This window comes from Terrapene carolina, unplaced genomic scaffold, assembly GCF_002925995.2.
Source record: "Terrapene carolina triunguis isolate 2854851 unplaced genomic scaffold, T_m_triunguis-2.0 Scaffold629, whole genome shotgun sequence".
Taxonomy (NCBI): domain Eukaryota; kingdom Metazoa; phylum Chordata; order Testudines; family Emydidae; genus Terrapene; species Terrapene triunguis.
The window spans coordinates 8,338,559-8,465,646 of NW_020664980.1; the positions used below are offsets into that span (position 1 = coordinate 8,338,559).

At 40.9% G+C, this 127,088-nt stretch overlaps 3 protein-coding genes across 4 annotated transcripts in view; 2 read left to right on the top strand and 1 right to left on the bottom strand.

Moving 5' to 3' along the window:
* Nucleotides 1-40,221: 40,221 nt before the first annotated feature.
* Nucleotides 40,222-60,283, bottom strand: SAR1B (secretion associated Ras related GTPase 1B). Its single transcript, XM_026659451.2, has 7 exons — nucleotides 60,226-60,283; nucleotides 50,309-50,384; nucleotides 46,047-46,166; nucleotides 45,382-45,447; nucleotides 44,515-44,618; nucleotides 44,157-44,288; nucleotides 40,222-41,126 (listed from the first exon to the last, which is right to left on the bottom strand). Exons 2-7 carry the CDS (start codon nucleotides 50,364-50,366, stop codon nucleotides 41,010-41,012), a joined length of 597 nt encoding a protein of 198 aa, XP_026515236.1. The 5' UTR covers nucleotides 50,367-50,384; nucleotides 60,226-60,283; the 3' UTR covers nucleotides 40,222-41,009.
* A 6,597-nt stretch (nucleotides 60,284-66,880) lies between these two features.
* Nucleotides 66,881-117,778, top strand: SEC24A (SEC24 homolog A, COPII coat complex component). Of its 2 annotated transcripts, none has more exons than XM_026659357.1 (23): nucleotides 66,881-67,030; nucleotides 72,979-73,503; nucleotides 77,063-77,239; nucleotides 81,406-81,486; nucleotides 81,838-82,004; nucleotides 82,981-83,153; nucleotides 84,886-84,988; nucleotides 85,954-86,080; nucleotides 86,484-86,593; nucleotides 88,079-88,191; nucleotides 89,684-89,802; nucleotides 93,609-93,664; nucleotides 96,290-96,496; nucleotides 96,820-96,940; nucleotides 99,198-99,356; nucleotides 100,972-101,145; nucleotides 101,755-101,865; nucleotides 102,317-102,492; nucleotides 104,380-104,517; nucleotides 105,616-105,720; nucleotides 105,848-105,940; nucleotides 106,539-106,642; nucleotides 114,415-117,778. In XM_026659357.1, exons 1-23 carry the CDS (start codon nucleotides 66,952-66,954, stop codon nucleotides 114,527-114,529), a joined length of 3,333 nt encoding a protein of 1,110 aa, XP_026515142.1. In that variant the 5' UTR covers nucleotides 66,881-66,951; the 3' UTR covers nucleotides 114,530-117,778. The 2 variants fall into 2 exon arrangements, with proteins under 2 accessions (XP_026515142.1, XP_026515143.1); XM_026659358.1 differs by having other exon boundaries at nucleotides 81,409-81,486.
* A 4,627-nt stretch (nucleotides 117,779-122,405) lies between these two features.
* CAMLG (calcium modulating ligand) overlaps nucleotides 122,406-127,088 on the top strand; it is a 20,211-nt gene continuing 15,528 nt past the window's right edge. Inside the window, exons 1-3 of the mRNA XM_024205820.2 lie at nucleotides 122,406-122,640; nucleotides 125,293-125,750; nucleotides 126,416-126,481. Coding sequence (XP_024061588.2) covers nucleotides 122,463-122,640; nucleotides 125,293-125,750; nucleotides 126,416-126,481 — 702 coding nt within the window. The 5' untranslated portion in view covers nucleotides 122,406-122,462. The remainder of the gene's footprint in view (nucleotides 122,641-125,292; nucleotides 125,751-126,415; nucleotides 126,482-127,088) is intronic.

A 127,088-nucleotide genomic window follows, 5' to 3' on the forward strand; every position in this document is an offset into this window, starting at 1 on the left:
TGACCCCTGTTCTGTAGATAAACAGAGGGCTCCAGCCTCAAGGGCTGTGAGTCAGCTCCTTTCACCAGCACTAAATTCACATGAAAAATTAAAAACAACTCCCCCAGCTTTCTGTGTGTGAACAAACCAAGCTATTGATTCCTCCCAGCCGTCTATGCTGCTCCCATGCACAGCATGTGAGCTGTGACAGAAGCACTTTAACTCAGTGCCCATCATGTCTTCCCGGTCTCGAAACCTGACCTTTCTTTCTGCCACTTTATCCTTTCAATACAGAGGCTGTGGGCTTTCGTGGAGGGTCATTTCTTTCCTTCTTGGTACTGCTTTGCCTTGTACAATGCCATTGTGTCATTCAACACTCATTTCTTACACTATAACTTGGCTAGTTACAGAACAGCCCATGGTGTTGTCTCTTCATTGCCTTTTCATTTTCACGTATCCATTGGATTGCTACAGGCACGTCGTCTAAGCTGTAATGTCCCAGACAACTAACCCAGTAGGCCCTATTCTGCCATTCATTGCTTGTTTTAATGCTATTCGCTGTCCTTTATTGACTCTTTTAACGTCGGGTTTAAATTTTACTGCAGAGTGCAGGAAAAAATCCTCTTTTCCTTACTTGTACCAAAAGGAAATACAGGCTGGGTTGGAGTTTAAAAGTACTCGCAGTGCAGAAGATTTGTTCTTACAGCACCTGTAAGTCAGTCCGGGCTGAACTCCACTGAGTCTATGAAGTTTTACCTGCCGCCAGGCTGAGTTTAGCCCTGGACTGGAGAGTGACTGCAATTCAAACTTGGTTTCATGTAGACGTAGCTAGGTACTGAAATATCTGACCTGCTCACTGCTGGGCCTTGGCACCGGGATCCCTCCCACCCAGAACTGTCACTGCAACAACCACTTAGAGCTAAAGGCAAATCTCCGTTGGCTGTGAGTGATATCAGACTTGCTAAACCACTGGCTATTGGAAGCATCAAGAAGGGATGTCCGCAGGTTATGAATATAGTAAAAGGCAACCAAGACAATGTTAACATACTAAACAGAGATGAGCAGATGTGTGCTCGGTCCTAAAGCAGAAGGCTTCAGCAGAACAGCCACATGGGCCATGACAATCTTCTAGGAGAAATGTCACTTCAGCCAATGAAAGTGCATGGGGAAGGCTTTCAGGAGGATAGTGGCAGCATTTACATGTATGGGATTTGAAAAACCATCTCAGCATAAGATCCAGGCTTCTCCAGCTTCAGGTGTCACTTCCATTTTAGAAAGAAAAGATTTTGTGCTGGGCTATGTGGCGATCTAGTGACAATTTGGTGTGCTCAGGCCCTATGCTGGGTACTGCACTCCTAGGCCAACCGCGACTGAGAGCAGAGCAGGCCTGAGGCCAGCCCCTGGAGAGAGGAGGTCTGAGATATTGTTTCCTCTAATGGTCACCGTGGTTTAATGGTTTGGGCCTATACCTAAAACTTTGCTCAGCCTAGCTATGCTGTTCAGAGGTGTGAAAAATTCACACTCCTGAGAGATGTGGGTAAGCTGATATAAGCCCCGGTATAGACCTAGCTAGATCGATAGAAAAATTATTCCGTCAACCTACCTACCGCTTCTCGAGGGGCTGGATTTATTACAGCGATGGAAAACTTCTTCCATTGCTGTGGCAAGTATCTACACTACAGCGCTACAGCAGGGTAGCTGCAGCTATATTGCGGTAGCACTTGCAATGTAGACATACATTGGAGATACCTTCAGCCCTTTTCTGTTGCAGGGAGAGCAGCTGGGACACAGATTCTGTTTTAATTTACAGTGTTCTAGACCAGAATAATTGCAGTGATTTCAGTAGAGATATTCCAGATTTTCACCAGTAGAGCTGAGATCAGAACCTGGTCCAGAGCCTTTTGTATCAATGCTGGGAATCTCTGTTCATCATCTGTACTTAGGTGGGGTATGCTGTCTATGCGCTATACAGTCTCTGGCTATATACTTTCTATAAGTGGTCTGTGTATACACACCATCCATGCCAATCTTCTGTCTATGGCAATACAAAGAGGATCCTTAGAAATCAGAGAACCCATGCATGGGGAAAGTAGTACTTGTCACCTGATTTTGAGATCACTTAAACAGGTTTAAAGCAGGAATAACTTCATTGAAATCAATGGATTTAAATGGGTGTAAAATTGGGGTAAGTGAATAGGGATTCAGGGCCTTATTTTACTAAGACTAAGAAGGAAGGAAGGAAGGAAGGAAGGAAGAAGGAAGGGAACTGAGGAAAAATTCCTAGTCATTGTTAAAACATCCCACTGACATAAAGTTGTCACTGTGCACATAAGTGAGAATGAACTGTTTCATAGCTCAGTAATATTATTAACATTGATAACTAAGTGTCCTAATATATGTTAAACTAATAACCACACTGAAAGCACAAACAATTTAATATCATGATCGTGCACAGCACTTCCTTTCCAATTTGCCATCTTGACCTAAATTATAATTAACAGCCATGACTGTCCTTTTAAAACGGGCCCTCATATTTCACTTACATTTTTCTTCATAGTTTCCTAGGAAATTGAATTACCCTGAGAGAAGCCTAGTGGCATTGATGCATCTCTATTAGTACACAACATAGAACTGTAGATTGTGGGGGGACAGTCCATCTAGATGTTTATATTTATCTAAGTTTAAATGGAATTAGGTTGCTATGGAACATATTTTTACCAATTTCCCTCTTGCTTTTCCTCTGGGCCCTTCAATCTTTTGACGCTGCTACCTTAAAAGCTAAAATTTTATAAGTAACCTGCTGAGAGAAAATTGGACTTGAAAACAAGTTTCTCACAGCTGCTGTCTGTCAGTTCCTGTCCATGAGTCAGCAGCAAATGGCTGTATAAACAGTGCTACTTCTCTAATACTCTTTCTCCCTGGCAGCTCCAGGCGCTCCTCACCACTGCCAAGAAGGCTAATGCACAGACACTATTCCTGGGCAGCAACAAAACATTGTCATTCAGCAAACCTGGGACAGTCTCCTCTTCTGCCTAACTTGCCCCAAGTCTTCTAGCACTAGGAAGGTAGGTAGCCACTATCAAATCCAAGTGGTGGCACCGGCAAATGGGCTTCCCCTCAAATTAAAAGGCATTTTGTGTAAGGCTGTTTTTCCTCAGACTGTGTTAAACTGTCGAGATAGGATTTCCATTGTTTAGTTAGAAAAATAGTATGAGTTAGAGCTTAAAGATGCAGAGGAAGAAGTGACAGGGCATTACTGATGTCTTTCCACTGGGATGTTCAAGTTTTAAAGATGACCTGCAATGGGGGTAAATAATGGGTTAATGCCCTTTTGGATTTCTTTATGATGAATTAGGAAGGCCTAAACTTTTCTTTTAAAAATATATTTTCCCACTTGTTTTTACATTAGAAATTTAGGACCTGTCTAGCCCACAAAATTCCATGGTGGCTGGAGAATGGGTGAAACTATTACACCACAGAAGCTAGGAGAATGAGAGCTGAGAAAGGACTTTTAGAGCAGGGAAGAGACTTTTAGTCAGGCTGTTTAAAAGATTTTGTTTGTTTTTGGTAAAAACCCATTTGACTTCTATGATTAATGAACATTCTGAAGAAATCATGTGTTTGCTGATGATTAAAGAGCCCCTCCTGTTTGACGAAGGTGTTGGAGCGCACAATAACATCTGATAGATTCTCCAGCAAAACCAGGGAAGATCAGAATCATGGTCCCTGATTCTCTAAGGTGAAAAACAGGCAGAAAAAAACTCTTGTTCAAACAAACAGAAAATCCTTCTTTGTACTTATAAAGAACCCAAAAAGGCCCCAAGGGCAGTTTTTCAAGAGTCCTTTGGATCCTTTCAAGGCACTGTTAATGGGATGTAAAAACAAGCCTTCAGTGACCATATGGTCATACTTTCTTGTTCTGATTTTATTGCTGAAAAACAAAGTCTCATCAAACACATCCACATCCACATCCACATGCTCAGTCTTGGATTTCTCTCTCCACTAGCTCCAGGTGCTTGGTGGTTTTGTTACAGACTGTAAGAGCTCAGGTTTAAATGCAAAACATTTTTTGCCAGGGAAACAAATTGATACCCTTGCACAGTGGACTGCTATCGGGTTCAGTTCCACACACAAGTTCCCAGTGTCCTGTTCATGTTTTCAGAGTTTGGTTCTGAGCTGAGTACAACTATAGATAGAAATTGCCATTTGGATCGTATCTGGTCTATTATCCCTTCTCTGAAAGTAGCTAGTGCCAGTTACTTCAAAGACAGGCACAAGAAACCCAATAGCAGACAATTATGAAATAACTTCCTGAAAGGGGATGTTTCTTCCTAACCCTCATCAGTTATTGGTTGGTTATGCCCTGAAGCATGAGAGTTTAAATCCTTAATTGTTATCCTCCTAGTGTATACACATGAGCTGTCTGCTGTGTCCCCAGTGGCTAGAGATGCTAAAGAACATTCATATATTAATAGCTCAGTGGTTTGAGCATAGACCTGCTAAACCAGGGTTGTGAGTTCAATCCTTAAGGGGACTGTTTAGGGAATGGGTTTAAAAAAAAAAATCTGTCTGGGGATTTGTCCTGCTTTGAGCAGGGGGTTGGACTAGATGATCTCCTGAGGTCCCTGATATTATATGTTATTGCACCTAATTTTCTAGATTGCACTTGTCTCCAATTAGTCAAAGTCTGTCATTCTCTAAAATGAAAGATGTTTTATCTGGATTGAAACTACTGTGTTGACCAGGGTCTCTCCTTGGAAACCTTTTGTGCATTTAATAAATAAGGGTCAATATTTTGTTAAGGAAATCCAAGTGGGTGCTTTATGATCCTTCTGAACACAACACATCTTTAGTTATTTGAGATTTGAGGATAGTGGGCTAGATGGACCTTTGGTCTGACCCAATACGGCCATTCTTATGTTCTTGTGTATGAGATGTTCCTAAGCAGTGCAGGACCTGTGTAATAAGGGTGTGACACACAGGAATGCTGCTAAGAGACTCCTTTTTGTTTCCTGGCCCCAGTCACATGGCATGTTTCAGTATTACAAAAGATTCTTCCCTTGGCAGGGGCCAGTATCCAGTGACTCCAGTGGCTACTGTTAAAACCTGTAACTTGATAACATGGAGCTATGGTGTAGCTTACAGACTGTGTTAACAGCAACACTTGAAAATCGGCAGCAGAATTCCTGCCTTTCCCCATTAGTTTCAGAATGCTAACCCCAGCAATTACTTCATTGCATCTCATTTTAGGGAGTGTCATCACCTCAGAGAAAAGGGAAAGGTGTGGTCTCATTCACCTTGTCATGGTGTGAGACCAAAACCAGCCACTCCCAGGCCTGGTCCACACTACCCCCCCACTTCGGACTAAGGTACGCAAATTCAGCTACGTTAATAACGTAGCTGAATTCGAAGTACCTTAGTCCGAACTTACCGCGGGTCCAGACGCGGCAGGAAGGCTCCCCCGTCGATGCCGCGTACTCCTCTCGCTGAGCTGGAGTACCGGCGTCGACGGCGAGCACTTCCGGGATCGATCCCAGAACATCGATTGCCTGCCGTCGGACCCGGAGGTAAGTGTAGACGTACCCCCAGTCTCCAGGAGGTTTAAGCTAACTGCATTCCGAACAAGGACAGAAGGACGAGCAGCAGATGCTGAAGTATCCTTCCCACAGAATAGGTCTGCCCCAGTAATGTTACATTCTCACTTGGAACTGATTGATCTGCCCAATTCCCAGTCCCAACACAGTTCTTATCATCTGCTATTTACCTCTATTGCCCTACAAGAGTGTCTCTCCCCACCCCACCCACCCCCCGCCTGGTTGGCAACTGGGTGCTACCACAATGAAAGGGCTGGTTCTTATACACAAGTTGCAGCCAGTAAACTGATGCAAGCAAAACCAATATTAGCTGGTTGTCAACTGATATAAACATGTCCACACTGGGGTTTGAACTAGCTTAATTTTCCGTGTTTTAAGCTGATTTTAATTAAACTAGTGCAGTTGCTGTGAGTAGCCCTGGTCTATGGCTAATAACAACTAAAGTGCCTGTGAGCTAAAATCTTTAGTTAATCAGAGTATGGAAAAAATGCCCTGGTGTTCCCCTCCCCCATTCCCATCTACATCTTCCTTTCCCTCGGTTCTGTCACAGTGAGAGAATAACTCCTTGAAATGCAGTGAGGATGGTATCTATTTCCTGTCCAAGATACTTCCCACTCTTGCTGATTGCATCTGTGCAAATGGGCTGCATGGCAGAATTACGCCCTGTCTCAGCAAACTGCCAAAGGAGCAGAACTTTAGGGTTGCCAACTTTCTCCTTGACAAAACTGAAGGAACACCCTTGCCCCGCCTCCTGCCCCACCCCAATCAGCCTTTTCTCCAAGGCCCCACCCCCCACTCACTCCATTCTCCCTCCCCTCCCCCCCCCATCGCTCACTCGCCACACCCACTCACTCCATTCTCCCTCCCCTCCCCCCCCATCGCTCACTCGCCACACCCTCACTCACACGCTCATTTTCACCAAGCTGGCTCAGGGGGTGGGGGGTGGGCTCTGGAGTGGGGCCAGGGATGAGGGGTTTGGGGTGCAGGAGGAGGCGCCGGGTGCAGGGGTGGAACCAAGGGTTTCTGAGTATAGGAGGGGGCTCTGGGCTAAGGCAGGGGGTTGGCATGCGGGGTGTGTGTGAGGGTTCTGGCTGGGGGTGCAGACTCTGGGGTGGGACTGGAGATGAGAGTTTTGGGATGTAGGAGGGTGATCCGGGCTGTGACCAAGGTGTTTGGAGGTGGGAGGGGGATCAAGTCTGGGTCAGGGGGTTGGGGTGCAGGAGGGGGTGAGGGCTCCGGCTGGGGGTGTGAGCTCTGGGGTGGGGCTGGGGATGAGGGTTTTGGGGTGCAAGAGGGTGCTCTGGGCTGGGATCGAGGGGTTCAGAGGGCAGGAGGCGGATCAGGGCTGGGGCTAAGCGGTTGGGGTGTAGGAGGGAGTCAGGGGTGCAGGCTCCGGGAGGCGCTTACCTCAAGCAGCTCCATGTCCTATGCCTAGGAGCCAGAGGGGGGACATGCCGCTGCTTCCAGGAGCCGCATGGAGCCATGGCAGGCAGGGAGCCTGCCTTAGCCCTGTTGTGCCACTGACTGGACTTTTAATGGCCCAGTTAGCAGTGCTAACCGGAGCCGTCAGGGTCCCTTTTCATCCGGCGTTCCAGTCGAAAACTGGACATCTGGCAACCCTACTCTTGGGGAGCCTCTACCCAGGGAAATTTCATAAGTACTTTTCTGCATTGGTGCAACTACACTGAGTGTTGGCAACAGTGCATTGCACTGTCTAGGGCTTAGCGAGTGTAATGAGATGGCTTTATTGGTGAAAGACGGTCAATTACTTGTCTTTAATCAAATACAACTGGACAGTAAGTGTACAACAGACCTCATTTAGGAGAAGGCAAAGAATTGGCCTCCTTACAGCCTCGGAAAACTTCTGGCTGGTATTTCATCTATGAAATATTCTGGCAAGCAACAGAGTCATGCAACCATAGATGGACATGAGACACCCTCTGAGAAACCATTCTCTGAAATGAGTCCCTATATATACTGCTCTAAGTTGTACCAGCTAGTAATGGCCCCCAAAGGGTTGTTGTACCAGCCAGGAATCACGGGAGTTCAGCTATGCTGCACCCCCCCAGGCATACCTCTCGCATGCCCCTGTACCAGGGGCTATAAGGTGGTGGCATAAAGCCAGTCTAGCCAGCTTTATGCTAGCCAGGGATTTCCCCCGTGCTAGGAGAATCTTCAGCTGCCTAGCTGGGGTTACTGTACAGTCTCTCTCCCTGCCATTAGGGCAGCCCAAAGGAGTCATAGCATTGTTCAGGTGAGTCACCGTCCTTTGGCTTCTGAAATCCTTTCTGCCCAGTCTCAAGCAGAACCTGAAAAAGCGTCCCTTTGTCCAGCCGACTGAATCAGAAATATGTGCGCTCTTGCAAATGTGGGCATCAGCCCATCTGTCTGCTCCACGTGTAGGACTAGTGATTCAGGCCTAGCATTAGAATTGCAGTACAATTACTCGGAATATAAATGTAGACATTTTACTCATCAGCTAAGGGCATGAACCAACACCCGAGATCTGAACTTGGGGAACTTTGGATCTGAATCTCGTGCTAGACGTGAACACTGCAGCTGCTTACATCTGCAATGAGCCAAGCTAATACCCCTGTCTGAACCCTTCTCTAGAATGGTTGGGAAATTAGATACATAGTAGGGTGTGAATATAGCCTTGCAGGCCCATCTCTGCTCCTTGCAGACAGCTGCAGACTATAAGATAAAGGCAGCTCAAATCGGTGCTTGTAGCTAAAGGCCTGAGCATCCCTGGGACACAGGCACATGAAGTCACATCCTCTTCTCTCCTGTGCCTAGGCCATATTGGCAAAGGAGCCTCTGCCCACCCGCAGATCCCCCTACACAGGGGAGATCTTCCAAGGGCCAAATCCAGCAGATTTAGGGCTACTTTGTGCCAGGCTACTGCACAGACAGGCTGGATCAGGGCTCAGGTTTGCGTAGATCATGGGGTAATACCGCCTCCTCTGCTGGGGTGTTTTTTTTTTTTTAAACGTCGTTTCTTTGAAGAAAATGTTACTAGAGCACCAGTCAAGCCCATCCCCAGTGCAGCCAAGGGTCTTCAGAATAAGGAAGAGCTGCAACATTCAGTGTAGTACTCAGCGTCCTGTTCACACTGCCGTGACTATTTGTTTCCTCTCCTGTTAGTTTATTGACAATAGTGCTGGGCCAATATCAGCTGTCTTTCCTTCCGCCCGCAGAGTCTCATCCCCGGGAGTTCTGAAGGCTGTGCAGTCTGCCTGACAGACGGGAGCTAATCAACAGTTTGTTTTTGTAACAGACGCACGAGCCCACGTTGGACACCAACAACAGAAACAACATTCAATCAGCCCCTGGTTGCGGGCTCACCCAGGGAGTGGGAACCGCTGCTGCAGAGCCCGAGGCTGAGTCAGCTCCACACCCTCTTTCCCAGAGGTTTATAGCTCCCCACACAGGGCTCCCTCTTTCTCTTTCATGCCCAAAGCCGTTTTCAAATTTGTGTTTGGTTAGGTGGTGCCCTGGAAGGTTTCTGAGTGCGTAGGTGGTGCTCTGAGCCCCCAAGTAAGGATGGAAGCCATAGTCTTGGTGTCCCAAGTTTGACCACCAGGTCCCCGGGGTGAATAATATAAAAAGTGACTGGTTATCGAATCCTCTGTCTGCTTCTTGAGCTGCCCTCTATGAGTATTAATACATAAACTACTATGTATGTCACACCTTTCATCTGAAGACCTTCGAGCCCTTTACAAACACTGATAAATTGAGGCTTGCAACAGCCCTGCGAAAGATGGTTATGGATTATTGGTCCCATTACGATAATTGCCCAAGGTTGCATAGTGAGCCAAACCCAAAGCTCCCAGCGATAACCACTAGACCACATTCCCTCCCTGGATATGACCGTTAGATACCCAACAGAAATTAGATTTTGTCACACTCAACAGTGCTGCCTCTGGCAGGCTTGGCACAAGCCAAACTCCCACTGCAGTGAATAGGGGCTTTTGCTCTCATAAGGATTTAAGATTGGATTCTATGGCATGGACTCTATGGCTGAAAACACTGTTTGGGAAATGACTGTATTTCCAACACTCGTGCTATTCAGATTGGTGTCATCAGTCTCTCTGGCTGTGAGCTAGGTAGTCAATAGGCTACTTTGGGTTCCCTGAGGTGTGCAAATCTTTCAAGACACCTCGGCCAACTTTCATTATGAAAGCAATTGATTTCAAGTGGAAACCAATGGACAAAGTCCACGAGAGCAGGGCCTAAAGCTTGGATGTGTTTTGATCTGGAGTTTTGGTTGGGATCTAGGGATTTGGAGATACTGGCTAAGTGCAGATCAGCATCTGAACTTCCCCACACCTCTGGCAGTGTTTGGTTGTGGAGTGCTGTCTGAACCCATAGAGAGACATGAAGTTTGCATACAGGTTCCTACCCTCTTCATATTGAAATCACTATTGAAGATACCTACTCTGATGCCTACACAAAATTAAATGGCTAATAAAGGCAAGAAGGAGGGACTTTGGGGGCTAGGTTATATATCCAATGTAGTGTAAAAGCAACTGTATTATCAAGATGTGGCCAACCAACCCCTTGACCACTTTACTTGTATGTTGTACCCCCTTTTTGCTTTATCCTTTGTCTTTTTAGACTAAGGGTGAGAGCCACAAAGGGACTGAGGCACCTAAACCCCAGCTCAGGGAGGCACCCCCAGCTAGAAAATAATCAGACACAACTGTGCCTAGTTAGGCTCAGACCTTTAAAAAGGGCCCCTGCTGGGCTAGAGATCCAACTTCTTCCCCACCTTCCCACGTAGTGTTTCAGTACATCGCTTTAGACTGAGAGACAGCTGGGAGATCCCTCCAGAGGACTAAAAGATTCGTACATCCATCCTGGAGGTCCCTTTGTGGATCCAGGCCTAAGCTCTCGGGGCAGGGACCATGTCTTCCTATGTGTTTGTGCACAGCCTAGTACATGGCTGTCACTACATAAACAAATAATAAATATTAATAAAGATGCAAATTGTAGGCACTCAGCTCTGGAAGGTGATATCTGACCCATCTCTAGCAGAAACCGTGCAATGCCATGGTTTTAGCTGAGCTTTGCTTTGAGATTTTGGGTTATTCCAACCTGAAACTCAGAGGGCACAAACCCCAGGCACAGGGAAACCTGGGGGGAAGTTTTGCCCAAGCCCTTTGGAGATGGAAGCCACTGAGCACTGCATGGCTCTGACTGTGACCCACTTTCCTGCAGTTTAATTAGGAATTTGCATCTCCTAATCCTATGATTTTGTGATGTTTACAGGCCCTCTCTCCATGTGCGAGTGCAAATGTCAACATCTCTCTGGTAATGTGTGCGCTGACCTGAGCTGCAGTAACAGGACTGATGGCCTTAGATCCACCTCAGAGGTCTCTGATTTTTGGCCTGGTCAGCAACTTTCTGTGACTCAGCTGAGTTTAAACTAAAGGAAAACCCAAGATTGAAACAGACCCAAATTTGGGGTTGGTCCAGAATCTGAACTTGAATCCATCTCCAAATTTCACAGGTGGCCCCACTTCTATAATAAGCTGGTCCCAAAGCCTCTGATCCCCTCTCTCATAGTCTCTTGATTTGGGGCTCCCCTATATGTCACCATGCAGGTATGGACTTGGGCCAATCTCTCCTTTAATCCTGGTACATGGTACAGCTCTGGATTTCAGCAAGGGTCAGAGGAGAGAGGGGAGGGACACCCTTCTGAACTTGATGGCTCTCCATGATAAGCACTCAGCAAGGTGCACTCACCATCCCTGATAATGCAACCTACATCAGAGCAATGCAGCCCGGTCTGGGGATAGATTCTAACTCCTCTAGCCTCGCAATTCTCAGGGGGACCTGCAGCAAAACGATCAGTAGAGGGCAGAGGTTTTTGAGAGCTGCATTTTAAAAGGGGAACGTTTTAGTCCGGCTGGTGCATCAGGCACAGTTTTGGAGGAAGCTCAGAATCTCTGGCGCTGCAGGCGGATAGCTTCTTGCTACATCTGTTGGAGAAGCAGGTAGAGTGGGGTTGTAATACTGGCACACGTCCCTACTCTTAGCTCATTACCTCTTTGACACGCATTCTACCCACGTTGGCCCAGGGCCCAGAAGCCCAAGTAATTTTCCAAACCCAGCCCCCTGAATTAGCAACACAGAGAGCACTACATTTCCTTCTTAACCAAGATTAACAGCAATTAGAGCTCCCTGCTTTAACCATGTGCTCAGTACTCTTCCTCCAACCCCCACCCTCTCTCTCTCTGCTCACTCCTGCTGCAGGCAGTGCTTATGGCAAGTTCACCTGGGGGAGGGGAGGGAGAAAGGAGGAGGAGAAGGAGGGGGAGCTTATCTCTCCCCGGAGCAGATAGCATCATCTTCCCTGTGAACAGAATGACTCATCTCTGCGCTCAGCCGATGTCAGCATGAAACACAGGATCCCATTTCTGTGCCTACAGGAGCCAGCCAAAATGGGCATGTTTAATTTACAGTCCACTCCCCAGCATGGCCTATCCCTCCCACCCTGCCTTCTAACACTTATTTTTGTGACCAGCAGCTTTGCTTGCAAACATAGGATTTTGCATAACACTTTGGCATTTGCTCTGGGCTGGCTGGTTTGAGACGAGTTCGCCTGTGCATTTTGTGACTGTGAGTTGCCGCCACTGCACCAGTCATCTACCAGAAAGGACAACACACAGGACAAACCCTGGCTTGTTTTGTAACACAACAGGGGGAGGGGGGTTGGAGCGGAGGGGGACACACCGAAGTGTTTACTGCATATGCACCCATCTTTGTGCTGTATTGGCTGCTTTGCAAAGATGGGGCTAAAGGATATTATGTTCCTGAAGCGGGGGGACGTGAATCATTTTCCAGTGAAACACCCCACCCCACCCCTGCATTCAGTCACCCACACGCAGGCAGACCTGGGAGGATGAGTCAGCAGCATGCTAAAGGGAAATAGAACTGTCTCAACGACAGTTTTCATTGAGCAGCTGGTGAAGTCTGCAAAGCCAGGGGCAATGGACAGTTGCTAATTTTTGCACTGCCAGGCAGGAGAGTCAAGCTGAAAGCATTTGCCTTGGCATGAGATGTTCAAGCTGGCCCCACGTGGCTGAGCCAGAAAATAAGTCACCAAATGATGGCTGGCCCCAAAAGGGCCAAATCGGCCACTCCAGCCTATGCCAGGCAGCACCAGCAGCTGTGGCTTGTCACTTCCTGCACCAACATGACACTTGCAGTGGGAGGCAGTACAGCAAACCACCCATAAACGGGCGCACACAGGGCTGATTCCCCTGTGGGAGGCAACATCGGGCAGACTGTTCAGACCCAAACAGGAAATGCCATGTTTAATGAGGAGCTGATGATAACCTCACACTTTTCAGCACTTTGCAGGGTGAGCTTACTCAGAAGTGGAGCGAGAAAGTTCTGTGTGTCCATATAGAACCACCTCCTTCTTGTCCCTCTATGTGATCCTGGCTGCTGTTGGTGAGAGATCCATGTTCTGTGCAGCTTTCTATGCATCGTGGCCTTGGCTAACTGTTCTTTTTTATACCTCATCTGAAAATCTCTCTGCTCTCCCTTCTGGGTTCCTCTGAAAGTCTCTCCTCTCTGCTACTGGTTATTATTGGATGCTACAAAACGGTGATATTCATCCGGTCTTCCAAGTGGCCCTTATGGGAGGCCGCGTTGGGTATGACTGGAGTTCCCAGCACTGCCTCGTCTGAGAGGTGCTGTGATCACAGAAACACTCCCCATGCTGCCTGATGCATGCTCTGAGCTAAAAGTGTGGAGCTATCGGATCCCCTCCCTGCCCCAGACAGCCAGGACAGAGAAGGAGAGCTGAACAAAGAATGTAATGATATCTCGGAGACTTACAAAATCATTGTAACACAAGAACCTGCAACTTTTGAGTGCTGGCCTTGCACCAACGTGTGATGATCGTGTGTTGTACGATTGCAAATATTGCAATACCATGTTACTCTGAAATGATTAATGGCTCCTTGAGACTCATTTGGTGACATGTTGCAGTACGTATAAAAGATGCTCTATAACAGTAAGCTATGTCGTGTACACACATTCACACACATCTGTTTGCTCTTGGCCAGGTAGGTGAAGCATTACAAGTTCATCTCTATTTTGTTTTAAGCAGTTTAGCAAAATATGTTTAACCCACCCTAAGCTCCGTCTCACACTTAGTGCCATGGGAGCCACCATCCCTGATAATGTCATGGTAACCCGTCTATGCACAGAGTGCCACTTCTCCCAGAACAACCAGCCTGGCATCTCAAAACTCAGAGTGGGTATGCCACCTTTCACATGGGCAGACCCCACCCCCTCTTCCCCAGCCACCATATGGGGGAGATTCTGCCCCCTCTCCCCAGCCATCACATGGAGAGACCCTGCCTGCTCTCTTCAGCCATCACATGGCAAAACTCCTGCCCCTTCTCCCCAGCCACCACATGGTGGAGCTTCTGCCTCCTCTTCCCAGGCATCACATGGGAAAGCTACAAGCTCCACCTCTTCTCCCCAGCTATCCTAGAGGAAAACCACCCCTGCCCAACTGTCAAAGAGGGAACCCCACTCCCTCTCCCCCTCTCTCCAGTTATCACAGAAGAAGACACCACCACCACCACCACCAGGTATCACAGGGAACACCTGCCATCCATGCCCTCTCTCCAGGGAGCATGTGACCTCACATGCACATATCACATGGGCTGTACTATAGACACTTCAATTAGTAACAACAAAAAGTCATCCATGCTGTTCATCGGAGAGCTGTTTTCACCGCAGTAACTCTTGAGAATAGCTCCCTCCTTTAAAATGTTAGGTCCTGATCCAGCTTCCAGCGAAGCTCCCCTGAGATCAGTGGAGGCTTTAGGTGATTAGCCTCAGCCTTATTATACCTTAGTATCACATAGTTGTAGATCATTTGCTGGGACGCCAGGTGCACAGAGGTCTATTTAATACCCAGTGGAAGATCCTTTATTTTTTTAATGATCATTTCAATTGGCTCTAGAGGAAACACTAGAAGCATAGGCAATCAGCTTGGATAGCAGCACTGGGTGACTGGAGCAATTGCTTCACATGAGCTTAATTTCTAGGAAACGTACAAAGCACATACGAGGAATTTTCAGATAATGTAATTGGGAAATGTGTGAAATTGCTGTTGCGCATGACACAGTAAATACAATGTTACACCAGAGTCCAGTTTTTAAAAGGAAAAGCATGTGCCGATTTACAAGTGGAGCTCCCAAACGTACATTCTGGTAACTGTCTATCAAGATCCACAGATAGCTGGGCATTCATCAAAGGAAGCCACAGAAAATGGGCTTTGACCCCCCCACCCCACCCCATCCCACCCACATAAACCTTTATGGCACCAGTTCAAATCCAGCACAGGCTAATACAGATGGCTAGTTGCAAAAAGAGTTTGGTGGGCTCGGACCACCTCTTCCATATCCCTTAAGAGGGAGACAGTGGCTACAGCCCCTCTGCTTGTGGTGATACAGCTCAGAATTAGGGGCAGTCTGGTCCATGGGATAAAGCACTTGAGTCACAATCATTAATTGTTCTACCATTGACTCACCATGTGGCTTTGGGCAAGTCATTTAATCTCTCCGAGCTTCAGTTTCTCCATCAGCAATTAGGAATTATGATATCCTCACAGACGCTGACTTATATTTTTCCCATGGGTGCTCCACCCCCGCTCTGCCCCCCAAGGCCCCTCCCCGACTCTGCCCCTTCCCCCCAGGCCACGTCCTCTCTCCGCCTCTTCCCACCCCTCTACTCTGCCCCCCTCCTCCGAAGCCCCTGCCTGCCCACCAGTCTCTGCTCTCCAACTCCTCCCGAGTGCCTCCAGCCAGCCGCCAAATAACTGCTATGGGGCTCTGCCGAACAGCTGATTGGTGGCCCCGCCAAACAGTGGTGGCCAGTGGGTGCTGAGCACCCCCTATTTTTTTCCATGGGTGCTTGAACCTTGGAGCACCTACAGAGTTGGCGTCTCTGCTTACCCTCCTTTTTTAAAGCACTTTGGACTGCTTGGATAATGAACACCAGGTGCTGTATCAGTATGTAGCAGGCTCAAACAAGAGATCAGCTTTATGTGAATAGTATGACAGGCACTGGTTACACTCATAAGGAAGCCATTTCCTGAAAAGTCCCTTGCTCAAGGCCAGATCAGTCATGAAAACTGGATTTTGGAATGTGAGAACTATTAAAACTGCTCAAATAATTAAAGAAATTGATAGATACCAACTTGATGTCCTTGGAATCAGTGAGAGTAGATGGACAAGTTTGAAGAAACTACACTTTAGAGAAACAAATAAGACCATCATCTACTCTGGAAAAGTGGATGATAGACATGATGCTGGTGTAGCAATTCTAATGTCAAATGAACCAGAACACGCACTGAGTGGGAATCATTCAATGAAAGAATTATTAGAGCTTGTTTTCAGAGTAGATTCTTAAACAGTCATACAATGATATTCACCAACCAAGGAAAAGCCAGATGCGGAAAAAAGTGCTTTTTGTGATTTGTTACAGATGTGTTAACCAAGGTCCCAAAACATGGTATCATAGTGACTATGCTTGATTTTAATGCAAAGGTTGGAAGCAACAATGATGGGCTGGATAAAGTTATGAGCAAGTGTGACGGGTTTGGATATAAACCAAAATCATGAATGATTAGTAGAAATCTGCAGCGTGAATCGTGATAGGTGGAACAATATTTCTTCATCAAGAAATCCATAAAGTGTCATGGAATTCCTCAGATGGTACCACAAAGAATCAGAGAAATGACTTCTGCATTTCACAGAAGTTTTGCAGCTCATTGATTGATGTATGTGCCTACAGGGGAGCAGATGTGAGTAGTGCCCATAGTCTTTGTATTGCTAAATTGAAGATCAAGTTAAAGTGGATGAAGAAGGTTGAAAGAAGACAACACATCAGCAACCCATGATTAAAACATCCAGACACAAAAAATGCTTTTAATCTTGAACTGAAAAACAGGTTTGGTGTTCCAATGCAGTCAACTAAAGAAAACCAGGTCAATGATATTCTGTGGGGAACCTCAGAGAGTGCTATCTAGAAAGTGCAAACACAATCCTAATAACATCTAGACAGGAAGAATGGATTAGTGATGCTACTTGGGCAGCAGTGGAAAAGCAAAACCACCTGAATGCTAAGAGGTGAAGAGGCAAGGAAGTGGCAAGAAAAATACAGAGTTCAAGGTAGAGAGGTAAAAAGACATGCTAGAAGGGCACAGATTGATAACAAATATTGAGGGGCTGAAGATGCTAGCCAAAGAGGTGACCTTACAACCTTGTATCAGACAATCAAACAGTTAACTGGAACCTTTAGCAGTACTAGGGGCCCTATTAAAGACTCAAATGGAAAGACTCTTAATACAGGAGAACAACAAAGGAAAAGATGGGCAGAAAAATTTGTGTTTAAATAGATCAAGCCCAGGCAAACGACTTGAAATATGTGATTAAGATCTACCACCATAGCTTGATATTGATTTAGGAGATATCACAATGGAAGAAGTTAGAAAAGCCATTGGTAAACTCAAAAATGGGAAAGCAGCTGGAGAAGATAACATTACTGGAAAGATGCTTCAAGCAAGTGATGAAACAGCTCTCCAGACTTTCCTGGTGTTTTTGGATAAAATATGGAATGAAGACAAGAACCCAGCTCAGTGGAAGAGAGGGCTTATAATACAATTGCCAAGGAAAAGTGACCTTACCAACTACAATAAGTGGAAAAGAATCACATTACTTTCAGTGCCTGGGAAAATCATATACAACATCATCCTGGAACAGATCAAAAAACAAATAAATCTCTAATTTAGAGAGGTACAGCAGGTTTTAGACCATTAAGATCACGTGGTGAAACCTAATCGTTGTTTTCAGACATATTATAGAACAAATGTGGAGCGGCAAGCACCTCTTGTGATAAATTTTATAGATTTCCAGAAGGCTTTTGATAGTGCACATAGAGACATTCTTTGGAAAATTATGGCATATTATGGAATACCAGCAAAAATAATTAGAGTAGTCCAGGATCTATATGATAATGCTGAATGGGCAGTCAAAGATGGTGATAACATCAGCCAATGGTTTGCAGTGACAGCTTGAGTAAGGTAAGGGTGAATTATGTTCCCACTATTGTTTGCACTGGTCATTGACTATGTCGTGAGGAAAGTAACAGCAGAAGGCAACCAGGAATTTTATGGACAAATGATATAGCACAATTGAATGACCTAATTTTTGCTGATGACATTGTCCTATTTAGTTCAACACATTGCATAATAGAAGTCACAGTCTCTGTCAGATACAGCAAAACAATTTGGTTTGTTTATCAACAACAAGGAGAAGATAAAAATATATGGCAATCCATTTCCCAAAAGCAAGTATCAGAGTAGATGGAGAAACTCTAGAAGTAAGTCATTTTACCCGGATCTGCTCTAGGAATTATTTTGGGGAAGTTCTATGGCCTGTGTTATGCAGAAGTTCAGGCTAGATGATCACAATGGTTGCATCTGGCCTTGGAATCTGTGAATCTATGAATTTATCTAAGGAGTGAGATGTGAAGTGATCTTGACACCATGCTAGATGTCAAGCAATGACTATCAAAAGCAGCAAACAACTTTCATAACCTTGAAAAGATCTGGAAAAATAGTATGAATGGCACTGATACAATAATATGAATTTTTAGCACTAGCATCATGTCGGTCCTCCTTTATGGAGCAGAATCATAGTAGTTATTTACCCAGTCACATAACACACTAACTAGGGGTCACCCAATGAAATTAATAGTCAGCAAATTTAAAACAAACATAAGAAAGTACTACTGCACGCAATGCACATTCAACCTGTGGAATTTGTTGCCAGGGGATGTTGTGAAGTCCAAAAGTAGAACTTGGTTCAAAAAAGAATTAGACAAATTCATGGAGGATAGATCCATCGATGGTTATTAATCAAGATGGCCAGGGACACCACCCCTAAACCTCTGACTGCTAGAGCCTGGGGCTGGACAACATTAGATCACTTGATAAGTTGCCCTGTTCTGTTCATTCCCTCTGAAATATCTGGCACTGGGCACTGTTGGAAGAGATGGGCTAGATGGACCATTGGTCTGACTGAATATGGCCATTCTTATGTTCTTAAGGACATATTTAGGATATGCTTTAAGGATGTCACCAACTCGTCTTCCACGTCAAGTGATAATACGTACACTATTTGGGAAGAGAAAAAGAGGATGACCTAGAGAAACTACACAGAACAATAGAGAAAGAAGCAAAATCCATCAACATGACACTCAAAAGTCTGAACAGACCAGAACAAGACCAAAAAAACCGGTGGAAACTAATGGATGGCCTACGCACCTAAGAGTGTGGGAGGATAAAGACATACTAACATTATTGATTGTTACTTTGAAGACTGACAGCACAGCCGTACATTGTAACTTTGCCACCTTAATCTACAAAGAGCAGAATTTGTACAAGTTAAACATTCATCATTTATAGACTCCTTAGTCAGCGTCTATTAAAAAAATTATAATAATCTCAAGGAAATGAAAGAAAGTAGCTAGGGAGGGTCAATGATCATTGATGTCCAGGTCAGGGCACAGTGCTATGCAAGGACAATACTGTGATGCCTTAGCCCTGTAAGTACAGATTTCAGAGCTGTTTTTAATACTTCAGTGTAATACTTACTGAGCTGTTTTCTTGGAGTTATGGGAATTTAAGTACTGAGTACCCTGTTGACCAGCTTCCTCCCATTTATTACATTAACCATGTGGTTAGCTGAGTATCTAAAGAAATATCATTTTGGCCTTTCTTCTAGATCAACTAAGGAGTAGGGAATGCTTGTCAAGTCATTGGTCTCATGTGACTTAGCTCTTCTACATGTCTTGTCATTGTTGTTCTTGAACCAGGAACTTTGAATTCACCCTGGAAGCCAGGGGGATATATCTTTTAATCCATGCAATGTTTCACTCCACTTTGACTGCAGTGTACAACTTGTGTACTAAGATGCCATCTTCTGGAAGCTGACAGTTGCAAATGAATAACTAGTCTCAGCTAGGATCTCACCACAGGAGGATGAACAAAAATCTGCAAACTGGATATAATTGAGATGATCTGACTACGGAAACAAACTTACAGAGGAAATTGGACCAGTCTGGAGTCTGTGACCACCTTCAGGAAATACTGCAAAGCCTTCCACTTTGATACAACTTTTCCACCATAGCTAGAATGGCATCACAACATCCACCTCCCCTCCATCATCCCAAAATGCCTGCAAACTGGCATTTCTATAACCCAGAAAAGGAGAACAACAGACTTCTTGAAGGCTACTAAGAATTTTCCTACTGCAATCTAATTAACATGGGAGGATGTCAGGTGATACGTGGCAGTACAAAACCCTAAGATAGGTAGTATGTCTCCTCTTGCAATGCATTCGTCTCTCTGATCATGCATTTTACACGACACAGGGTATAAAACTATTCCTTATCATGTTCATATTTCCCAACCTTACCTTTTTGTAACATGACTGAAAAATCAACAGCTGGCTTAGTTTTAATTTATATGTCACCTTTTGCATTTCAGTTTTGTTGATACAGCATCTCAATGAAATCCCCCTCAATAGTCGTTTCTTTGTCAAAAACACTTTTCTTTCCTTCACATCATCAGAGCACTGAAATATAATACAGCCCTAGCCACCCATGTACTGTTTATAATAGGTATGTGGAGGTGCCACTTTGTGACAATTTTAGACATTGTGAATTTTATTGATGGCCACATTTCACCCAGGTTTTTATGCGCACTGCCATTAACCATTATTGCAACAAGCTGTGCACCAAGCCATTTGAGAAGGGTGTCATTTAAATTTGCGGGTTCTTGTTGCTTGCAAATGCAATTTGGCTGCATGGGAGTTACTTATAAAATGTGATTTATGAAGTGAAATCATGCAAACAAATATAAAGTGGTATCTTTTACAGAGACAGATTACACTACAGGATCTGCCTGCTGGGTAGGAAGACTGAGTTAATGGGATTTTTAACTTCATGCTATTGAAAGGGAAAGAAAATCCAGGCAGCATATCACTTTACATAGTACATATACCACAGAATTCACAGAGTCCTTGTAGACATTGGGCTAGGTCCTCATTTGATATAAATCGATTCGATCAGCTCCATTGATTGACACCATCTAGCTGAGGGTCTGCCCAACATCAGTAGAGCCCTGCATTATTAGTAGCATGCCCCCATGTAAACAGGTGGGACGTAAACAGAAGAACAGTAAAATAATGATTAACTGTATATGAGAATCCTGTGTATATTCCACACAATATTAGGTTTCCGTAGGGTGGTACCAGGGACTGACTTACCTTGAACTAATGAACCAGAAATCAGACTGCTCTATCACGGTCTGACCCCATTGAAATAAAAAAGAATATTTCTATTGTCTTCCAAGGGCGCGGGGCAAGCCCTCAATGACTAGCTAGGGCTGAACGTATATAGGCACATATACAGTATGAGTAAAGCTGGCTGGAAAATGGAAACCAAAAAGTGAACAATGTCTTGCTTTTCATCGAAAGTTTGAAATTTATAAACTTTTCTGATACACTGTAAACAGAAGCATTGCACAATTATTGGGGTACGGTACCTGTTACCTAGCCTCGATGCATGGGCATTAGTCCTACTGTGCAAATGGGGGTTATGCATGTATGAAAGGGTAAGGAGTAGACCAGTTTATTAAAGAAAAGATTTTCCTCAGCTGACTGAATAAAATGACCATGGTATAGAGCAAAACTGTAGCCATACAACCTTGTGTGCTGTGATTTCGCTGCTGTTACAGGCCCAGCACAGCCAGGTGAGATCACTGCTAGTCTCACATGGGTCAAAATATGGGCAGTTCTGACTGTAACGCTAACCACTGTTAACATGCATATTACTTTAGAGCACTACCGTGTAACAACTCCTTGTATAGAAGCCTGCATGTAACTAACTTCTCAATAAAATATGTTTAAATACTTACCGAAGACTAAAATAACAGGAAAAGCCTAGAATTCATAAGTCTATGGTGGGCTTGGTGAATTCAAGGTTCCCGTTCATTCACAGTCACACAATTATGCTTATCTTACCTCTATATGACGTGAAGATATCGCATCACGGTGTCACTCAACCAACTTTACTACATATATATTTTAAGATTGTTACTTTAAAAATTCTAATACTCCAAAATGTCATGTACTTTCCTCACAGAATCATAGAAATTAAAGCTGGGAAAATAAACATATTTGGTTGCATTTAAGCCACCCTTTGGCCAGAGGAGGATCGTTCCTAAAGTATATTTGAAAGTGTTTTAGCCTGTCTAGCTTTAAATGTCCCAATAGCTGGAGCATCCATCTCTTGTCTCGGGAGATCACTGCACCATGACATTTTTCATCCTCCTCTTAGGAAATTGTTGTCTTGTCTCCCCTTAGTCATCACTTAGCCAGGCTGTAACTATTGGTTCAGATCTGCTCTCTATTACACTGCTGTCAATTGATTTACACCAAATGTAAACGGATGTAATTGAAAGCAGAATCTAATTTAACTCTCACTCACTTCTCTGGCGCAAGATCAAGCACATAATTTTTAACCCTATTTCCTGGCTCCTTGATAACCTTTGTTGCTCTTCTCCAAATCTTGCAGTTTGTTAAATCTTTTGGTAGTGAGATAACTAGAACTGGGGGGGGGGGGGAAGGGCGGGGGAAGAAACAGGGGAGTAGTTTTCCACTCCCCACAGTCATACAGAGTGAGAGTACCCCAGCTACTTCATAATGCAATGAGTTGGTGTATGCTGCCCAGTATTGCATTTGCTCTTCTTTTGCCACCATATCACACTCCAAACTGATGCCTGACTTTGATGTCCTCCTCTCAGCCCTAGGGTAACTTTCATTAATACTGACTTCCAGTGTTCTCCATCTCATGGAACACCTGAGTTTCAGATATCTTGGCTCAGCTGTACTGAATGTGTTGTGCTGTAGCCCATTTTCCAGCATTGCTGATTACCAGAGTATATTTGTGTATTACACACAAAATAACTACATTAAAGAAACACAAAGATTACAAAGTCAAGCACTGAAAAGTAAGACATGCCAGAACGAAGGTTTCTTGTACGCAGACTGTTTTTTCCCCATGGATCCCTGCCTCACTCACTGCATAGACTGGTCAATGATAAGTTAATAAGCAGCTATTCAGTACTTTGTTTTCTCCTCATTGTTAAATGTGTGATCCTCGGCTTTTCTTACCGGTCACTATTCAAACCCCACTCTAAATACAGAATGATTAATTTCCTCACTGCCTTTTCTATGGTGCTTATCATTATAGTATATAAGGCCCAGATTTTTAAAGGCATTTAGGCATTGGTCCACTTAATATTTCCTGCCTAAGTAACTTTTTCAAAAGTGACTTAGGCACTTAGGAACCCAAATCCTAGAGATGTAGGTTCCTAACACCCAGGTCCTCAAAGTTATTTAGGTGCCTAACTCCCACTGAAATCAACAGCAACCTTAATTCCAGCATCTCCGAATATTTGAGCGCCTGACTTCGCAAAATTAATAATGCTATTTTAACAGAGTTTGTTGTGTATAATTTCCGAAGATTTTAAAAAAGCAAACTGAAAAACCATAAATTCCATCATGTGGCATCATTTTGCACCTACATGTGTCAGCAGCAGTGTTGGAACCTTTAGATCCACCACACAACCCTCTGCCACTTCATCTATAGAGTAACTGATAGCGGTAGTAGGCTAATGTCCTCTATGTGGACCAACACTATAGGGGGAGGTAACATACACTTCACCAGTGGGTTTCAGAGATACTTGCTGACAGCAGAGGAATGATGAGACTCAGGAAACCTGAGTTCTGTTCCTAGCTGGAGGAGCATGTTGTCTAGTGGGCCAAAATCTAGCTGCTAAAATCTAAGAATGTTGCAATTTGTCAAATACTTACAACTTAGCCAAATATGGGTGGATTTTTACAGGCACCGCAAAAGGCTAATCTTTGACACAAAAGACTACCGAGATGCCCAATTTCAAGTCCCTATGCCAAAGCATGTGGGTGCTAGAGCATTTTTTTAAAAGGTTGCCAGATTTTTTTAAACTGTAAAATAACATTTTCCCTAGACTCATTCTCAGAAATGGCTGAACCACTAAAACTTTACAAAAAAATTTCAGGCAGAAACAGACACCGGCATGGAAAATTTGAGCCCAAATGGTTAAAATCTGGCAAAGTTATAAGCAACTGAAAACTGGTTCTTACAATGGAAAATGTCAGGTTACCTTAATAATAGACAGTGCTACTAGCCTTGTCTATAATAAATCAAAGCTTTCTTTTTCCTGTTTGGCTCCATCATCATGCCTGATTCTTATAGGGATGACACTCATCATCCATATATACATTACGGTGATTTATTATTAATTATTTATTAATTATTATTATTATTATTGTTGCTTTATTTATCACCTTTCACAAACCTCTAAGCACTTTACAGAAGCTCTATCCATTTAGGGTTCACTTCACTCACTACTGAAATCCAGCCACCTCTGTGGTAAAATGCGGATACCATTATAACAGCCCCAGCAACACTACGCCAGTTTATTGCCAGGAAGTGAAGAATACTTTATCCAATTAAAGTGATGGGCAAATATCTTCTTCTTTTTCTCGAAGCAGGTGAAATGTCATCAGCCATGTGGGAATTTGGCCAAGGCACTTGTGAAAAGTGCTGTGGGATCTTTAATGACCCAAGGTGGTCAGGACCTTTATGATTCACTATATTATGCCTTAGACATGGCACTGACAATAGCAAAGTGCCTGTAACCCATGATGAGACACTGGTCCAGTATAAAGTGCTCCCTCCAACTCCACTTTCTGCAGTAATGTGGGTTACTTCTTGGAGGTCACTTCTGCTGGTGATAACCAAGTCCAAACCTTCTGAGCTTATGACAGCTAATAAAATACAAGGAAAGAATCTTACTATAAAGCTGCATGATTGAGAATGGTGGGAAAGGGCACATTCATCACATGAGTAAAAACAAAGAGAATTCTAGGCAGTGTGTAAATGCAGTGACAGCTGATGGCTTTTAAAGGGTCTTTTCTCTCTCTTTTCTGGTGCTATAGGTAACCTCTGGGCAGCCAGCAATGGCGTGATCCATTAACCCGAGTCTCCACATTTTAAAGAGCTTTCCTTACTAATGGCTCAGCAATTCTTTAACACAGTTTCTGATTCAGTCACTCTGAGTCATCCAGTGACTTATTTCAGTCTCAGGACAAAGGGCTGTTTCTCTCCTTAGACAATTTCATCTGGGTTTGTTGCAAGGAGGGATGTTGTCCTTTCAGGCTCATCTGCAGCTTACAGAGCTTTTAGCTGTTTCATGTCAACACAGTCCAAATGGTTTGGGTGATTCTGATAAACCCTCCCCCCCACACACAGCATCAGCAGCCCCAAGAACTAGAATCTTGCTGTCAGCTCTCTTGGTGCTGGGGTGGGGAGCACTGTACATCACCATGCAAGGTCTACTCTGGCCAGCTCATGATCAGCCTTGAAGGACTCCAGTAGAAGTAGAGGTTGGGTGGGGGGATGGTCAGCCACTTTAATGGTACTATCCCCCATCTCCTGAACTGCAAAAAGCTCTTGGGGAGTCTGGGGATCAGGGTATAGGGAGGGAGAAGGCTGGGGGTAGGACCAGATGTTTGTTGTGCCCCTACCAACACCGGGGGAATCTACAAAAAAACTACCACAGCCTGAAGCTGATTCCTCAGGGGTTTTGTGGGTACCAGCAGACAGCAGAAGCTACAGCCACGTGGCATCACTGGAACTGCACTACCAGGGGCCTAGGAGCAGGTGTGGGAGGCACAAGGCCTCTAAGCAGATGGTCCTGCACCTCCAGCTGATCTTGGGGATATGCGTGTTCTAGAGAGAAAATTCCCTGGCCATTCCACAGGGCTCAAAGCCCACTCCTTAATGGGAAAACCTGGGATAAGATCCATAAGGTGAACCTCCCTGTTTTCTTTCTCCTCGTCCCCTCTTGTGGCTGCTTCCACGAGAGGGGGTGATCTGGCACCCTCAGCTAGAAAGCTTGTCAGCAGCACAACATGGAATCCTTGAGCGGGCAGTGGAGTAAAGAGGCTTAGGCTTCGTCTACACTGGCACTTTGTCAGCAAAACTTTTGTCGTTCAGGGGTGTTAAAAAACCCACACCACAGAATGACAAAAGTTTTACCAACGAAAAGCATCAGTGTGAACAGCGCTTTGTTGGGAGGAGCGCTCTCAGGAGCGGCCCCTCCTGGGGGGTGGACGTTTTTTGTCCGCAGGAGAGCTGTCTCCTGCTGACAAACAACAGCCACACTGTGTCGCTAAAAGCCTCGTAGTGTAGACGAAGCCTTAGACTCCTCCTCGCCTCCAGCCACAGAAAAAGAATAACATTGCAACTAGCTCGGTTGTCAATAAAATACAGCTTGATATGACCTCCTGTCTTTCAGTCCAGTGTTTGGTGCTTATAGCGTGCCAACCACGTCAGGACCGAGGTCGAGTCAGGCTGATGGCTGAATGGCCTAGCGGTGAAACTCTGCTTTGCTGGACTGCAGCCTTGGGTTGAGCTCCGGTTTCCTAGACTTGATTTCTCACCCCGGAGCCTAGCATCTCTGCAGGACTACTCCATGATGACTTTCTGACATGTTAAAGAACAAGATTGACAGGCATGGGTCAAGGAAGGCCTGGGTGAAGCAAAGATAGGGGCTCGTCTGAGGCTATTCACTAGGGTTCCCCTCGAAAGGTTCAGTGTGCGACCTTTTGCCCCAAGCTTGCTCCAGACTTCTCTGCCAGGGCAGAGCTGGTGTGTGCTTTTATGGAGAGAGCTTGGACTGCGGAGAGCAGTAAACCAAAGCTTCCTATTACACAGGACAGGGAGGAAAGCTGTAATGTGCCCCTGCTAGAGGCAGCGGAGGCAGGAGAGACATCCTGCTTCCCCAAGAGGCTCAAGTATTTATCACAACAAAGCTCTGTCAGCATGAAGCAGTTCATACTCCACATGGTGCTGCAATATAAGCAGGCAACATCACACTGGTATTTCAACCTGTCCCCATGACTCTGAGGTCTCCTGCAGCTGTAGGTTTGACAGCACCATCTGAGTCAACCCTGGATAGGAGATGGAGATTAATACGGAGGGAAAGAGGGGGCTCCCCAAAGTCTGCCAGGGACACAGACAAAATGCAAAGAAGATTTGAGTATAGCAACTAAAATTTGCATAATTAACATGAGCTTTTGTGTCCAAATGCTTTTGCTGAGGAAACATTAAAGTCATAATAATCCAAAAAAATGTTCCGGATGAGCAAGTTTGCTTGGATGGTTTTTGCAAAACAAGCTCTTAGCCTTTCTAAAGGCAGCCTTGGATCTAAAGGGGTGTTGATCTCTTGCCTTTTAATCCATGTGCTCTGACTTTTTGTTAATGTCTTGTGAAAAGGGTTGTGTACATGAGCAGCAAGGGTTTTGTTCACAAAAAATACCCTTGAAAACCATTTAAAATTATTTTCAGTGCTTTGATTGTTAGCTGAAGTAAAGGTCAGCCAGAGTCAGGGGAAAGTACCTCATTAGATCAGCACTTAGCGAAAAACATGAGGAGTGTGTTAGTTTTTAAAGACTGCTGCCATCTAGAGATGAGAAGTAATAGGAATACCCCATAGAACACTCTAGGTAGGTAGGTGAGGTACCAGAGATTTAAATGTAAGACCTTCTGCCTTAAAAAATCCTATGAAGAAATGCCCGAGCTGCAGAGTTCACATCCAAATTTTCCATTGCTTCAGGGCAATTTGAAGCTGGGATTTTGGTTCAGCCCATTATAAAGAGAGAGTTCAGTGAGGACTCATAGAACTTGATTCTCTCAGATACAATGGAAAGATATTTCTTTTCTGGGATTCTGTCAAGACAGATGTTGTCCAAACTTTTTGCACAGGACAGGGCAAGTCTGAGACAGAATCAGGCAAAGAGCCTTCATTCAGCTGAGATTCCAGGGAAGAAAACCTGCACGGTCTCGCAAGGCTGTTTGTGTAGCTTTTCTTACTGTGGAACATGGTTTCAATTCTCTCTCTTTCCTGGAGCACTGGCGGGGAAGTGCGGGGGAGATTCTATTATGATAAAGCCTATTGTTGTTGGGTTTGTTTTCAAAACCTACGCTGGTTCTGACCTGTCTTCTAACAATGCGTCTATTTCAGTATACTATAATAGGTGGATTTTTTTTTTAAAGCGTGGGCATATTCCAAAAAGCTGAAATTAAACCTTTTTTGTATTTCCTTTGATTAATGCTTAATGACCCTCTTCTAGGTTTGGTCCTATTCCTGGAGAAAACCCTAGACTGCCACAGGAGGGATATTTGCTACTGCACCTTTTAGGTTCTAGAGACCTGACCATTTGGGGTCTTGGAAGTTGAACGTTAAGTAAATTTCTGACGTTAGATCTGAGCTTCCAGCCTGAAGGACTGTTGACACTTATTGGGATATACGGTGTCTTGCTTTAGAGGCCTCCTGTTTCTCTTTATTTCTATAGTCCTTTTAGAATATCCTGCACACGCAATGCGGTTGAGGTTTGTGATGGTTAAAATGTCAACATTTATGAAAGAAGAAGTCAAAGAGAAAAAAAAAAACCTTTGAAAAAGAAACAGCATCACAGTGCAGCCTGGTCATAGGCCATCTGTTGCCAAAACACATTTTTCTTTGGAATGGTTGAGTCTTTTGGATTAATTTGATTGCCTAATCTGCAGGCTCTTTTGGGCCACTAATTCTTATTGACAAGTCATAGCTGCTCCCTCTCCTTAACTAGCTATTTTTGATTTTATTATCCTCTTGAGAGCTAGCTCCTGGTTTGCAGTCAGGATGCCACATGGGTGATCAATGTGCTGTAAAATTCAGTGGACTATACCCACAGGTCCATACGGGCTACAAGTGCCACTAAGCTGGCATAGGCTGTGGCGCCGTATGGACCTTGGAGCAGGATAGAACAGGCCTACATCATTGACAGGCTACCTCATTTTTTACAATATCCTATTAGTAAGGGGGTTGGTTTATGGTTGGGGCTATTAGGGCCCCTAGGTATTTCTGAATGTAACAGAGAAAAAGAAGAAGTCAGGTAATATTTACTGTGGAACCACAGTGCAACTCATCACACATTTATCATGCTAGTGCCCAGGCATGCAGGGTGCCCTGTAGACAAAGAGCCAGCTCCCTGCTCCACGGAGCCTACGAGGTGTCAAGAACCTCCCGGGGGAATTGAGGGTGTTCAGAAACTTAAGTTTTTACATTAGCTAGGACACAGGGAGGACAAACAAAAAGGGGTGGGCTATCTGGGAAGGATAAAGCACTACAATAATCCGAGATCATGAGATACACTTTGGTACATGCATCATGTGAGTTCTAGACATGGGTACAGTCTAGTATGTTAATATATTACACACACACACACACACACACACACACAGATTCTTAAGGCTCAAAATTAGTTGAGGGCATGTATGGTCTGATCAAGTGGCTTGATGTGGATGCTGCTGCAATAAAGGAAAAGGTTGGGGGGGGGACAAAATTTCAGGCGATGATTTTATTTTCTCTCATCTTGTTATTTCACAGGCTTTGGCTTATTGAAAAACCTGTTTATCTTTTACCCTGAGTCATTTCCCAGGAAGAAACTATATTGTTCTAAAATGCTAATAGTCAGTCAGTTTGTATCGACAGTTTCTAAGCCCTTTGGCTGAATGTAGGCTCAGAAGTAGCCAGCAGTGGCCAACCGTTACTTGCCAATATGTATGCACTTTATTACTTTGTATGACTTGTTACTAATATTACTTCATATGACATTTAAGCTTCTTTTCATTCAAATTCCACAGTGATTGACCTGTATTGATCACCCTGTTCACACAAAAAATCTTCCTTTTACAAATGGCATTCACATGAAAACGATATGAATGAAAATCTCTCTTTTAACTATGAACACAGCATCTATAGGGAGAGACAGGTAGCAAACTATTACCACTGAAATATCGGGAATTATCCAATTACCAGATATGAGGCTTCTGCTGGGCACAAGAATCAAAATGATAAAAATGCCCAATTTCTTGGCATTTATGTTTTTTCAATTAAACTGTCTAGCTTATTTAGACCGTCTTATATTTCAGATCCTCATTGACATCAAATGCTCTAGAAGCTCTTTGATCTGGACTCCCTTTTGCATCTGGGCTTCCCTCCGCAATGTGGATGAAAGGTGCTAAGGAAAGGAACCAGGGATATATCACCTACTGTCCTGGGACTTCAATGCCTTTATCACATATTAGATAAATGTCTCAGAGTTCCAGGATGAAAATGAAAGGCCTTGTCCTGCAGCCCTTGTGTGCCCAAAACTCAGTAAATTGCCTTGCACACCTGTATTATTGAACGAACATTAATATGACCAACAAAGCTATCAAAGGAGTGATTCTGCAGAATTAAGGGCCTAAATTGCGAGACGCTGAGCACTCCCAACTCCCTCGATGTCCCTGGGATGCGCAAGATCACTCCGTAAACGCATAACACACAATTCTGCAGTTTCCCATTGGTACAGACTAAACTACAAGCCCAGTCCTCAAGTCCTCCTTTTGCAGAACACCTGATGAAGTCAATGGGAGCTCTGCAGGCACAGAGCTTGCTGCAAGATCAGGCAATGTACCTGGGACCGCAAATAACTGACACATGCTTTCCAATATTCAGTTACTTTGAGATTCAACCCTTGTGCAGAGATACCACAAGAGGCCCTGTGAACCACTTGAGCCCTTAACATAGTTACTATGTCTGAGGAAGACAGTACATGGAAACGGAGGGGGTGAGGGAAGAAGAGACATTAGAAATAATTAATTATGGTGGCTCTTGATAGCTATGCCATAAGCTGGGCTGTATTTGAACATGGGCTTAAAGTGGGGCGTAACTTTTAGATTTTCTCTAACAGTAGGCAGCCTATTGGGGTAAAATGTCACACAAGGATAACTTTTGTGCCTTTTGACTTTTCTATGTACTTTTTATTTGGTTTCTCTTTATAAAATTAATAGGAAAGCCTTTGAAATTATGCTCTGGCTGAAATTTGTCCTTGGCAGGCTCCAACATTTCATTGTTAATTGATATTTGTCTATTTACACAGTATTTGGTAGACAGGAGCAATCCTGAATAGCTCTGGTGCAACTTATCCTTTAAAAAAATCAGACTGGATTTTGGGTCATTTTTTTAGCTGTTGTTATTCTTGGCTGAAAGTTGATGTGCCAACAGTTGCCGATGAATACAATCGTCTCATCATCAGCTACAGTTTGTCCAATTGTATACTACACTGTAGAAGTTTTATGTACAGCTGCTCCCAACCTAACTTTTCACCTCCACTCTTGAACTTAAAGAAAATTAGAAAATATACACAAAATAACCCCTTGTAAAAGTAGTTAGGGGGTTTGCTACACACAACCTACCTGATGCAAACCCACAAAAGTGAGGAAATGATAAGTTAAGCCACCTAATACTGCATGCCCTCTTCTCCACACAGACACATTATTTACCATTACTACAAAGACCATAACTCACAGATCACACACCATAACCTTAACTCTGCCCATATGAGGACACCCCTTTTATCAAACTACTTCTTCCCAACACAACACACTATGACACCAAACATCCACAGGTAATAGTGTTTGGCGTGGGTAGTTTGGGAACGAGAGGGATGCAGAAGGGCAGGTTGAGGGGGAGAGAGTTAAGGTTGCAGTGCATGGTCTGTGGGTTATAGCCATGGTGTAATGGTTAGGGATAGGCTGGTGCATGGAGGAGTAGAAGGTGTGTACTGGTAGATGGCTGAACTTTTCATTGCCTCACTTTTGTGGGTTTGTGTCAGGTGTGCTGTGTATGTAGCAACACTACCTGCTTCATGACAAAGCTTGTAAAATAATTGTGTATTTACTAGTTTTCAGCTATGAGACTGAGCTGGATCATGATTATTCCTAGTTCTCATTTCAGACAGGCAGTTAATGATTAATTAATGCTTGAGATGGTCCAGGAACTCCCAAACTTTCCCTCCAGATTTTTCCTCTCTGCCTCCCTTCTTGGGCGAGCTTCCCTCCCTGTTCCCATGATAGTCTTCTGTATTCCTCCTACCCTGAAGTCCTTGATCTTCTTGCCAAGTGAAGCCAGACTGTCTGCTTGCCCCAGCAGGCTGCTGACTGGTACAGTTCAGCTACATGCTACACCACTGCCTATTTCTTTGACTCTCACTTGCAGCTACTTACAGGCACCCTTTGGCAACAGGATCTGTATGTCAGAGATTCTGCCTTGACGTGCCCTGGCAAAAGTGTTTCACAGATGGTGAAAGTGTGCATAACTGCCCTGAAGTCAACAGAGTTGGATTCGCTTAAGTCAGTGGTGAATTTGGTCTAATTAATTAAAAAAGAAAGCCACATTCATGGCACTAGTTTTTATTTCTTCCAAATTAAAAAACAAACCAAAATTCCCATGATGCGGCAAAGTTGTTTTAAAGGTTGTTTTGCAAAAGGCTCCAAGGTGTCAGAGGTAGAGCGTTGTTGTGATTAATTTTAATGATACAAAGAAAATCCAGTTGTTAAAATCACTGAAAAATTAAATGTCTAATCAGTACTCCAAGACATTGTTCTTGTAGGAAATACTGTAGTCGTGTACTTAACGATGTCTGTGTCAGGATCTACATCCAAGACACAAACCTTTACGGTCACTCAAATGGTCTTTTATTAAATACATTGAAATACATTTCTCACCATTATGGGTTCTAGGGAAATTTCTTTTACAGCCATTTTAGAAGGATGCACTGTGAGGGCTGATGGGTGTAAATATGGATGTGGTTTTAGAATGGGTCATTAGTGCATTTTTTTCTTTTTATTATAAAGTGAGAGTGAATTTAGTGCTGAAAGTGAGAGGCCCTAACAATAGCCAGACCTGGCCATTGTGTATAGTGGACAGTGCTTATGTTTCTCTTTTAGCATCATTTTTCATCCGTAAAAACGAGCATCTCTAGTCAAAACAGCTAGTGAATTTTACACACACTCACTCTTAATTGGTAAATGGTATAATAAAAACCATTGTTTCAAAATTATTTTTCCAAGGTTCAATATAGTAATTCATACAAAAGATGCAATGTGTAAATCCAAGCATTAAGAACTGCATAAAGGAACTCAATTGCCCTCTTATGTGGTGAGATGTTCAATTGCTTTATCCTAAATTTTGGCGAACGTTGTGAGTCTATTTCCTTCCCAGTAAACAACTGTTTTCAACAGCTGTAGAGGCCAATAACACATTCAAATGAACTCCTTTTACCCATTGAGATTTGTAAGACAATCTAGTAGATGACACAGGTCACGCAAGGACTTCAATAGCATCTCCATGGAGCTTATCTCATGATTTCATGTTTACCGTGACATAAATAGAAATGGTGCTGTGGTCACATGGATAAGGATCTGTTACACATTCTTAGCATAATAGAAGTAGCCAAACAACTTCTGGCAGCCCAGGGAACTTTAATTGACCAAGTTGACTGTACGTTATTTTTCCCCAAAGTAGTAGCAATCAGCATGTGTAAACCCTTTGCTTTATCCTGTATTGATTCTGTCAAAGCCTAGGCAGGGCTTTCGGTTTGACAAAACTACCTGTCACAAGTACTTCGCCACCATGACTTTAAATGTTAGGCTCATTATGAAGAAAAAATCTCGCCCAAATAGCCTCATAATCACATCACTGGAGGACTGGGAATTAAGTGACCCAAGTGCCCTCCAGCTAAGGTTTAGGAAATGAAGGCTAGACAGAAAGATGTGTACGATTGGGTCGAGAGGAAAACAAAAACTGAACATAACTCAAAGAGGAAATTTCCTCTACAAGCAAATTTTCAGATTTGGTCACTGATTCTGTGTGCCTCCATTTTGGGGTGTCCAATTTGAAGCCTCTCAGGCCTCGTTGTCAGAGGACCAGCAGCTACAAAGTTAGGGCCATGTAGGACCTTAGGTAGGGGATGAAGAGGAGAGATGATAAAAGGACATATTTTTGCAATTTTTTTCTTCTATAATTTATCCATTTTTATAGAAATATTTGGAATGTTTTTGACCAGCTCTAATGACGAGCTTATATCTGATGCTGATAACAAAAAAAGTGCTTGTGAGAAAACAAACCGAATTATTTGCACATTTGCTGCTGTTCTGTCTAATTGGTGTTTCCCTACCAGCACCTTAGTCTCAAGTTGCATTCTTTGCTGTAACTGCATATGAGAGTTTTTCCTACGATAACTCCCACAGTTATTTATTGGCCAGACCAAAACTCTCTATTTTCTGTACGGCAAATTCCCTGATTTTTAGCCTCAAGGCCCTTACTTCACCATGAGCCCAGGGCTTTCACTAGGGGACAGCCTCTGTACTTTGATAACATTACTTCTCAGTATTTATTCTCCTCTAAAAATCTTTTTCAAATAGATCAGTGTCATTTTAATTAGAAGAGTTGGGGAGATAAGTAGAACATAGTTAGTGCAGGTATCATTCAGGTTCAAATCCAGTGTGGGCCCAACAACTAAAACTGATGGGGAGAGGATGTTCAGAATCCAAATCCAGATCCAAATTCTGTGGCTGATGTTTACATGCATAGTGGGGTAAACCCACATCTGAACAACCACAGACTTCTGAGGGATCAAAATCCGATTTTAAATTTTGCAGTCCATGCTCATGTCTAATGACCCACCAGTTGATTTGTGTCCTGTTTTGTCCTTGGAGAACACTGGCCCCCATAACCAAAACACTGCAAAATTAGCAAAATTCAGTATTTTAGCCTTACTAAGAAGGTTATTCCTAGAATAGCTGAGGAATTTCAATGTAATGCTGAAAACACATTGGGCACCCCTGTGTGCATGCATGTGGTGGTTTGTTGCTCAGTTACTGTCTCTAGCCAATTCTATCCCCCTTTTTGTTTCATAAGCACCGACATTTCAGAACACTGACTCTGCGAATATCCTACAAGCAGACTGGGTCAGCGCACCTTGAGGAGTTCTATTCACAGGTACTATTCCCTTCTCCATTGACAATAAGGCATTTTTCAATCCAACCAATTCCCCCCCTACTTTTATTCTATAACGCTCCCAGCCACTTAGCTTCTGATGTGCAACTTTGCTGAATGCTTTCTGAAGATCATATAACAATCAAGTGCCTCCCCTTTGTCAGCCCAGGGAGTAATATTTGAAAGGAATCCAAGTTACTGAGGCATGACCGCCCATCTAGCCTATTCACTACTTGAGGACTATGCCACCTTGAAAGGGCACTGACTGATCTATTCTTTCTTGTGAAGGTTTTAACAAGCCCCAATTTTAAAACATAATTAGGAGCCCAGTCCGAGTCTCCTCATGCATCCCATAATCTTGCTGAAGTGTGACCTCATTTGCAAGGGTAACCCTCCATGATACAGAATGTAAACTATTTCCCATCCTATTGACATGATTTCACATTCAAAGAGTGTGATGGTGGGTTTTTGTTTTTAAGATTAGGTTCCCCCCAACCACATCCCTTCCCTGTTTGGCCTGAAAATCCTTGGCAATCTCCCATCTGTTCCTTTCCCAAACCAGTTGCGTGTCACTGTGCTGGTTTTGTTAATATGGTGATTACGTTTACTTCTAGGCTTGTATGTACTCAGGTATAATGAGAATGGTAAGATCAAGTCTTAATGAAGAGAAACTGTAAACCCAAAGTGGCTCTGAAGTTCCTGATAGTTCACATGTGCACACGTGTTCCAAACTATTGACAAAGGTTTATTTACTCTTTGACTAGCATAAGTACTGCTCCTATTATTTCATTAAATCATTCTGCAATTAAAGGAACACTTTTGGGAAAAAAAAAATCCTACTTAACTACAGCCAGGATGATAGGCATCAGACTGTATCAACAACAGGTATTTGCATCCAAGAGCCCTGACAATATCCCTTCACTTTTTGTTTTGTTTAAAGCGACTGCAAGTAAAGTTCTGACTGTAAATTGATACCATTAACTTGAAATCTAGTGTTTTAAAAAATTCAGTAGAAGTTTCAGATAGTTACACCTATCCCAAACTCCCCTGGCCAATTTTTGTGGTATGCTTTTGGCCTGTTTTCTATCCCTTACGTTTTGTCATAGTTCATTTGTCATAATAGTTGCAAGTGGGCATGCAAGTTTAGAGTGCTAGGGATGGTATGGTGATAGGTGCCTTCGAGATAGGAAGCAGCTCAGAAATAGTTCCTTTAAAACGTGTCAAATACATTTTGCAGCTTGTACATGCTGCAAAGTTCTTCCCAAAACTCTGATAAATGGGATTAATGGCTAGTGCACAGAGAAGATGCAAGAGTCAGAGTTTAAGGAGTTCTGGGTTCTACTCTTTCTGTCACTGATTTGTTGAGTAACTTTGAGCAAGACAATCTCTCTGGGCCTCAGTTTCTGCATGTGTAAAATAGGGACAATAATACCTCTCTGACTCACCGGGATGTTGAGCGCTTAATTTATTAAACTGCAGAGTGCTTTGAGATCCTGGAATGAAAAGCATTAAGGGGCGCAAAGTATTATTGTAATAAATGACACACTTAATATAAGAGGACACCAACCATAATAAGTGGTGTCTTAAATAAGCCCATGTATAAATTCTTCATGTTGGCTATTTCGATTCATCCATTGACAACCAGTGGAACTCCTGAGAAAAGATTGAGAGTTAAGAATTAAATTAGTAATTTTAATCTGAGAACATAGTCAAGGTTTGCAAGTTGTTACATGGCACAGTGGGTTAAGCTACTTTCACCAGGAGAGAATTTATGTCCATAAGTGAAATGAGTTCAATGCTCTCAGTCTATAAGTTTGTCTGCATTTAAAACACAGAATTCTGAATTGCTGGCAGTCCTGACTCAATATAGACACAATATCAGTGTGACAAAAGTCAGCTGCAGTGAATCAGCAAAACTATATGAAAAAAAGTACTGATAAGTGTCTGCTTGCATGATGCAAACATCCAGTTAACATTTCCCCACTTTGGCAATGCCTAAGATTCATGTGAACATTTTGAAATTTTGAGAATAGGAGGGTAGGGATAAAGACAATTTGTAAGTACTTGAAAGTTCTCTAAGTCTGGCATTTTATATACCTTAAATTCCACAGGGTAGCTGATTTTTAGCGTAATCAGTATCTTCTACACTTAATGAAGAGATCCAAACTCATTACCAGAATGTTTATGAAGCTAGCAGGTTATTTTTTCATTCTTTGATTACGTAATCATTCAACAAGAAATGTGACATTTTAAAACTACATTTCTTCAAAGTTCAGGTCAGAATTTTATTTTGCTATCCTGACATTTAAATTTAAAGCACGTGATGGGATAACATAACAGTGATTAAAAAAACAGCACATTAACCATTTAAGAACATTTTAATCTATAACTATCCTTCTGCAGAAATACATAAACTGAAAGTTCATTATATAAATTATATTTTTAAACATTTACAGCACTCACATTCCATAACAGAAAAGGTTAATTCCACACTGAGATACTAGTGCAAAAAGTGGTTTATCTAAGTGCAAATAAGTTAGTAAGAAGTTAAGTCTTCCCACAGTGAGCCAGTGGACTTCCCATTTTTATGCAGTTCTATAAGTCCATAATTGGGGACTTATATTTACACTAAATCTAAGGAAGTAGTACTGTGTGGAAATATTGGACTTTAGAGAGTACCAACCAAATCCTTTGTGAATGTACAGTAACAAGAGAAGAGGTTGGAGTATTTCCCACTACATGCAGATCTGCAAATTCACTTGGGTTAAAGATACGCAGCACCTTATGTTTTGCTGACCTGGCTCAAGACATAAATAAGTAAGTGTAAAATATCTTATGTTACTCTCTGATTATTAAAATACAATATGGCAAATATATATTATTAAAACTCACAAACATGCAGGTATTATATTCCAATGGATGCCATATGTCATCTTTGGCACATCACGGACAATACCTGAACACTGAGTATAGCACTAGACAATATATTTTAGGGAACAATCCTGCACTGGAAGGAGAATGAACTAGATGACTTAATAGACTTTTGCCATCTCTAATTTTTATGATTCTATTATTTATTTGTGCTAAAAAATAATTTAGCAGGCCAGGATAGAGATACGATTACACCTCAAATCTTGAGGTTATACAGTGTATCCTAGAATGAAAGCGTAAGCGCTACCCAGGCAAAATCAATGTTAAACAATTCACAAGAGGAAATATTAAGTGACTGCAATGCACAGGTCACAATCTCAGCAGCAGTTACTGAACTATATGGAGTCTGTGTCCACATACCCTAAGAAACTGTTGTGGTATAAAAATAGGTTGGAGACACTTCATAAATACACCTTTACTAATGACGAGCTTTGTTTTTTCAGCACATATTCTTTAAGTCACTGTAATGTTTAAACTGAAGGCTGTGTAGCTGGATACTCAGGAGAGCAAAAAACTTTCACAGGAGCTGGACCTAGACAATGAAACCCACTCCCACAAAAATACAAATGACCACAGACAAACCACTTTAGAAACTAGTCACCTCCAGAAATGCCAAACTCATTTCAGTAACTTAACTTTCCCTCAATAATTTCTTCACACAGACACACAATACACCCATTCACATACACAACCAAAACCAAATAAACTCTATAAATTAATCAAGGTATTTCTCTTACAGGCTGGAAAGGAAGTGAGAGAGAAATTGTTATTTCTTTATTTAAATACTTGAGAGATGCTCAGATACTACCATGATGGGGGCCATGAAAGTACCAAGATGTATAGATACAATTTCTTGCATGCCCTTGTTATGACCACATTTTAAACCAGCATCTTACAGTATCAAGCATGAAATCTGCATATTTCCAAAACACTAAAAATTACTCTTAATATACACTTTTAAAGATGATCATCTCCATTTTTATTCTCAACACTACCACCACTTTCCTTGCTGCCACTGTCACAGGTTGCTTGAAATATCAGCTGAAGAGCACACAACATCTGTTTCAATGCCCACCATAATGGATTAGCCAGCAGAAGTGAACTGCAAGCATGGCCTATTCCGAAGAGGGGTAAACAGGTCATCTTCATAAGCACAGGCAACAAGAATCCCAAGTCTCCCGTATCAGCATTGTGCCACCTAGCTGCAAGAATTATTTTAAATATTTACACTATCAGTTGATTTAGTTATTCTCAGCATTATAATGATCGTCAGAAATAACAGAAGAAAAGCATGTCTTCAAAAAATATCCATGGTAGGACCTGCATGATGCCCTAACTCTGATAAGAGGCCATTTCTTACCTAAAAAGTTTGGTTTATGCAACCCAGACACAGTATTCTATAGTAGAAAGATAATTTTTTGGGGGATCACCAACATCTGAGTCACTTTTAGGTTGCATTTAAGCTATCTGTTGCCTTCACTTACTGCTAAGACCTCACCACCCACAAACGACTTTGACTTAGAAAAAGGCTTAATATGAAGACAGGATCTGCAGAATAGCAAACGTGAGTTATAAACATTAACTTCAAGGTTCTGAATTATTCCTCTTATTCAGATGCACAATTCAGGACTATGGAGATATGTTTATCAATACTCTGTCATTCAAGTTCAGATCAGGGAAAAGGGTAGCTCACATCTACCCACTGTGATCTTGTATACCCTGCATCTGGAAGTCAAACCCAATGAGACAACAAGAAAACAATCAATTCCAGACATACATTATCAATATACCATGAATATTGGACACCAGGATCTACATATATTCCCAAAGAGAGAGCTTATATAGCCAGGAGGGAAGCAGGTCCAACTTTTCCTTGAAATCAACCTTAAACACCAAGAACTGTATATCTGTCCTTAGTCTCTTAGGCAAAACCTCCACTGAACAACATCACAAAAAGAGGACTCCCAGTTTGAAATCTATTATTCAACTTCCATCCCTTTTTTCAGATATATGTAAAACAACAGCCCACCTGCTGTAAATAGGCTCAGATAAAGGCTACAGAATGTGACATCCTACACCACACAAACCACAATTCAAAAGTAAGTACCAACTAACAACAACAAGTTGACATGTGCTCCAACACTTTCCATCTTAGAAGATAATCTTCATTCCTTCCCAAAGAAGTAATGCATGCAGAGGAATGGGAAAAGGAACAGTCAAATGTCAGCACACAAGTCTTTGTGATATTAAAACTTTATCCCAGTAATAAGCCACCTCAGATTCCAAGACATAACATACAGTTTTCCAACATGGCAAAACTGTCCAAAGAATCCTTGAAAAAAAAGAAATAGAGGCTAAACTCACATCCAGTTGGGCGAGGGATAGCATGAGTTTCCAAAGGTAACATGGGCAAACGCCTTTCTGGGAATTAACAGTTATTCAGAATCAACTCCTCTGGCACAACTAAAGTCAATTTAACTGGGAGTATATTATTTCATGCAATTTTTTTTTTTCATTTCTTCAAGGAAATCTGAACTTCCTGTGCCAGTTTACAAGTTCATTTTAAGTCACGAGACCAATAAAATAGGCTAACTTTTGCTTTTAGTGCAAGAATTGTGTAGGCACTAATTGATTAATTTAATGTGATTCTTTTTTTTTTTTAATTACAGATTAGTGGTTATGGGGCATCTGATTAGAGAATTATAAGCTTTTCAAACTACCTGATTGCATTTGTTAGGATTTTGCATTAACAGCGGAATAATCTAAAGTTCACTGAAACTACCTTGTGGCCTCCTATGTTTCAGGAAGATATTCCACATATTCAGATCTTCAGACATCCTCACTAGTTAAGACACATTAAAATGAAACATTTCCCATCAAAGATGCCAAAAACTGGATTTAGTTTTATTGCATGACGTTGCATAAGAAAGTGTATTATTGAAAGCTGTAAGGCATCATGCAATTATCAATAAGCTAATAATTTATTGTTCCTTGAGAGGTGGTTATATAATCTAAATTTATAAAACCAGTTTCAAAAAAGTACATAAAAAATTTAACATGATGAGCATTAAATGTCGTTCACATGGCTCTAGTTTTTAGCTGTTAAAAAGTGCGTTCAAACGTACTGTCCTGGAAAGTCACTCTGTCAAAAAATGGTGCAGGAGACTATTGTCAAGTTATAAATTTCAAAATAATGTTGTGTTATGGGATTTGAAAGCTAACATGTGGTGATATTCAGTCTTACAAACTTGCTTAAAATCAGTTTTCAATCCTCACACTTGCAGTTTAGCATAGTTGATTTAATAATCTAAAAAACATTTGCTTTTGTAACCAAACAAAGTCTACTGAGTTTAAGTTATGTACACTGAGTGATCAAATAATGAGCAGACTTCATATTCAGACATAGGACAGAATGTACTGATGTGATTTTGGTGTTAATCAATGTATTGTGCCATCCAACGGAATCCTTCTCCATAGCCTTGTCTCTTTAGCACGCTGCACATAAAGACTTCCAGTGGTCTGGCATTCAATTCTTTCAGAGATACATTGCCCTGGAAGTAAGAGATCAAAAGTATATCAAATCTCAATAGTATGAAAAAATGGGTTCTTTCTACAAAAACAATGTAATGTTATTACCTAATTTGTTTTAAATACTAGAAATTTGAAAAATTAACCTGAAGTTACCAAGAATAAAGTCCCTTTCTGAAATATACTGTGCATTCTATCATTTCTATCTGTTATATTCAGAGAAGATGAAGTACATGCAACAGGAATGCAAGAGCGAGCATGGTCAAAAAGGAGGTTTTTAAACCAAGGTGATTTTTGAAAACTCACATTAGGAGTTTCTCTATGGATGGGCATTATTCATTTTGCAATTAGATAAGAAGGGCATTTGCCACTAATGGTAAGACTGACCTCAGTCATGCTGACTGTAGTCCAAGGCCAAGGAATAGCAATAACAAAAACCGTTACTACTAATTTGAAGACACTTTTGCCTGTACTGCATTTTGGGTTTGAACTTGCACAACATAGGTGCGAGTGTTATGAAAATAAGAGCAAGATAAAAAGGTGATAAGGAGGGCAGAGAAAACGGGAGAATCCAACCACCGTTGGTCTCCATGTCCACTGACAGTAGAACAAGAAGTAATGGGCTTTATCTGCAGCAAAGGAGATTTAGGTTAGATATTAGGGAAAACTTTTTAACAAGAAGAGTAATTAAGCTCTGGAATAGGCTTCCAAAGGAAGGTGGAATCCCCATGGTTGGAGGTTTTTAAAGAAAGGTTGGACAAACACCTGTCAGGGATGGTCTAGGTTTACTTGGTCCGGCCTAAGCGGAGGGAACTGGACTTGATGACCTCTCAAGGTCCCTTCCCGTTCTACATTTCCATGATTCTACAATAAGGATCCCCCATCACAGACACACTCTTTTACCCTGTGCACTTCTGAATGAGGGATCAAATGCACAAGGGACTTGATATTTACTACTGCTCAGTGTGGAGAAATCTGTCTAGCGCTTAACTCTACCTGTGCCCATGCATAGGCTACACTGGCACTAAAACATAACCTCATGATACACACTGTTGAGAAGTTGCAAATACAGCTGTATAAATTGTAACTTTCTCCACCTTTTTCCCCCACATACTTGATAATGCCCATTATAACCCAAATGCTGTGTTACGAGCCAAAGGTGGGTCTTGTTCTTCTCCAGAAAAATATATTGAATTTCACATGGCTGGTCTAGAAAAATCTACATTACAAGCATGAGGGATATTGGAGAAACTTGTTTTTAATCCCCTACAACTGAATATCTGTTACACATTGAGTGTGCTATTAAAAGTAGAGAGTTCAAATAGCACAATGATTCAGATGTAAAACCTACTTTATTGCTACAGGTATTAGTAAGAACTTTTTTTATAAACTACCAATCAAGATTTCCACAGTAGTGTAGTGGAGTTTAGTATCTCATTTCTAATCCTTGGACTAATATTTTCATATTGTATCGCTCTATGAACCTGCACTATAAATCAGAAAGATCAGTGCCTACCAAACTTTATCAAATCTCCTAACAGAGTTCTAATCTGAAGAACTACGTGTGACGTTGTGCAGTCTCTATGGTTTTATAAAAACTTGATAATAAGTCAATATAATGTAACTGGGATAGTTTTAGAGAAAATACGGTAATAAGTGAATATAACGTAACTAGGATAGGCTTCATGCAAAAGGTCTCTTGTAAGGTATCATTACAAAGCTCATAATCTACCGAGTATGATCATCTGATTTGTATAAATGTACCACTCTTGTATCTAAAACTAGAAATATAAAATGTAACTCTGAGGGCCTATTGTAATTATGTAAAGTGTGGGCCATTAATGATGGTTTGGAATCTTGATGACTCCCATTGTCTGCAGATGGCTGTTTACCTGTGAGTCTCCCTGTATATGTGTGTGCTGGCAAGTGAGTAATGAAGTCTTGCAGTGACATCTGATCATGTCACCTGAACTGGAATCCATCTTTAACCTGGTGCTTTTCCAGTGAGGGGGGGTGGAAACCCAGAGGGACAAAGGGTTCCCGCCTTATGCAAAAGATATATAAAGGGGTGGAAGAGAACAGAGAGGGGGACAGGAGCCATCATGGAGAATCCCCTAGCTAACACCTAAGCTGGAACAAGAGCTGTACCAGGGGAAAGAATTGTGCCCAGGCCTGGAAGGGGTCCAGTCTGAGAAAAACTTACTGAAGCATCTCTGAGGGTGAGATTATCTGTATTTAGTTTGATTAGGCATAGATTTGCGCATTTTATTTTATTTTGCTTGTGACTTACTTTGTTCTGTCTGTTACTACTTTGAACCACTTAAATCCTACTGTCTGTATTTAATAAAATCACTTTTTATTTAGTAATTTACTCAGAGTATGTATTAATACCTGGGGGAGCAAACAACTGTGCATATCTCTCTATCAGTGTTATAGAGGGCGAACAATTTATGAGTTTGCCCTGCATAAGCTTTATGCAGGGCAAAACGGATTTATGTGGGTTTAGACCCCATTGGGAGTTGGGCATCTGAGTGCTAAAGACAAGCACACTCCTGTGAGCTGTTTTTAGGTAAACTTGCAGCTTTGGGACAAGTGATTCAGACCCTGGGTCTGTGTCTGGAGCCAGACTGGAGTGTCTCGCTCAGCAAGACAGGGTGCTGGAGTCCTGAGCTGGCAGGGAAAACAGAAGCAGGGGTAGTCTTGGCACATCGGGTGGCAGCTCCCAAGGGGGTTTCTGTGATCCAACCCGTCACACTACGTTTAAAGACTTGCTCACTCAAAGTATTTTACAGGAAGCTATAAGCACTGTACCAGGATAGTTTAAGTGTGATTCTCTTTCTCTGAACAAAGATGACCCTGAAAACAATTAATAAATTATTAGTAGAACTATATCTAATCCAGAAGTTTTAGACTTTATTTTGTAGATATTACATTTTTTAATCTATGAATACTAAAGTAGACAGTTTGTGTGTGTAGCTGGAAAGAAGTGATGCAAAAGAATGCTCGCTCTAGAGTACAGGGAAAGCAAATTCTAACAAGAAAACAAGCATTACCTTTCCTGTTGTTTGGCCATACAAACCAAACATCTCTCGTAACCTCTCTTCACTGATGGCTTCAGGTCTGTCAATCTTGTTACCAAGAATTAGGATAGGCACATTTGCAACAGTTTCATCTGTCATTAGCGACTATGACGGGGAGAAAAAAGGAAGAGGAGTTCAATGAGAATATGTATCCTTGTATGCAAGCAGAGGGAACCAGCAGCAAACAGTACTTGGGGTGACGGATGGAGAGAGTGGAGGGAGGAAAAAGAACACATTGCTGAACCCCCTGGTTGGGTGGCAGACGTGCCCATTTTCAGGTACTGAGAACATTAGTTCAATTTTTAAAAAAAAATCCAATTTATTTACTTACATCAAGTTCTTCTTTTGATTCAGTCAATCTTTCATGATCAGCACAGTCCACCAGAAACACAATGCCATTGATGGCAGGCAGATAATTTTTCCACACTCTGCGAGCTAACAAAGAGCGTTATAAATTAACAGCAAAATTCAGAGTAATGCACAGGATTTTATTAAATAGCAGAATCTTTAACAGGGCAGCCAGTTCTATTTTAAAAAGTTTAAAATCTTTAGGACAACCTACCCTGCTTGACACAGCTTGAAATAAAGAAGCAAAAAAGGAACCCTTTACTATTTGAACCAGGAGAAAAACTGTTCATATCCATAAGTACAGCTCTAAAAGTCTGTGACTTAGTGTATTATTTAGCAGTCAAATGGCTTATGACGATCTGAAGAATTTGAAATTTTTGATAAACTGTATTGGACTTTCAGTCCAAGTTAGCAGTAGAAGAGGTGGAAGTTTTATTAGTGCCCTGATAGATCAATTCCACATGTGCATAGATATACTGCAGTTTACCTTTTCTATAAACTTACATCAGCAAATGTAAGTTTAAACATAAAGGCTGATGGTAAATATCAGGGTAGGGCTTTTTGTTTTAATCTTTTTTATTTGGTTTTTCTAATGGTCACATCAATCAACGGCTTTACCCTCTACTTCAGCTCTATGTTGCTCCCACCCAATTTTATATTAGGGTGCAACGAACGGTAGAACGAGAAAGCAGATCAGGAAATGTTTTCTATATTGGCAAAAAAAGCCTGAAAGAATAATATTTGTAGCATGGTCATTTGTTTGATATGAAACAAATAAAGGTTACAATTATTGGCACTGAAGTCAATATAGTTACAAGAACAAAACGAGCCAGTTGAGCCACTATCTTACCTTGAGTATGTCCACCCAGATCAAAAGTGGTAAAAGTCATACCAGCAATTGTCAGCTCTTCTGAGGCTAAAAATACACAAAAATGGTATGTTCTCTTACTGTCTTCAATGGGAATATTTCCTGAATAAGTGGTACGGGGCTAGGCCCAATAATCAGTTTTCTTACTTCACTAATAACACATTGCAGGGATCTTGAGTGTGTAACACTATGTAGCCCACATAAGCAAAATATCTAAAATATTGTTCACTCTGTCTCCTTCCCCTCTTCCTCTCAAGAGTCCTTTGGGTCCTCATGGACCTATTAGTCCATTTTTCATCTGGGGTTGAAGTCCCCTCTTACAAAGCCACCCTGGTAAGTCATAGTCAACACCCTTTCAGCCAAAGAGAACCAACCAGCATTCCTGTAGAGGTTGTTAATGCCATGTTTGCAACTAGCTGGAGAGGCAGCTGTTGAACAAAGCAAGGCACTCCATCTCTCGTGATCTGCACTCTCAGCCCCTGCTAATGTGCTCACTCCATGTCTAAGATTTTTAAGTAGCCCATATTGAACTATATTACAATAAATGTAGTTTTGTAATATTAGTGAACACACTACGCAGGATGTGGCACATCTGAGAGATTTAAGGCATTGTTTCTAGTGTTAAAGAACTGGGGGTGTTGACTTACTGGGATGTAATGTAGGGACATGTTGTCCCAGTCTGTCATCTTTGAGCATGTGCAGCAGTGTAGTTTTTCCAGCATTGTCCAATCCAAGAAATACTAGTTTACCAGATTTCTTATACAGTCCTGTTTAAAAAAAAAAAAAAAAAAAAAGTGTTTACTGAATACATTGATTTTATAGTGTAATATTATAACGATAAAATGCAATACGACCAAAGGACTACAAGTTTAAATTATGACATGTAACAGAAGATTAACAATAGTATTTTCAGCTATTCTTAAGCAGAGGACTCTTCCATATCCTGTGGTACCTCGCCTATGCTGGAAGCCCAAGATATCACCCTCAGACTGAACAGGGGATGTTTTCCTCCATTTTCTTCTCTGTCTATAACTGTTGCAAAGGAAATTGTCTTGGCAGATAAGTAAAGGGGAAAACTGGTTTTAAATATAATTTGCTGTTTTTAATTCTACACATATTCTATTACTGTTTGGTGATCTTACCCATACTAAGATGCATTTAGTAGTTTGATCAATAGAGCTTGAAGACATGACAAGCCTTGCCTGACTAAGATACGCATCGATGCCTCAGGAGAGTTACAAGCTTGTGCCATCAACAGTGTATAATGCATAGATGAAATGTTTCCTGTCATGTGATAACGCTCTAATAATATGGATGAGAAGTTTTACATTTCATTAATCTTTATAAGAACAAAACTTCCCTTTTAATTTCACCGTGTTTATGCCTCCAGTATAAACAATAACTTGAGGGGAGGAGGAAAGGGTTAAAAAGTAAGACATTTTAAAATAATAATTTTTAAATTGAGATAATCAAAGGGTGATTCTCTTAATTTATAACACTACCTCCCTCAACACTGTATCCTGGATCAGAGCTATTCTCTGCTTCTGCAAACTGTTCAATGCTAAGAATGCAGTAATCTTAAAACTAATGTCAGGTTGAAAGTCACCGCCTGCTTTGAAGACCTGTAGAACATAGAATCTGCTTTAAGGGAGTCCCCTTACCCCCTTCAAAGAAATGTGACCTGGCCAGTGTGCTCAATACATTCTGTTAATTGCCACTGCCAGCCACACAGCTGTTAGTTTTCCGTTAGTGTAGAACAAGGTTTAATGATAATAAAAATGGTATAAGAAGGAAGAGTGAAGTATTAATTTCAGCAAGAGAAACCTTTTTTTAAAAAAAGATAAAATTAGGCTGTTACATGTTCCTAAAGTTTGAAAATCACACACAAGTACCGAAAATTCAGTGTTAAAGTGGGTGCCATTAAGAAAAACAAATCAGCATTACTTGCGATAGCTAAATTTACCACTGCATTTCTATTACTTATTCTGTGTATAAGGAATAAGCAAGGCAACTACTGTAGTGAAGTAAATGTTTGGTTATCTAATGGTGCCCACGGTATGACTGGGTCTTTCATTGTATGATGCCATCGTACTTGGCAATGTGATATACAATTAAGGAAATATTTATTTTACAAACTTTATGAAGATATAGAAATAGCTAATGTAGTAAATTATTGGATTATACAATTAATATTGTGCTATTAAAGTTCACCAGCTTAGTTTCTCTGCATTCATTATGCTTAACTGTGTATTATAATGCAACTGTCAAAAGTTGTGTATTATTTATATTTCCAATTGCTAGGTTCACGTGTTCGAGAAAAGAGAAAAAAAGTCTATGTATTTGTGGTCACAATTCTTCTAAAAAATGGGCCAGACAGAGCACTGCTTGTGTCTTAGGTTACTGATGAAGGCTTTTGATAAAGAAGAGATCCTGCTCAAACCATACCTGATGAAGGCTGAATTGGTGATCAGACTTTTTCTGATCTTTGTTTTTGTTTAGTGAGGACTTTTTAAAATGAATCTTTCATTTGGATTCTGAATTAGACAACTTCGGAGACACTGCAGCATTCCACATACATACAAACATCTACCCTGTTAACCTTTATCCTGGTATTATTTACTTACCTTCTCTGCTTTTAAACTGTAATCTCTAGGATCACATTTGAACAGGGAACATTTATAACCTTGGCAGAGAAGGCTGTAATTCTCTAACAGAATCAGATGAGGAGAATGAATCTGGTACTCTTCTAATACTACAGGTATGTTATTTGTTATCTAATGCCTGAATGTGTGTTCTCTTGTGCCAAGATCATAAATACTAGTAGTATGTGAGTTAAAAACATAATGTGTATATAAAGACCATTTAAAAAACATTGGTTTTTTCTTCAGATACAGCACATCTGACTTCTCAAATTCAGCTCTTGGAACATAACGGATAACCAGGATAATTTGTAAGTTACTGAGTAAAGTAGCAAGACATCACCATCTACAAAACAAGAAAAGGTCATCTAACAAGTTCTTACATTGTTCAACATACACCACAGAAGAGGTGCATGTCCTCCCTTCAGGAAGTTTGGGAACAAGTGAATTAATTATGTGGAAGATAACTGCGTAGGATGGCTCTAGTTTTTTTGGCATCTCTTTCTCTGGAAAAATAGCTAAATGTATTCCCTTCAAATTTTCTGAGAAGAACAAATAATACCTCATTCCTGGGCCAAGACATTATTTACCTATTCCAAACAAGAGCACATTTGTACCGCAGAGCTATACATTTCTAAGTATAGATAGGTACATTATGGACAGAATGAAACAGCAAATGTTGCCCCTGCTTCTCAGGACTATAATACAATTTTTGTTGGGTTTTTCATAAGAATACAAAGTGCTCAATTGGTAATACTGCAACTATAAAGTACAGCAAAATCACAATATACAGAAAAAATTCCTTCCCAGAAATCTCTTCATGGGCATTTTTCTTTTATGATTTACAAAATGTTATAATCCCTTCAGGATAATAATATATCAGCAACAGTAAAATCAAGGGCTCCTAATTTATTAGGTAAGTCTGTTTAATCATGACAATATAGTCCCATTTTTTAATTTAGAAAAAAATCTTTGAGCAAGAGTAGGAATAGAGGAAGCAAGTTGCTCTTAGCGTACATATAAGGACACGTCAAGAAACATTTTCCCTGGCACTTTGGTCTATAGTATCTTTCTCACTAGAAATATCCTTGGAGGAATGTGGGGGTGGGGTGGAAGTGGCGAAGTTTTCAAAAGTGCAGCAATCACTGCTTGATTAAATAAAGTAGGAGCGATAAGAGGTTATTCCACTTAGTTGACATTTCACTGGCTAACACTCAGATAGCTGGCCAAGGGTCTAACATACAGTGAGGAAGTTTAAACATCTAACTGATAATGGCTAGGCGGGTGACTTGGCGTGATTCATTAATCTTCTACTATTTATTTCATAAAACACATAAAACATGTAAATCATACACATTACTGGTCTATGTAACCCTGTGTCCCCTTACTGTTATCCTCATATCCCTTTCCTTGCCCTATCTGTTGAGAGTTAAGCTCACATATTGCATCCTGTATCAACCTGGCTTGAAACACTTTTGGGTAGGCACTGTTTTCATATTACGGGCCCTTCCGATGCCCTTCATCTGATTTTAGTAACACCTAACTTAGTATGGTACCACTGACTTCACTGGTACTGCTCATGGAGTAAAGTAAAGTACTGTTCAACATGAGTAAGGGTGTCAGATTCCAGCTCTCTGTCATTATACAGGGCCACAATTGAGCTCTTTGATCCCGAAAGAGGCCTCCAGGTAATACCATAATACAAATGATAAGTGATAATTGAGGTATAAAGTCAAGTCACTAGGCCCCGTTCTCCCCTCTTGCACTAGTGAGAATCAGGAGTAACTCCACAGAAGTGAATGGAGCTACACCAGTATAAATCTAGTGTGAGTGGAAAATCAAGTCCATTGTGTTCATACTACAGTAATGCTTCCCGAGGTACACAGGGTTGTGAGGCACCTCACTACCACCTGCACTTAGTGTGAGGAAGCCATGTCTGTGCCTGCCAGGGGTCAGCTCCCTGACTCCACCAGCCAAAGGCAGCACAACCACTCCCCTCTAAGCCTATGCAGGCCCCACTCTCAGAAAAACAAAAAAAAACGTATTTTCTCTAGACTTAAAGGAAGTGAATGAGATAAACAGAGGGATGGATGAAGAGTACAGTAAGGACTCAGTGCTGTTAAGAGAATAACTCTGCTTAATATTTTACATCTTTAATCTGAATGTCATTTCATTTACACCAAAATAAATGCTGCTGTTTAACTAGTACTATGTTTTAAGGATGCAAATGTAAATGAAAAACACTATAACAGAGCAGCATAAAAACTTACCTAAAAACTGCAGTACACTACTGAAACCACTGTAAATCCAATCAAATATGAAGGACATATCCGAATCTTAAGGGGTCTGAAAGAAAAAGAGAAATGCATTTAAGCACTATCAGAATATCATATAAAACATCTGTCTGAATTATGAGGAATCCAAAATACTGGATGGAAAAACTAAGAGCAATTAGCATGGGTCAGTAGATAGATTCATTTTTTGGTATTCAATTATCAATCATCTGGCACTTAGTTTGATCTGAGCTTTGCTTTATATAGTTTACCCCTGAACACTATGCTGGAGAGCTAAACATTTTGAATGTGTTAAAGAATTATTGTTACAGCAAGGACTGCCAGAATATGATGTACTGTTGGAAGCAGCGTACTCAGGTGAAGCAGCCTTATAAGAGAATGCTATCAGAGTCTAATGAGTAGTTTGTATTCGCAGATAATTTATTTATAGGAGTGGAAGTTTAAGCCCAGAAATCTGAGACATCAGTTTTACCCTCATTTCAAAATATATGTTTATCTTTTTTAATGATTTATAAATTAAGGGTCTTTCAGCATTACTGTTAAACACCTTATTTAACAAGATTTATAAACTTGCATTAAAATAACTCCAGGACTGGCTTGGTGCCCCATAGAGTATACTGCCACATGGTAGATCCAGTTCAATTCTTGATCCCATTCTATTATTCTCACAGCCAACAGGAGATAAGACTATTGCACAGACTGCATACTAAGACACTGAGATGAGGAAGGGGTGCCACTCAGCACTCAACAGCTTCTTCTAGGAGTGAGCTTTCCATATTTTGTAAAAATGTAATAAAATCCTTTTTTTAAATAAATCAGAAAAAGAATAATTTAGCCTTAAATTTCAAAATACAAATGCGCACTTCCGTAGCACCTTTTGCTTCCATTGGAAAATTTCAAAGCACTTTACAAACAATGAATTTAGACTCACAACATCCACATATTTTACAGGTGGGGAAACTAAAGCATGGACAGGCATTAAGTGACTTGTCCAAGGTCACACAGCAAGTTTGTTGCAGAGATGGGGAAAAGAACCCAGATCGCCATACTGCCAACACTCACCGTTCTTCCTCTGTATTGTGATGGGAAAAAATGGAAGTCTTAGCAATGGTAGTACAAATTAATTTATTTTAAAATGGGTCTGTGTAGAAGCACAGAGTTATTTAACTGAATATTTCATATGGAATTTTAGCATACAAATTTAAAGGGATAAATACTCTGGATAGGTCAGTGCACTGTCCATCTTGTCCTAATCACTAGAGTTGAGTGAATTGACTTTCCAGTATGGTGATTGTACCTGAACCACCAGGCTATAGTCATTCCCACGTTCTATACTATTTGTTGTCATTCATAATGGGACTTTATAAAGACAGACTAGTGAATAGTCATTATGAATTTCTATGAATGATGATAAAAATCATTGGGCTAGAAAGAGAGAATTACTCTTTAATTTGATGATTAGGGTACTCACCTAGGATGAAGGAGATCCAAGTTCAAGTCCCTACTCCAGTGACTATGTAATTATTTATACAAAGTGAAATAACTTCAACAGGAAAGACTGAAAGAGACATACACCACAATATCCCAAAGCCAAGTAGCTAGGGCATTTTCTTGAGAGGTGGGAGACAGTGAATAGTTTCTGTTCTCCTAACCATGCATTTCTGGGTGAATTTTCTAGTTGCTGATAATTTTTTGTCCAGCTCCATGTCCAAAAGGAAGAAAATAAATATTTTTTTCCACTAGAGACTAGCTAATTATGGGGAGGTCTATCTGCTGCTTAAATCAACCATCAAGTTTTAAAGTTACACCCGTGTTCTCAGGGAGAAACACTGGTACATCAGATCATGGAGGCGTACAAATACGTTTTTCTTGGCCAATAAGATACAACTAGAATGGTCCTGGTTTAGACCCTCTTCTCCTGGGAAATAACAACTAAGTGACAGCAAGAAGGCCATATGCCCTAAGTTTGTTCAAAGAGCAGTACCAAGCAGTAGAATCTTATCAAGAAATGCTGCATTTGTGTGATAGAAACCCATTAATGGACAACCCCCAATACAAAAATAGCCTTTCCATGTACCCACTAGTGATGGATGCTGAATGCTCATCTGAGGAAGTCAGCATTCATTTTGCACAGAGCTAGAATGTACATCACTTCTGAAGCAGTATTTGTGATGTACAAATATCACTGCCACTGACTCAAGCAAGTTGCCCATGGCAGAGCAGTAACCTCTTTATCTCAACTTCCCAATCTTTAAAATGGAGATAAGTACTGTATACTTACCTACCCCCAGGGGTGTTCCGAATAATTGTTTGGACAACATTTTGCAAGCATAAGGTACTTAGTGCCACGTATCAATTGCCAAGGCACTCTGGCCATGTCCTCTTTCCTTTGGCAAAGCCTCATCCCACCCCACCCCTCAGACTAGCTACAGTTTCCAATGCCACCTGAGGATCTTCTAACACTGGTGATCTTCCAGTGGCTGGGTGAAATGGTTTTAGAGCAGCTTTGCATCAGTAATATAGTACAAACTGGATGAGGCTCGACACAGGCCAAAACCTACCAACCCACCTTTGTTACAATGATGAGAAAAAAGTAATAGCTTAGAAGCTTGAAACAATCAATTACTAGCCCTAGGTGAGAAGAATTTTTCAGTGTTGCCATAAAGGGACAGACCTATCCCAGGAACAGAGCATGAAGAAAAAAAGGAAAGGGATATTTTAATTTGAGTCTTAAAGCAAAGTTTGATCCATCCAATGCACATTTGCTGTCCCATCCTCCCCAAAATTTAAACGGTTAGGGTTAGCCATGAAGAAACCTAGGATTCCTCATTCACATCATGAGTTACTGGAAACAGAGTTGATCAAATAAGACAAAAGAATGACTAAGGAATAAAAAGTATCACCACATGAACACTAAGTCCCACAACACTATGAATACAACTGTCACTTACATGTCTCAAAAGCAAAGGTCAGGAACAAGCAAACACAGAACATACACGTCAGCAGATTTGTTTATTGCTCAAACAAAATACCAATCAGGAGAAGCCTCTTTGAGGCTTAGAAATATTATCTACTCAAGTAACGTACAAATCAGTGCAAAGGGTGTGATGCAACAGAACTGCTCAAATTACTGAAGTGAAAATAATTTCTTAAAGCCTAGTCACGTTAAACTGAAATTATCCTTTTATGTTTACAAAACTTGTGGACAACAATAAAAAACTCCAAAGATTTTCTTTATGCGCTATTAAAAACTGTAACAACATGCAAGATTTAAATATGCTATTAAAATGAGAAAGGGTTATTCAGCGTATACAGCTGAAATTAGAGCATTAATGGTTAAATCCCTATCATAAAGTAAAATACAAAAATTAGGTTCTCTAGTGCAATGAAAGAATCTTAGATTAGTCAAAAAATTTGTGGTTTTAAAATAGGACGTGTCCAAATAACTCAAAAATATACCAACAAAAATTAACAGTAATAACACCTGACAACACTGAAAATTAAATAATTCTATTAAAGGAAAAATAGCTTGACAGTTATTTTAGAAGGGAACATTGTAATATTTGGATGGGAGTGTTAAATCTACTGTTACCATGCAGAAAACAAACTGCATAATTTTAATCTGAGCTTCAAATCTATTAATTAAATGACTTATCTCTACATTTGATATGAAACGATTATGTTGTAACTAACATGCTGAAGTCTGGCCACTACAAAACAAATAAAACAAGCAAAGGCTTGCTGTACACATCCATTTAAACTAGCATGACTGATCCAAAAGCACCAGAAAAATTGAACGTCCACAAGCCCGGCAGGCATATTCTACAAACCACAAGGAAGCCAAAGCCTGTCTGTTTTAGGGTTCTTTTAAATGATATAGCTTTAATTCTTTTCAAGGCAATTTGAAATCATGGGCTGCTGTTTTTTGGGGAGGCATTGTTTTTGTTTGTTTTTGACAGCAAACAGATTTCAGTTGGTTTGTGACGATCTTTTGATACTGGCTGTTTCAATAAAAATCACTTTAATTTATTGACCCATGCCCTCCTTAAGAAAACAGAAATCATTTTATTGAATCACATCAGAATGCCTAACATATGGTTATCACTTCCACGTATGTCTCAACTGTGACTAACATTACATCATCATTACACCCTGAGCTTGATTTTGTAAGTTATATGGAACCTGTCTTAGGCAGTCACTCAACTGATCAACAAAAACTGTTGCTTAGTGGAGGCGATCTTCTACTTAAGGTGAAGTAGAATTGGACACTATAACTTTGGGTAAAGCTTGAACCTCCTCTTAAGACGGAAGATTCCTAATAAGAAAGAGTTATCAAACAGACTCATTGTAATTCTATCATTCCTTACCTGTCAGGAGATAGATCAGAAAAGAGTACATTTTCTTTCCCTCTACCACTATAAATTTGTTACAGATAAAAATAAATTCTGTTATGCTTTCCAAGCTAGTTAATATAGTGGTTGTTCTTTTTAATATGGTGTTAAATTTGCAATTTTAAATACGTTTTGTTAGGATAGTGGATTGTGTTCTTTTTTTAAATTTAACATACTATTACTTTACAACACAAAAAGCATAACTAGTAAAAAATGACTGGTTTTATTCAAGTAAAATGCCCTTTGCATAAACTGAAAAGTGCATTCTACAGGGCCTGGAGAGACTGCTAACGAAAGCTTAGCGAATCATGACTATCCAACATGACTGCACTTTAACCAGTGTACTCTGAACTTCAATAATTCCAGGAACATAGTCTTCTAGAAACAACTTGGCAAACAAGTGTTTAAAGTCTACTTTAAGGCTGTATGCAAATTTTATTGCAGATTTGATCTAATTTCATAAAATCTTACCAATGGGGGAAAAAATCAATATCCTTAACAAAACTCCTTATTTGAAGTTATGATATACACCTGCTCTAGTACAGATCATTTAAAAAATAAGGCTGCAATGCATATTTTGGCCCAATAAGTCACCTCAAGAATACCTCTGAGGCAGGGGGAAAGGGAGTCACTTCAAAAATGAAAGAAGTAACAGATTTTTATGCATTTGAATGACTTTCTTGCAAATATTTGTGAAACCTCAAAAATGATTTATATCATCATCAATATAGCTCTGTAACTACGTGCTTCAGTAAACAAAGGAAGATAATGCTGCAGGATGTGCTAAGTTTTTTTTACACTATTTATTTAGGAAGTTTTAACAAGTTTACACATCCTTGCCATGTAAATATCAGATACAAAACAATCATTATAATGTTTAGCTTTTGTTTAAAGAGGCATTATATAGGCATATAATCAACAGATCTTTCTATAATCTTGCACTCTAGGCATAGCATAATTTTTAGCTTTGTTTGAAACAATAAATAAAAAAATAAGACTGTGAAAATGGTGATGCAGCAGTTATGTTAGATCCGAAAGGAAAATAAATACACTATAACTGAAATAATCCAAGTAATAAAACCTGGTTTCAGGTCATATTTTGAAAGTAAAAATAGACTTTATGGCCTAGTGTAATAACTCCTTTTCTTACATGAAAAAAAGTTTACCTAGGAATTTGAATAGATATGAACCTTTTTCCTCTTAGCTGCGATAATATATTTTTATTAGTTTTACAAACGGAATGTTCCGAACAAATCAATCCAACATGCCACACTAAAACAAGATTCACTGTAGCAGATAAATTCAAAAAGTTTGTAAAATTGGAAATGAATACTTACTAGGGTGACCAGATGTCCCGATTTTATAGGGACAGTCCCGATTTTGGAGTCTTTTTCTTATATAAGCTCCTATTATCCCCCCACCCCCGTCCCGATTTTTCACACTTGCTGTCTGGTCACCCTAATACTTACTGATGCTGTATTGAAGACCATCAACATCAAAGAGAAATACAATCCAGCACTGAAAAGGAATTGCCAAATAGTACTCTTACATATTAATGCAATCAAGATAAACACAAGGAGTATCTCTATCGTTTAGAAAGCCCTTTCTTTGGAATGCGTTTCCAATAACGAAGAGAAAGGAAAATAAATTCCAGCAAAGACAGGTAGGTGAAGAGAGGGAGAGTAATGAATCATCACTACAGGGATTCTGACTCACAGTTTTCAGAGTCACTTAGCTATTTTGGATGATGTAATGAATTCCAATTCTGTTTACAAAAGGGAGGTGGTCACACACTTCTCAGGCAAAATAACTGAAATAATGTGGAGATGTAAGAGTCCACTAAAATGTATTAAATACACTTCAGCTGGACCATCAGATTGCTGAAAGAGTCATATTCACATCACCTTCTAATACTCATAGTTGTTATATCTTAGTGTTTCCAGTAAGAGAGATGCATTTTTTATTATTAGTCTGACAATACCAAAACAAGGCTTGGAAAACATAAATTGCCGCATATCTACTATTTAAAAAAGACTTAAGAAACTGAAGGTATTTTCTTTCAGTAAAGTTTACTTTCAGATTCAACAGGCGGCAAAGCCAAATAGCAGTTGTGTGTGATTACACAATCCTTTGCACTGGGCCTGTCCTTCCAACTGCTCCTGTCTCTTTTTATTTGTATATATGTTTCCTAGTCCTTAATAGGTAGCCAATATTTTGTCAAAATTTCTCAGTGCCAAGTAACTCCTTTGAACAGATTGAATGAACACTGTTAACATAATAAAATAAGCAAACAATCTTGCTGGTGTTTTATGAATTAAAACACTTTTATAATAAAATATCCTTTCTTATATAGTGTATCTGATAAAATATCAATATTTTTCATTTTTAAGAGTTGTCATCTCTAGTTCCAACTTTTAAAAAACTCTATAAATTTTGTGATATGTTATTTAAATTACTAATATTTTCCCAATAGATTCCTTCTAAAAAACCCACTTTCTAGGATGAGCCATGCCAGGTGACACAAGCAACTGAGTTCTCATTTCCTAGCTTATGAAATCCTAATAGGAATCTTCCATGCCTGTTGTGCAGTGTTTTTAACAGGGCTTATTGAAAACCATGCCTGAACTCCAATTCATAGGGAGTGACTCCTACTAGGTCACTACAGTTCCAGTGAACTTGTCCAAAACCCTTATGCCAACAGTACCATTTTAACAGTTTTTCAGTAACAGCTGTATAAATTAAATATTGACAAAATGCTAATGGCTGATATTTAAATGTAGCCCAAACTACTGCAGATATTCAGTTGAGACATATTTTCCTTCCAATCAGGAATAGTTCTCAATGCCACTACAAAAAGGATGTCTGAGACCACCTTTCAGCATCGGTTGAAAACATTTTTGTCCTATCTATGCAAGCAGTTAAAAGTGTTTTCAACACCAAGTGAAGGAAGACTGAGCGGGGAGGAGGATATCAATTGCTGAAAACCATTATCCGGAATTGGTCATTTCCCTAATGTGGATGGCCCCTATGAGTTTCAAACCACACTAGCTAACGAAAAATAACATGCTATACCTCAAAATTCTTGTTACTCAGTTCTTTAAAAATTTACTTTAATTTTTTTGGGGGCAAGGACCATGGCTCGTCTATGACATACTCTGTGTGGGTGGGATCATCCAACTCATGGGTCAATAGAGGAAGACACAGTCATGACTTGAAATGTGAGTTCACCTGCAAAGAAACATTCACAGAATCCAAGTCTGTAATTGTATAGCACTTAGCATATTGCAGCTATGATCCTGCACAGAGCCCACAGGTGTTACCATCATAACAAATATATTTCATAAGTGCATTGTTAATTCTCTGGAAACGACACTGAATCTATATCAAGCAAAATCCTCCTATTACAGATTGTAATAATCATTATATTGGCCACACAGTGCGTTTCCCCCGCTTTTCAAAAGCCCTGAACATACAAGGGATACAACACCTTCCTTCTAATGATCTGTCTGTCTTCCCCTGGCTCTAATTTCCAACAGCCCATCACTATGTGTCCCCCATCCCATCATCTGATGTGAGCTTCCATGACAGAAAAGACATCAGTTGTGATTTAATCATTTAATTCAATGAGTTATCTACCCAGCATGAGAGAGGTGTTGGAAAATAATATTTTACGAACAAACTATTACTTTAACAGTGCATGTGCACACCCATGAACAGAATGAGGGCAGCACGGTCTAGTGGCTGAAGCACAGGCCTAGGAACCAGGACTTCAACCCACAGCTCCAGCACTAACTCACGCTGTGACCTAGGGCAAGTCACTTAAGCTATGTCTACATTAGCATTTTTGTCAGTAACATTTTTGTAGGTCAAGGGTGTGAAAAATACACCTCCCTGACCAACATGTTTCACTGGGGACAGCACTGTCAGCGGGCGACCTTCTCCCACTATCATAGTTACCGCCACCCGTTGGGGATGGTTTAATTATCCCGGCAGGAGAGCTCTCTCCCGTCAGCAAAGAACAGCTACACAGGAGATCTTACAGCGGCACAACTGCAGCAGTACAGCTGTGCCACTGTAAGGTGTGTAATGTAGACATAGCCTTAGGCCTGGGAGGGCGGGGGAGGATCGATCTAAGTTACGCAACTTCAGCTACGTGAATAACGTAGCTGAAGTCGACATACTTAAATCGACTTACCATGGTGTCTTCACCACAGTGAGTCAACTGCTGCCGCTCCCCCGGCAACTCTGCCTGCGCCTCTCTGTGCCTCTTGCTGAGCTGGAGTACAGGAGTTGACGGGAGAGCGCTCGGGGATCGATTTATCGCGTCTAAATTAGAGGCGATAAATCGACTCCCACTGGATCGATCACTGCCCTCGGATCTAGCGGGTAGTGAAGACATACCCTTAGTGACTCCGTTTCCTTGTCTTTAAATTGAGGACAATAATAATTATTTACCTACCTAACAGGGATATTGAGTGAATGAACTAGTTAGGCTGTGCGAACTAGACCTAAACACTGCAAGAGAAAGATAGAGTATTATTATTAAAAGGGATCAATGAAGGAAAGAAAAATACAAGATCTAAGGAGAGAAGCATACAGTAGTTTACATGGAGAGAAAAGCTCTGCAGACAGCTGGGAAAGAGAAAAACATGGTGAGAGGGTGAAATCTCGGGGCGACAAGTAGGAGCACAATAGAAGACGTTGGGGGGCAAGTGGAGGAACCAAGTGGGGGGAGAGAAGAGAATGAAGTGGGGGCAGAAAGGAAGACACTGAGGGCACAAGGGAGTGAAGGGGGAAGAGGGTACAAAGAGGAAAGTATGGGCAGGCAGAGAGGAAAGAGGAAGACTGAGAGGAAGGTACAGGTTGGGGCATTGAATATAGATAGGAAGGTGGAGGGAGACAGTGGTTAGAGTACAGATGGGGATAGTGGGTACAGAAGAAGGTAGGGGGCAGAGGGAAAGGTATGGAGGGCAGTGGGTATAAAGAGGAGGATAGGGAAACAGAGAAGAAGGGGAGCAGAGGGTCCAGGTGGGGGCAGCAGTTACAGTGAGGAAGGGGGGGCAGCAGGGAAGCTACAAGTGGGGGGAGTGATTACAGAGGGGAAGGTGGGAGGCAGACTGCACATGCAGGGGCAGTGGATATAGGGGGTAGAGGAGAAGGTGGGGGTACAAAGGGGAAGGTCGGGGAGCAGCAGGTACAAAAGGGAAGGTGGGGGGGAGCAGCGGGTCCAGGTGGGGGGGGGAGCAGCAGGTCCAAAGGGGAAGGTGGGGGAGAGCAGCGGGTCCAGGTGGGGGGGGCAGCGGGTCCAAAGCGGAAGCTGGGGGGGCAGCGGGTCCGGGGGGGGGCAGTAGGTACAAAGGAGAAGGTGGGCGAGTAGCGCGTACCAAGGCGAAGATATGGGGGGGGACACAGACGGATCAGACAGCAGGAGACAATGGTGGCGGAGGGCGTGGGGGTGGAGGGCCCCGGCCCAAGCGCATCGCGGCGCCGCCGCTCACTCACCCGCTGGTGAAGAACCTGAGATCCAGGCCGCCCCGCTCCGCCCGGCACCGACACCGACACGGACCCTCAGCGCCCTCGGCCCCGCCCCCACCCCGCTCCTTCCGGGCCCAGCCGGCCGTGTCACACTCGGCGCGCTCCGCCCGGCGCCGGCTCCTGGAGCTCGGGGGCCGCCCCAGGACCGCGACTCACCCGCTCCCCTTTCCTGGGAACTGCGCTTACTGCGGGCTGCCTGTCCCGTCCCCCCCATCCCCAAGGCTAAGCGCTCCTCCCCACAAGCGGGTTGCCTCCTTCCAGCACGGGGAACTTATCCTATCCCCCCTCCTGCCGCTTCTCGGGGCTGCCCCCAACTTGGATTCAGTCCAGGGGCTGCTTCCCAACCCCCCAGCCCCTCGGGTTCCAACTGGCTGCCCCCCAAACAGACTCCCTAATACTGGGGCCACACCCCCAGTCACCCTCATTCCATACTCACCCTTTTCTGGGATTGCCCCTCAGATCTCCCCAGTCCAGTACAGAGGCAACCAACCCACCCACCCTAACTCCCCTCCCCAGTGGGGCATCCCACACCCCCAGGCACCAGCCCTGGAATTAGGGTTGCCAACATTGTATTTAAAAAATAAGGACCTGTTTTCTTAGCCTCTCCACCCCACCTCTCTTCCCCATATTATTATTTATTTACTAATAAGCAGTACTCACCTACATTCACCAGGGGTATTTGTTGCCGCTTTTCGCAACACTCAGCAACTCCCAAACCTGTACAGAGATGAAAAAATAAGGGGTAGTTGGCAACCCTACCTGGGGCTGCCCCCCAACTCATCAAACCAAGTCTGTGTGCTAGCCTCCGAATCACTCCCTGCCCAAAACAGGGGGTTTCCTAACTCACTCTCCCCCCTTTAGCATTTGGGGGGGGGGATGGCTTTCCAAATTCAGCCTCCTGCCTTTCTTCCTCATCACCAGTTGGATCCCCAGTGCAAGAGCTGCAGCCAGGCCCTAAATCAACCCTCTGTTTTCTTTGCCATGGTTCCTTGTTGAAGAGGTGCTTAGAATTGTATTTTTTTATTTTTTAATTCTTTGCTTACAATACAAAGAAATAATGGAAATGGGCTGCTTTCTTGATGTAAAGGCAATACATACAAATGTCACAAGAAATGTAGCATTTATAGCACAAAAGAGGCTCTTGTGATTAAAACACAAGGCTTGGAGTCGTGAGATATAGGTTATGCTTCTGACTCTGACATACACTCACTGTGTGACTAGGCAAGTCACTTAAATTCTCTGTACCTTAATTTTACCATCTGTAAAACTGGAAAAACACTTTCTTACCTCAGAGGGGTGGTGTGAAATTCAACTATTCATATTTTAAAGCACCCAGTTGAAAATACAAACTATTTCAGTAGTGCTCCAACTGGGCTTAAGCTTGCAGGATCAAAGTCTATTGTTGTTATAAAGAAAGCTTAATATCCCAAGCTATTGTAAAATGTATGTTTGGTATTGTCACTGATCCCAAGGAAGTAAATGAATTAGTATCTGTGGGAAGAAGAGAAAATTGCGGTGATAATGGTGACTATTTTTCACTTAAGAAGTGCTGTAGAGAAGAATTTTTACTCTTCCATAATTTCTTCTACCGATTTTATTAAAACCAAGATTTCAAAAAGTGGCTAGTAATTTTAAGTGTCTCGTCCCAAGTTGCTCAAGTTGAATCACTTTAAAGAGGTCTGATTTTCAGATGATGAGTGCTCAGTACTTCAAGGTGTATCAAGTTGGGCACCCAAAAACTGAGATCCCAAAATCACTAGTAACATGCTAAAGTCTTAATATAATTTATCAAAATGTGAACTATGACCAAACCAAAAGCAATTGGCTTTAAAGTCCCAGCACAGTACATGATTCTGCACAGCTTGCCTATGTGTGGCCTCCATGTATATTGACATTGCACTTTACACCTGCTTCTGAGAGAAGTTTGAGTAAATTATCCTTGAAGCAGAGTCATGAGCCAAAAAAAGTCACCTGCAACAGCATTCATAGAAACTACAGCAACTTTTAAGTTTCATTCTTCCTTTTTACACTTACATAGTGTCTCATATAAAAACAAAGAAATGCTGAACAACCCAGAAATATTGTACTTCTTTCTAGCCTACCACTGGTCCATAAATATCCCTACAGTAAGAACTCTCAAGAATATGCAAGAAGCCATCAAATTAATGCACGTAGGCAATACCAGGGTTTAAATGATTTCTCCCCTAAACTTTACAAAACCTTCCCCTCACAGTTTTTGCAGAACAATAAATAAAATGGCATATAAAGAGCAACTCCAACAGCTGTGCACCCCAAAAGATAAACAAGATTTAATCTATAAAGGCTGCCAGGAGATGGCCTTACTGAAATATTGACTTCAGAGTCATCTCTAAGACCATATGGTACCTAAAGGTTAAATAAGCCCACATATATTCACAGCCCCACTGACCAAGTCAGTTTAATGAAAGACAGATTGGCATCATACAATATATGCAAAGTCCTGCTCCAGCTATACTTAGCAAAACTGTCTCACCACGATGCTTATCTTCTGTCATTAGATGGCAAGGAAACTTTGAATTACTATACCGATTATAAATACCCTTAAATAATCTGATTTGAGGAAGGATCTATAAATGGGATTTCCACCATATTCAACCAGCCTCTGCTAGTACAGAAGCCAGGAACTCAGTATGGTAGCACACTATTGTCTCTGCTTTTTAACCTGGCACTAGGATGTCTGGCAGCCAAAATCAGGCCACACAAGAAAATTGCTAATGGTTATTTCAGAATATAAAATATCCTCATACATAGAAGACATTCTTTAATTCATGATAGATCCACATCATAAAATCTCCCCAAATGTGTTGAGTTACAAAGTCAGTTATGTTACATCCAAGGTGATGGCTGGATAAAATAATGGAGTTTCAATATACTTCAGGCTTTCAGCCATAAAATCAATTATTATCTTTTAACATGCATTGTTATGATACTGAAAGGATCTTAATCCACCCACACCAATGGAATTGAGAAAGAATGTATCCAAAAAGACGTAGCCAACATCCTAGTGATGGAACAGATGCTACAGAAGACAAGATAAAAGCTTGATATCTCACTTAGGAACCATTGCAAAATAATCCTTTCAAATTAAACAAACAATAAGGGTAATCCTCAGAAGCCTAGCTAATAATTGATAAAAGCACATCTTTTTCCAAATTCATAAAAATATATCCTTCAAGTGAATAACTCTCTCTCTCTGTCTCTTCCTCTCCCATCACTGTTGCTAGGACCTAACTAGCTACAATCACACCTTGCTGCGCAATGAAACAAATCTAATACAAGAAAATCCAGTGTGAATTGCTACATCTTTAGGGCCTGATCTGATTCCCATGTTGTCAATGGAAAGACTCCCATTGATCTAAATTAGAAATGAATTGGACCCTTATACCACTGTTTGTAGAATACCATCCCCTCAGTTATACAAAACGTGTTAACAATGAGCAACCAATAAATAAATTCTCAATGCTGTTTTTTAGATTATACAGAAACTTTTTTTTTCTGCTCAAATGAGGAATTTTTGAAATTCCACCTTTACTGTGCGAGGATTTGTTGGCACTTTTAGTGATTTAAGCATATCTATGTTTTTTTTATTTTTAATGGCATAAATCCAATAAGTCATGTGATGTGCATGTTGTATAATCACATACTTGTTTTGCTTATATATGCCTCTTTATAAATGTTAATCTCAGGTTTCCTATTAAAAAGTGAACTATTCGTTGGCTGCAATAAGAATGCTGAAATCCTAAACGCCCTTCTTATTCAAGTTGGATAACTGTGATAGAGACGTGCTCCAAAGTATTTTGGTTGGAAAGAGTAGACTTTTCAGAGCCAGCATTACAGCATTTGAAGGCTGTTCAATGACCTGTATGAAATGAGCTGCCAGTAAACAAACGTCTATCCCACAGAACACCAACACAGTTGGCTCCCTAGCCTCATGAGAGAGACTCAGTTAAGGCCTGAATCAGCCACAGAGACTATACTATATTCATTTACTAATTTCCATTCAATCCTTTCAAACATTTATAAATTTATCACTGGAATATACTCCATTATGCAAATCTGAAATGGAACAAGGTTAGTAATTTGATTGTCTGAAGAGTAATTTGATGGCAGTAGAAAATACTAAGAATAAAAAAGTATCTTCATTTTGTAACTTGAGGCAGGATTTGAAACAATACGATAAGACAATCATGTAAGAGGAAATTGACACATTTGAATTAATTTGAACACCTTTTTTTAGAAAAGGTGGTTGGAATAGAAGTAGCTCAATCATTAAAAAATATCATGAGTTAATAGTTTATCTTATATTTAAAACTGTATGAGTATGAAATATTAAGCCAAATTCAGTCCTGGGGTACATGGGATTCTTTTGTTCAGTTGTTTTGGTCCTTTGTTCATCTCTTTTTACATGTTGTTGCTTTATTCTTCTCTGTTTGGTGTTGTAATTTTTACTTTATTAATAAAGATTGATGAAATATTGTCTAATTATCTTTTTAAATATTTAAAATTTTATTAATAAATATTTGCGTCAGAGTCCCATTGAAATTAACAGGGACTTGCAAGGAAGCATAGGACCACATGAATAAATCCAATTGCAAGAATAGGACCAGAGATACTTCTCTGAACTTTGACTATGCAAACTTTTATTTTAAATTGCTAATTTTGAATGTTATTGTTGGAGGTATGCAGTGTAATTGTATCCATGTCGGTCCCAGGATATTAGAGAGACAAGGTGGGAGAGGTAATATCTTTGATTGGACCAACTTCTGTTGTTGAGAGAGACAAGCTTTCGAGCCACACAGAGTTCTTCTTCAGGTCTGCGAAAGGTACTCCAAGTGTCACAGCTAAATGCAAGGTGGAGCAGATTGTTTAGCATAAGTCGTTAGCGCTGTTGGAGGTAAAATAAAGCACTAACAGTTAACTTAATTTTGTATTTTAAACATAGATATCACAGCCTCATGCTATGCACAAAAGTGATGGAAAACACAGTCCTGGGAAGTACTTAGATACTAGAGTGATTGAAATCACCCTAAGAAAGATAGATTTTTGTATTTTTTGTACATTCACAACACAGATGACACATTGGTCTGAAGGGAGTGAAAGATGAGGTACCAAGGTCCAGAGTAAATGGGAATGAAAGTTAAGCATGTGTGTAAGTGCTTGCATGATCAGGACTTAAACTGGTATGCCGGATTTCTACAATCATAATTTAATCCTTTCAAAGGTTCTTTAAAGAGCTGGTAATATTTTATGGAATTTTTTTTAAATATTCTCTTTATAACAATACTGTCAGTATTATTTCATATTTCCTTTTTTCACTATTTGTATTATTAGTAGGAAGAACATTTGGCTGAAAATCTAGTATTTAGTGTTTCTAAATTCCTCTGCTCCTGTTGCTTATTCCCACTGGGTTAATTATGTTTCAGAGATTGTTCCCCTCCAGGCTAACATTCTAAATTGTTTACTTTTATGTCAGGCTGTTATGCCCAGGCCCTAAACCCCAATCCAGCAAGGAACTCCATGCAGTTGGACCCCTGCTCCTGTTTGGAGCCCTCTTGAGATCCACTTGCGTGCTGCTCCTTGCAGGATCGGGACTCTGCTTTACAAACTTTCTCAAGAATCTTGCCTCCCCTACACCCCAGGATTCTAATAGGTAGGTGGTGGTGTTCTTCCTTCTGAGTTAGAATTGCTGCCATAGGTGCTGGAACCAGAGGAGTGGAGGGTGCTGCAGCACCCGATGGCTTGAAGGGATTTCCATTATATAGAGTTTGGTTCAATGGTTCTGAGCATCCCGACTATAAAAATTGTTCCCTCACCCCTGATTCCTGCACCAAAATTTATGGCATTTATGTTGTGGGAATTTAAGTGGAATCTTTTTGCATGTAAAACAGAAGCGGTCTCGTGTTTCTTATAAACCCTGGGTCACTTTGCAGAAGAGAAGAAGTTCCTGTTGATGTCACCGAGAGTTTTGCCACTGACTTCAACCTGAAGAGGATCACGCACAAGAGAACTCTGCTGTCATGTTAGAGTCATTACATTCTGCATCCCTAATATTCCTTCCTCTTCACCCCTTTTCCCAGCCCCGTTTCAGCTGGATGCCCTCTTTTTCTCGCCTAAACTATTGTGCAGTACGTCGTCTGCCTGGCTACTGTGCTTGAGGATTTTTCAAGAAAAAATGATACTGTATAGGTGCTCAAACAGGGGTGCACGGGTAGCATTATATTACTGTAAGCTATTGTTATTATGACATGAAATAAAATGGTTTAGAAATGAAAAGCTATAATTAACTACTCAGTGGGAGACAAAATAAACCCAAACTCTAATACCGGCGTGGACTATTCCATGTAATGAGGGATACAGGAATCGTGCTACGCTACAGCTGTCCAAAGAACGATCAAGTCCATCCAGTACAGTACCAGCAAAGCAGGGGAGCGAACGCCCCCTCTGAAACCCCACCCACTTCAGACTCCGCCCCATCCATGCTCTGGCCACGCCTACTGCCGCAGAACGCTTGGTCCCGGAAATGCCACGTGTACGGAGTGCGCCTGCGCGGCGTAGCCGTCGGTGCTTCCGGTGTGTGGTTCCCTCCCTCCATCCTCCCCCCAGGCTCGGAGCTGGGGCCGGGCGAACACAGGCAGAGTTGCGTCCGCTGCCGCCATGGCCCAGCCCGGGAGACCCCCCGCCGCCTCCGGGCACAGCAGCCAGAACGGGGCTGGAGGGGAACGCTACAGCAACGGTGAGGCCAGGCCGCCCGGGACCGAGGGTCCGGCCGCTCCCTGCCTCGAGGCTGAGGGGAAGCTCGGCCGCTCCCCGGGGGAGGGCGAGGAGAATCCGTGCAATTCCCCGGGCGAGGGCAGGCCGGAGACCCAGCCTGGGGCCTGCGGCGCCTTACGGGGAGCACGGTCCCTAGCGCAGCCTCCGTGCCCGGCCCTTTGTCCGGGGATCCCCCAGAGAGCAGGCCCCGGGCGGTGGGTGGGCTCCTGGGGCCCGGCGGGGGCACTCACTGATCCTCCCCAGCTCCCTTCTCGCCGCCCCACCGGGACACTGAGGGCTCGGGCAGCCGTGCTGGGGGGATGGTCGGCCACGAGGGTCTCCAGTGGGCGAGGCCTGCGTTTTCCCGGGATTTAGTTTGCCCCTGAGACCTCTGCGCTCCCCCACACTGGCCCCGTGGTGGGGCCGAGCGGGCACAGCTCCCCTGGGCGGGCAGTCAGAGGGCCAGGGCTCACGGGACGCCAGCTTCTGCTCAGTTTCAGGGTTTGAGTGGGGGTGTGTGTGCCACGTAGGACGTGGGTCATCATCTTGGATCACTTACGTTGTGCTCATCACTCCAGTATCGGAATACCCATCCCAAACTGGGTGAGTGGGGAAGGGCACGAGCCGTGTCCCCACAGATACACCCAGTGACAGGTTTCTGTGGGAAACTAACACAAACCAGTTAAAAAAACCAAACCCATGGGGAAGGAATGGCTCCTGTCTGTGAGGTTGTACGTGTGTGGATGGGCATTACTGAGAAAACATTTTCCAAGTACCTTCCTTGTGGAATTTTGAGCAAATCACATTCAAATTGGCTACTAGTTTCATCACTAGAATACACACGGGATGTTTGTTAACCTGTTTTGCTTTATTCTGATTTAGCAACAAGCCATAAAACAGTGATTCTCAAGCTTTTGTACTGGGGACCCCTTTCACATAGCAAGTCTCTGAGTGCGACCCCCCCTTATAAATTAAAAACACTTTTTTATATATTTAACACTGTTATAAATGCTGGAGGCAAAGCGGGGTTTGAGGTGGGGGTTGACAGCTCGTGACTGCTCACATAACCTCATGACCTCCTGAGGCGTCCTGACCCCCAGTTTGAGAACCCCTGCCATAAAAAGTGGCCAGATCTTGAGTTAAAAGATGTTTGGTAGCAACATTAAAGATTTCAGTATCTGATTGCAAACAGCTTTGCGCATACCGTTTCTCTTTATGTCCATCAGTAAGGTTATAGAGGAAAATAAGTTGGACTTTTAAGACGGGGATGGGTTATTTTTAACAAAAATATCAGGAGAGGACATAACCTGATCCCTATGAGGGGATGGAGTTCTCACTCTCACAAACCCCAATGCACATACAGTAGGTGGTCATGAGGCTTTGTTCTCTGGAAACAGGTGATGGCACAGATGGGGAACTACATGAGATAATGAGCCAATGGACTGTATTTGCCGTAATAGAATAGTATTTCTATAAAAATAGTCTGTTTTAGCCCATTATTTGGTAAATAAGTTGTCATCCTCTTTTCACATTATAGTGAGAGATAAGTTTTAATAATGTGTGTATGGTCCTCAGACTGCTACAGGATGCACATTGTTTTCTTTTCTTTTTTTTAGGAAAAAAGCCATATTTTGTAAAAGAAAGTTGTTGAGTGAGTGAAAGATTTATTTTATAGTATATCTCACCAATTATAGATTGCATTCAACTTTCTAAATTCAGAAGTCATTCATAATCTGAGCGTCTGTGACCTTTTGTAATGTAGTGTACATGTGGCACCACGGTTATCACTTGCAGTGGGAGGATCCTGTAACTTTAGAGTAAAACACATAATGTAATTTTACTTTGCAGTTTATGCAAAAACAGTGTTCTCCCATTCAATAAATTGTATAATCTGAGAGCTCTTTGGTTTTAATTTTTTGTAACCACTGATTTAATTAATATTGCCTGGAGTAGGAATGGACTGGGGTTATCAGAGATGAGCCACTGACACCAAAGAAGAGAGAAGTTTTTAGCCAGCATTAATGGCTTATCTCCCCAACTCTCTTTTCCTTGGCTCTTCAGGCATTGTAGCTCATCAGTCTGTGCTTCTGGTTGCAAGCTGGACTCCCATGGAAATAAGCAGAACATAAGCAGTGTAATCCAATTAGGTCTTTCTGATGGAGAAAGCTGGAGAGGAAAAGGCAGGTCCCATCAGGGCAAAGAGATGAAAAATAAAATAAGTACCTGGCTGCAGCAAAATGGCAAATTCGGAGGCATCTTGTAAACAGGCCATGTTCTACAGTTACAGAATGGAGTCTGTTAGGCTCTGATTATGATGAATGGGGGTGGTTCATATCCCTTAAAGCTCTTGTTTCAGATTTTCTACACACTTGGGCAGATTTTACTGCATTGGTTTACACTGCATGTGGGTGAACTTTTTCAGACAAATAGCATATTTGACCAAAAGTGCAGTTTCAGATGTATCAAAAGTATTCATAAATTTGTGTCGAGTTCATCAAATAGTTTTGAGCAAGCTGAAAAAGTCAAAACAAAGTATTTTGACCTGAAATATTTTGTTTAACTTTCAGGCATTTTGATGAAAGATAAAGAAAAGAGGAGTAAATTCACAACATGGCTGGAGGACGTGGTGAATTTGTCTCTTTTATAGGCGTTAGCCCAGTGATTGGGGTACTCAACTGGTATGTGGGAGACCTGGGTTGAATTCCCCCCTCTGTCTGCCTGCTGAGGAGAAGGATTTTGAACCAGAGTCCACTACATTGCAGAACAGTACCCTAGCCACGGGGATATTCTGGTGTGTAGTGCTTTCTCAGTCTTTCTTCTTGATGTTGTTCCACTTTTATAAATAGTGATTGGAGCAGGGACTGCAATTTGGGTCTCCCATCTCCCAGGTGAGTGCCCTAATTCCACATCGGTAGAGTCACTCTTTCCTTGGTCCAATGATTATTTACAAATAAGAGAGTCTCTTTTGTGCTTGCAAGTAAAGTTACTATACAACTATTTACATTTTTAATATTCATAAAACCTTACATTTGCTATATTTACAATATATCAATATCTTTGGAGCCAGTCAATTCAATGACAAAACAAGAATGTACGAAGCACAATCCAACTATATATATTAAATCCGTATCTCTTTGTAAGCAACTCTCTACTTTGATTGGTTAACTTAAAATAACACACTGGCATTTACTTTTTTTCAGTGCACAAGTATTGTTCAAACGGTCTCCAGAGATAAAATGTCTTTACGTTTGTTTGTAGATGACAGTGAAAAATATCATCTTGAGGATTTCATTGAAAATTGGACTGGCAAAAGTAATATTGAGTTGTATTCTTCTGACACTATACTTCCCTTTTCATAGATTTTTAACCTAATCTTCATCTCCTTCCCACCCCCCCAACAAACTTCTCAACAGATTTCTTTTTTCAAGGTGTTATCTTAATTATAACTTTCTCTTAAAATACAGTAGTACATTAAACAAAAACAGTTCACTGTCATGTTTCTAGTTACTGTATCAACAGAGTTAAGAAGATTTGGTGACATCTGATTCTTATCAGGGAATCTGAATACTGTATTTTTGTTTGAAAAGCAGGTGTTCAGTGATCCAGGAATGATTCTCATGCAACTGTTCTATATATATTATGTATTGTAAATGTTGATCTTATCACTGAAGTCATGGGAGAACTGAGGATATTTTAGTTATCTGTGTATAATGAAGGGACAGAAGTTAGAGGTTCTCCTTCAGAGACGGAAGTGAGGACGCATTGAGCAAAATAATCGATATATTTTCTTCTTAAGATCTGTCTTGAAGAGTGAAACAGTGAGATTCCAGTTAATACAATTTGACCTAAACAGCTTGAAACACCTTTTTTGCAAACCTCAGAGATAACCAATATGACTGTTTCCTTATTTTTAATACAGTATAACAGTTAAAATACTGTGTTAACTTTAAGGTTGCTACTGTGTATGCACATCAAGGACTGCTTGCTTAAAAACCTAAGCATTTAAAGCAAAGATATCTTTTATAGTCACTTAAATGGGCATGCAAAAATCACATAACATTTTTATAAACTTGAGGTAATGGAATGGGAAGTCATTCAGAAAGACACAGCTTGACTACGAAGAGCCAAAAACAGTTCAAGAGAGAACTTGTGACAGAAAAATAGTTGTAATGTCAACTGGGATACAATAGGCAGCGTATTTAGATCACCCAAAAACATGTCACTTGGAGCTATATACTGCCTCCCTTCAGGGTGGGGATGTGTGTCTAGTGGATAACATATGGTGTGTACAACTTACAACTGTGGTCTTCAGTTCTGAAATCTTGGAAAAAAAATTGTTCCGATTCGGACTGAAAACTTGAAATTTCCTGTGGAAAGCAAATTCCGAAAGATTTCATTTCACAAAAATCAAACATTTATCAGCTGGCTGCCACCTGCAGTTTGGGGTCCTTAGTTCTGGGACAGTCTGGTGGTGGTGCTGCCGTGGAATGGTGAACCCTGGATGCCCAAGGCTCCTCAGCAGCCCGCCAGGATAGCTGGCAGGAAACCAGGAGGGTTTACAGTGTGAACTTGCCTGTGTTTCTGTGGAAGAGTTGGTTTCTGTGAAACATTTTGTTTTTGACAAAATAGTATTTTCCAATAAAAACCCATTTTGTTAAAAACAATTCCCCACCAGCTATAGTCCCAACATTGTGAAAATAAATAATGTAGTACTATTTTCCCTTATTGTATCTAGTTGTCATCTTTAAAATATGGAAAATGAATGATGTCCTAAGAATGTAAATCATTCTCAAAATGGCTAATGGTTTCATAAACTGCTTGCTTCTAAATATCTTCTCCAAATGAATTCAGTTTAGTTCAGCTATACCAGCCAGCAAAAATCTAAAAAGCAGATTAAATGCATAGGCTACCGTTTTTTTACTTCACTGGGCAAAATTTCTGAGATTTTGATGGCAGAATTGACCTCTGTGCCATGATACTGACAGAGATGCTTTAAAAAAAGTATTAAGGAAAATGTAGCTGCTAATTGGTGTAAACAGCAACTTTTAAAAAGCATTTTCACTCTTGGTCACTTCAGCATGTATACTCTGTTCGCCACCCTTCATGTGTGCACAACAGTTACTTGGGGAATCAACACAAACGCCCACTGCCATGTTAGTATGATCATACCAATATATGATTTCCCCCCTCAAACACATTTGGCTTAGCTGTTTGTCACTTGACTTTAAATGGGCAATAGAAAATAACTTTTCTATTAACTGGCTTCCAGAACTTGCATTTTCCAAAGTAAATGCTACATGAATAATATGGGGATGAGTTTTTCCTCTTACTAAAACTGACCACTAGACGTTTTCATTCTCAAGCTTGTGGGAAATATCAGTCATGGTTTATTACCTTAAGAACTATGCTGATATGTCCACTAACTTGTATGTTCCCCAGTAAATTAACAGTAGGGTCAATCATCATGTTAAAAGGAATATTTCTAAATTGTTTCAAACTCCAAGCATATTTTCCCTGTCTGCCATCTACATTTAATTGCCTCATTCTGGTTTACCAGCCAGTTGCATGCGAGAGCATCACAGTTATGTTTGATTTGCTTTTATTGAACGTCTAGCTTCTGGATGTTCACGTGCAAACATCGGCCACGGATGATGGCCCATGTTCAAACCTGAAACTTTTAGAGAATATCAGGGTTCTACTAGGTTGTCAGAAAAATAATTATACAAAGGTCTAGTGTATTAAGAGCAATTAATTATGAAGTTCATGTGTCTTATACTGCTCTCCTTATTCCTGGCTTGTTACTAAAAAGCACTTCATTACTAAGGGACTAGTGGTAAATTCCCAGGGGCTGTAAATAAGTGATATGTTGTTGGGAAGCTGGAAATTTCTTCTTGGGTACAACACTGACTCTTTGAAGGTTTTTTCTTGTAGGTCCTGTGCAAAACTCACTGATGCATTCATCACAAATGTTAGATGGCCAAGGATTCAGCTCTACAGTTCCAGGATTATACTCGCATCAGATACCAACAAAGGTTCCTGTACATCCATCTTCTGGACAATATAACTTTGGTGGTTCTCAGAATGTTTCTCCATTAAGTAATCAGGGATCTGGGCAGACTCTTAATAGACCACCTGTGGGACCTATTTCTATGGCACCTTTGCAACATGCAAGTTCTGTTCCCCAGATGCTCCCTCCATCACAAAACTCTGCTGCTATACCATCATCTTCTAGTAGCTTCGTTCCTGGAGCTTATCCCCCAGCACTTTCAAACTGGCAGTATGGTCAGACTCCTATGAGTCAGCCAACTGGGTCTCAAACAAACCATTTTGCTCATGTAGCAGGAACATTATCAACCCAGCCATTATCATCATCAGGGAGCACAAATCCTGCAACAAGCTATCAGTATACTGTTTCCCCTGGAGGTCCTCCACTTCAAAACAGCTACATGAAACCAGGTAAGAAAGATAAACATAAGGACTCTTGTACAGTGGCATATGTTTGGACTGAATTATACATCTAGTTGCAAAAGTTGATTCTCACTTTAGCTGTTGTGGTTAAAAATAAATAAAGATCTGATTCTGCAGTGACTCCTAATGGTTGTGGAACTGCATTGTTGAGCTAGATGCTCTGATGAAATGCAGTTTAGAACTACTTGGAGAACTTCCATTCACTTCAAAGAAAGTTCCATGTAGGGAGCAGGCTCTTAATTTTGTGTTTTGGAGAATGCTGCAACAGGCATTTGCTGGGAATTGGCCTTTCTCACTCATTGTCTTGTTTAATACTGCTTATTTAGGTCAAATGTTTGCATGTCTTAATGCTTTCTAGGGGTTCTTTCTCACAGCTCTGAACCTAGAGGTTCTTTTCTCCCCACCACTTAGCACCTCTTTTTGGTAGCTACCTGCCTTTTAAAAAAGGAAGAGAAGGATTAGAAATATAGAGAACGGAGGGTTGGCAAAAATATATATTATATTTGTGTGTCGGGAAACAGGTATACAGTACAGAGGTTGGGTAAGCATACATGGTACCTATATGCCTTTTCGTGCTCTTCTGAATGATGCCTATTTGAATATTTGCACACTTGGATCAAATCTTGGGCTCTTGCGATTTTCTATCAGTAGGGGTGTGTGTGCAAGTTGAAGTTTTTTTTAGGATTCCTGTTAATCATTTAATGCTGGCAGTTCTCAGCATGGCCTTTGTTGGAAAGTTGCAACTTATTATGCATATTATTAGGGGGAGGGATAGCTCAGTGGTCTGAGCATTGACCTGCTAAACCCAGGGTTGTGAGTTCAATCCTTGTGGGGGCCACTTAGGGATCTGGGGCAAAATCAGTACTTAGTCCTGCTAGTGAAGGCAGGGGGCTGGACTCGATGAGCTTTCAAGGTCCCTTCCAGTTCTAGGAGATGGGATATCTCCATTAATTAAAATTTATTTTATTTAACTCCTTGAGCATAGTTTGTTGAGTCATACAACAGTCATTCTGAAATACAGAAGCCTGGTATGTATGTGTGTTTGAAAGGAGAAGCTGGGAGAAAGCAGTGATGCTACAGTTCAGTTGCTTACTTCACTGTAGACAAGGATGATTTGTTCGGGAAAACACAAGCAGACACACAGACTTCATTGAGCACAGCACAGATATCAAAACATACATTAGCAAATAAAATCTCACTAATGCTTCTCTTCCCTGGTAATATGCACCAGCCAGTCTCCGACCTCATCACTGGCTTCTGTTAGTGGTAAACATTTAACATTTTGTGGTCATATTTTCTTAAATGCATGAATTTGTAACAAGCTATAATAGTTTCTTCAGCATCGTTCACTAAAGCAAGCCAAGTATCTGGAATAGTAGGCCTCAACATTTTATGGGAAGTAAGAAAACATGAATAAAGAGCTATGCATATTATTGTTAAGTGGAAAGCTTAGTATACTTCTTGATAGAAAGCTTCCTTACTCTAAATTTCTAGTTTTCACTCCATCCCAAGTTGTTTGTCTCTAGAAAGTTTCTGAGAAGAGAAGTGTGAAATGGGCTATAAAAGTGATAGAGCAGCACGTTATTAGACATATCAGCTCTTTTTTTTTTTTTTGTGCCCTATGATATGCAGGTGACAAAAAATTTGCATAACACTAACTGCTGACTTTAACCATTTTGGAAACACAATACAGATGCAAACCACTTGTACAGTTTCAGTTCACTACAGTTTTATCATCAGGTTTCTACTATCCAATTCACATCCAGCAGTTGCTTTTCTAATTATTCTTCTACTGAGCACATGTTCCTGTTAATGGGAGTAGTGTGCTATCCTTCTATAAAATGTATTGCAAATCAAAGCAACTGGAATGCTAAAGTAAATATTTTCTTTGTGGATGACTTTTAAACTCATGTTGACTGACGTGTCAATGTTAATCATGCACATTAAAAGGAAACTAATTGCACAGTGGCTTTCAAACTGTGATCCGCGAGCCATTAATGTCCATGAAGATACCCCTTGTAGTCCACAGGTGGAGGGAAATTAAGAAGTAGATTGTTGGGAGAAAAGGTAGACCTTGTGAGACTGGTTTTTCAGAATGGTCTACAGAATAAAAATGAAGGACTGTAATAGCAGGACTCTCATAGCCATAATGCAATAAAAAAAGTTCCTGAACTAAATCGGTTGTAGTTATTTGTAGAATTAGTGACATGTATTGTCTTTAAAATTAGATTGCATAACTTAGCTTATTGGCCAGATTCTTCTTGTATTTAGTGGGAGCAAAGGTTTCTGCTAATGTTGGTAATGTACCTTGCCCGAAGCTATCTGTGTTGGCAAAGTCTCAGGTAAAGGAACAAAATGGAAGTAACTGTGATAAAGATATACTTTTGTTTGATGTCACCACTACAGATACACCTGGAATATTGAATGTTGTTTCATAAGTAATCAAGCAGATAATTTTTTAAATGATCAGTTAAGTTTGTGTAGTTTGGTCTGACAACTTACCTTATGGCTAAATAATCAATGTACTATAGAAATACTTCTAATATATTTTAATGTGTGGCCACATGCTGCCCATCCTGGTGAAGACCTGATGTACTGACAAAAGTTGATGATTGATCCTTGGAGAAGATATTAACTATTTCAAATTTAGTTAATGCCTGATAGTGCACCTGGTGCTTTTAGAGAAGAGTAGACCTACCACCCTCTGAAATGGAAAAAGGTACTCCTAGGACAACTCTTAAGCATAAAGTAAGAAACTAAGGTCGGGATGGCAATTAAATAAGTAATTATCTTTAAATTATCCATGAATGTCCAGGAAGGGGAAAATCTTCCATTGGCTAAGGGAGGGAGAAAGTTACAGAAAAATGGTGTGGTCTTAGAACTTTTGTACATTTCTCTAACCTAGGAAGATAAACGCTTGATGTGAGCTTTTCAATATATAGATGCTAATAAATCTTTGTGTAGTATGCTTGACCTAGAGTATTTAGTTTCAAAACAAAAATCCCTTGCATTGCAGAAGTATACTTGGGCTGTGTCTCATTGCTGTGTCTCATTACTGCAGTATTCTCGGTGTAAAATCTTTTTTGACAAGTAATTAAAAAATCTAGAAAATACGTATTTCTAACAATGACAACTTAGCATCAAATCATATAGGTGGCAGATGGACATCCTGTCAAGGGAAATTTGTTTTAAAAAAAAAAGTGTGAATTTATAGGATCATCAGATGCATAGTATTGACATAGGCTGGCATTTTCAAAGGTAACTCTTGTGGTTAATGTACCTTTGAAAATTTCACCATAATGGTTATTAATTGTCAAAACAGGTAGTGACATAGATCATGGAGCTACAGAAGTCCCAGTACTTAAAGATGAGAAGAAAAACTGGCTAAGAGCTGTTAAACTTCATGTGCTTCTTTTGGGGTTTCTGTAACTTGTGCTGCTCTTTCCACTGAATAAATAAGATTAATATTCAGATTGACCTGTATGTAAGTAACCATCTGTGACTCTTCAGTTTGTTTAAAGCTCTTGAAAATGAATTATCTCTACAGGCTCTGTTCCTCCACCAGTGAATCGGCCTTTAGCTTCAGCATTCCCTCCTTCTAGACCTCCTCTAGGACCGCCTCCGGCTGGAGGTCCACCTTTAGTGAGGCCATCGGCAACCCCAGTAGGACCGCCTAACAGCTCTCTACCCCAACCTCTGCTAAATTCAGCTACAAACCAAGAAGGTAAGGGATTGATCAGTTCTATTTATTTGGTATTTCCATATCAATATAGGTAATTGTAAATACAGAAATTAAAGTCACTCAAAATGACTTAGTGAACAGAAACTTTTGGCTGCTCGGAAACTCTTTCCCATGATTTCACTGAAGTAACTATGCTTCAGAACTCTTCCATTTTTTTTGATATCTGAATGTTTTCATCACCAGTACTTCCAAATGACTGTGTTAGAGGATCCTTTTTCTTAAACTTCAAACTTTTTTCTTTAACTTAAACTTAGAGGTAGTTCAAATATGAAATGTTTCCCAAATATCAGTTTCTGATACTATATTTTCAGAAGAACAAATTTATTTCATGTGCGTTGAATGTGTTGCAATGTGTCTGTGAAAAAACTGTACTAATTAATGCACTGATTTTATTGCATTGACATAAGTTGAGAATTTGACATCAGTGTAGCATAGTTTCCTCACAGTTTCAAGGTAAAACTGATGGGAGAAAGATGGTATATTATTTCCCATTGACAGATGCAGAAGAGAAGTAAAAAACGGAGTGTTCAAAATAGATATCTGTGAGTGATACGTGTGTGATGTTATGCCCTTGGTTTTTATATTCACTTTTGTACTTAGGAGGGATTTTTCTTTTCTCATTGTTTCAAAACTGTGTGGGAAATTTAAATCTCTCTACCACCAATCCTGCAGCAACTACGGAGGATTAAAATATGTTATTCCTGCATGGAGTTCTTCCCTTTATCCAGTAGGATCAAAATAGGAGTTAGCATCATTTGAATCCTGGTATCATTGCTCCTGGAGCAATTTTATAAAATGTGAGCTCTGCAGTGCTGTGTCCGATGTAAGTGCTGTACGTTATATTTAACTTTTTGTAGTGAAACTTTGAATCATACTTACTGTGTGCTTTCTTTGCAGTATGTTAAGGTAGTTGGAGAGTGACACCTGCTCTTAATAAATGCCCTACACAGTACCAGCTGTCCAGGACTATCAATAATCTAAGAAAAAATATGGCAGTCATGAGGTTTACTCCTATGGCTGCCGCACAAGTATGCCGTTGTGTTTAAGCACTCATCACTGCTTTGTACCAAACCAGGGTGGATTTGATTTAAATCACTAGTCAGGAAGACTAGATTTAATCATGCATTTCTATATAAAAGTGCATTCTTCTTGGTTGTTATAACCTTAATACATATTCTTCACAACTCAGAGATAGATGTAGGTTTCATTTTTAGAAGGTACACACTATACATTTTTAAAGTGATTTATTTTGAAAACTTTTCAGATTAGTTTTACAGCTATATCAGAAAATGAATGATTGTTTGGTTAATTCATTTACCAAAGGTAATTTAAGCAGATATTTATGAAGTCATTGGGAGGTGAAGTATCTCCAGTTCAACAGGTTAATCATTAATATTTGGAGGATTTTCTTGCCATGCTGTATTAAGAGGAGAACATCACCAGACAGACATTTAAATTATTTTATTTAACTAAAACCACGACGTTGTGTATTTCTGGTTTTATTTCTTCAACAGCAAACATATAATATTTTAATAAAACAAGCATATGAATTTTTGAATTTAGTTAAACATTCAAGTTTTTCTTTGTTGCACTGTTTGCATTTTGCACGCATGACTGTCTTACCTACAGGTAGAGGAACTTCATTAAAATATTCCCAAACTGGGTCTCTTTTATGGCCTGCTGCCATTATAGGTTTTCCCTTCTAGTGAGAGAATGGTATGGTAGATCTCAAATCAATGAAGGCTACACTCAGAAAGACCTCAAGACTTCTGGAATATGCTGCTCGAACAGTTTCACTTTTGTTTCTACTGCCTGTCCCTCCCTTCTCACATTTATCTCCAGACTTCTTCTCCTTGTCCAGATCTATTCTGCCCCCAACAATCTTCTAGTTATTGAACTTTTTGAAACTTTGCACTTTTAAAGAGAGGTAAGGGATTGACTCTGTACACAAATTTGCAGAGGGGCAATAGGGTTGAGGTCTGTTATTTCTCATCTCTATATATTATTTATTTTATTTATTTTAAAACATTTTTGCTGTTAACAAGCATGTTATATCTGGAGACACAAATCCACAGTTTGAGAACTGCAAAACTAAGCATCTCTGATGATATCTTCTAGACTGAGCTCTGAGTCCCATTGGGTAGATAGAAAAATTAATCTAAATAATCTATACAGAAGCCCCTGGAATCCCATAAAATTGGTTCCCTAATCCATGAACTACTGGAACTCATTTACAAAACTTTTCTTAAATATTACATGAATAGATTGACTCATATTATAGAATTAGAATTTATAATCCCTATTCCATGATGAGATATCTTTGAGGTATAATGTATCTTAATTAAAACTATCTTTAGATGGGCTTTTTCCTCAAAGTACTTTATAAAAAAAAATCCGATTTCAATTAAAAAAAAAAATTGATTTTTATCCACCCTGTACCAAACCACCTTGTAGTGTTTCACAGTTAGTGTTCATCTTAGACAGGGTCATATAGTAATTGGCACTGCTTTTTTTTTTTTTTTTTTTTTTTTTTTTTTTTTTTTTTTTTTTTTTTTTTTTTTTTTTTTTTTTTTTTTTTTTTTTTTTTTTTTTTTTTTTAAATCTAGTAGTGTGGGATATCAAGTCAAAATTGTTCTTGGTTTCCCCCATGCAGTAAAATTGATAACTGCTTTCTCCTATGGTAGCTTGGTGAAATTGTAGTATGAAGACCCATTTTAAAAGGAAACCTGCATGGACAATGAAGACTATTTTTTATCATTTTTGAGCATATGAAATTTACTGGAAATTGCATTTGGTTAGCAAACTGGTATTTTTTTCCACATTTAATAAAAAGCCATGTAACACATTCTTTCTAGATAAGTTAGAATTTTTAACAGACTATGAAGTGGCTTATTTACTTCTGGGTAGCAAGTCTCTTTAATTTGCTTTACTGTTTGGATATGGGTTGGGTATATTTTTCCTTTTACTAACCCAAATAACCCCTTTATGTATTAGTAGCCCTTCATTAATAATTCCCTTCCTTCTTTTGCCACTTTACAATTCTTTTGGTTCTTTACCACAGTTTACTCTTGATTGGGTGTGTGACTTCCAGAAGCTGCTATTGATAGAATCAGTAGATGGAGCAGGATGGGTGCTCTTAAGAGAAGAGTGTTTGGTTTCTTTTAGCAGACATAAGTAATCATTTAAGGGTGGAATTTTCAAAAATACATAAGGGAATTGAGCATCTGAATCCCTGAGGTGCTTTTGAAAATCACTTTTCCAACATGTGCAACCAGGGGAGGAATTTGGCATCTTGCTACACTGCAAATCAAGTTGGACTCTTTGCAAAGCCTGTTATCTAGCCTAACTAAAAATTACATCTCTGGTAAAGTAGTTCATTCAACTGATAAATAACGTTTTTGAAGGGTTGATGACATTTAATGTGCTCGGCGCAAGCAGAGTCAGCGGGGGGAGCACAAGTAAGCTGTATTCCTATATCTCTAGTTAATCACTGGTGCACAAGCAAAGTAAGCGCAAAATCATGCTAACCTCGAGCTTCATCCAAAATGTGGGAACACTTTATTTTGATAAATTGAAAAGGGATTATTAACATGTATGTTTTACCACAGATACTGAATATAGTGGAAGGTTTTTAAAAGTAACTATACCTAAGCCTACGATTTAGTCACAGGTATTTTTAGTAAATGCCATGGACAGGTTGCAGGCAACAAACAAAAATTCATGTCCTGTAACCTGTCCATGACTTATACTAAAAATACCTATGATTAAATCGTGGGGGAGGGTGCTGGAGGAGCGTTGGGGTGGGGGTGCTAGTTGGGGGGATGCCCTTGGCCAGTGGCACCAGCTACCCGGGGCCAGTGGCCAGCCAGGGACTGCTGCCGCGGACCACGGTTGCTCCAGCTGGCTGGGGACCGCTGCCGTTGACCACAGTTGCTCCGGCCAGCCAGGGACCACTGCCCGGGGTCTTTTTCCATTAGGTGATCCTTTTTCACTTCATGTTTTAGAATCAAGCATTAGGATTTTTACACTGAAATGTTCTCCAGCTTGTCACTATCATATTAAATCAATTGCTGATATTAAACTTCCAATGAGGAAAAGCAGCTCGGTTTCAGAATTTAAGCCTTCGTTTCTTAATGGGTTGTTTTTAGCAGGTGATGCAACAGCCGCTGCCAGTGATGGATCTTTGGTCCAAAACAGTTACGATGCAATAGAAGGAGGAGGCTTCATGGGTAGGACATTCTTATTAAACACTTTTAATTTTGAGGAACTTAATTTTTAAAGCCATTTCAGGTGGGAGGTGGTGGGGTGTTATTCTAACAAATGTATACTTTGCTCAGTGTAAGTTTATCTCAAGGAAATTGACTTTAGTGTTTGAAGCTTTGTTTTAACATTTTATCATGCTTATCCACGTAAGTGTGTTTTTTAAACAACAATCCAGCCAAAACCTTTCAGTAAGTGCCTGGCCAGAATGTCAACATAATAGCATATCATCAATAGAAGTGCTATTTTTTTGTGTATTAACCTAGCTGCATTTCTTGGATAACTTATTTGAATATGTAAATCCTCTTTGTCCACTCTAGCAACCACGTATCCATCTCCTGCTCCCCAGAATCTTAAAATGGGTAGAAATGTTGGGTATTCTTATCCCACCTTACCACCAGGCTACCAGAATTCATCTTCACCTGGAGCACCAGGAATGCAGTCCTCACCCCTGCAATATCCAGCTGGACCACAACCATTTCCTCAGGTAAACATTGATTTTTGTCTATCACTAAAGCTTCAGTCCTGTAAACTGCTTGGCTCACTTTACCTATTTTAGAATGCAGTACACAGATTTGTCCCTGTTTAAAATAATAGACTGAACATTATTAAACATGGAATTCTTCATCAAATTTTGTATTAGATGTATTCAAATAAGTTTTCTTGCCAAGACCGCTTGTACTGTGCAACGTGTTCGACCTAAATTAGGCAGCAAGGGTCCCCTGATTTATGTGGCATGGCTACATTAAATTATGCAGCATTATACTGCAGTGTTAATCACCACCTAACTCGATAGGCTGAGAGACAGTGGTAGAAGGGCTGAAGCACTGTCAGTGGGGCTTGGAGGATGTGGTTGCCAGGATTCCTAGACTCTCAAAAGTACAGAGCTCCACAACACTGAGTCTTAGGAGTTATGCACCCAGGGAAGACATCTGCCTAGTAACTTCATGTCTGTGTGGTTTAGAAGAACAGATATGGCAAGTCTCCCCTTGCTCCATCCCAGATAATAATTGTGGCTCTCATGCTGCTGCATGTACTCGCACTTGAGCTGGCCACACTGGTCCAGATCCTCAAAGGTATTTAGGCATCAAACTCCCTTTGAAATCAAATTGATGCAGCAAATGCATACATACGCAGATAAAATATGATTATTTCTGTACCTGGATAATAGCATACACCAGGGTCCTGTTGACTGTCAAAAGAATTCAATAAACTCAGAAGTCTTAGAACAAGTGCATGGTGGTACCTATGTTTGCTATAATACATAAACTGCTTGTTTCTTGATAGTTGACAAGATTAAGTTAGTTTTGTAACTAGTGCCCGAATATATTGCAACAGAACACCAAATAATACTTGAACTACAAAATTCTGAAAGGGAAATAATTTGCTTCTTTTTTAAATTGATGTATCATCCAGATAAGGTCAATTAACTTCTTAATTTTTATTTTTTGTTTTTTACTTAGCCTGTCTTGGGCACTAATCACATAACTGGGTCTATGGGTGGCCTGAGTTTGCAACCAGAAGGATTAAGATCTATCAACCTTCTTCAAGAAAGAAATATTCTTCCTACAACACCTTTGCAGGCTCCTGTCCCAAACTTGCATGAAGAAATCCAGAAGCTCAACTGTAATCCAGAGTAAGGTTTCCCATTAGCTATAATTTATCAAAAGAAATGGAAATAAGAACTATTCCTCAGTTTTAAAAAAGTCCTTGGGGTCTAAAAATCAGCATATAAAATTCTTACATTCCTGAAATATTTGCTTAGTTTTTTTGGATACTGCTAGTAATTGTTTGGAAAGCAGCTTCATTTTTATTAAAATAATGAAAGATGAAAAATGGCTTAATTTTTTTACTTTAAAAAAGATGAGTAAAGTATAGACCAAAGTGCAAACACTGCTCTGGACACATTCCAGGTATAAGCCAAATAGATTCATTCGTGTCTTAAACTATTCCTCATAATCTCTCTTCATAGTTTATACTTACTTCAGCAAAACTTCTGGTGTTCAGTTGATCAGAGGAGAGTGAAATGCAAGTCCATAGCAGCTTTTATTGCTGTCAGTCAGTTACCTCTCTCCCTCTCAAGTGAAAAGGAGGATTCATATGTTCTCGCTGGAAAAATTCCTCTGGGAACATTGTAATGTCTTAGAAGTTTGTATGAAAGTATATTGTAGTTTATATAAGATAATATCAATTACTAAATCTTCTTCTAAACCCTGTTTTTAGAACACTTTTGGTAGACGATATCCCTCCTTTTGCCCTTGCTCTGTCAGAGACCTAAAAATAGGTTTGATGAGATTAGTTGGATAACTCCCATCAATGACCTCATCTCCTCTTATAAACAGGGGATTCCTTGAGTGTAATCCTTTTTTCCAGGATATAGATCTGGTTAGTTATCTAACCAGCTGAAATTATTTCTCCACTCACCTCAACATATATATCATATTTTGAGATAGTCATGCCTAACTCCATCATATCCATTAGACAAAGATCAGTGCTTTGAAGTACTTAGGATCTTCTGTTCTAAGGCTAATGACTAGGCCTTCTCCTGCTACAATATGTAACTGTGATATGTGACACTATCTACAGCAATATAAACACAATAAATACAAAACTGTGTTTAAGCCATCTGATAAAATGAGTCTGCAGTGTGCATCTCCAGAGTGGATTGTGATCCACCTTGTGGGAACGTGGTCAAAGGCCTGGTACTTTCAAGGCACTTGGATAGGTGTGATAGAACCCAAGAGTTACAACCGGCAAGAAACAAAAGTCAAAAACATAATGGATTCTGCGTAATTGTAGAAGTAGAAATTAAGTCATTTAAATAAGGCAAAGCAAATAATAATAATAATAATAATCTTGAACGTACATTACATTTTGAACTCTGTGCCAGAGGTAACCAGTGAAAAGTTTTAAATAATGGAGTAAATGGTTGGCTAAACAGAAGGCTAGCAACGTAGTGTGTACTATAATCTAACTGAGAAAACCTTGGCAATATTATCAATTTACATATAACCAAAGATACCCTTTTGATGTCTATCTGAGAAGTCTAACTTGGGGTTAAGTAACCTGTATGTAAGTTTTGTATTTGTTTGTAACAGAATGTGTTAGGGGCCAATATACTTATTCCACTCAACCAAATGTATACAATTTAGGAGAAACAAGGTACGTGTGATGGTTATGCCTTGGATTCAAACAGTTCAGGTTGAAGTTGCAGTGGATTTGGCATAAAGCTGGAGCGGGTATTCTGTCAGGAAATAGTAATTCACTGCTATCAACTGTGAAAAGAAAATATAAAAGATGCTATGTACTACTTAAATAACAATGTTATTCTCTGAAAGTCTGAAAATAACCCTTTATCTTTCATGTAGGTTGTTCCGATGTACCCTGACTAACATTCCTCAAACTCAGGCCTTATTGAATAAAGCCAAACTTCCTTTGGGACTCCTGCTTCATCCTTTCAAAGACCTATCGGTATGATGAAATATTCAAAGCTTTAAATACTGTAGTGTCAGCTATACCTGTACTAGAGTTCAGTAACAGATAACTCTATAAGAGGCAAATGTCTCAGATAACCTTGGGCCCAGGAAAAAAACCTCCCATAGAAAACTGTTTAGTCATCTTGCTTCTGCTCCATGAAAACCAGTGTCCTCTTTTTAAATATCTGCCCCCACTGTTACAGTCCCTAGCCTCATCTTAAATGATTTTGGAAGCTGAGGTGCAGTACACCACTCAAACTATAATGAAGTGAGTTAATATATTTTAATATTGGTATAGCTTGTGTAGTTTTACCTTGTCACCTAATCACCAGCTGTAGCCATTGATTTCTTCCTATACTCCAGTTCCCTGAGCACTAACTCTTATCAAAGTCAAAAACTGAGACTCAGATGGCCTCAGACCTCCTTTAAGCCATGTATTACTTGGATTTAATTTGCTACTATTGCTGCTGTTCCAGATAAGTGTGATTTTTGGTGGTGGTGAAGTGATCACTAGAGTCATAAGGAAGGCAATGTGGATTCAATTACTATAAATTCATATGGGTCCCACAGCCTGTTACTTCCACAGTTGACTTCAATTTCTAACATACATCTTTATATAATGTCTGTTTCTGCAGTGCTGAGTTGGGGGACAGTGTTCAGTTTATTTTAAAAAAGACAGAAAATACAAAATTAGACATGCGATTGAGAGGTTTATCATCTTTTTTGAAAAAGAAACATACACAGCTAAGTAGGTTAGAGCCTGAATTTAACCAGCCTTTCTAACAGTTAAAGTTTTGGGGGCACCATGTGGATTGGGGTATTTTCTTCCTCTATTCTGTTTAAGTGAGAGTTGCATTTAGGCTGGCTAACCTGAGAGCACAGAGAAGATAGTATTACTATTGTAGATATGTCATAAGCATCTTGCTTTGGGGTTTTAAAGCAGAAGTTCCTCTTTTCCAGCAATTACCTGTGGTCACCTCCAGTACAATTGTGAGATGTCGTTCCTGCAGGACATATATTAACCCTTTTGTCAGCTTTCTAGACCAAAGGAGATGGAAGTGCAACTTGTGTTATAGAGTGAATGATGGTAAGTTTTAAACCAATGAGCCCACTTAAACATTCATGTCAACTTTTGAATTTGACTTCTACCAGTATTCCATCAATACATTTTTTTCCTGACATCTGAGGTCTGCTGCTATACGTCTGATCCTTCCCAGACCAGCATTGTGTGATGTAGGGAGTCTTCCACTAACGGACCAAGATGTAATCACTAAAGAGCTTCATTGGGTTTGAAACAATCTCCAAATGTGAAATATTATTGTACTAACTTGCTGCCCTACTTAGTACCCCCTATATATTTCCTCTTACACAGTATCTCACTGCAGATACAGCATGGTTACTCAGACATGTCTGTGCTAAATCCTAGCGCAGTTAATATTAGTGTACGTTAGTGTGAATTGTAATAATATTATAATTTTCATTTTATCTAGTTCCTGAAGAATTCATGTACAATCCTGTGACAAGAGTATATGGAGAACCTCATAAAAGACCTGAAGTTCAAAATGCTACTATTGAGTTCATGGCTCCCTCCGAATACATGGTGAGGTTTTGTTTCTTCCTCTTAAACTTTTATATATTGCTTTAATGTCTAGGGGCTCCAATCAGAAAAGATCCCTATTTTTTTTTTTTTTAACCCTCATGGTGTCTGCATGTGTTCACACCCAGGGTTTCTTATACTAATGTACTGCAACTTCAACACAATGTTTTCTTGACTTAATATCAAGAAAAATTGCACACAATCATTGCTTGCACTTCTGTTTTTGGTAGATGAGTAAAAGTCATTTGATTGTTCTCACCAGTAGTATATCTGAGATTGATCAATTTTGTAGTCTTCTGCAGTTATAGCTGTAGGTGCCAGTGGTTCCTTTACCTTTACCAATACCTTTTGTGTTTTGATCTTGAATTATGACAAGTTTTTGGACCTCACCCCTCTAATATAAAGAAATGTTTTTTGTCTCTCTCATACTCTCACAAAACCCAGATGTATTCAGGACCCCTAAGCTGAAAACCCCTGGCATAGGACGCCATGATCTAGTTTCTGTTAACATGCCTGGCGTGTTAAGGCAAAGAATCTTAAATAATATATATAAAAAATTGTGGTTCCATCTTCTAAATGTTAATCTTTATTTCTGGTTCATATTAGCTCTTAATATTTTTGTAATGAAAAATATTGGAAAATTTTGTCATTATTGTGGCTTAAACTGTACTTAAGATGATAGAGTTGTACTAAAACCACTGGGTAATAGACTAAGAGTCCAGTCCTGCAACCTTTGCATACCTGAGTTCTCCTATTGACTTCAGTGAGTGTTTGGATAAAGGTTGCAGAATCTGCTCCTTAAGCATTACCAGCTAAACTAAACTAATGGTGATGAAATGTATCGTTGTGTCTGCACTTTTCTGAAGTAACTTGTGTGTCATCTAGATTGGAAAATACCAGTTCTGAGAACTTGGGGAAGACAGCTTGTTAAAGGGACAACATCAAATCAGATACATTGAAGTACAAATTAATTTGTTCAAAATACCTTAGGTTTTAAAAAATTAATACTTTAGAAAGCTAACATAAATATTCATATATTTTTTCCTTGCATTATCTCAACTTGGATTATAACTAGTCACTTCTGGATTACTATCAGATTCTCGTATGCTATCAGGATGCTCCACTGTTTGGGTTACAAATATTGCTGTGGAACGGTCAAAAAAAGTCCCTTGGTAATCTTTAAATTACATGGGAATATTCTTGTTGACTCTGGATTTTGTAAAATCTTATTTTTACAAACATCAGTTTCAGGCCAAATTTGATCTGACAGTTTCACTTCAGCAAGGACTAGAATTTATCCCATATGTTTTTCCTCCGTATTTCCTACTGTACTATCATTGCTTATTTGTCCGCTATTACACAAATGAGAGAGATTTCTATTTTGGGGATGTGTTCTGAGTGATGCAATGTAAACCTACAGTATAACCAATAAACTGAGACTGACAATTTCAATCACTGGACATTAAAAATCTCTTGTTTTTTTTTTAGCTACGTCCACCTCAACCTCCTGTGTATCTCTTTGTGTTTGATGTCTCCCACAATGCAGTAGAAACAGGATACTTGAATACAGTCTGCAAGACCTTATTAGACAATCTTGACTTGTAAGTTTTGGTTCTCGTTTCAGAATTTAATCTTTTTTCCTTATATTTCTAGTATTTTCTTTGTGGAAATGTTTTTTGTGATCCTTGAAACTAGTTTAATGTTGTGTGAACAGGATTTTAATTTAGTCCATTTATGACCCAGAGAGGAAAATTTTCAAAGTACTGCATAGGAATTAGCCTTAAATTCAGTTCTTATCAAATGTAGCTGTCAGTCTGATTATACAGCTTCTTGGTTTTGCTTTAATGCAAAAAATGCATAAGAATATCATAGGTTTGCTTTGAACAAAGATTTGGAACTATGGCGTTAGAAACAGTAATTCAGTGTGCACTCCTTGCAACAAATGCACATACATGTCTATAAAGCTTTGCATGAGACACAAGTTGGGTGAGGTAATATCTTTTATTGGACCAACTTCTGTTGGTGAGAGAGACAAGCTTTCAGGCTTACACAATGATCCTCCTCAGGTCTGGAAAATGTGTCTATACATACATGCACACAAGGTAACAGTTTGTAGCTACTCCCACTATGAACTTGTGTAATGCTTTACATCTTTTACTCCTGGGGGAATTCAGCGCCTTAAAATTAAAAATTACGTGCACAGTATTTTATAATTCTGCATATTTTATTTTTCAAAATAACAATATAATCACACCAGTTTCAATTATTTTTGGTGATTTATTTCAAAATACCTGTCAGCAAGTATGTCTGTAACAATACAGACAACAAAAAAGATTCAGGAAATGTTTTTTGACAAATAGATTCCTAATCATGGCATATTAATACAGAACTCTGAATAATAATTCATTTAAACTACAATACAGAACCGTATTTCCCACACCCCTCAGAAGCAGTGCAAAGGCTTGGGGGAGTCAGGAGTAACAGAGGAGCTGAGGGAGGGGGAAATAAATTGCTGGAAAGGAGCCTGGGTGTGAACTTGGATGCTTGTTGGGTATGGGTGGGAAGAGTATGGAACAGGTTTTTTGGGGGAGGCGGGGAGGGATTATTAGGGAGCTTCCCCCATGCAGACGACAGGTTGAATTTCCATAGGGGTCCACAACTCCATTCAAAATTTTTTAGGGGTCCACAAATGAAAAAAGCTTGAAAAACCGTTGATTTAGAGTAAGTCTCAACACAGGTAATGTCAGTTTATTGCTGTAAAATAGCTCAAAGCCAAACCATAAACAAATTTCAGTACTGCAGTTGTTCTGACATTACCTGTGTTGAGACTTACTCTAAATCAACGGTTTTTCAAGCTTTTTTCATTTGTGGACCCCTACAAAATTTTGAATGGAGTTGTTGTTGAGGGGTGGGGGAGTGTAAGCATTAGCCTGAGAATGATGCAATGGATATTGCAGAAACTATATTTCCCAGCAGGAATAAAATGTCCCTCTACCTTATGTCATTGTAATAGCTCTGAGAGAACGTACTTGCACTTGAACAGTGTAGGCTAACTAAAATCGACTTGCTGAACACTTTGTTTTTGATTTTTAGGCTTCCTGGGAACACTAGAACAAAAATAGGCTTTATAACATTTGACAGCACAATCCATTTCTACAGTCTTCAGGAAGGTCTCTCTCAGCCTCAGATGCTAATAGTTTCAGATATTGAAGGTATGTAAGAATAACATCTAAATTGAATTTTTATAAAATGATACCTAATGATTTTGACATACTATGTTGGCACAGTCTAGAACTCTAAATACTAAGATGGGTGAAACAAGAGTGCCTTGCATTAAATTAGGATATTGACATAATTAAGATTACAGAAACTTGCTGGAATAAGGATAATCCATGGAACATGGTAATATCAGGGTACAAAATTTATAGAAGTGATTGTAGGTCACACAGTTGGGGGAATGGCACTATGTGAAAGAAAGAATAGAGTCAAATATAGTAAAAATCTTAAATGAATTGAACTGTACCATAAAATCTCTAAGAATAGAAATTCCATGCTTGGACAATAAGAATATAGCAATAGTAATATACTACCGACCAGCTGAATGTGACAATGACTGTGAAATGCTTAGGGAGATTAGAGAGGCTGTGAAGCAGAAAACTCAATAATAATGGGGCATTTCGGCTATCCTCATATTGACTAGGAACATTTCACTTCAGGAAGGAATGCAGAGATAAAAAATTTAGATACCATAAAAGACTGCTTCTTGAAACATCTTGTCCTGGAACTTAAAAGGGGAGGGGCAATTCTTGATTTAGTCCTAAGTGGAGTACAGGATCCGGTTTGAGAGGTGAATATAGCTGGACCGCTTGGTAATAACCATAATGTAATTAAATTTAACATCTTTGTAGGGGGGAAACGTCAAAGAAATTCACTATGGTAGCATTTAACTTAAAAAAGGGGAACTACACAAAAATGAGGAAGCTAGTTAAACAGAAATTAACACAAATAATCACAAGGGTGAAATGCCTGCAAACTGCCTGGAGACTATTTAAAAACACCGTAATAGAGACTCAGACTATATCAGGGGTTCTCAAACTGGGGGTCGTGACCCCTCAAGGGATCGTGAGGTTATTACATGGGGGGTCACGAGCTGTCAGCCTCCACCCCAAACCCCGCTTTGCCTCCAGCATTTATAATGGTGTTAAATGTATAAAAAAGTGTTTTTAAGGTATGGGGGGGGTCACACTCAGAGGCTTGCTATGTGAAAGGGGTCACCAGTACAAAAGTCTGACTATATGTATACTCCACATAAAAACCCCCCAAAAATGCCACCATGACTAAAAAGTAGAGTGAAAGAGGCACTTAGAGCCAAAAAACATCTTTTAAAAGTTTGAAGTCCAATCCTTCTGAGGAAATTAGAAAGGAGCATAAACTCTGGCAAGTCAAGTGTAAAGTTATAATAAGGCAGGCCAAGAAAGAATTTGAAGAGCAACTAGCTAAGGACACAAACATTTTTTTGCCATTAGTTTTTAGGTACATCAGCAGCAGGAATTCTGCAAAACAGTCAGTGGGGCCTCTGGATGATCGAGATGCTAAAAGAGCACTCAAGGAAGATAAGGCCATCATGGAAAAGCTAAATGAATTCTTTGCATTGGTCTTCAATGCAGAGGATATGGGGGAGATTCCTACACCCGAGCCATAAATAGCAATAAGTCGCCGGGACCAGATGGTATTCACCCAAGAGTTTTGAAGGAATTCAAAAATAAAATTGCAGGTGTACTAACTGTGGTATGAAACTACCATGTAAATCAGTCTCTGTACCAGATGACTGGAGGGTAGCTAATGTAGCTAATAATTTTTAAAAAGGCAATTACAGGCTGGTAAACCTAACTTCAGTACCAGGCAAACTGGTTGAAACTATGCCAGAGAACAGAATTATCAGACAATTAGATAAACACAATACGTTGGTGAAGACTCAGCACAGCTTGTGTAAAGGAAAATCATGCCTCACCAATCTATTAAATTCTCTGAGGGAGCCAATAAGCACGTGGACAAGTGTGATCCAGTCAATATAATGCACTTAGATTTTCAGAAAACCTTTGTCAAAGTCCCTCACCAAAGGCTGTTAAGCAAACTAAGCAGCCATGGGCTAAGAGGGAATGTCTTCTCATGAGTTAAAAGACAGGAAACAAAGGGTAGGAATAAATGCTCAATTTTCACAATGGAGAGAGGTAAATAGTGGGGGTCCCCCAAGAATCTGTATTGGGACCTGTGCTGTTCAACATATTCATAGATGGTCTAGGAAAGGGAGTGAACAATGAGATGGCAAAATTTACAGACAATACAAAATGAAGATAGTTCAATCCAAAATTGACTGCAAAGAGTTACTAAATTGGGTGATAAAATGGCAGATGGAATTCAGTGTTGATAAGTGCAAAATAGTGCTCACTGGAAAACATAATCCCAACTATACATACAAAATGATGTCTAAATTAGCTGTTACCATTCAAGAAAGAGATCTTGGAACCATCGTGGATAGTTCTCTGAAAACATCAGCTTGATGTGTAGCAGCAGTCAAAAAAGCTAACAGTGTTAGGAACCCTTAGGAAAGGGATAGAAAATTAAACAAAAAAAATCATAATGCCACTCTATAAATCCATGGTATGTCCACACCTTGAATACTGCATGCAGTTCTGGTCACTCTATCTCAATAAAGAGATATTAAAATTGGAGAAGGGCAAGACAGATGATTAAGGGTGTTAGAACAGCTTCCATTGAGAAGAGATTAAAAAGACTGGGACTGTTCAGCTTAGAAAAGAGATGACGAAGGAGGGATACGGTAGAGGTCTATAAAATCATGAACGGTGTGGAGAAAGTGAATATGGAAGTGTTTACTCCTTCACATAACACACAAAGTAAGAGTCACCTGGTGAAATTAATAGGCAGCAGGTTTCAAATAAAAGGAAGTACTACTTCACACAACGCACAGTCAGCTTGTGTGGAACTTGTTACCACAGCGCATGCTGTGAAGGCCAAAAGTATAACTAGGTTCAAAAAGTAATTAGATAAATTAATGGAGGATAGGTCCATCAATGGCTATTAGCCAAGATGGTCAGAGAAGCAACCCCAAGTTCTGTGTCCCTAAGCCTCTGGGGGTGCATCTACACTGGACTAAAAGGGCTGTGGCTAGCACGGGTCAGCTGATTTGGGCTGCAGGGCTAGAAATTGCTGTGTAGACATTTAAGCTCAGGCTTGAGCCTGGGCTCTGGAAACGTACCCTGACTGCCGCCGGCTGGGACTGGACAACTGGGAACGGACCACTTGATGATTGCCCTGTACTGTCCATGGTCAGAGACAGGATATTGAGCAAGTAGAGTTGTTCTTATGTTCACATATGCAGGGAGTTGCCAGATCAGATCACTAATTCATCTAGCAGTGGCCAGCACCAGATGCTTCAAAGAGTAGTGAAATCTATTTAATGTATCTAGGGTCTCAGCTAAGGCCCATTAAAGTTAATTGTTCAATGCTGTAGTAGGGCTTCTTTAGTGGCCTTAACAGGTGATCTGTTCATGACCTGAAACATGAAGTCAACTTTCCTGGCATTCTAGTTTAACTCCTAAAATTATCTAAACTTTGTATTACAATCCTGTTTTAACTATTGATCTCAATAGCTTCAATATAATTCCTAAGTGGCTGTATGATGCTTAAAAGATTTTTTTCTTTTACTCTTAATTGTATTGCCATTTAATTTAAAATGTCCTTTCATTGCATAGTGTTGGATAGGGTAAATAATACAAACATGAGCACCTGATAGTTTTTCACAATACTTTTGTTTTACAGGCCGTGTTCTTATCCTCTTTTACTCTTTTGCTTTTCATGCTAAATAATCAGTATCTCAAATTGAAATGCAAGGGATTGCACAGGTATAACTGAGGGCAGAATAAGACCCAGACTGATCTGAAAACTAGCTGAAATGTTTTCAGATAGCTTTAATCGGTTCATTTTTCTGCTCTTCCAGATGTGTTTATACCAATGCCAGAGAACTTATTAGTAAACTTAAATGAAAACAAAGAGGTAAGACCTGTCTTAAACTGTTTAGGTGACATTCAGGCAATATGAAGTGCATTTGATAACTTGTACAGTACTTAATGAAATAATGTACTTAAATCACACTTGTCTGAATTTCTTGTCTACTTATATTACAAAAATTACTGTAACTGAAGTAAATGGAAATATTTTGTTCAGTTTTACTTTGTGCATTTAATTGCGTTGTATGTAATTAGTGTTGCTGTTTCCCCTGTGTAGTCAGCTAGTTTCTCTGTGGAGACTCATCTTTCTTTAGAAAAACAAACAAGCAAGCAGAGAATTGCCAAATCACTTTTAATTGGTTACATTTCAAGTTAATGGTGGCCTTTAAATATCTTAGGTCTCTTTATTTAAAGATAAGGGAATCAATGCGTGTCTCTTACTAGATGAAATAACTTAAAATAAGGGCTGTCGATTAATCGCAGCTAACTCATGCGATTAACTCAAAAAATTAATCGTGATTAATCGCAGTTTTAATCACATTGTTAAACAATAGAATACCAATTGACATTTATTAAATATTTTTTGATGTTTTCTACATTTTCAAATATATTGATTTCAATTACAATACCGTATACAAAGTTACAGTGCTCACTTTATATTTATTACAAATATTTGCACTGTAAAAATGATAAACAAAAGAAATAGTATTTTTCATTCACCTCATACAAGTATTGTAGTGCAGTCTTTTTCGTGAAAGTGCAACTTACAAATGTAGATTTTTTTTGTTACATAACTGCACTCACAAAAAAAAAATACGTAAAACTTTAGAGCCTGCAAGCCCTCAATCCTACTTCTTGTTCAGCCAATCGCTAAGACAAACAAGTCTGCTTACTGTTACGGGAGATAATACTGCCCGCTTCTTATTTACGACGACACCAGAAAGTGAGAACAGGCGTTCACGTGGCACTTTTGTAGCCAGCATTGCAAAGCATTTAATGTGCCAGATATGCAAAACATTCGTATGCCCTTTCATGCTTTGGCCACCATTCCAGAGGATGTGATTCCATGCTGATGATGCTCGTTTAAAAAAAAAATGCATTAATTAAATTTGTGACTGAACACCTTGGGGGAGAATTGTATGTCTCCTGCTCTGTTTTACCCGCATTCTGCCATGTATTTCATCTTATAGCAGTCTCGGATGATGCCTCAGCACATGTTCATTTTAAGAGCACTTTCACGACAGATTTGACAAAATGCAAAGAAGGTACCAATGTGAGATTTCTAAAGATAGCTACAGCACTCGACCCAAGGTTTAAGAATCTCCTTCCAAAATCTGAGAGGGACGAGGTGTGGAGCATGCTTTCAGAAGTCTTAAGAGCAACACTCCGATGCCGAAACTACAGAACCCAAACCACCGAAAAAGAAAATCAGCCTTCTGCTGGTGGCATCTGACTCATGATGATGAAAATGAACATGCGTAGGTCTGCAGTGCTTTGGATTGTTATTGATCAGAACCCGTCATCAGCATGGATGCATGTCCTCTGGAATAGTGGTTGAAGCGTGAAGGGAATAAGAACCTGTAGCGCATCTGGCACGTAAATACCTTGCAATGCCAGCTACAACAGTTCCATGTGACCGCCTGTTTTCATTTTCAGGCGACATTGTAACAAGAAGCGGGCAGCATTATCTCCTGCAAATGTAAATAAACTTGTTTGTCCGAGCGATTGGCTGAACAAGTAGTAGGACTACATTTGTAAGTTCAACTTTCATGATAAAGCGATTGCACTACAGTACTTGTATTAGGCGAATTGAACAATACTATTTTTTTTGTTTTTTACAGAGCAAATATTTGTAATAAAAAATAAAGTGAGCACTATATACTTTGTATTTTGTTTTGTAATTGAAATCAATATATATGAAAATGTAGAAAATATCAAAAAATATTTAAATAGTCTTTTTTATTATTGTTTAACAGCACAATTTAATCACAATTAATTTTTTTAATCGCTTGACAGCCCTGCTTAAAATGTTGGCAAGTTTTGCCATATTGAATTCCTAGGTTTTTGTGCTAGGGATCTTGTTTTATTAGAAGCGGTAGGTTATGGAATACTGTAGAATGTCACTCTAGGTAAAACCTGAGAGCTTACACATGGACACTTGGTTATGGTGGCAGTTCACATACCTCCAATTAGTTTGGAGCAGATTTGGTACTTTCTTCCCAGGCATTGTTGGATGAGAGTAATACATCCACTCTGCTCAGAAAGGAGCATGTGTGTATCAACACTGAATGTGAGTAGTAGATGACAGACTAGGAAAAAGTGAATTATTTAACTTTGAAAAGTTGCTTTGGTCACCTGAGGCAAAATGTTCAAAATAACTCTTAATTAGTTCCTACAGTTTTGGAAATGCTAAATTTCAAGTGAAAAAGTAGAGGTCAGATAGAAAGCCAGATTTTAAGAGGCCTCAATGCTGGCTGGGTGCTGTAAAACAGCAAACTACCCTCACATCTTGTTTTAAGGTATTAAATGTTACTTTTTTGCGTATGTATTTAATTTATCTCTTTAATACCTGCAGTACTCAATGTTACATGCATAATAAATAGCCTGTGCAACAGAGGAGAAATCTCTTCTGAAACGTTTTAATTCTGAGTAACTATTTACTTTATATCAGCTAATTCAAGATTTACTGAGGACCTTGCCACAGATGTTTACCAAATCCCTGGAAACACAGAGTGCTCTAGGACCTGCGCTGCAGGCCGCCTTCAAACTGATGTCTCCCACTGGTGGTCGAATTTCAGTCTTCCAGACACAGCTTCCATCTGTAGGAGTGGGATCACTGAAATCCCGAGAAGAACCTAACCAAAGAGCATCTGCAAAGGTTACAAAAACACTCTTAAACACAGATTATGAAAATTTACAATCCTGTTGCATGAGTTTATATAAATTTTGAATGGCATGGTTTGGATTATCTTAGTTTTATTGTAGTTCTGTTGTGAGAGCTGACATTCTTATACTGTATTAATCAAATGTTACTAACAAGGAAACCTATAAACCCAGAGTAATGCTCTGATTTTGAAAGATAATGAGCACTCAGAACAGCCATTGAAGTCAGTGTGAGAGATGCAGTGAGCATCCCTGAAATTAGGTCACAGGAGTGTGTGCCTTTTGGAATTCCTCTTTTCTATTTCCTTGTATTAACAGGACATACATCTTACACCATCCACTGACTTCTATAAGAAGTTAGCCTTGGACTGTTCAGGGCAGCAGGTTGCAGTTGACTTGTTCCTTCTTAGTGGGCAGTATTCTGACTTGGCTTCATTAGGTAAGTCATTATAAGCTGCTTTTTAAGATTGTAGCTTCGGTGTTCTACGGGACACTGTGTAATGCTAAAAAAAAAAAAATTAATTTTGCTCTTTCACTTACGCATATGCTACCATTTTAATGTAATGGTTGGTATTGGCAACCATGCCCAAGAGGGCTACCTATGAGATTGCATGTTCCCCTATCCACTGTTTGACATTTCTATGGGTAGAGATTATGGTATTTCATTTTAGGAGTTTGAGGACAAGCTAACTAGCCTGTTTTCTTCTTACCTGAGGGCTGAGATTTTCTCATCTCTTAGACCATTGTCAGGACTTGTTCCCTATTACTAGACAAAAATCAGAGTTCTAGAAATATTTAAACAAAGTCCTGTTTAACAAATAGAAATATGTTTAAACTATCTGGATATAATCTCATCATTTCCAGATTCTGAAAAGCCTCACTAGTGTGGGCCGTGAGACGACTTCTTAAAAAAAATTAAAAATTGGTAGCTATATCCTTGTATGGCAAAGAGTTCATAGCTCAGTATCTGATTGTGTCTGTTGGCGGCTCAATGACAGAGTTCTGTTTACAAAACTTGACCCTTTTCCCCCTAGATCGTGTCCTACATTTGTACAAAGAGGATTTCCCTTTGTTCTGGACATAAACATATGTCAGATACCATGGTGATAAGCACAGTATAAGAACCTGAATAGGGTGAATAGCAGGGGTGGGGAACCTTTTTCTTACCAGGGGCTATTGACCCACAGGAAAAATCAGTCGTGGGCTGCGCACAGGCTTGGGGTTTCCCCCTGCATCGGGGCGAGCTGCGGAGGCTCGGGGCTTCTGCTAGGCTCCGGGGTGGGGCCAGAAATGATGGATTCAGGGTGCAGGAGGGGGCTCCGGGCAGGGGGTTGGGGTGTGGGATGGGGATGAGGACTCCATCTGGGGGTACAGGCTCTGGGGTGGGGCTGGGGATGAGGGGTTTGGAGTGCAGTTGGGGGGGTTGGGCTGGGGCCAAGGGGTTTGGAGTGTGGGAGTGGACTCAGGGCTGGGGTAGGGGGTTGGGGTGCGGGCTCCAGGAGGGAGTTTGGGTGCAGGAGGGGGCTCAGGGCTGGGGCAGGAGGTTGGGGTGTGGGGTCTGGGAGGGAGTTAGGGTGTGGGAGGGGATTCTGACCTAGGGCAGGGGATTTGAGGTGCAGGCTCCGGCCGGGCGGCACTTACCTCAGGTGGCTCCCGGGCGGTGTTGCACTGGAGCTAAGGCTCCCTGCCTGCCCTGGCTCCTCGCAGCTCCCAGAAGCGGCCGGCATGTCCTGCCCCTAGGCGGAGGGGCCAGGGGGCTCTGTGTTGGGTGCACTGCCCATGCCCACAGGCGCTGCCCCCACTGCTCCCATTGGTCATGGTTCCCGGTCGATGGGAGCTGCGGCGCTGGCACTGGGTTCAAGGGGCATCATGTGGAGCTTCCCTGTTCGCCCCTGATTCTAGGAGCCGCAGGGACATGCCAGTCGCTTTTGGGAGCTGCACGGAGCCGACTGCACTTTTAACAGCCTGGCAACCCTAACTTCTCCCCGCAGCAGGGTGAGCCAGTGCTCGCAGCTCCAGCACCGCAGAGGGGCGCCGGGGCTTGGTGCTTCCGGCCCATAGCGCGGAGACTTGCCACGGGCCACATGAAATTAAGTAGCGGGCCGTAGGTTCCCCACCCCTGCTGGGTAGGATGGAATTTCACGTTGAGATGACTCCACCCTTAATGCATAATGACATTGTTAGTGAGACATAATATTACAACTTCCTTCTGGTTAGCATGATAGTTTCCAAGACGCTCTTCCCCCTCGACTTGTAGGAGTATTTCAAAGAATTACTTTGATTCTGGAATAAGGTGCGAGTCATCTGAAAGAATTTATTTTCATTCTTACCTCTCAATGTATGATGGAGTAAACACCTTTACAGGAGCAAGCTTTGTTACCATTTTAATTACTTTCTCACCCCCAACGTATCCTCTGATTTCTGTTCCTGAGTGGCGTGGTACCATCTTTCCTTTAGACCAATTTTAAATCCATTTCACACTTTATAACCTTCATAATCTAGTGAACATGCAAGTTATTGGTCACATCTACACATTATATCTAGGCCTATACCTGTGTAGAATAAGGTTATTAATGTTAAACTGTTCATGCTTGTAAATAAATTTACAAGGAGAATTAGGTTATCTGAACCGATATTTTAAGACCGCAGCAACAACTGTTGGTTTGAACTCCACCAACGCACATTTTCTATTCTAGGCTGTATATCGAGGTATTCAGCAGGAAGTGTGTATTACTATCAATCTTACCATCATCAGCACAACCCTGTCCAGGTGGAGAAATTACAGAAAGAGCTGAAACGATACTTAACTAGAAAGATTGGCTTTGAGGCCGTCATGAGGATAAGATGCACCAAAGGTCTGAATAGAATCTTTTTTGCATAGTTTATTATTTAAAAATGATTTATTGGTATTTTGTTTTTATATAATCCTGAATGAATAGTTGGCAAATATGTACATGTAAAATCAGGCATTATGAATCCAACTGTACAAAAGAAAGCAGAATTAGTAGAACGGCACAAAAGAGTTTATCTATCAAGGTGCAGTGGTGTTTAGGATCAGTATCTATGGCTTGCCAAGGCTAGAAATGGGTGCTTCGTTACCATGTACTTCCACATGCTCCTCAAGCAAAAATAAGGAATTCACAATTTAATATTCCTGCTACATGGTTTACTTTCAAAACTGTGTCCTACCCTGTGGTTAAACCAGAAGCCTGATTTTTTTTCAATTTTTCATAAGCTGAGAGGATAAAGGGAACTTTTTACTGTCTTGTACCTCCATCTAAAAATTATAAAGAAGCAACAGAAAAGCATTTGAACAGTGTATTGTAACAAGGCTCCTGTACCTTGGGTCTAACTGAATTCAACGTCCTGTATTTGTAATAGTGCTGTTGATTAATCACAGTTAACTCATGCGATTAACTCAAAAAAATCGTGATTAAAAAAATTAATCGCAATCATCACAGTTTTAATTGCACTGGTAAACAATAGAATACCAATTGAAATTTATTAAATATTTGGGGATGGTTTTTCTACATTTTCAAATATATTGATTTCAATTACAACACAGAATACAAAGTGTATAGTGCTCACTCTGTATTTTTTATTACAAATATTTGCACTGTAAAAAGATAAAAGAAATAGTATTTTTAATTCACCCCATACAAATATTGCAGTGCGATGTCTTTATCGTGAAAGTGCAACTTACAACTGTAGATTTTTTGTTTCGTTACATTGCACTCAAAAATACCAGTTATGTAAAACTTTAGAGCCTACAAGTCCACTCAGTCCTTGTTCAGCTAATCGCTAAGACAAACAAGTTTGTTTAAATTTACGGGAGATAATGCTGCCGACTCCTTATTTACAACGTAATCAGAAAATGAGAACAGGCGTTCGCATGGCGCTTTTGTAGCTGGCATTGCAAGTGCATTCATAAAACATTCTTCAACCACCACATCCAAAAATATTTAAATAAATGGTATTCTATTAATCGTGCTGTTAAACAATAATCGTGATTAATTTTTTTAATTTGCTTGACAGCCCTAATTTGTAACCCTTTTAGAACTAAACTACTGATTCCCAAGGGTAGTACTTGTATAGAAAAAGTACTTTACTGCGCTGTATATAGTATTTTCCCTTAAATGACTGATCCTATCATATATTCTATACTAGAAATATCAGCGCATTGTGACTTTCAGCCTCAAAGAGTTAAAGAAATTTGGAACATTATTAATCTTTGAGATGACTCGTATTCTGAGTGCTTGGTAGCCATTGGCTTTAGTGCATGCTACAAATTAATATGCAACGTGCAATATTTAAATTTACTAAAGGAACTGTATTTTGAAAAGGGTTTGTCCATAATCTAGAGTAGAACACAATCTAAAAATCAGGGCAACTATGTAATCAGTTCATAGTTCACATTAAATGGCAAAAGTAACATTAATAAAACCGATTACATGGTTTTTCCTTTCGTAGGTCTTTCCATTCATACCTTCCATGGGAACTTCTTTGTGCGATCAACAGACTTGTTGTCTTTACCCAATGTAAACCCGGATGCAGGATATGCTGTACAAATGTCAGTAGAGGAAAATCTCACTGACATGCCAGTTGTTTCTTTTCAGTCAGCACTACTGTACACATCCAGCAAAGGTAAGAAATGTAAACAGCATTGGCTGGTACAATGATATAATATGTTAGCTGCCATTGTGTGTAAATTCTTAAATTATAATCTAGTTTGCTTGTAGTAAGTAAATAACTTCAACTGCTTCTTCATATCCCCAATAAGAGAGGGTAGAGTACAAACATGCTAGCACACTCATTTCTCAGCTGCTGTTGGTGATAGTGGTTATTCATTATTCAGCAGCTGCATTTCAGGGGCTTACAGATTTGCTGAAAAACTTGCTCTAATCTGAAATGGGCAATTTTAGCCCAGAAATAAATTGGCCAAAGATAATAAATTGGCTGCTTAACAGGTGTTAATTTAAGATACTTGTGTGACAAGTTAATGGTGTGTAAAATCCATTTTATAAGTTATTTATCTAAAATATAGACTAATTGCTTTTGGTAAATTGAGCAAAAAAGATACTCTTAAATAAATTGACTTTAAAAATTAGAGTTACTGCAAATTTTAGTGTACAGGCTTCATTTTTGCTACATTTGTGATCCTCCCCTCCTCTCCCCTCCCAAAAAAAACACAGTTTAGATAATGGTGTGGAAAATGCCATTTGGCAACTACACAGATTTATTTTCTCCCTATAGGTGAAAGAAGGATTCGAGTCCACACTATGTGTTTACCTGTTGTTACAACTCTGAATGATGTCTATCTGGGGGCTGACGTACAAGCTATTACAGGGTTATTAGCCAATATGGGTAAGCATGATGCTCTTTGATGTACATGTGTAAAATATCTAAAACTTTTGAGGAATAATCCTTCAGGAAGGAAGATTACAAGGGAAGTATCCTATCTTCTGAATGGTTGAAGGCACTTCGCCACATGATTTACAGCTCCTCTGATGTGTGAGGACATCAGTACAACTGTATGTTGTCACCTTGTTTGATATGGCTTTAGAATTCTGCACATCAGAAGTTAGAGCAGCAATTAGGACTCCTGGATTTTTTTATTCTGGGCAGCACCATTAATGTTCCCATCCCTCTAGGCCTCTTGAAGGCACAGTAAAGCTCCATTAATGTGTGCTTGTAACCATCTTAAGATCCTGAGATGAGGAGCTATAGAAGTACACAATAATACGTGTCAGTAATTCCTAGAAAAGAAATAGGGTATAATTAGCTGTTAAACGTCTCTCTCTCTTTTGCTTTTTAGCTGTGGACCGGTCCGTTTCTGCTAGTTTAAGTGATGCTCGGGATGCCTTGGTGAATGCTGTAATCGATTCACTATCAGCTTACCGCTCTTCAGTCCTAAGCATTCAGCAGCCTGGTCTGATGGCTCCCTATTCCCTACGACTCTTTCCACTTCATGTACTGGCTCTCTTAAAACAAGTAAGAATGAAAATAAAATCTTTCCAGAGAATGTTATTTTTATATTCAGTATGTCAGTCTGAATGATGTATAAGTAAACATTTCAGTGAGATGATATTATATATGTAGGGTTTTGCCAACATTTGAAGGGGGGTGATTTCTTCATTGGTTTAGATCCAGTTTAATTAAAACCAGCCTTCTCTCCATATACTGTCACAGGAATTGAGGTTGTTCGGCATTTAAGATAACCTCTTCTGGTATAAATGGAACCGCTCTGGAACCAACTTCTTGTCTCACTTCTCCAGGCCCTGGATTTGGTGATTTCTTCTCCTCTCTCTCTCTCTCTCTCTCTCTCTCCCTCTCCCCCCCCCCCCCCTGCAAGTACCACTGCAAAGCAAGACTTGCTTGTTCACCTAGGCTTTCATTGGGGCCAACTGTAGTAGAAGATGGCTTGGGTGTCTGTCAGCCACCAACAAAGGGTTTTTTTAAAGTTATCATAATATCTAAATGTGACAAGTTACATATGTATAGGCTGTGTTTGTGTACTGTATCTAGAGCTTATGTCAGATGCATTTATCATACAGCTTCAATTTTTATGAACAATGTGGGGAGGTGGTATAGTTGTGGCGTGGAGTGTGTCATGACAGAAAGAAGGGGCCTCTGTTCCATGTATAGAGCTGCAGCAGTGTAGGATGGGGAGTATGGTGAAGAATAGCACCAGGGAGGTGGAGCTAGAGGGCAAGAAGTTTGGGTGCCTGAGAGTGCATTGGTATTGAGGCAGAAGTGGGCAGCCAAGAGAGGAAGCAAAGGAAAGTGGGAGCAGGGAGTAATATGGGGAGACTTGCCGTGATTGCCTGATACTCCTGACTGCTAGCCTGGGGAACATGCAGCAATTGCTGTTCAGTGTGGCTTTGAGGAGCTTCGCTCTGTGTGCTGCTGACAAGGCAAATCTATACACCAGCTTAATATGGGGTGTAGAGCAAGAGCTAAGTGCTAGCTTTCAAATAACTGATCTTTCCCTTTTCTAACAAAGGGGTTTGCAGCATTCCTGAGTCTTGTCTACACTATAAAAGGGAACAATTTCTGAAAATGGCTTTCAGCCGTGGGTCCCCCTGAACTAGTATAGAAAATGGTTAGTGTTAGGATAGATGGTTTACTCTTTCAGAATGCAGCATGATCAAGACCTGGTGGAATCATCTCATTCACACTTTCTCAAATGGTACTAAAAACCCTTGTCAAGTCTATACTATGGCTGTGTTTATGCTGGGGGAGATCTGATCTCTTTAATATAGACAAAGTCAAACACTTGAATGGTTTTCAATACTTGTTTGGGATGGGATCCTGCTTCAGCAGCAGTTCAGCTGTGCATTTACCAATGGAGTGCATTTACCATTAAGTCAGAACACCTCTGACAGAGATGTGCATTAGAGCCGAAGGATTAAGCATAACATGTCTTTGGATTGCGATTTTAAAGTATCATTATGTAGCTTCTTGAGACAAAGTAGTAAGCTAATTTTATTAAAAATCCATCTTAATATGTCATCATTCCAACTCCACTCTTCAGAAAGTGTTCTACAGACATAGGACCAACATATATTACAGTATGTTATGTCAGTGGTTCCAGAGTCCAAAGATACACTGCTTGAGTGATTAGTCACAAAGTTGTTTGCATATAAATAATATACGAAACTTGCTTTGAGTACAGATAATCAATTAAGAAATGCGGATAAATTAAGTAGGGGAGGTCACTGTAGTAATGAAGACTTTTTTATTATATTTTGAGATCAAAATACTTAAGGCTAAATTTTATGTGGGACTCAAAATATTTCTTAACGTAGTCTAGTGCTTTTCACTTGCTGACTTTGAATTAATAAATTAAAATATTTCAAATACTGGTTTTATTCACAGAAAGCATTCCAGACTGGGACAAATATCCGTTTAGATGAGCGTATTTTTACTATGTGTCAAGTGAAAAACCAGCCCCTAATTTTCCTCATGCTTATGACCCATCCCAATCTGTACAGAGTTGACAATCTCACAGATGAGGTATGAGTTTTTTTTACTTACTACACTTGTTCTGTGGTTGCTTGGTTCCAAACACCTTTATTTGTAGTCATGAATATGTATTGCATAGAAAACCCTTTAAATAAGAACTGTATTCTTCAAGGTATGTAGTCTGAGAGCTCACAGGCAGTCACAAGGTTAAAAGTTTTAAAGATACATCAAAGCAACCTATCCGTTAAAGGCAAACTGATAGGACAATTCCTTGGCACTTTAATTAAGTCACATGACATGAATCATGCATGTGTGTGTGACTATTAAGAAATTATAAAGACTGCCGCACTAAATTGCCACTCCATGTAATCCAGACTTATTCTAAATCAAGTTTTGCAGCAATAACTTGGAAGCAATACATTCATGAATTATAAATCGTGAGATGAGGGGTAGTTCCAGTGTTGGATTGCATTTCAGACTAAGTTGAAATGTGTAAAAGTTTACAAATACTGTAAACCATACATACATATAAGATGTAGCTCCATTATTTTCCAGGTTGTCTGTTGGGGGTGGTATAGATGGGCTCTGGAGGGAACATGTGGCTAACACCCCACTCTAGACACGATGTGGACTGGATTCTTTAGACAACCATTTTGAAAAATGTAGCTAGCATTCTGATTTGAAAATCGTCTATTACACTACAAAGCACATCCCCTTAAAAGGGGATATGCTGCAGCAGGAATGATGTGTTTCATACTGTTGTACAACTTCCTTTTTAAAATAAGTCCTGTCATTAGTTCCGTGAACAAGTATGTGTAGGAGTTACTCAGTGCAGGCAGACTAATTCTGTACATCCAGACTTTGAAGCCTAACATAACTGTATGAAGTTTTCAGAAGAGAATCAATTTCAATAAGACAAAATAGACTGATTTTTTTATAATAAAGTATGTTGTATCTGAATTTTAAGAATATAAAAGTCAGACCTCAACAGATGATGATGCTGCTGCACTTGGGTGCAAGGGGTATAATTTGTCCTTAATTGTTTTTACTAATAAAAATGTATTCCACTTGAATATTTTTCATTCCCGTCTGCCTTTTTTATCTATATATCTAGAGGCACACTTACATTGTAGCAATTTTTCTCTTTAGGGAGCCCTCAACATCAATGATAGAACAATACCTCAGCCACCCATTCTCCAGCTGTCCGTGGAGAAGTTGAGTAGGGATGGTGCTTATCTTATGGATGCTGGCTCTGTAAGTTAAAATTTTATATGAGCTTGTGGGTTTTTCTGAAGACTACTGAGCACTTTATATATACAGATGAGTATAAGGGTGTATGTATTGCATAGATTAATGCTGTCATTATCGGACTGTCTTGTAGGTAATGTTTATGTGGATTGGAAAGAATTGTGGACAGAATTTTATCAGCCAAGTCCTTGGAGTTCCAAGTTATGTATCAATACCACAGAATATGGTAAGTGCTTGCTTTGGTCTTAAATAAGACAAATAACTTTTTAAAATATAATATATCACCTGTATAAGCTAAAGAGCCTTTTAGAATTGTAGCTGATTATAATTAATTCCAGTTTCAGGAAAAGCTCACTTCCCCCATCATATGCCACTCTTCCTTAGGTTCCCCACTTAAAATAATCTTAATCCAGCTCTCTCACCATGAAACCACAATAAATAGAAGTTGATAACCATCAGTTAGATCCAGTAAAAGTCTGAGCAGATTGAGAATATTGGGACCAGGAAGGAGAGTGCGTTAGCTCACCAGCCCTCAGTTGCTGGAAAATTCAAATCCTAGTTTAGGTCACAAGTGAAAATGAATCTGTTAATGTAGTCCCAGTTCTGACAGCCAAAAGCCATTATTCAGTTTGGCACAATTGATAGTTTGTTCAAGGATGATCTGAGACTGAAATTGCAGTGGTATGTGGAACAGCTTCATACTAACTGTGCCTGCTTTATGCCTGATTACGATGCTTGGCCCTTTTCATTAACACTAAATTAACTCTGTCTCCTAAAGGCTGTGTGTGTTATACTATGTATTAATGATAACTTTTGTCTAATAGACGCATCTTCCAGAACTTGAAACAGCTGAATCTACCAGAACAATAGCTTTTATCTCTTGGCTGAGAGAGCAAAGGCCATTCTTCCCTATACTGTATATAATAAGGTAAGTTCTTTTTGACAACTCTAATACACAAGTATGCATGGTCATACTTGTATACATGCCTGCATAGTCATGTCAGCCACTGTAGTGACATATTTTATACTGTATTGCCCTCACACAAGATTTGTAAGAGTTGCGCATAGTGTGAATTGTAAATGCTTGAAAACCTGGCATGTGACTTTAACTTTTCTTGTTTTGTCATATTTTAATTTGTGGAGGTTTGATGCTTTCTCAGGGCATCCAGAACTGTAAGTCACCTTGTTACCCTTCTGTCTCAGCAAGAGATTTATTGGTGCTATACTGTGTGACAGCTTCCTGCCACCCCTGTCTGCTAGCTAGCCAAACAGACTCCTCAGGACTCTGCCACTCCAAACTTTGCCTTGCAGGCTAACTCTTGGTGTACTTCAGTTCCTGAATCCCCTGGAAGAGTGTTCCTCTGCAGCATCCAGGCTTTGTCACTATATGCCCACAGAAATACCAAGTCCACTGTCTCCAAAGAGACAGAATACACACCAGGCTATTAGCTCAACTGAGGATGCACACCTTACTTTAGTATAATAGCACTGAGATGAATTTATAATAAAACAAGAATAAGTGATACTAAGCAGATAATAGAAATAGAAAATGGTTACAAATAAACAAAAGAATAACATGCTTCTAAAAGTCTGCCTATAACCATAGCAGGCTCAAAGCTTTGTTCTCACCTACAATTGCTTTTCAGCATCACCAACCCACATAGTGGGGGATCCACCCTTCATAGTTGCAAAGAGCGCTGACCTCTTTGTTCCCTCAGTGATGGATCACAAGATGCCCTTTTGCTTTTCCTTATATTCCCCAATGTTAATTGTCTTTGTCTCAAGAATCAGGATGACACCCTGGGGTTCAGACTGCGGTCTCTTCCTGTGTGCTAACACCATGCTTTTCCTCATCCTCCTGATAACTGGTGTTTACTGCAGATACAAATAAATTGCCCATTGTCTGTGGCATCCCCATGCTCAGTTTACATTATAGACAGGCAAATCAATATTCTTCTTCGAGTGATGGTCCCTATCTGTATTCCACATGTTGGGTGCTCATGTGCCTGAGTCCAGAAGTATTTTTTAGCAGTGTCCCTTGACCCGCAAATGCATGGTGTGTCCCCTCATGCTCTCAGTCAAGTATATAATCGGTAATGCAGGTCAACGCCTCTCCAGTTCCCTCTTACCGTCGCATGGCCTGAGTCAGAACCACTGTTCCTTTGTGCCCTTAGTTTTGCTAAGTCAGTGACCACTCCTCGTTCAGTGTATATAGTTGTACATAGTTGTATATTGTCATTTTAGTGATAGATAAGTTAGTGTAGTTTTTCCCCCGTTTTGGGGAACGTGTCCCATCCCATCCCCTCATCTCCCCCCAGGACTATACCCTGGATTCTGGGATTTAAAAACTGTCTCCTGCCCACACTCATTCTATGTGAACTACAGGCCTCAGCAAGTAAAGTCCTGCAAGTCCTTCCCTCCCCGAACCCAGAAACTCAAAGCTTTGACTCCGTAAGTAGTTGATGGAGGAAGCCATGGGACAGAGGGCGTACTTGGATCTGGGACCAGCGGAACCCCTGGTACAGCAATTGTCACTGGTGGTGAGCGCCCCTCTGAGCACCTCGCATGCCCTGGATCCATCGGTGCTGAAGACAAAGAATAAGTCCCGACATGAGAGTAAAAAACACTCTCACGGGCATAAGAGCATATCCCTGTCGTGGACTCCTCCTAAGTGCAGCATTTCCTCCTCAAGCCAGGCCAAGTCAGGTGAGATGTTGTGCGCAGATCCATCCAGACCAGCGCCCAAGCTTCTCCACGTGGAGGGTACGGCCAGGTGCAAAGAAGATCCAACAGTACTGATTACTGCCCTGGTATCCACGCATCCAAAACACTCACCGGCACGTGCACTGCCCGTCCTACCGGTGCCTCTGTGCCTCCCAGATAGGCCAGCCCCGCAGATGCTGCCTGGGATCTCTGGCATTTCCAGAGGCACACCACAGACTCCTGGACATCTGAGCCTTTCTTTTCGATGGAGGAGCTGATCCTTCAATCTCCACAATCTCCACTCCTCTCCGGACCCCCCACTCCAGAGGACAAAGCTCTACTGCTGCTGCCAGAGAAGCCTGTCCCATTGCTGCATTGCAGCCCTCCGGAACCGTCTTCGGAGTCCGAGGAGTTCTCTGAGAAGAACCCTTGTTTTCTCCGATGTCCTGCTGAAGTCCAGACTTGCGGCCCAGGCTGCCTTATCCCCCAGCATATGATCCATCAGCAGAGGCCTGTACTGCTACCCGTGGGGCCCACCACATCCCAGGGACCCTTCTTTCTGACCATAATGGGCACCCGTGGATGCAAGGCACCATCACAGGCATCTTATCGACCATCCCCCATTCGCCCAATGACACTATCTGTCTATGAGGAAGAGGCAGACATTAACCGTTACCGCCAGCTCTGCCGGTCCCCACTGTTGCTTCATCATTGCTGGACGAGGTGCTTATTCCTCTCTCACTCTCGAGGCCGGATGACCATCACCAGTACCAGGACTTGCTCCAGAGGGTAGCAGCAGACTTGGGTATTCCATTGGAAGAGGTCCAGGACCCACATCAGCTCCTGGACATTCTCCAACCCCGATGTGCACAGTACTTATAAGTGATGCAATAAATATTTTACTAGCTAAATGAATTAACAAAACCCTTGAAGACCCAACTACCTTGATAGTAAATCTCTACTAAGTAAATGTGAAAGGCAAGGAAGCTAGGACTGTTAACAGAAAATTTGTTCTTGGCACTGGGATGGTTACTCTAATAGACATATCACTGCGAGAATTTCTTTTTAATCTGCTTAATCACACTTCCCAGTGGAAAGCGAAAACTGCTTTTCTTTCCTTTCCCTTTCTTGTTTGAATTCCATTGCATCTGACCCTTTTCCCTGGACAAGTTAAGAATGAGGTAAAATAAAAGGCTCATTAATCAACCGTACCAATAATAGCAAATTAAGAAGGCTTGTAAAGGGGCCCTCTCAACCCATTAATGAGGCCATTCTTCAACAGGCACGGGCAATATGGCACACTCCTGCCTCCTGTGCTGCCACACCGAAGAGGGCAGCGAGGAGATATTTCATGCCTGCTAAAGGGGCAGTGTCATCCTTCCCCCCTCTTCTTCCCCCCTTTCCTCCCCGCTTTCGTCCATTCAGCAATAGAGCGGCCACGCTAGCACCCACAGAAGTCTGCTCCCCCAGATAGGGAGGAAAAGAGGAGGGACCTAGGCAGGAAAGTGTATTCCTCAGCAGGACTACAGTTACGGATTGCAAACTACCAGGCGCTGCTATGACTTAATAACTACAACAAGCTAATAGAGTTCAAGGACAAGCTCCCACCAGACCAACAGCAGCAGTTCCAGGTGCTGGTAGACCAGGGGTGACTGATGGCCAAGGTGGGCCTTCAGGCTGTCTGTAGACATGGCTGACATGTCCTCTTGCTCTCTAGTGACCGGGGTCATTATGCACCAGGACTTGTGGCTACAATCGTCTGGCTTTTCCAGGGAGGTCCAAAATACAGTTGAGGACCTCCCCTTTGAGCAAGTTGTTCCATGAGAAGATGGATGAATCCCTTCATGTGCTGAAGGACTCTACGGCCACACTACAGTCCCTTGGTATATACACCCCGGCCCTGAGACACAAGCAGCAGAAACAACCATTCTGTCTGTGACCATATACTCCTTACCTGGCCTACTACCAATGCCAGCAGGACGTGCCACTTAAGTGGCACCGCTTGCAACAGCCACGCTTCCCTGCCTCCGCCACAACCAATTCTTTGACCCTTTCCCAGCAGCAGCCAAAACCTCAGTTTTGACTTGCATGTCGATCCCTTAACCTTCCCCGATGCCACTGCAGTGCCTCATATCATCTATGGGGGCCATCTTGCCCTATTTCCCCACAATTGGGACAAGATCACCATGGACATTTGGGTACTGGAGAACATCCACCATGGATACTCCATAGAATTCCTCTCATTCCCACCTCCTTGATTCCTCCTTCCCCTGGACTTCTCCTGGGGATCCATCCCATCAATGCATTCTCCAAAAAGAAGAGAAAATCTGCATCTGGAGAGGGCCATAGAGCCTGTCCCACCTCAATGCAAGGGAAAAGGCTTCTACTTACCATACTTCCTCGTCCTGAAGAAGGGTGCCGTGTGCCATCCCATTCTAGATCTTCAAGTGCTAAATACCTTTTTCAGAAAATCCAAATTCTGCATGGTAGCGCTGGCTTAGATTATTTCTTCCCTCCCCCAAGGAGCCTGGTTCACAGCTCTCAACATGGACACTTACTTCAATGTAGATATTCACCCGCCCCACTGCAAGTTTCTCCATTTTTGGGTAGGACACCAACACTACCAGTTTCAGGTCCTCTTAGGGTGACCAGATGTCCTGATTTTATAGGGACAGTCACGATTTTTGGGTCTTTTCCTTACATAGGCTCCTATTATCCCCCACCCCCGTCCCGATATTTCACATTTGCTGTCTGGTCACCCTAGGTCCTCTCGTTTGGTATAGCGACAGCTCCAAGAGTGTTCACAAGTGTCTTCACTGTGGTAGCAGTCCAAATGCACCGCCTCTGCTGCTCAGTATACCCCTACCTTAACAACTGGCTCCTTGTGGTGCTTATCGTGCCAGGAAGTAGCTGCCGCGATCCTCACCCTTCGCATGCTATTGGCATCTCTAGGTATTTGTATCAACAAGGAAAAGTCAGTATTGATACCTACACAGATGATACTTTCTCAGAGCACGTCTTGACTCCATCACAGCGAGAGGTTTCCTCATGGTGGACTACTTCGCAATACTTATGTCCATCATCGTGGACCTGCATCATAGACCTCACACCACGGTCCGCCTCTCTCTCTCTCTTCTCCCCCTTCCCCCTCCTTGGCCATGTGTTGCCTCCTTTCCATCTACAGAAGCAGCACAGACCATATGCTGGTCATAATCATAGTTCCCCGGACCATGGTAGCGTCACTCATGTGGTGGGCCAATCCTCCCAAGATGATGATCAGCACCCCCTTCACCCTTTCCATATCACAGGTCACCATCACAACAGATGCCTCCCTCACGGGTTGGGAAGCCCACCTGGAGCACCACATGGCCTATGGAGTGTGGATGCCACGGGAGGGCAGGATTTATATAAACGTGCTAGAGCTCCATGCAGTCTGTTCAGTGTGTCAGGCCTTTCTCCTGCTCATTCAGCCCCTCCACATTCAACTACTCTCAAACAACATTGCAGCAGTGGTGTACGTAAACAAGCGGGGCGGCGCCAGGTCTTCCTCCCTCTGCCCCGAGCCCATCCGCCTTTGTAACTGGTGCATCAAAAACAACGTAATGCTTCAAGCCACATACCTCCTAGGCACCCAGAATTCCCTGGCCGATGCGCTCAACAGGACTCTCTACTTCAATCACGAGTGAGAGCTACATGACGCCACACTACAGTACCTCTTGGAGAACCAGGGCACCCCTCAGTGGGACCTATTTGCCACCCTGAAGAACCAGAAGCTGCCCCTCTGTTGCTCCGTAGTAGAAATAGGGAAGAATTTGCAGGGCGATGCTCTCCTCCTCCCCTGGAAGACCACCTCTGTTACTCCTTTCCTCCCATTCCCCTCCTGCTGCAAGTTCTACGCAAGATTTGTTGAGACAGAGCCACTGTGATGCTCGTAGCCCCATTCTGGCTCTGTCAGTTCTGGTTCACAGATCTCCTCAGATTCTCCACCTGAATGCCGCTCTGCCTTCACACTCTCCCGGATCTAGTCTCATAAGATCGGGAGAATCCGGCATCCCAATCCCGGCCCTCTTCACCTCACAGCTTGGTATTTGGATGAGGGTCGAGGGTAGACCAGGCATGCTCCACCTCAGTGTGGCAAATCTTTACCCAGAGCGCCGGAGAGAATCCACCAGGGCATGCTACTGAGCAAAATGTAGATGCTTCACAGTATGAGCTCAATGTGACGGTCACTCACTGAGTGTGGTATCTGTACCAGTCGACCTAGACTACCTTCTCGCCCTCAAATGTCCGGCCTAGTCATCAACTCTGTAGGGCTGCACCTGGCAGCAATCAATTTCTCTCCCCCCGGACTGCACCTCAGTGTTTACGTACCCCACCACTGTCCACTTCATTAAGGCTTTACTTAACACTTTTCCACCAGTTCTGAAGCCCACACCCCCATGGGACCTTAATCTCATCTTCTCTGCCCTCCCAAAGCCACCCTTTGAACCACTGGCAACATGTTTACTCTCCCACCTTTTGATGAAAGTGACATTCATGGTAGCCAGAACCTCAGCCACGCAGGTCAGTGAACTCGGAGCCATGATGACAGATCACCCTCCCTCTCACCCTATATTCCACAAGGACAAGGTGTCCCTATGGCTCCACCCTAAATTCCTCCCAAAGGTAGTGTTGGAATTCCACCTAAACCAGTGCATCCACCTATCTGTTTTCTACCCCAAACCGCACACCTCCCCCACTAACAGGGTCCTACAATCCCTTGATGTCTGCTATGCACTGGCTTTCTAACTTCACAGGACTCAATTCTTTTTGCACATCGCTGAACAGTTCAAGGGTCAAGCCCTCTCCTCCAAACCAGTCTCCAAATGGGTCTCAGGGAGCATCTGTGAATGCTGCAAACAATCTGGCGCCTGATGGAGTCACAGCTCACTCGACATGAGTGCAAGCCACCACATCGGCTTCACTGGCGGATGTGTCCTGGCAAGACCTAAGTCGTGCAGCCATCTGGCACTCTGTCCACACGTTCACAACACAATACACTATTGCACAAGCGATAGCGGGCTAGGCTGTAATGCAGACCACGCTTCCATTGACATCCTCACACCCACCTCTGTACTGATCACTGCTCGCGAGTTACCCACGTGTGGAATACGCATAGGGACCATCACTCGAAGAAGAGAGGTTACTTGCCTGTAACTTCTTCAAGTGGTCCTTATCTGTATTCCACTACCCGCTCTTTCTCCCCTCTGCTTCGGACTACATTCCAAGACGGTAAGAGGGAGACTGGAGAGGCACTACCTATTATACCCTCGGCTGGGAGCATGAGGGGATGCACCATACAGGTGCTGGTCAGTGGATACTGCTAAGAAACACTTCAGGATTCAGGTGCATGGCACACCTGCCTACCTACATGTGCAATACAGATAGGGACCACACATCTCGAAGAACCTCCAGTTACAGACCAGTAACTTCCTCTGCCTTTGTCTAGGACAATTTGTTTATCAAGTCTGCCCCCAAAACATTTTAGGATTTTATTTCCAGCACACGACTCTTTACGCACCATCTGTACAAACATCACAGTGAGATTATTGGCTACCATGTCACCAGCTCTCATTTGATACTACACACGACACTCTTTACAGATAAATACTATGATAATAACGTATAAAGTGCCAGACCTGATGGGAGTTTACAGACGAGTGGGCCCTCTACCAGGTGGTATTGAGGGGCTCTTACATTATAAATGTAACCAGCTTGCCTGTGTTTAACATCAGACATTTTACTGAATTAAATGTGAACATTATCCAGCAATATTGTGGTATGAATGATTGATTGTGAGGCCTACAGTACTGGCTTTTCATTTACACTTCACCAGTTGATGCACTTATTTTTAAATAGCTTTCAAAATGCTAGTTCATCCTATAACTTTAAAAATACTGTACTGTAGAGGTTAGTGAATGTTTCATTTCACTCAGTCATTTTATTTCTATTTCTAAGGGATGAAAGTCCACTGAAATCAAGTTTCCTACAGAACATGATAGAAGACAGAACAGAATCTGCCTTATCATACTATGAGTTCCTCTTGCATATACAGCAGCAAGTGAATAAATGAACCACTGGGTTGTATGGCTCGCTTGCTTAACGAAAATTTCTGCAGTAAAGAACACTTGTGCTTGTAATATCTTTTGTTAAGTTTGTGGCCTGGTGCAGTCGATGAGAAGTTCTCACTGTGATTTCAACAAAGTAAAGCAAATAAAGGACCACAACTGAGAATCATATGTGCAACTACATAATATTGTACTTTTAAAATCAAAATATATTTGAAGAGGTTGGGGATCTTTAATTTGCTGCAAATTATGCTTTTACTGTAAGCAGTTGCAGCATGAAGTACATTTGCAAAGGCAATATTGAAGGGGTGAAATACATTTTGTAAAATGGAGTTCTTTGTTCAAAATGTATATTTCTGTAACTTTTAGTTTTGCTTTTTTGGGGGGAGAGGGGAGGGTTGCTGCTAGATTTAAAACCTCAATATGATTGAGTTGCAGGGAAATTATATTGTCTTATGATACAGTATATCCACTGATTAAAGATTGAACATTTCTTTTAAAAAAGAGAGCTACCTGGTACACTTAAAGTAGCAATGAAACAACTCATTGTGAAATGAACAAATGTTTGAAAAAAAAAATTATGAAAATTTTAGAATGTAACGTTCTAGAAATGGTTATGTTGGATAGGTCTAAAGGTAGCTTAAACTGGCCTAGCTGGATTGAGATAGACTGAAGTAATTTGTTAAAAAGCTTTTAAATGCATCAATATTCTTGTACCTAAACTGAAAGACAAAGTTGGCATAGCATACTGTGTAAACTGAAAACTATAATCAAGTGGTCTGGCAGCAAAAATGGGCTAAGACTGACACTGAGCCTTGTGTTTGTAGTTAAAAATAATGAGTTGGTCTTGTCTTAATAGTTCATTAAATGGCAGGAAAGTGGGGGAAAAGAAGGCAAAGCATAAAACCACCTGATCCTTTCTGTGCGTTACATTAGATTTCTGCTCTAATATAGGTTAACTAAATGTTAGGTCCATAAAATGATTGTTTTGTGAAATGAGGCTGTGGTAGCATTTCATCCTTAATTTATCAATATATTTTTGAGACAGCACTGAATATTTTGTTTGACATCTAAAACTGAATCCAAGCAGACGTAATAATTTTGCTCTTGAAATAAATGGAAAAAAACATATTGGTAGGAAGTGTTTTATAGTTCAATGAATATATTTAAAGTTCTCAGAAATCTTTTTTTTTTTATTGAAGCTATGTAACAAGCCTAATTCCAGGACATGTGTGCACACAATATACATGTTTTAATTTAACTGACAGACCTGCAAGTGCTACAAATGAAACATGGAAATTGGATTTATAGAAAGCTGGTATTCTTAAATGTAAGATGTGTAAAGTACATGGGAATTAAAGTACATTGGTTGGGGAGCAATCTGTAGATGACAGGCTGTTTCTCTTTATGTTGCTAGTCAATTTCTGCCCCTTATATGCCCATGGAAGAACTGTGATGTGGAAAAATTGTTTTATACTTTAATTTGCTTTTAGTTCATATTAATGCTCATACACTTATAGCAGACTTGCAAAAATCTCCTTGTTGGGGTCAAGTACTTTTCATTGATGAGTGAAATGTTTACTATAAAGATAGGCAAGTAGATATTGTGCCTAAGCTAGTAAACTTGTGAAGGTTTTGCAAAGAGGATTTAACAGGATCTGGTAGGATCACAGTTTCTGCAGCCATTCGTCTGCTTCTGCTCCAGTTACAGTGTAATTGACTGACAGGAGTTACCTCAATGCAGGGGAGAAGCAGCTGTTTCTTCATAGAAACATCTTGTGCAATTTGAGCACAAAAAAGCCACTATCGTTTGTGCTGATTTTTGTGGTGATTTCAAAAGAGCATTTTGGAACAGATTTACTTCTCCCAAAGATTATTTAAACACCCTGCCTGCTGTGTCTACATGACTAGTGGAAATGTATTTCCCAAAAGTTTTTTATAAGATTGTGCATTATCTTCAGTCAATGTGAAAATATATAGTAAGTACATAGGGGAAAATTATGTTTTAAAATTTACTCGATTACTTTATTTCTGGCTTCACTCACATTTAAATCCTAAATTTTTTATTTCTTAAATGAGAATCAGTCATTCAGACAACCACAGTTTTATTAAGTGGTACCTCACTCCAGGCACGTGATGATAAAATGTATCCACTAGGATGTTGGAAATCATCCATGCATCTCACAACAGACCCAAAGCCTTTGGTTTTTCGTACTATTACCACATACTTTGTCATTATATTCCATAAACTTACATTTTTAAATATGTCTGTTTCAGAGAGAGTGTCACTTGCTTTATGTAAACCAGGATAACAGTTATGAATGTCAGTCTACATGCCAATACAGTAATTAACAACATTTCAAGTTAGGATCCCTAATATTTTTCTCTGTGAAACTTATGAACGAGCGAGCAAATGAACCCATTTGAAGTAGAATGCTTTTGGAATGTCCATATTGTATTTAAGAAATAATCTGCAATATTGAATGTGTAGTTTAATTCCATGCAGGGGGGGACAAAACATGCTGCTTCAATTTGTATTACTCTTACATCATTGCAGAGCATACCGGTGTGTAAACTGCCTATGCCACACTTCTCACTGTATTACAAATGTCAAGAATAACTTGTTTATTTTAAGATCTTAAACAGGCAAGGGTGGTCCTGGTTGTTCTGTCTTAGTGTGACAACCCTACCACAGCACATATACTCTATTTTTCTAGTTTCTGAGGTTTAACTATTTGTTTGACACATTAATGTTAATTCAGTCAACATCAGTACCATCCATTTTAATTTGTATACATTATCTTTTATAATTTAATATATTTGAGTCTCAGTCTAAATAGACTATTTTGCAATAACTAGAATAAGATTTACATTTCTTTTATTCAGAGTTAATTTCTTAACAATTTATAATCAAAGATGCAGAATGGCTGTTATATAAGGGACCATCAAATGTGATTTTAAGCTTTTTGTTCACTATTAGGGATGTAATCCTTATAAATTTAATTTTGTAAAGTAGTGTATAATATTGTAATATTAAATCCTTGTTTTTCTGAAACTCAGACACAGATCTTCAGCATGAAGTTATAAATCTTGCCCCTTCTGAATCTGAGACAGGATTTACTTGTCCTCCTTTTTACAGTTTGTAATTTTCACTGTTTTATTCCTGTAAAAAGTCATTTGTAACACATGCAAATGCTTATTTTATCTGTGCTAATTTAAAAGATTTGGCTACTCAATAAAACTAATTGAAAGTGCTCACAAAAGTTCATCAGTCCTTTAATTAATAAACAGAAGTGGGATTCCATATTTGACCAATCACTGGGTGACATTTTTTCCCATTGGTTGCATTAGTAACTTCAGTAACAGTAATTGCATAGCTAAAGGAAAAAATTGTAACTTGCTAAAATTGTCAATCTGTAAATGGTACAAAGATTGGGGGATTTCATAGTTCAGGAGAAAAAGATGGAAGCATTTCTGTTATGTAATTGCGATCACTGGCAAAATTCCACTTTGTTACTGCACAATATTTATAATAAACTTCAAACAAGGAAAAATCAGATGTACTGGCTTTTGCACCGAGGCATTTGATGACTGTCACTGTACATTTTTTTCTTAGGGTAAAGCAAGTGTTTTGGGGACATAATTAGTAGCTCCATCTCCAGTGTGCAGCATGGTGGCAGAAAAACTTAAGTATTGACAAATGCAAAGATAACATACATAGGAAGGGATAAATGTAACTACTCATACACACAGCTGAGTTCTTAGTTACTTGTAACTATTCAGAAAAAATAGTTGGAAGTACTGGACAACTCAATTCACTTTGAATTGAGCAGCTGTTTCCACTTTTAGGATGTATAAAGAACAGGGTAGAAAGTAACATTGAAAATAAGCCATTATATAAATAAAGGTATTCTCACCTGGAATGCTGTATTCAAATGTGGTCAGGCTATTGAGAAAAAAATAGCACAAATAGAACAATCACAGCTGTTGCGTGGTAGAGAAGAAGGTAAATGGGACACTACTGATCCTCCTGTCTCATAATACAAGAAAAAGGAACACTCAGTGTGAAAGGCAACAGATTTAAAAGTAACGAAAGGAAATAATTACAACCGACAAAGGAGTAGGAAAAAAAGTTGCCTATAGGCTGGTCTATTCCATAATCTACTACATCTTCCTCTGAAGCATCTGGTACTGGTCACTGTCTGAGAGAAGATACTGGAGTAAATAGATGGTTGATCTGGTATGGGAATTGCTACGTTTCAGAATGGTCAGGACCTGTATTTTACTCCTATCTGCTGCACAAAACCTTTAGCAGCACATGGATCTCTTAATACCAGATTAGGGCATTAGTTGAAGGAAAGATTCTCATCTTCTTGAGCATTAACATGAGGTTAAAACAGTATTTCAGCTAGGCATTTACTAGAGATGGGACTGCACTGTGAAGTTTAGATGTGAATTTTCCTAAAGTTCTGGGGAGTTGAGAGAGGTTTGCAATTCAGGCCCATCTCTAGTGAGTTAGCTGCATGAGTTTTCAGGCCCATCTCCACGTGTATGTGTGTTAGTTGCGTGAGTTTTGAACTAGGACGAGTACTGTGTAAATACTATGGTCTAGTTAGCCTTGCTTTGGGGTTAAAAGTAGGGTGGATTTTAAGCCCTTTCCTGGGACTTGGTCATATTTAACGTTCCCACTGCTTTTTGCAAACATAGGAAATTGCCACAGCAATAAGATACAATCTTTCAAAAGCGATACTGAACATCTGTGGTGGAACTAAAGATCCCACGGCACTTTGAGAAGAGCTGTAACTCTGGAATTCTTGTCCGCATTTTTCTCCTCTAAGAGCTGTTTTCTAAGTACTCAGCCTTTTGAGGTTGTCTGTATGAACACCAGCAGTGCAGTAACTGTATACAAACTCACTCTCTTGCAATATACTTTGGGACACCTGGCTATACAATAGTTTACCAGACTAGATTTTACTACTATTTAAAAAGTTCATTTTGCCATCTCTCTAATGAACAGCACCTCATTCTCCTTCCTACAGGGGGTACTTAGGAAAAACTCATTTCTGAATATGAAGGTACGATGGGGAAGTACATTAACAGATAAAAATTATCAATTGCTGTAGCTATTATCCGTAGAAAACTTGACCCAAAAATGGGCATTTCAGTGTCGGGCACATGAGGCAGTAAATGGATTTCTGTGGAAAGTGTTTGATTAAACTTGACCTAATGCTTTCAAATTAAATATTAGTATAGAGTTCCAGGAATGTTTAGTTTCTTTTACAGCTAAGAAGTTGTAGATTGTAGAAATTACCACTGCACTCTAATGAATGTAGGCCAATATATAATATCCTTTGATTTCTACGTTGGCATTAAAATTGAATGGCAGCAAAGTAACTTATGAGTTTGTGTTTAGTTCACGAAGAGAAAACAGCTGAGTACAATATCTTGTATAGGGAATGGCAAAGCTTTATCAAGTCTTAAATGCCTCACTGGTCTGTGAAGAGAACAGTGTGGTGTGGTGGTAATTGTATAGACAAACATCCAAGAGCAATACTGTTCAGAACACTAAATTCTGCAGGTTTAGGATTTTGTATGATCAACATTTAATTTCCAGCAGCATTCTCATTCTAACTCTGGATTTTAAGCGTTTTTTTTCTGGCCAGAAATACCTAAGATACTTATCAAGGTCATTTGCTCTAGGACTGCACATAGCTGTCTTCTGGATATCTATGCACAAGTACGTAAAAGACCATTTTTCTTTGTATGCCATCTTTACACTTTATTGCTATAAATAGATGTTCTTCTCTGAATGTGCATTCTAAAGTCAGATGTAAGATTCCCATAGTCATGTTTTAGTGGGATGCAAATATTTCTACTCGGTGGTGAAGTTAGAAATGAACCCTTGGGAGAACTATACTCCATTATGGAAGTCTCAACCACACTTTAACGGAAGTTAAATTGAAATGTTGTCTCAAATGTAAGCTGTGGTACATACGATATTTTCCTTATTTAAGTTTAATATTCCTTTAAAAATACATTGTTCAGAACACTGTAAAATAGTAGCTTGCCTTTTACTGCCAAAGGATCTAAAAGTGCTTCATGATCTAAACAACTGATAATATATCTGCATGAAACAGCAATTGTTCAACAGTAGCCATGTGCAAGAGTTTAGGGTAGTAAATCCAAACAAACGCTTGCCTCAGTTGAATCTACAGGAGAATATTAAACCATGTGGAATTACCTAAATTGGCATTTTGCCATTTAGTACCTCTACTCCTACACAAAGGTTCCTGGGCTACAATCAGCCCTTTATGGTTGGATGCTGAGAATATAGTGAGGTGTATTAACAAAAGAAAGCTATGAATCAGAGAGACTTGCTTTTTTCAGTCATTTTCCAGCCCCGGGCAGTAAATTTCGCATACCCTGAAGGACAGAGGTGAGTACACAGAGTGACAGATTGGGGAAGGATTGACTTTCGGTTTTTGTAACAATGAGCCTTGTCTGAGGATTTCCCCTGTGCAAGTCAATTCTGTATTTGTCATCATAGTGATAGTCATTTGCTATTGCTTCTGGAGCCTCAAACGTTAAGGATGGGGGTGCGTGAGAGATTCCTTTTGTAGAGAATTGGTGCTCAGATGAGAGAGCTGCCCTGTGTCTGATGAGGGGAGCGGGACCAGACACAGCTAACTGCCCTGTATCTGATGGGGGGCAAGGGGGGGATGGGACCAGGCCCAGCTAGCTGCCCTGTGTCTGATGGGAGTGGGGTGGGGGGGAGATTAGGCACAGCCAACTGCCCTGTGTCTGATTGGGGGGGGGGGGGGAGAGGAAGCAGTGGGCTAGGGCAGCTAGCTATGCCTGGTGTCTGATGGGGGTAGGGTGACCAGATGTCCTGATTTTATAGGGACAGTCCTGATTTTGGGGGCTTTTTCTTATATAGGCACCTATTACCCCCCACCTCTGTCCCGATTTTTCACATTTGCTGTCTGGTCATCCTAGATGGGTGGGGCGAGCACAGGTAGCTGCCCTGTGTTGGGGGGGTGGTGTGAAGAGGGCACAGCTAGCTGCCCTGTGTCTGATGGGGGGGGGGAGTGAGCACAGCTAGCTGCCCTGTGTCTGATGGGGGAGAGTGAGTACAGCTAGCTGCCCTGTGCCTGAGGCGGGGGGGGAGCTCTAGGGTTGCCACCTCTGAGGCACACAAACCGGGCCGTCGCGATGACTTGGCACCGGCAGCGGGGCAGACACTTCAGCCCCGGGACAATCCTGGGAGCCTTTGGCCCGGCGCCAACGCCAGGCAGCTCTGACTTCACCCTCTCGCGCGCCCCGCCGCGCTAGGCAAAGCGCTGGGGCAGGCCCTGCGTGCGGGTCGCGCGGCCAGGTTGTTGGATCGCCGACCGGGGCGCGACGGGCCTGTGGACTGAAGGCGCCTATCCTCCCGGCCGGTGGGGGGCGTTCGCGGCGTCTGCCCCCTCTGCTGTGCCGCCGCCTCCTCGGTAGGGCGCCCGCCGGGACCCTTCCCCCCGGGGAGCCGTTTCCTCCGCGGCAGGCAGGTGGTTGCTCTGACTCTAATCACACCGGGCCCTCCCCTCAGCCGCGTGGTGCACCCGGGCCTGTCACCTAGCTGGCGAGCGCTGCTGCGACACGCCTCCCCTCACACTCCTTCTTTGTGTGGTAATCCCGAGGCCGGAGCCGCCATCTTTACTGTGGGCATCAAGTCCGGTAAGGTGCGGGGGTTGGCGAGGTTTACCGGCGGGACGTCACTCCCAGTTCCTGTGGCCTCTGCCCTCATCCAAGATGGCGCTTATTGCTTCAGCAGTTGGAGGTGGTTCTAGGATGGCGGCGGGGGTTACGCCTGCGCATTAGGCGTGAGGGAGGTGGAAAGGTCTGGCAGGCCCCATTGTTTTCTGGGGGGCGGAGCCGCTTGTGCTGTTTCTGCTGCGGATGGAGCCGGAGGCGCTGGCCGGGGTGGATGGCGGGTCTGCTCCTGGCCCCATGGGGGTCCCCCCAGTGCTCTCAGTGTCGCAGCGCCGGGCCGAGCTCCGGCGGAGGAAGCTGCTGCTGAACTCGGAGGAGAGGATCAACCGCATCATGGGCTTCCACCGGCCGGGCGGGCTGAAGGGTAAGAGGCGGGGAGGCATTGGGGGGGCGAAGGTGGGGGCCGGGTGTCGCTCAGCCCTAGCCCGACGGGAGGCCAACGGTGAGGGGCTGTGGCCTCCACGAAGACACTGAGGAAGGGGCTGGGGCGGGCAAGAGGGAGAGGCTGCTGGGGAGGACCCTGCCACTGAAGGGAGCCAGTCTGGGCTGGAGATTGCTGGGGATACTCCTCCCATTACAAAAACGGGCAGGGGGAGATAGGGCCAGCATAGGTTGGAGGCTGTGGCTAGCCCCTCAGCTTTTGGGCTATATGACACACAACAGCCATGCTCTTGTTACCTTGCTTCTAGGTAAGGTGAGGGGCTCCGGGGATGTATAGTGATGGCATCTTTCTCCTCTCCGGGAGCAGGGAAAACACTCTTCCCCACCAAGATGGGTGGGGGCATGACTGTGCTATCGGTGATGGGGTTTTTTTGTGGCAGTTACATCCTCACTCCTCTTCTGCCTATGCTTTGACGTGATACTAGCTAACTCGCACCCGTAAATACAGATTGGAGGAGTCCACTTTGCTGTGCAGAAACACACCTCAGCGCAGCAGACAAATGCCTGTGTGATTTCCCTCAGTGGGTGAGGGATGGTATCTGGAGATCTTTTCACTGACCTCAGCATTTTCTGCTCTCTGTAAAATAGTTTAGGTGACTTCTGCACACTCCAGTTTACTGTGTTGTTGAGATTTGCTGCTTGTGGCCATATTCTTTTCTTCCGTGTTTCATATATTTGGAATCACGTTAAACTTCTGTTCAGGGCCCTTTAGTGTATTAGGGTTATTATTATCTATAAAGCACCATAGATGTATATAGCTCTGTATACACATAAAATAAGGTGTGTGTGTGTCCTCCTCCTGCCCCCTAAAAATAATTTACAATTTAAGGGTCTGATCCTGCAAGGACTCTACACACACAATTGCCATTGACTTCAATGGAATTTTCTGCTTGTACAGGAGTAGGCAGGATTGTGTCCTGTTGTGCTGATTAGGGGGTTCCTTGGGCCCAGCAGAGGAATGCTAATAAAACTCTTCTTCACTGTTCACACTTAATCTGTTTAATGTTGTGTTTGGGGTTTTGTGTGAAATTATTGCTGGTTTACTCCCATTATAGTAGCCACCATCTCAATCTTTTTAATATTTTATTAAAGACACAGAAAAACAAAAACAGTTAGAGTGTTAGAAATGTAAATTGTAAGTAAGGCTTTCATTTTAACAATATTCTTTATTCCTTTTTCCTTTATAAGGAGTAACCCCTTCTTGACAGTTTTGCAGATGGCATTAAAGAAGGTAGCAGAGGTTGTACAGACAATTGAAGAATGCAGCCCAAGTGTCAGCACAGGCAGAGAGTACAGACCGCATGCATCTGACGAAGGGGGTGTTCACCCACGAAAGCTTATGCTCCAATACGTCTGTTGGTCTATAAGATGCCACAGGACTCTTTGTCGCTTTTTACAGTCCTTGTTTGGGACCTTTCCACCTGTTGTTTTGCCACCCCAGGACTTTAGCAGGAGCCTTGAAGAGCCCTTATTACAATTTGCTTCACTTAAACAATCCAGTTTGTATTTGTCTCCACTTTCATTAACCATTCTAATTAATAAGCTAAATTTTGATTATGAAAAATACTTCTCTTATAGTTTTTCTTTTTTTCTGGTTTAATACCCATGACTGGAATATCCTTTTATTGCATTTTCTCTTTCCCCACCAAATGAAAGGTCGTTGTCCTCATTTAGCACTCTGCAGCTCCACAATTGACTACATCTTGGCTTGTTTCCTTCCATACCTTCTAGGTTGCGTATGGTTCTTAATGCTCCTTCTGTCTGCTTCACTTACTCTGAATTCTATGCCTCTTTTACACTGCTCTCTTTGCTTGAAATAACCCCTTGCTTCCTGTGTTCCAGATGTCATTCTTCAAATCTCTCCTCACACCCAGTGCTTTTACTTGGGTTTTCATTGCGGAGTGACTGTGCTGTGCTGACACTTGGGCTGCATTCTTCAATTGTCTGTACAACATCCGCTACAGTTTTTATAAACTCTTTATTGCTGGGTTTTAATGTATATTTTGTATTTTGGAAAGTGTCATATGCACCTATGGAAGTCAGTATGGTGGTAGAGGGAAGTCATTGAGCTTCTTAGAGCCCATTGCAAATGTATATATAAAAAAATAAAAGGATGGATCTTATGAAGTCACTGTCAAGCTAACAGATTTTTGTCTTGATGCTGAAGCTGGCTTTATGCTATGCTTTTTATTGTTTTCCACCAGGAGACATGGTGTAATGGTCTGAGCATAGAAGCAGGAGTCAGGAACGCCTGAATTCTAATCCTAGCTCTAACACAGAGGTCTTCTATTGCTTAGGGCAAGTCACTTAACCACTGCCTCAGTTTCTCCATCTGTAAAATGGGACTGCTGATAGTCACTCATTTACTTCTCAGGGGGTTTAGGAAGATTAGTTAAATACTGTTTATAAAATGCTGTGAAGAAAAGCTTGAACGTATTTGTTATCAATAGTAAAGCTGTGGTTTCACAAAAATGATTTAATACATCAACCTGATGCCCAAAATCCAGCAGGCTGAGAGGCTGATCTAAATATTCAGTGAGAATAACATGCTTCATGTTTTGTTTCTCCTCTTCAGATGATGAAAGTCACACAGAATCAAAACTTCAACATGAGCAAGATAAATCGAACTCCCTCCCTATTCCTGCAGTTTCAAAGCGAATTGTGCTTGGTGATTCTGTCTGTAATTTGGCAGGAACATCTGACCACACAAGTGGCATTATAGAGCTCAAGGGAGATAAAAAGGACTTGTTCAGTAAAACTCCTGAGATTGGTAACGATGGTACCAGTGAGCTCCGGCATCGTAGCAGAGGGGATCTGGCATCAGAAGCTTCACAGAGAGCACCTCGACATGGATTAGATCAATACTTATCAAGATTTGATGAAGCTATGAAGCTAAGAAACCAGCTGATGAATGAGAAGCCTAGTCAAGAGAATGGGAATGCAGTGGAGGAATTTGATTCTTTTCGCATTTTTAGATTGGTGGGATGTGCGCTTCTTGCCATAGGAGTTAGGGCTTTTGTGTGCAAGTACTTGGTGAGTTAAGAAAAATATTTGTTGCTGCAAATCCCACATTAGTTCTCTTCTAGAGGTAACATGAAATTCATCATGGCCCTTGTCTGTAGTTGGTGACTAGATGAGTAGGGAACTTTTTCTCTTATATAAGCCCTGAGCAGTCATTACCTTCTTGAGGCAGGCAGTCATCTCAGAACCTGCACTGTCTGGGTAATGCAGCCACTAGGTAACAGTTGAGAGAAGTGCAAACTATAACCTCATCTCCTAGAGACTAAGAACATTAGCACCAGAATGCTTCAAGCATTTGTCTGTGTCTCCAGCTGGAATCTCATCTAGAAGTATGTAGCTAGCACAAAGTACCATCTTCTGAGTAATTGGGTTGACTTTAGACAGCATTGATGTTGTAACTGTGGCAACAATCTTTGGTAAGTCTGTAAGGCCTCCTATGTCTATCTCCTTTCAGGGTCAGGGCCTAAGAGAATTTATGCAGCTATTCCTCCTTAATGGTTAAATTTATCTATTTAGGCAACCAGTGTTCATAAAAATGGTTATTTTATTTTGCAGTGCAGTGACTGAAATTTTATTACACACAAATGGCATTTTCCTTGGAAGAATAAGTTAATGTGATTCCCCAATTATCCTTGTTTGTCTAACTAATTTTCATGTTTTCTCTTCAATCTTCACAGTCAATATTTGCACCATTTCTTACTCTACAACTTGCTTATATGGGACTGTCCAAATATTTTCCAAAGGTAAGATCAGTATTCAGAAAAGATTAATTTAAAATCTTTAAAACTGAGAATGGTTTAGCATGGGCTCAGCTAGTACAGAATGTACTTTTACAAACAGAATTAAGTGACTAATTGATGTATCAATATGGTCCCCTTTCATTTTAAGGTAGTGAAATGAAAGGCACCTATTATTGTGGATTAATGCACTAGCCTTTAAATTGTCAGGACCTTAATTCAAATCCTGTTAAACCCTCGAGTGAAAATGAGTTCTATTGTCTTGTTCTTGTGCCTTGTGAACATTTAGTCATACTACCATTGGAAGTATCTGGTCAAAAGAGGACTTTAGTTCTTCCTTTGTGTTATGAAGCATTTACCTTCCATCCATGCAGTACCATATATACTCGTTCATAAGCCAAATATTTTTGGTTAAAAAGTGATGCATCAAAGAGCGGGGGTCGGCTTATAAACGGGTCTACACCAAAATTTGATTATTTTAACCTCTATGGAATCATTTAATTGAATATCTAATACATTGTCATTTTGTTTACCTGGAGCGTCTGCAGGCATGGAGCCCCTCAGCTCCCTGTGGCCGCAGTTCGCCGTTCCCAGCCAATGGGAGCTGTGGGAA

What these genes read in the sequence shown, in the direction of transcription:
- SAR1B (XM_026659451.2), bottom strand. Translation starts at nt 50,366, where the DNA reads ATGTCCTTCATATTTGATTGGATTTACAGTGGTTTCAGTAGTGTACTG. An exon ending in TGTCCCTACATTACATCCCA is followed by an intron (nt 45,448 to 46,046) that starts GTAAGTCAACAC and finishes GTGTATTTTTAG; the next exon opens with CCTCAGAAGAGCTGACAATT. An exon ending in ATGGCCAAACAACAGGAAAG is followed by an intron (nt 41,127 to 44,156) that starts GTAATGCTTGTT and finishes TCTTACTTCCAG; the next exon opens with GGCAATGTATCTCTGAAAGA.
- SEC24A (XM_026659357.1), top strand. Translation starts at nt 66,952, where the DNA reads ATGGCCCAGCCCGGGAGACCCCCCGCCGCCTCCGGGCACAGCAGCCAG. An exon ending in AAGCTCAACTGTAATCCAGA is followed by an intron (nt 83,154 to 84,885) that starts GTAAGGTTTCCC and finishes TCTTTCATGTAG; the next exon opens with GTTGTTCCGATGTACCCTGA. An exon ending in ACTTAAATGAAAACAAAGAG is followed by an intron (nt 93,665 to 96,289) that starts GTAAGACCTGTC and finishes ACTTTATATCAG; the next exon opens with CTAATTCAAGATTTACTGAG.